The sequence below is a fragment of the Copidosoma floridanum genome, unplaced genomic scaffold (genome assembly GCF_036245765.1).
Source record: "Copidosoma floridanum isolate Cflo_tuat_1 unplaced genomic scaffold, Cflo_Japanese_pri ptg000030l, whole genome shotgun sequence".
In the NCBI taxonomy this organism is placed as follows: domain Eukaryota; kingdom Metazoa; phylum Arthropoda; class Insecta; order Hymenoptera; family Encyrtidae; genus Copidosoma; species Copidosoma floridanum.
In genome coordinates this window covers 1562190-1665564 of record NW_028321907.1, presented here as the reverse complement: position 1 = coordinate 1665564, position 103375 = coordinate 1562190, and the positions used below count along the sequence as shown (strand labels likewise).

General features: G+C 39.9%; 5 protein-coding genes, 1 non-coding gene and 1 pseudogene across 6 annotated transcripts; 6 read left to right on the top strand and 1 right to left on the bottom strand.

The window, feature by feature from the left end:
* Window positions 1-17725: 17725 nt before the first annotated feature.
* On the top strand, window positions 17726-17811 carry TRNAK-UUU (transfer RNA lysine (anticodon UUU)). The gene is given in 2 exon segments: window positions 17726-17762; window positions 17776-17811. It is a non-coding gene; the product is annotated as a tRNA-Lys (tRNA).
* Window positions 17812-25541: 7730 nt separating this feature from the next.
* LOC106641262 (alpha-N-acetylgalactosaminidase) lies at window positions 25542-30893 on the top strand. Its single transcript, XM_014355623.3, has 7 exons — window positions 25542-26379; window positions 28997-29171; window positions 29389-29563; window positions 29642-29736; window positions 29828-30187; window positions 30288-30452; window positions 30533-30893. Exons 1-7 carry the CDS (start codon window positions 26201-26203, stop codon window positions 30707-30709), a joined length of 1326 nt encoding a protein of 441 aa, XP_014211109.1. The 5' UTR covers window positions 25542-26200; the 3' UTR covers window positions 30710-30893.
* A 404-nt stretch (window positions 30894-31297) lies between these two features.
* Top3beta (DNA topoisomerase 3-beta) lies at window positions 31298-35744 on the top strand. The gene is made up of 13 exons (XM_014355611.2): window positions 31298-31485; window positions 31739-31881; window positions 31947-32138; window positions 32220-32387; window positions 32465-32593; window positions 32677-32795; window positions 32868-33068; window positions 33139-33343; window positions 33409-33591; window positions 33657-33866; window positions 33935-34377; window positions 34459-34723; window positions 34832-35744. The coding sequence occupies exons 1-13, from the start codon at window positions 31395-31397 to the stop codon at window positions 35036-35038; spliced, it is 2556 nt and encodes an 851-aa protein (XP_014211097.1). The 5' UTR covers window positions 31298-31394; the 3' UTR covers window positions 35039-35744.
* A 1444-nt stretch (window positions 35745-37188) lies between these two features.
* On the top strand, window positions 37189-46420 carry LOC149373410 (uncharacterized). Its single transcript, XM_089596278.1, has 4 exons — window positions 37189-37257; window positions 45522-45899; window positions 45989-46339; window positions 46403-46420. Exons 1-4 carry the CDS (start codon window positions 37228-37230, stop codon window positions 46418-46420), a joined length of 777 nt encoding a protein of 258 aa, XP_089452404.1. The 5' UTR covers window positions 37189-37227.
* A 480-nt stretch (window positions 46421-46900) lies between these two features.
* LOC149373409 (uncharacterized) lies at window positions 46901-57048 on the top strand. The gene is made up of 11 exons (XM_089596273.1): window positions 46901-48429; window positions 48512-49378; window positions 49540-49712; window positions 49813-50003; window positions 50078-50288; window positions 50378-53309; window positions 55141-55192; window positions 55253-55317; window positions 55393-56676; window positions 56762-56813; window positions 56879-57048. Exons 1-11 carry the CDS (start codon window positions 47040-47042, stop codon window positions 57024-57026), a joined length of 7365 nt encoding a protein of 2454 aa, XP_089452399.1. The 5' UTR covers window positions 46901-47039; the 3' UTR covers window positions 57027-57048.
* Window positions 57049-58035: 987 nt separating this feature from the next.
* Window positions 58036-62067, bottom strand: LOC111643096 (uncharacterized; annotated as a pseudogene).
* Window positions 62068-75431: 13364 nt separating this feature from the next.
* rk (G-protein coupled receptor rickets) lies at window positions 75432-101296 on the top strand. Its single transcript, XM_023389937.2, has 14 exons — window positions 75432-75622; window positions 95808-95879; window positions 96435-96506; window positions 96965-97033; window positions 97119-97262; window positions 97482-97622; window positions 97708-97773; window positions 97894-98037; window positions 98111-98182; window positions 98272-98588; window positions 99085-99270; window positions 99356-99550; window positions 99620-100458; window positions 100538-101296. Exons 1-14 carry the CDS (start codon window positions 75432-75434, stop codon window positions 101294-101296), a joined length of 3267 nt encoding a protein of 1088 aa, XP_023245705.2.
* Window positions 101297-103375: the final 2079 nt, after the last annotated feature.

The following is a 103375-nucleotide window of genomic DNA, read 5'->3' as shown; positions in this document are numbered from 1 at the left end:
AGTGTATATACACGTACGATTCGTACTTTCCTCAAATTCGTCTAATTAGCGGAGCTCCCCTCCTCCCACTCGTGCTGCCCCAATTTTTTCTCCCTCTCTCTCTTTTCTGTTGGTTACATGACGCAACCGTGTATACGCGAACCCACTGTACCCCGTGCGATGTAGGTGCATTATGAAACCTGATGGTTAAAATCTCAGCCACGGGCATTTCATTAGAATTAACGTGTATACACGCGAGCACATACACACGACCGGCTAAACAGTTACGGGTAGTATAGTACATCACGAAGGGATTTGACGATATGAGCCGGTAATATACTTGGCTTGTTATGTGTTACGCGACGTTCGTTCGCGCGGACCATGTAGTTAATGTTACTCGTCGTGCAATGTTATGTGCCATATTTGCCTCTGATACCAGATATCTCATTGTTAGGTATGACGTGTAGGCCTGACGATGAGCGGCTTCAAAGAGGGCTTTGCCGTGCCCTTATGCGGTATTTTGTCAAACCGTACGTGGCTTCAGAAGCACGCATGGTATTTGGAAAAGAAAAGTTTTCATTTTCAAGACTGTGGACATTTTTGTAGATCATTTGCTCGATAATATTATCTGTTTTCTCGCTTGTTGAGAAAATTGAAAAAAAAAAAAAAAAAAAAAAAAAAAATTATTAGTCAAAAAATCAAGGTGGAACGATAACGAGGAATCTCAATCATCCCAGAGTTTGGGGAAAAAAAAAATTTTTAATTAAAAACAGTATACGTCACACCTACTTGATTTTCCATACGTCTGTATTTCCCCGGACTTTTGTAAACTTGTGCAAGAGGAGATTTTTGGTTTTTTTTTTTTCCTCAAAACGTATGACTTTTTTCGGACTTTCCGACACTCTTTGGCGTATAATTTTTTGTTTAGTACGTCCACGATATGCATGTATGCAGAGACACGGAGTTTGTAAAGCACACCCACATCCCGTCTACATATACATCATAGATTGTAAATCATATCTAGTACCAACATATGAGCGAAGGCGTTCTAATTTCGGAGTAGTACAGCTGCAGTTCCGCGATGCGAGGATGATAATTACCGGGGCAAAGTTATAGGGCTCTGGTATAATACACGTAGGCATCTCAATACACTTTGTACGTAACGTTGATAACACCCCCGTTTCACTGCTGTTTTAAAGTAAATATTTTTTTTTTTTTTTTTTTTTTCGAACCAAGTTTACTTTTTGTTTTCTAATTTTTCGGTCACACGTATTTTTAGTGCCATGATGTCATTACAGGAATCGCGCGATTTCGCAACTTTACGTGTAAATACAGGTAGTACCTACATGCGAAGCAAAAGTCATGCCCCTCGACGTAAGTGCTGCCTCGGAAAGAGAGAGCTATTATCGCCATCAGTCAATGGAACTACTTTTTCCTTCTTTATTTTCTTCTTTTTTTTTTTTTTTTTTTTTTGATGCGATTATTTTTAGGTCCCTAGTTTTAGTGACGATATGATTGCACAGTCAAATTCAGATGTTAAAAGTCCAATCTATCTCGAACGCGAAGCCGAAACTATCAGAGTTCGGCGTAAACGTGGATTGAACAACCAAACCAGCGAAGGTTGAATAATAAGCTACTTCGTTTCTATTCATTATGGCTTTTTTTCTCTCTTTCTCTGGTCTAGCGTATACTAAAGTGGAAGAATATTCATTTTCCTGCATCAGCAGCAAGTGAAAGGGCAGAAGATCGTCTTTCCAAACGAAAACGATGGGCCTTTCCGGGCATTTATAATTACGTGTGTGCCTATACATGGCGCGAGGTTGATTTTTGACGAGCGCAGATTTTACTTTGATCGAGTACGCGATCTTTTCCGCGAAAACTATGGAACGAGTTCTCGTGGATGTGTTTGTTTGTTGGGAGATGAACATTTATCGCGTGAAAATCGGTATTCGTTAATTATACGCGGGGAAAAATAATTGCATCCTGTCGAGGAGACGCTACAAGAAATTTTTCATCTTACTTATTTTTTTTTTCATTTATGGAGATACGTGTACTAAAAAAGAGAGGGTTGTCGCTTTTTATATGCAATCTGTAAAAATTTTTTAAGTAAATATACATCATTTACATCGCGAAATAAATTATCTCCTGTTTCACCGGTTATAATTGCCTTTTAGGACACGTATAACCCGAATATGAATCAAAGATAGGACGGCCGATCGACATCGGTATATCGGTTGAAGAAAAAAGTGTCACCGCGCGACAAAAGAGAAAGGACAAAGTGTGACTCCGAGGCGCGTGTAAAAACTTCTTTTCTCTTTCTCGTCGACACTTTTACGACAAGTTTGTAGAACAGCCGTGCAGCCGATCGAGCACGGCATATTGGAGAAAAAAAAGTAGCGAATCCCCAGACGCTCTTTTTACAATCAAACGCCGTACCCGCGAGAGATCCACTTTTCTTCGGACTGTGTGTTATAGTGAATAAGGAAAAATTCGCTCCGTATACTTGTAAAAAGCGAAAAAAGTGTATTTTTCTCGGGTGAAAGTGAGAAAGAAACGACCATCACAACGAGAGGATATCACAGATAAGCCAAAAAGGAAGGAAAAAAAAAAGAATATTGCGCTCGAGAGTTTTAGAAATCAAGCTCGGTTTCTTTTGCAGAACACATATTATACACGTATACATCGAAAGGAGTAATCCGGCGAGCCAAAATACGATACGGAGTTTTCAAACCCGCGCGACCCACTTGAGTTTACATCGATTTTGACTCTCGGGTGTTGAAAAGAAGAAAAAAGGGTGGGCGCAAATTGTCACCCTCGGCCGAGAGTTGGCTTATTCGCCGGTAATTCGATAGCTCGAAAAACTTTCTCCCATCGCATCAGTGAAACAACAATACCATCCCGATGCGGGTACATTTCGAGTTAATAACTGCGCGCGGATGCATCGAGTTTTTCTCTGAAAAGAACCATCCGATCTTGGGGAAAAAGAGAAACAGCGACGACTGTGTAATTATCATTGTACGTGCACGGGGACTGGAAAGCTGTCGTCGGTGTATAATGGGACGCGGTTCTCGCGGGGATTTATTTTAATTTCGCGTGTGCCCGTGGCTGCTCGGATAATTGCGATATTTCCGCTTGTGCGCCGTGGCAGATAGGATTGAATTTTCACCGGATGGCTTGGCTCGTTTCGGCCACTAAAAGGGAATCGTCCGACAACGCGGGGGGGCGTGCGTATGTAAAAACTTATCGCGCGGATTGTATGCCGCAGGGAAATTTCGTTCTTGCTGTGGTGCGGTTGTTTTTATCGGAGAGGGCCAAATTGTAGGAAAAAATAAGCCATACGAAACTCTGCCGTTGCGCGTATTTGTTTGATTTGATTTTTTTTCTCAGAGGTTCCTCGAGCCTTTCCGTGGAAGCAAGATAACTTTGGTTTTTGATAAAAAAAAACAAAAACAAAAATAAGCTAATAGAATTTTCTTAATATATAAGTAACACATATTATTTATATAAAATTCCTGCTTGCATGTTATGTATACTCGGGCATTCAAACACGGCTCAATAATAATTTAAAATATTTGGTTAATAATAGTACTCTCACGTGAATATTTATGAACAATAATTTGTTTTATTCATTTTATAGTTGTCTTATGTCGTCCAGATAATGATGCACATGATGTAGATGTCAAGTTTTAAATGCTTATAAAGCAAAATGTTCAATCTGTACAAAAAAATAAATATGATATAAAATAGTTGGTAATCGGCCTAACAACTACGTCACGACCTTTCCGTTTCTACTAGTTTATATGTAGGAATGGAATAAACAATATTTATAAATAATCGTTTTTTCTTGAAGTATCGTTGTTCTTGAAATCGTCTAATAACTACATACGCGAGTCCAACCAGTTGTCATTGAAAAAAATAAAATAACAGCCAAGTAGGTAAATATGACGTATACAAAGACATAAGCGATAAACCTTGACAACATAGCGGAAACCATATCCTATAAACACAAGTGTCTCATCATACACTCGATGACTTCTCGTTAACATTTAAGCGCCAATTTTATTTTTTTCTTCTTCTTCCTCAATAATAATCATTTTGCTTTAATATCGCGCATCTGCGCCCGTTTTTTTTTTAAATTATTCATGCCAATTAATTCAAGGTTGCATGGTACACAGCTCGTTGTCATTCCATTTGGTTGAAAATTTTTAGCGGTGACTTTTTCAAAGAAAAAAAGCAAAAACTTATGATAAACCGTTCGTAGCGATGATGAGCCAATAATCTCCGAGAAATCGTGTTTTTTAACCGCAATAAATTCGACCATCACCCACTTTAGCCACGTAAGTACAGTGAAATGAATTGTAAAAATGATAAAGTTGCAAGGCTGACACTCGGAGTCGTGACCCAGAGGGTTGCAATTTGATAAAAGCCTCTCTCGTATATATATACGGAACACACATGCCAGAAGGTAGAAGAAAGGAAGAAAAAGTCACGAAGGAGCTAATTGGGCCATACATGAGTTTGTACATATTATATACACCGCGCTATCACAGAATTGCCCGAGTTTTCTCCCCTCTCTCTCTCTCTCTCTTAAAAGCAAAAGTGTCTCGCGTACCTCGACAGCGACAACAGCAAAGAAGAAAAGTAGAAGAAAAAAAAAGGAGGAACATAAGCAGTGTGCGTCCAATTAGCGGAAAAACAGCCCGAGAGACAGCACACGGAGGAGAAGACGATATTATTATTATTATCATTATCCGTGTGTACGTAGGAAGAGGAAGCAGCTTTTTGACCTCTCCTCCTCTAATCAAGATCTCAAGATTATACACCTTATACCGCTCCCATGGCCTGATTTGCGCTTCGCCAGCTCATTGCTTTGAACAGCGTTTACCATGCGTGCATGTGCATTTGATCTCTCCCTATCGATTTCATAGATCAATGCCGTGGGTATGTATATAACTCGCCGATAAATATGAAAGTATCGCGCGAAAATTGCGTTGTACCGGGTATGATAATAAGCACACACGCTAATTTTGATTCATGCAAATTAAAAAGCGCGGTGTGGGTGCGCTGATTTAGGAGCCTCGGGGTGTTCTTCGCCATCGTGTACTTTTGCGGTCTTGGTAAATTACGTAACTTTCCGAGGGGAGGTTTGGATGGGGCTGCATTTCCGCGAAACTTTTAAGGGGTGATTCTGTATTTAGGAAGAGTTTCGCTGGTTACGCGTGACTCCGTAATGGGCCCTTCCAAATTTGCGGTTCTGGCTACAACGATGCACTTACGTAGAATACATCGCATATGCCCAAGGATTGCGGAAATGTTACATGGATAGGACTTTGTTTCAACTTTTTCATTTGCGTATTATATGTGTGTATGTAAATAAAAAAGGCTTTAGTAGACGAGTACAGCATCCATACATGTAGTCTGACGCACTGCAATTTTGTTTGGTCTCTAATCGACCCAAAAAATATGAATAAAAACGACGCGAGTCGAGTCGGACGACCTTGCGTTGAGGCAAGCAAAAAAAAAGTTCAACCATAAATTGACTCTATTTACAAGTGATCCGCCCACTGTATCGTTTCAATGTCACGCGCGTGTATCTTCTTTCATCCCAGAAATGTACCCATTCCCCAGAAAAAAAAAAAAAAAAAAAAAAAAAGTGGCACAGAGATCAGATGGACCGAATCTTGCTTGCGTAATAGCGTACACGCGTCAGCTAAATTGGACGTATCTCGATACCCCTTTACGAATTACAATGGTCGCAGTTGGAGGCGAGGGTAGATGACGTTTACGACCCGTCCGAAAATATGTGGAGCAGCAAAAAAAAAAAAAAAAAAAAAAAAATACCGTATTTATGGACAAGCGATATACGCGTACGTACACGTATAATGTATATGTACGAGCTTGTTTTTGGCGCAACGCAATTTCGTGGATTCACCCTTTTTGTTTTTTCTCTTTCATCATTCGTTTATCTTTTTGAAACTTGTACCAATAGTCGATGCGAAAACTATAAAAACGGTGCAAAAGAGTAATTATTTATGTATACCTACTTTTTACAATATAAGGTCACTGTACTATATACTTTAGATGATCTGAAAAGCTCAAGCCTCGACGAAATTTCAAGCTCCTAATGGCTCGTCTATATATAAATGAATCAGCTTCGAACATCACGATGTATATTATCCTTGCACGCGTTAAAGGTACATGTATAATAATAATAAAAGTGGGCGCGCGAGAAGCTGTGTACGTGTGTATATATATAGACGAGACGATGGTCGATAAAACGCCGGAAATATTGACGCGGACCGTGGAAAATTTTGACGCCCGATGGTGTACTCGTATTCGGTGAATGGCAATTTAATGAGCATCGATCGATAGTAACTCGACAAAAAAAACGTTATCTGATGTGTTTTCCTGTGACATCCACTGTGCTGTGCTACACCGAGGAAAGGGGTAATTACAGTTTGACATGTATGTCTTTTATCAACAATATCGTACCGATCGGACTGTTTTGGCTTGTTAAGCTTTCGGTACGAAAAATCAGATGTATACAAAAAGCATGAAAAAACCGGAGAGCTGACCAATTTCGTCTTACACTGTATCGAATTTAAAATAAAATATACAAGCACACATAGCACGTAGCCTTGTGTAACTTATCAAGAAGAGCGAGCGAAATTACTATGACGTGCCTACAGCACACTAGGCACCCACAACACGCTTCACTTTTTTTTTTTTTTTTCGTCCATCTGTATATCCAACTTCGCGGTAACGGTGCAGACAGCGTGTGCAGCCCGGGGGCGATTACCCCGAAAAAAGAAGGCCGCGTGGAATCAAAGGCAGAGATAATAGTAGGTGGTAATAACGATAAACCTAAAGGTATGTAACCTTTCTCAGCTGCGCTCGTTTCCATTTGCCCGACTTTTTTTATATACGGAGCAGAGGCAAAATTGTGGTTTTTCTTCTTTCGAGTATTGGTTTTTGCGTGTATACACGCTTTGCGAGGGTGAGCTGGAATTTTTACCTGGGATGTATTTTTTCTGTAAAAGTATGCGGTTGCGCCCAGCTACGTAAAAACTGCACCGGATTTTTTTTTTTTGAGTCCACAAGTTTTTTTTCACTTCAACCCGAGCAACTGAATGAAATCCCCCGTTTCCTCGCTAATTAAATTGAACGAGATTTCACTTCGCTCTTCCTTGTATTTTTTTTCTTCCTTTATTATTATTATATTTTATATTACAACAATCGCGCGGGAGCACATATTATTACTTTCCGGTGCAAATGACGCGGGGGACCCTTGGCGCGCGTCGTACGTTTTATCGGAAACACGGCGGAATAGCGATCAGATGTCCAATAATGCTCGTTCGCAAAGTAATGCAATTAGGAAGTGTGCCGAGGAGCACGTGCACCGAATTTTCAATTTGAACTCTCTCGTAGCGATGATCATGGTAATGTACGTTTCCTTCGCGTCATCCGCGCTCTTGGCAATCGATTTTCCGTTTTTAAATGTCGTCGGCGCACGGGTGCATCATCTCTACTGTGGGAACTTGAATTACTACATGTTGTTTTTTATATTTCATAAAAAGTATTTTCGAGTTCAATGTTCGACACATCGTGGATAAATGTATTATTTGTTATAAAAATAATAATAAAAAAAGGTTTATTTCAATTAATATTTACAAGAAAGTACCAAGGAAAAGTTGTTCAGCAAAAACAATACCTGCTAGAGAAAAATTTGTGATTGCCGATTTTGTCTTGTAAACACTCGGTGGCGAATAAAAGAATTTTTCAGCAAAAACAATGCACTTTGTTTCGGAAAAAAAAATGTTTATTTACTTGCTTACAATGTTCTATAAAATAATTGTACCCCAGAAAAATTGTACACCAATATCGACGAAAATGTTGTCAAGACCCGTAAACTAGGATATTAAACCTAAAAAAAGACCTAAGACACAAAAATTAACTGTGGCAAAACCAATATTTAAAGCGCATTTACACCATCACAAGTATATACAGCAGCACTTGCAAATCATGCACATTTTGGGACGAAATCATGAGATAGATCAAGCAATAGAGGACCCCCAGCACGGAGGATATACGAGCTCTCGGTGCACCAGCAGGAATCGATCGCCCCTCCTTTCCTAAGCCGTGTACTATGTATGTATATGACCCCCTCGCCCAATCCGTTACCAAGCAGCTATACATCATAGCCCATACCGCAGTTCGGATAATATATATATATCTTCCTACTTTCCGTATATTATATAGTATACAGCTTTTCGTGATTCCTACTCACATATATACCTTCAACCACCGACTTATATACAAGTATATGTATATGCACCAGCGAGGATTTATCATCGCTTACACTGCGGTTATTACTCATCCAGATATTATATGTGTGGTTGGATGTACCTTGCGCTGTGTGTAGTAGGTAAGTAGATGCTGATCTGCTTTTTTTTTTCCCATCCCACATCTTGTGTTATACCTGTATGTACCTATTATTTTTTACTACGAAGAAAAAAAAAGGAATTCCGTCATTCGTCAGAGATGTACCTATCACTTATTTTCCGGTTCCCGTGTACATTTTCGCGGTGAGAATGAATATTTTTTTTTTTGTTTTTTAAGCGTATTGGTGTATGTTATTAGTGTATTTGTGTATACCAAGGTACCGAGTTCAACGCTCGGACGCGCGGAAATCCCATTTGAATAATTAACCCATTAGTGTACGTATTTATAAGGACGCGGAGAAGATTCTTTTTTTTTTACTTTTATTTTTGGCGCCTGTTTTGTAACTCGACTCGTCTCGCGTGCGTACATATATATACACCCATACACGGGTATGGAAAAGCTAGCCGAAAAAAAAAAGGAATTGATAAATGGCCCGTGTCCAACTGCCTGTATTTATACGTAGGTCCGATAACTATTTTCTCATCCATCTTTGGATACTGTTGTTGTTTTTTTTTTTTTTTTTTCCCCAAAAATAGCCAAACCAGAAAGTAACTTACACGGAAAAAATGGCCAGCCAGAAGGTGAAATTAGTACGCGTAAAAGCGCGCCGATGAATCACCGCAAACGAGGGGAAAACAAGAAAGAAAATCGAATTAGAAAACAAAAGTAGGAGAAGCAACTGTACACGACGATAAGAGAATAATAAATCTGTACAACGCCCACGCATGTACGCACGTTGTACTGTACACAGACACACGGGCGTTGACAAGCGCACAAACAAACGTGAGCGGAAGCGCGGTCTGGTAAGCTATTCGGCTATGGATACATATGTAAAAAAAAAAAAAAAAAAAAAAAAAAAAAAAAAAAAAAAAAAAGACAATCGCAGTCAAATTTAGTCCGCCCCATCAAGGCCTACTCGTATCGCTTTGAAAATAGGCAGACGTTTCCGATGGTTTTTGCGTATGAAAATCAACACAGTTTACTAGAGCGCGAATAATGCAACTGTCAGTCTACAACGACGGTATCAATCACGCGTGATGTTTATTATCGAATCACGTAAGCCAACACTCGCGAGAGTAGATACAAGACTATATACATACATGCTAAAATGCACGGCTTTCAAACAAAAGTACGTATACCCATCATATACCTACGATGATCGAGATCCGTGTTATCACGCATTCACGTGCGATGCATCGATATTAAACCCTCGAGAGGTGTAATTTTCTCACCCACATGTACACCTATTAGATTTATACAGGTTTACGTGCGTTTGGGTTACCTCATTTAATCAAATTGCAGGTTCACGTAACACATAGCGACTGCACTTATTGTTCGATGCGTGTGCATGCTTTATGGTTCGTGTGTTTGTGTACATATGGATAAGTTTGTTGATGTATAATGAAAACGATAATACGTGTGTACTTTTTTCTTACCGTATACCTTTGCACGTATACGTAAGTTACGTAAAGCGCGTGTATCGGTAATTTCGATCTAATATATATATATATATATGAACGCGCGTATGTATGCATATGCACAAGTGTATTATTACGTATATTGTATATGCATACACGTGCTGTTGTTGGTGTTTCCATATAATAGCTAGTCCATACGAATCAATGAAGCATCAATCATCGCATACACAAGTACGCATGCATATATACAGACAATATTTCATGCATCATATATACGCACGAAATCGGCACGTATACTATCTTTATCTCACTGTCATTGTTATTATTTGAAAAAAAAAAAAAAAAGACACAAAATCTATAAACTCATTAGGTACTCTCTTGCGCGTGTGCACCCGCCACGTCTCAGCTTCCAAAGCTGCAAAATTATCCAAGACCCATAGTCGAGTCACGCGGCCGATACCCATCATCATCCTTTGCTCGAGCATATGTATACGTACGCGCGGTAACTCACCCCCTATTCGACTTTTTTTTTTTTTTTTTTTTTTTCTTCCTTCAATAGACTTTCGATCGCTCTGCATATACATATATACGTACATCAACCACCTACGAACATCAGTATTCCCGATGACGGGCCGATCGCATGCTAATTTCCCATCTCCGATGGGTTGTTCTTTTTTTCCCTCCATCTTTCATTTTTAGCGGACGATGAGATTTCTCCCGTACGTGGATAGACTGGCTGTTTATCAAATCCCTGCACGAACTACTTTTTTTTTTTTTTAGTCCACGGCCATACATTATACACGCGGTGGGGCTTGGCTCGTCCCGATCGACTTCATTCATCAGAGAAAGGGTGCGGAGGCGGAGATGATGATCATTTTCGGGCATTACGGGCGCATACACGCGTGCTGGAAAGACGAATGGATCTCTCGTTGATCGGACGATGCTACTGATGATGCCACTTGCGGCGGTACACACGAGACGATTGATCATCGTTGCGCCGCTCGTTCGGGAGGATTATTTTTAAAGATCAAGAGGAAGAACGTTTTTGTTGTTGTGCGTAAAGTTGACCAACGCTCGTCTGCAGGTATATTATGTATTTATCTTGGGGTGTATAGATCGATTGCGGGGTGCTTATTGTAAACGCCGACTGCCGATTTCACGGGGATCGGTAATAGCAGTGGTGGCCGTTTTTTTTCCACCCATCCATTCTTTTACCGATATCCGATCCAAAGCCCGAGAAGAAACAATTAAAAGGCTCATTTGGCGTTTCGGCGAATCGAGTGTACATCGTGGTATTAAGATCGGAAGCGATTAGCGATCGACGTATGTTGATTATGCGAGAATTCTATGCTCCTCGCGCATTCGATCCATAAACGTCTCTGTGAAAAAGGAAAAAAAAGAAAAAAAAAAAAAAAAAAAAAGAAAGTAGGGAGAATCGATTTGGTATAAATGTTAGTTGGCTGGAGACATTTGTTTCGGCTGTACGTCGCACTAATGTTTATAATTAAAATGCCGATGTGGAGTGAAAATACGCGACACCAAGACTCAGGCTCGTGCCGAGGAGTTCCAACCCTGCCGAGTTACTCGAACGGAGAAAGCTTTACTTGCCAAACATCCTCCGAACCTCAAGTTTTGCTTGTTCATAGAGACGAAAAAAAAAAAAAAAAAAAAAAAAAAATCATCCAATGGCTTTATCTCCTTAATTTGTTGCATTTGGTATAGGTATGGAAGCCTGTGCGGATATATAAGGGAGTGCAAAACGAACACACGTGAGAAAAAAATAATGTAAGATTCTCGAAAGTTATACACGCAAGTAAAACCTACAAGCACAAGTTAGGACGGGAGCATAATATATAGGTATACGTAGTGTGCGCAATACACCGGGTGTCCGCGTGTACTCCTTGCCGTCTATATATAGTCTGCTCCGTCAAGCTGTATCTACTACGGGGGCGGGTGGAGCGACGGAGGGGGAGGGTAGTTTACGCGTTCACGGAGGGGAACTGCTGACGTCCGAGGCGATCCGGGGCTATATAATATACCCTCCCACCTTCCTTTGCACACACACACACATATATTCCATCGGGGAGCCTCCTGCAGGGAACATTCGCGTGTACTCTGGATATGAAGCTATAGGGGTGGTCGTCTGTGCGCCGGCAACGTGCCCCACACACACACACACTAACGCGTGTATACGCCGTATATGTATATACACGCTAGGTACACAGAGATACGGATATTACGAATATCCCGCATCGCAACCATGAATGAACTCGCGCGTCGTATCGATTTATCCGCAACGCCCTACTTATATAGGAGGCGCTTCGGTAATATACATATATAGGTACAAACATATCATACTCGCGCATACATTTATGTATAATCGTACATACACACGAATCTGTATGTATATGTATACACGTATGTAGGGGTGGTTTATACATACAATTATGTAAAAAAATAGTGCTTTTTCCCCCTCTTTCATCCCTAACCCCTACGCAATGAGAAGCTTTGAATAGGACTAGTAGCAACTGCTGATTTCTCGTGGTATTTTTACTCATCAGTCCAACGATACAGGGGATTATATTATACATGTACCTATAATTTACTGTACTGTACCTAACTGCAGAGGGGGTGAAGAGAAAAAAAAAGTTTTTTGGTTTTGTATACATTATGAATTTGAACGACATTACAATGATATGCAATAATCAAGTAGTCAACGACACACTGACCGACGTACCTAATATTGCTTAGCACCGTATTTTTCTCCCTATATACCGTTGGTATGGGTATACGTATATATATATATTTACTGCTACTGCATTCCACCAGTCAACCCCTTCCATGCTACATACACGTACAGTCGATGCACCCTTCCCAGCAGTACTATACGTATATACGTACACCCCCCCCCCGGTGCTGCAGGTTTGACCCATGGCTTTTTCTCACCTCCCACTCGTCCCATGTGCCCACTGTGTACCTCATACCGATGACTCTCGCGGGAATAACCTGGCAGGGAGTTTTCGAGTGAACTCTGACCTATACGGTGATGATCATCAACCCCCTGTTTTAATTTTAAAACCATACTAACGTCTTGCTCATTTTATTGCTTTTTGTTTCTATACCCTATATTATAAATTATATGTTGCACGGAGAATGGAGAATATATATGGTAATGACACAGGGGGTGCAAACAAGCGGGAATACAAAGTTGATTGGAAAAGGAAAAGAAAAAAAAAGGAGGAAAAGCACGGGGGACAAGGATGATACGTTTTATTCCAACTTTTTCAAATCAACCGGTCTCTGCTTTTAGATTTTCATGAATACATTTTGTACAAATTGTAGAATAAGATATACGGGGAAAGAAACGTTTGATTATCTGCTGGCTATTTTTTTTTTTTACTACTTTCGAGAGAATAGCTGCTTCACGGAGGTGCTTACTGTGTTTGAGTACTAAAAAAAAAAAAAAAAAACATCATTACGTGTGTAATTGAGCTGTTATTACTGTACTAATATATAACATTGAATTATAGCCTACGTCGTACTATCACGTGTACGCATATCAAAGCCGTATATCGTTAAATTAAATGGTTTTAACCATTTCTCCGTGTGATCAACGGCCTTACGCGTATACGTTCTACTATTTTCATATAACTTATAAAAAAAAGCACATTTTTTGCAAAGAACCATAATTTTTTTTTTTTTTTTTTCCCCAAGTAATGCATTATGGTATTTTACACAAAAATTAAAAATGCATGTCTCAAAAACATTTTATAAAGTAGTAAAACCACCCACTTTCAAATCGCACAAGCCTCGTGTAGTAAAACCACAAAATACAGTCATGCGTGTATATATACACGTCTATTTTATTATGTATATTTATACGAGTGGGTGATGTTGTACATATAATACAGATGCATACGTCAACGACGTTCATCTCGACGTATATATATACCTACTCAACGGCGCTCATTCGCAACACAAAAGAGACCAAAGGAAATCGTACGTCCATAACCGGAAAAGCGCATGCAATACAGCGCTCCGTATACCCACTACTTTGACTTGTATGCATAATTACGTATGTATATACTCGAATACGTACAATTTTCCTTTTTTTTTTCCCCCCCACACAATATGTACAATACGAAGCGTAAAGAATAGAAAAAAAAAAAAAAAAAGAAAAACAAAGTTGACCAGAGAGGAAGGAAGGAATCAATCCTTGGTAAAGGAAGCTCGTGGGCAGCGTGGGTAGGTAAATCTTTAATACGTATAGCTGGGAGAGAAAGCGAACAGATCAATGGGACGGTTAAAGCGCTATGTTACTTTTCGTGAACTTTTTACGCACAGGAGTACAAGAAAAAAAAAAAAAAAAAAAAAACAGACGTGTCTCCGTTTACGTACACCAATGTTTACAATACAATTGCCCGTCGCCATTGCTCATTCACATTCCAGCCTTCTCTTAAAATACATCGTATGTATACACACACACACACACACACACACACACACACTTGGGTGTACGCATGGATACACGTAGTATGAGCTTCTCTCCCCTTTGATAGCGCCGACGTCACAGACTCGAAAAGTCAGCCACCAGATAATATCAACATCCATCACGCGAATAGTATATGTTACGATGTATATGAGAATATACGTGTGTGTACTCACTCGAAGCCGAAGCGCTCGAGGAGAGGCCGACACCGACGAGGATAACAGGGGCTGCTTGGAGTAAGAGCACGACGAGGTGGTCGAGGATGCCTCTTCGTGGCTGCGCGAGTGTCGCAACCCGCCGAGCCGATGTTCCCGCGACGAGCCCGAGGACGACGGCAAAGTGCTGATGATCCCCGTGGACGATCCACCTCCCGTACAAGCACGCCTACCCTCGGCCATCTCCTGGCTCTCTTCTGGTGACTGGTAGTGCCCCTCCACCCCCACCCTTTCTCAGCACTACTTTTATCGGCGGCCCGTCGACGAGGGTACCCACCACCGACTCACCCCTTGCTGCATCCGCCGCTTCGCTCGGGTACCAACTCTCGTTTGGTGTATCACTTGTCGGTGACCTATTGGAGGTACTTTTCTTCTTTTTTTTTTTTTTAACCTAGGTTTTTTTTGAACGCGACACCACCACGTCCCGGGGGGAGCGCGGGCCAGCCGACCCTCGGAGCGCGACGGGGACAAGTATCGCGGCCACACGGTCAAGCTACTGCTGCTAGCTTTCCTTTTTTTTTTTTGTTTTCCCTCCTCGGCGAGCGGGGCGACGACGGCACACACGGACGCGGAAAGCTCTCCCTTTGGGCGCTTGCGCGGAGCTGTACATATATATATATGTGTGGTCGCGCCCGCGCTCTCTCGAACCACCCCCCCTCATTGCGTGTGTGTATGTATGTACGTCCTATGGCACGCGGGTGCTCGATGACGACAAAGATACGGAGCCACTGACTCGTGCAGCGAGCTTTTGCGTGGGACGAGCTCCGCTTCTGTGTGTCGTATGCGCACGCTCGTATAGTAACAATACGTGCGTGTGTTGTGTATATGCTACTGTCGTACCGGTGATGTCGCGCGTGGGCTTTTCGAGTTTTCGTTTAGCCATTTTTTCAGGGAGGCTGCATACCTACATCGTACGAATCGGAAATATGGTTTTCCGAGCAATGGCCCATACACGGTCTCTTGATTTTATAGTGGGTCCTCCCCCGTCGGTGATTAAATTTGTACTTACGAACAATTATTTTTAGAAAGCCGCTCCAGCGGGTGTAATTCGCGCAAGTTTAATTTCATTCTCGAGTAGTCGCGGCAACAACTTTTGTACATCGTCATCGCGTAGGAGGAAAAACAACAAAATACACTTATGCACGTGGAATATACATATATACGTATGTATCGTTACAAATGGCATTGTTTACTTGAATCGAGAGTGTAATGGCACAGTTGGTGTTCGAAGCGAGATGAAATATACAACAAAACATATATATATATCTCTGGTGGCAAATAAAAAAGGATGGTACATCAGGCGGTGTATAAAATCGTTGAATAAAATGCCCATCTCGTTCGTCCACTATATGCATGATTTATGCCCTGTCCGATATTACAATACAAAACCCATCCACGTACATAAAAATACACTATCCCCAGCTTGTTTTGTTCGGCCTCGTCACTTCCTGCTCGCTCGATATTCGTCCCCGATCTATTCGGTCTGTTGTTTCCGTTAATCGTATACAAACTACGCGGGGGATTACCCGTGTGTGGCCTTCCAGTGGCTCAAGTACGCGCGTCTGCATTAAAAAAAAGAAAAAAAGAAAAAAAAAAAAAAAAAAAATTTCAAACGCGCTCGATGATCAACTTGCATGCTGTTATACCATCAAAGAGGCACTGTTTTGCGCCGATTTGGCACCTTCCTTGAATCATAATTCGCCAAAGTTCTTTTTTTTTTACGACCAGAGTCGAATTTGCATCGCCTAATGCCGCGACCTCGAGCCTCATCTTTTACAGCCTGAATACGCATCGATAAGCTTATACATATACATATGCAGAGATGAGAAGGAGCGAGATCAGTGCTCTTGCGAAAACAGCCGCGGTGGTTGTCTCAAGGATCGCGTTAGTTGTGCCACGTGCGCTTGGGCCCGGTAATCATATATATGCCAATTATAGATGTATATATGTATGTATGCTTTTTCTCCCTGGGGAGCAGGTTCCGTTTTATCGCATCTCCATGTGGAGCTCGGGTTTAGCCTGAGGGACGGAGATCATCACCTGTAGTTACTTTTGTGCACATGAGCCGCACCGATGGCTCAAAAAGATTTTATTCGGCGCCGTGATATATTATACACCGTGTATGTAACGGGACCTCAGGGGAGAAGGAGAAAAAACGGGCCTAATAGAATTACGCAATGAGTTATGCCGAGCGCCGTATGATAATTTGCATAAAAACGTACACCGCCACTTTTAAGTATGTATATATATTTAAGACCGTAAAGACAGACGCAGGTCGAGAAACTCGTGAGAGAATGTACATATTTTGGTGTGCTCGCCTCGCACAGGTGTGTAATCTCCTCTTGGTACTGTATTGACGAAAAGTCATGCTTTCAAAACGTACATAATGGACATTATATTGTTCTTGCACGTATACACACGGAAAAAGGGAGAACCACGTGAGCGGCTATTATTGCCAAAGTCAAACTTTCGTAATTGAACGAAGAAAATGGGGAAGCTTGGAAAATTGAATTATAGGTCGCTTCCTTCCTGCAGGCCTCGATCTACGCATCCATTAGAGCTCTGATGAGTGTGTATGCATGTACGGCCCTGCAATGACGAGGCTGTTTTTTTTTTTTTTTTTTTTTTTTTTTTTTTTTGCAAGAGAGCGCGTCTTCAATAATTTAATGTTTCATTTTCATTTGCAGTTTCTTTGTGCACGCAGTTTCCTAACTCCCCGCGATTTCACATATACACACCCATTATGTACTTATATACTCGGACGAGGTTTATTGGTGGGCGCTTACTTATATACACCGCGCGTGCAGTTGTTTGTGTTACGGAGCTCATCTTGAATGGGATATGGGAATGTTTGGTCGAGAGGAGTGATTCACGGTGAGTTCCAACGGTAAACGGCTATACTTACTGCGTCTGCGTTGTGGGACCGCTATACCTGTATAGTATGGTAGATATATATAGGCTCGTGCATTTTCAAGCCATACAACACGTACTGTTAGCTGTTTTGTTGTTTGCGGTTGTAAAAAATTATGGTGAAAAAATTTGAAAAATCACTGGGGTTTGCGAAAAAAAATTAAAGAAGCGAAACCAGTGGAAAAAAGAGAGAATTTAGCCGTATTTTGGCGAAATTTCTTTAAATTCGTGAGATGCCCAGTATCATGCGCATTAGAGCCCGGTTGGGTCAGGCTCGGATAGCTCAGTCGGTAGAGCATCAGACTTTTAAGTTTCTAAAGACATCTGAGGGTCCAGGGTTCAAGTCCCTGTTCGAGCGAAAATTTTGCAATTTTTTTCTCTGTCTCTTTCGACACCGTGACAATATCTACCAATCGATGTATCATTGCTTAATATTTCTTTCTTTTTTTTTTTTTTTTTTTTTTTTTTTCTTTAGCTTGAGGTTCTTGATATTATGACCTATATGTAAAAAACATAAACGAAAACAAATCCAAAAAATGTGTAAACTGTACAGCGATTATCAAACCACTTGTTCAACTCCAGAAATTACTTGTATCATATTTTTAATGTCTTAGCCGTTCTCCCAGGAATGCAAGCCCAGCGAGAAAAGACCGGGTATTGATCTCGCGAGTCCGTGTGTCACCACCAAACTCCCGAGTTCCACTAACCGCAGCCCAAACCACTGTGCTATACAGTGAGTGACCGCTAGTTACAAAAATTTATTTCAACTAAAAAATAACATTAATGGTTAACCTATTGCAAATTGTAAACAATTGACGTAATTGGTAACCCTAAAGGGCATCAGCATCTTGAGCATCAACTAAGAAAAATAAAAAATTCAATTGATTCCTTAAATATATATATATATATATATATATATATGAATAATGCAACAATTTGTTGCTACATCCATCTATAAAGAAAGAAAAATAAATGAACTGAGAAAAATTAGGCGTGTAGCACGCCAAGCAATTCGTTGGGAGTCATTTCGGAAAAACCGAACGTTGCAATGCCTATGGATCGACAAGGGTGTACATCAAATGCAAAAACAATCGAAAATGGGAAATTTTAAATTTCCTGAACCTAGAAGAAAGCTAAGTCAACTTGATAAGCTGGGTCAATTTTAAAAAGAAAAATCACCTCTAGTGAATTTTTTATTTTTTTTTTATTTTTTCCTCAAAGTTTGATGATGTTTTCATGAAGTATCTTAACAGATTGAAGAAAAAAATTTGACAATGATTACAAACCACACAATGGGCGAGCAATTATTTTTGTCGTTGATTCATAATAATAGCGATTCTGGATTTGCTTGTATATTTATGGAAGCCTCTGGTGGCTAGTGACCTCTCCGAGCTGGCTCCGATGAGAAAGTGTATTTAACGTACAATATTTGCGGAATAACGTCTGCGCAGTGTATACAGGAGAGAGAGAGAGATTGGCCGATTCGCCGATTTTTCCTTGATTTCCTTGCTACTGCTATATTGTTGTTGTATAATTGAACGCGCACATAATCATCACCGATATGCCAGTCGCATTTGCCACCTTTTACAACGAGTCGTATACCAAGAAAAAAACAACTTCTTGAATCCCTACCTAAATAAATGTAAATAAACATATATTATATTCTCACCAAATACTTTGTGTATACAAGAGCAGATATGCCGTGTATATTGTACTGTAAAATATATTATCTCAATTGAAATAATTGCGATTGTTAGTAAGAGATCGAGAAACATTCCGCAAAATTATTTCTCGTTTACCCAACGTCTTATAAAAAAAAAAAAAAAAAAAAAATTAAAACTATTAGCAATGAAACGTTGACTCGTTCGGGTGCACCACAGCATACACATACATACACTCAATAGAGAGAGGGAGAGGACAATTTCATCGCCACTGAAGCGTATATTATAACTGGCGCTCATTACCGGCATCAGCCGCAGGTGATATTATGTATATAGTATGGTATCGGTGTACAGCAGGCTCCATTCTATAAATTGCGGTGTAAAGCCTCTACGGCCGGCTCGCTCCGTATGACTGTAGCCATCACTTTCGCCGTTTCGAGCGTATATACCTGTACGGCCGATTTTTCCCTGGCCAACCGAGCGCCAAGCGTTGTAATAGATGGAATTGATGCGTTGGTATACATACACAAGCCGACGCAGCGAATTAGACGTACTTGTGGCAGGTATACATTCTTTGATCTCTAGTCGGACGTTGACGTGTGGTTTTTTTTTTTTTTTTTATTAATGTTGAGAGCAAGGGTCGTCGGAATTTACAAAGGATTACACGAGCAAGGATATTGTGTCAAAGGTTTATTCATGTGTTAATTTGCTCAACTGCCGAATCGTATAACTCATAATACCTGCATTGTTTATTACATCGTTGTTCAAAGTTCGAGTACAAACATCAACCGATGCAACAATAAAATCGTTTGGATAAAGCCTGTTTTTTGAGCGTTTTGTAGAGATAAAGTCGGAGCGATGCGTGTTTCGATAAGGCAAATAGAATCGTACTAATCGAGCGAATCAACAGATTTTTTTTTTTTTTTTTCATAGCCAACTTGATTAATTAGATTGTTGGGGAATTGAACTTTTTTTTCCCCCTTTTATTTTCAAGCACAGATGTATACGTTATACATAAATTAGGTGTTTATAGAGTATACAAAGACGCAAAAAAAAAAAAAAAAAAAATCGGGAGATAATGAAAACCTTGACTCTGAAGCTGTGCGAAATTATTGGAGAGGGGAAAAAGAAAACTCTATAAAATTACGAATCAACCACGTATACATATACAATACACCACATCACTCAGCCGCGCAACGCAAGCGATCCCGAGCTCGAGATAATTGCCGGCTCGTGTGTACACATAAATATACTCCTATACGTAAATACACACACGCGTCTGTTTGTCATTATTATTATTATTATTATTATTATTATTATTTGGTTACGCGCGCGTCTATGCACCGCAAGTATGTACATCATAATCAAGCGAATCTGGCTGTCGCGGGAGATTTTTCAAAAATCATCGCTATCTCTCTCGCGCGTACCTATACACACCTAAATACCGATCGCGCTCACGCATCACAGTATCTACCCTCGGATCGTCGATATTATACATATGTATGTATTAACTTTGGTGTCAACGTACGATTGTCCGGCGTAAAAAACTGTAAAATAGATAAGTACATGCAAAGGGTACACGCGCGCTCCCGGAATCCCGGAGTAGCGAGAGATACCGGCCCCTGCAACGAGCCGGGCGATATATAAATTAAGCGCCACCGATTTGCGCCAAAGTCGTGCCATGTCCACGCAATAAGTACACGCACATCCTCGAGGATACATATATACCCAAGGTACAACTAGAGCCTGCGAAACGTGAGTATTATCTGCATATATGTATAGGGATACAATCACACAGGTAGGCAAAGGGGTTTTTTTTTCCTTTTTTTTTTTTTCTTTTTTTCACACGAGCCCGCCAAAGTACCGTTACGTCGGAGATTGATCCGCCAAAGGGATGGGAGAGGTTCTCTTGTTCGCTCTCGCCCGCGAATACAAACGAGAGCGTGGAAACTGACGGCGGGTCTCACCTTTTGTTTTTGTTTTTTTTCCACCCTTTCGCCACTCGAGCCGTGAGCGTATTTTTTTTTTGTTTTGTTTAAGGAGCGAACCATTCGGTGAACCAAAAATGATATTCGTGTCGCAACCATATATATAATACGGATACACACAGCGCTTTCTCGCACTAGCCCATTGTCTTTGTGGTGTGCAGCACACGCGCGTCCCCCGTTCCACTTTATATACGTTCGTCCGTTTGTTCCTCGTTTTTTTTTTTTTTTTTTTTTCGCATTCACCGTATGTATTGCAATGTTGCGTAAAAATATATATGTATATATATATATGTCCTCCCTTGATTTGCCGGACCGCCAAGGTTATACGCGTGTACCAAAGTTGCACAATTCCATACGCTTGAAAAAAAAAACAACCCTCCAGAAGGAGGCGTACTTAGCAATTAATAGCCCCTCCGGACCTTTTGTACACGTCGCGTTAAAAAGTCAAGTGCAGGACTTGCGTGCATATGCACGGAAGCGATTGCTTCTTCTTTTTTCGAGAGGGGATGAAAGAGGAAAAAAAAAAAAAGTGTCAAAGAGGCTGTGGGTCGAGCTTGGCACAGCCGCGCGCGCAAGTGTGTAAACATTGATGAAAGGGAGAAAGAGATAGAGCCGCCGTCATGAATATGCACAAGTATAAGGGACGTATATTTATATTGTATAATCCACACCGATAAGTACGTGAGCTCCGAAAATTTGGTATTCCACGTGTCTCGCTATATATATTGAAGGAGGGAGGCGCGGTGTACGGCAAACCGATGAGAAACGCGCAACCTTTTGCAACCATCTACACGGAGCGTACTTATACATGCGCGCAGGTGCAGTCTATGTGTATATGAGGTATACATATATATTGTAAATATACGTGCTGAGATTTCCTTTTCCCTATACTTGTATACCTACTTGCTCCTCCACCGGTATATATACACACGTCAACCTTTTTCTTTTGCTCTCGCCTTCGCGGGTTACCTCCCCCCCCCCTTACCCTATATATATGTGCATACGTATGTACAAGCTCCATCTGCAACAAGACAGCATTTGCAAACATATTAGAGTACGGGTATATAAGTATGTGTGTGTTACAGGGGAGAGAAAAGAATCTCCTCTCGTTGCTACTACCTACTAACTCTCTCGGCGAGCAATACTTGCATACACGTATACCTACATTACACATTAGCAGTGCCCAAGAGAGAGAGAGAGAGATACCTGTAAGTCGAACTTTTTGCTTCACTGGCATTTTCACTTTCTAAGCCTGCCGTTACACACGTATAGGTGTATATACTTACTTTACCTTCTAGCCGGCACAAAAATGTATATGTATATAACTTGGTGCAGCAGCTACTTACTGCACAACATGTACTCGTAGGAGCGCCTCGCTCTTGTTCTTCTTCTTCTAGTCGACAACTGGAATATTGTAATAAAGTATAATCACAATAGTATCTGGTAGACTGCAGCGTTGTTATATTATATACTTGGTTGTGCATTATCGATTCATCGGGGGGTCATTGGGCCAATTCGTGCTGTGTGGGATAGAGCACGGCTCTCTTGATCGAGTACATGTATATTTTTTTTTTTTTTTTTTTTTTTTTTGCATCTCACGTATTTAAAGACGAGCGTCTGTTTCATCAATTGTTTCAACGATAAGGAGGAACTTTGGCTTCGAGTATTGTGCGCAGTTTCACTCTCGTTGATGCGCGTGTTGTACGACAGCTTCAAAGAAAATAATCGGTATATGGTGTTTTAAAAACACATAAATCGGGCAAACTTTATGGTTTCATCTCGAAATCGTCCGACGGATCGAAACAATTTTTTTCTCAAAGCCGGGCTCCTTTCGGCAATTAAAAAAAGCGAATAAATCGATGGCACAAAAGAGATATGGACGAGCCAAATACAAAGACATGCATAATATCCGTCGGAGACCAAAAAGTCAACGAATAGCCATTTAAAAGGCAGCAGTAGCAACACTCATCTCTCCCCAGCGCGGAGATCGGTAATTACTCGAAATCCTCATCCGCGCGAAAAATTAGCTCTCATGAGCGCACGCGAAAGAAAAAAAAAAAAAAAAAAATCAGGTCACAGCTCGCGCGAGGAGAGCAAAAGTATAATTCACGGGTAGGTATATAATATGTTGTACAGTGCACGAGAGCGCCGATTCGTGCCGAGCCGCACGTGCAACGCGCACACGACGATCGGCGCCGATCTCTCGAGCATATACACCTCTCTCTGATGGATGTATAATATATATATAAGGCAAGAGTGCAGCCTGGCACGGTAAAATCTCTTGGCTCTCGGTTTCTTTTTCTCCCCAGAAAAGAGATAATGCACAAGGAGCAGCTGCACCGACGGACAGACAGAGCGTGTCGGGAGCACGATATGCCACCAGCGATGGTACACACAATTGCTTTCTGAGATTTTGTATATTTATTACAATCACGGCTTTTCTCTGGGGTATCCTATTTCATCGCGAGTAACGCGATTTTTGGTCCTGTACCCGGAGAAATCGGTAATCGGACGATTAGCACAGCTGCTGGCTGGCCTTTTTTTTCCGCTTTCAATTAATTAGTTCTGCCTACTAGCTGATGCTCGGAGGGGGAGTTTGTACTAAAATCGTTCAAAAAGTGAAAGCGATCTCCGAAGAAAAAGTTACGGGCGCGTGTAAAGTTGTTTTTATTTTAATTATTGATTTTCCGGTCCGAAAGATCGGTATGACCCGTACATATACACCTCTCGGCGAATAAACGCACAAACGGTACTTGCTTCGCGTTTTTTTCGAAAACCCACCATAGAGCAACGAATAAACACCAATGATATATAATATATTATATACACGCAACACCCAGTCGCTCCGTTTATAATCGCGTCCCCACGATCTGTCCCTGTTTCTTTTCCCGCTCCCTCGTTGGATATACCCACATATAATATCGCTTTGCAATACCATGGGACTTTTTTTTTTTTTTTTCTTTCCCTCCACCTCCTCCTTCGTTCGAGCGCAACAACTTTGTTCCCCTCCACCTTATCAGCGCGCGTAGGCAGATTTACGCTCGACGCGACCTAAATCGGCAAAAATACCATCAGGTGTTATTACAATTTTTTTGCTCCCCCCCCCTCTCACGTACTCGAGTATAAATACACTCTCATGCCCGTACCATAATGGAGATGCCTTGTTTTTTTTTCTCTCTCTCTCTCGTTATGTAATGCATACAATTATGAGTCCGTCATCGTCGCGGCTCTCCGTATTGTTGTACCAAGCATTATTTTTTTGTACTCGTTACAATCGCCGACAGCCTCGCTCGGACATACCATCGGATGAATAACATTTTCTCAACAATCGATACGAGATCAAAGCCCGTCTCGTGCATGTAATAAATTTAAAAATCGGTTTCTCGCATCTCGCGTGGGACCACAGTATATCGGGCTCCGAAATCTCCAGCGGCTTCCGCGCTCTTTTGCGGGAATCTCCGCGATAAAACAGAAAAATTAATCGAAAGGTGCGTGAGCGATGCAAAAATCCGAAGGCGCGTGTGATACACCGACGTTGCGCGATGTATCTGCTCGAGTAAGCGTGATACCGATCCCCCGTGTGAAAATAGGTTTTCTCGTGTGTACATGTAGTCGGGGAGGGCCGTATATATACACACACACGAGCCTTGCACACACAGCACGTGTAATATATATTTAAGAGCAAAGAACGAGAGGTGCCTATGCATGTATGCCTATCCGTCCATCCATCCATCGGTGAGAGGAGTGTTATAAAACTACGCGCGGGGGTGAGCCTGAGAAACGTATTGACAAAGAAGGCGCTGAGAGAGACTCGGAGGAGAGTATTAACACATCGGACGGGCCCAGGGAGGAGGGACCCCACACACACACACCGAGTCTTGTTATACGTCCCATAGAATTTACACACCACAACGGCCACATATATTTATTGTTGTACATATTATATCCCCCGTGTATTTGTACACGTAGCATCGTAATTATCTCGTACGACGACGTGCAAAAATCGCGTAAGAAATGTATATACCTACGGTGCAAATAACGCCATGGTGGGTGTGAATAGGTACCTACTCCGAAGCGGGAGCGGGGGGGGGGAGTCGAAAGGAAGCCGTTGCTATAATGCACGTATATGTATGGGTGATGTACACACTGGCGCGCGTCTACGTTCGTGTGCGTAAAAAATGAAATGGGGCATTGGGTGAAAGTAAAGTTGGCCGGCGTGTCGGGGGACTGCCGAGAGCGGCACCGCGGAATCTGCAGAGTCAGTTTCTCAGGAGCAGCCAGCCGAGCCGGTGCTGCTGTTTCTGCAACAACCCAACTCGCTTATATACTCCGCGTTGTAATTTACTCGCTGGACTTGCAAATTAATAATCATTTATGTAAAAAAAAAAAAAAAAAAAAAAAAAAAAAAAAAACGTGCAAGTTGAAAGTGATCGGGGCGCTATCTCGTACGCCCGCGCGCCAGAGAGAGAGAGAGTATCCGAGATGGGGGGAGGAGTCGATTGATCGGCGAGTGTGCAAATTCGTCAGTTTGAATGACGCGGAGCGTAAATTGTCGTCCTCATGCCGACTGCAGTTGAACAGCCAGCCTAGGCTGGCCCCCATCCCTATCATACACCACGAGAGAGACGCTCTTCCGCTGCAGCATCAGCCAACGCCGTGCATACACGTACACAAACATACACACACATAAAGAAAACAAGAAAAAAGTGTGCGCGTGCTGTGTACGACTCGTTCTCTCCGACGATCATGCCGGCGGTGGAGCTGCGGATGCAACATCAGCCGGAGATAAAACGGCGGTGGCGATAACAATGAGTGCCCCTGTATTATCTTCCCTCGGATAAGCGTATAAAGAGTGCGCGGCGTGAAAACGCGTGGACGCCCCACCGACGCATCCACTAGCCGCGGAGCAGCGGCTCCGAGCAGTCGACGTGTGATTATTGTATATTTCTCGCACTCCCGATCGTAAACAAACAAACTCCGTTGTCGCCTCGCTCTGAGCTACGGAGTTGTGCCTGTTTTTTTTTTTAATTTATTTGAAAAATTTTACGATACTCGTGTCCTTCGATAATAGTAATCAGCATCGGAATAACCTGTGGCCATGGGGAGGACGAGTGATACTACGCTGTTGTTGTTGTTGGTGACGGTTCTCGGTGTCCTGGTAGGTGTGAGCGAGGCACTCGAGAATGGATTGGCCAGGACACCACCGATGGGCTGGCTCGCATGGGAGCGATTCAGGTGCAACACGGACTGCAAAAACGACCCGGACAACTGCATCAGGTAAGCTATACATACATACATATATACGCGTGTATACGTGCATGGGAGAGAGAGAGAGAGCGATCTAACGAGAGCGAAAGTCGTGTGACGTGTTTTGTTTTTCTCTCCACATCGAGTGCTTTTATGCAAGTATACTTACGTAGGTACAACTTAATGCGCTAAATCAGCACATACAGGAAGTTACGTTTGATTCGCAGATCCGGTAGTGATCCACTGAATACATGAAAAAAAAAAAAAAAAAAAAAAAAAAAAAAAAATTATTATTAGTGCATAGGAATAACAGAACTCTCTGCTTTCGTACGATTGTCTTACCACTAATGATTTTTAAAGTGGTTGCCATTCACTTTTTAAGTCTGCAGTTGGGCACACCTATACATTAAAATTACAAATAGTATCCGTTCATCGACTTTCACATTTGTTTTTTTAATTTCATTTTTTGACCGGAGCACGAAAATATATCGCGGCCACAGTTATTAGCAATTTTTAGTGATCTCGAAGCTATATTATATCCGCCCAGACACATTTTTTTTTTCGCGCTCTCTAAACATATATAATATGCGCCCTGACGATCCAATCTCTTGGGTAAACCTCACAGGAAGCAAAACACAAACACATACATCGCGAAAGCACACATTACTCATGTCAAAGTTTACGGCATTAAGAAAGTTTAGCAAAATTATACGCCCGGAACGCAATCCACTTTCCATCGTATTGTCGTTAAGTGGAGGCTTTCTGATGGGGAAAAGAACAGTTCCATAATTGTGGCTATATGATTTCTCTCCTGTCCACTTCCTGCAGCTAATACACCGTGTAATTATACTTCTCGTGAACGCGTGTACAAGCTGCTTATGTAAAAAAAAAAAAAATAAATAAATAAATAAAAATAATAATACACAACGTTTCGCTGACAATATGCGTCAGCCTCATCAGGGTACAAAATTAAAATTAAAAACACACAATGAGTGATCTGGAAGGCTCAAACACAAAATACAATAAATTTTAATGTAAATTGTTACCGCAGGTACGCGAGAATTCGTAAGTTTGGTTGACTTACTAGTCACCTGTCGTGCTATCGACTGACAATAAATTACAACAACAAGCCAGCGTTTATATAGGCGGAGCCGCAAATTTTAATACACTTTACTTGTATTTATTTATTTTCTCACATTTCGCCCCCAACGGATCACTGATCACTTTGAATTTCCAAATTCACCGGAGGGCACTGATATATCCAAACAAACCAATAATAATAATAATAACGATCTACGTCAAAGTCGTGCTTTTCGAGGCATTGTTATACATCGGAAAAGCCGCGTTTTCACGCGGTTTTTTTAAATGTCCCGTCGGTTTTATCGATTCACTTTGTACCATTACCACATAGCCTGAGAACCCAATAGGTCTAGAGTGATGGGGCAACTAGAAAAAGATAAATTTATTTTTAAAAGCCATGACCCGGGAGAACAATGAATCGGTACTCCACTGTTGACAGACAAAAGAAATAACGTGACTTGTAACTCAACTGTGGCCAGACACCGTGTCTGCTCACTGTAAATTACTCTTTTACCCGCGTGATTAGCTATGTATATTACATTCATTTATTCAAATACATTCATTCGTCCTCCCTGACAACAATAAACTATTTTCTTCTACGTGGTTTTGTTTATTTTTTTTCTGCTTTTTTTTTTTTTTTTTTTTTACAATTTTACTTGTTTTGCTAAAAGTGATGAATGCTTTTTACTAAACAATCTTTTTTTTTTTTAGTATTTACGGCGTATTTGAGCAATAATTGATTACTTGGAAAAGTTATTTACAGATCGGATGAATAAATCACACGATTTTAATTTCCTCCGAGTTTATAACAAAGAAAGTGCGCGGATCCCTATCTGTGCGTAATTTCAATCATATTGTGCCGATAAGGACGTAATTATTCAATTGTAGAATGCGATGGATTATGTAAGGTATATGAAACGCGTATGAAAATTTATTGCCTCGATAAGAATTACTTTTTATTCACTCGAACGCAAAATATGGAGGAAAAAAAAAAATTTGCAGCTCGTAAAAAAAAAAAAATATTAAACGCGAATTTCAATGTTGAATAATCATTATTATACATGATCACTCTCCGTCTCTCTGTGTGAATAGATAAAACGTTATTGATGGCTGTTTGGGTACGCAAAACCCGTTTGACCGGATTTTTGTATAAAATGAAGAGAAAAAAAAAACCAAAGCCTCAAATTACCATATATATATGTATATCCTTATTGTTCGAAAAACCCGGGCCCGAGTAGAGCAATGGACAGCCACCGTAAACCGTACGACTTTTCTCTTACAATATAATATCAAGGACACGCGTCCTTGACGTGCGTGAAGAAAGTAAATACCGTCTACAGAAATTTTGTCTCCCGATTGTTACATAAATGCAGATTTACGGTGACGGTTATGCCAATTCTTACATTTTTCTAGCACACGTATACATACAATATTCTCCTGCCCTCTTTTGCTGAAAGTGCCATTTTTTTCCCTCAAATGTTTCGACCTGATGCGCGCTTGCACAATAGTAAAAAAAAAAAAAAAAAAAAAAAAAGACAATGTATCAGCATTGAAACATTTCTTTCAGCGATCGGCTATTCAGAACAATGGCAGACATCGTGGTATCCGAGGGGTACGCATCGGTGGGGTACGAGTACATAAACATAGACGACTGTTGGCTGGAAAGGGAGCGCGCACCCGATGGGCAACTCGTGCCCGACAAGGAACGCTTTCCCTACGGAATGAAGAGCCTGTCCGATTACGTAAGTTTGCAAAAAAAAACAATAATAATATCTCTTACCTGTACTCGCTCACCTTATCTTTCCGTCGCACAATGACCCATTCAGACAAGGGTATTTAATTTGGTATGGTAATTTAGATGATTGATTTCATTGAAACTGTGTACATCCCCGTCGAGTATACGATAATTTTATGTTGTGCCGAGACAAAGGTTGATCGTTTGACTCCCTTTGTTTGTAGATCCACTCGAAGGGATTGAAGTTCGGCATCTACGAGGATTTCGGTAATTTCACGTGCGCCGGGTATCCTGGAGTCATAGGGTACCTCGCGAACGATGCGGACCTGTTTGCCTCGTGGGATGTGGATTACGTGAAACTCGATGGCTGTTACGCTCTTCCCCGTGATATGGATCAAGGTATAAACCATATACATTGCGATGGAGGAAAATTTTCCTATTGTCTATAACAATGCAATTTCTTTTTTTTTTTCCCAGGTTACCCTGAATTTGGTTTTCACTTGAATCGGACCGGAAGACCGATGATTTACTCGTGCAGTTGGCCGGTTTATCAAATATACGCAGGCATGCAGGTGACGCATACGATTTGTCAACTTTTTTTTTTTTTTTTTTTTTTTTTTTTTTTGTAAACGTTTTGATCCTAAAGGAAAATATTGCTTCCAGCCAAATTACAGTTCGATTATCGAGCATTGCAACTTGTGGAGGAATTTCGATGACATTCAGGATTCTTGGAGCAGCATCGAAACAATTATAGATTATTACGGTAATAACCAAGACGCGATAGTGCCAAACGCGGGACCGGGCCACTGGAACGATCCCGACATGTTGATCGTCGGTAATTTCGGCTTGAGTTACGAGCAAAGCAAAACGCAAATGGCCCTTTGGGCCATACTCGCGGCTCCTTTGCTCATGTCCGTCGATCTTCGAACCATCAGACCAGAGTACAAAGCTATCTTACAGAATAAGAAAATTATCGAAGTGGACCAGGATCCCCTTGGTATTCAAGGTCGGCGAATCTACAAAGTGAGTCTAGTGTACTTTGAAAAATCGTATAACTGTGTGTGCATGACTTTTCAAGTATGTTAAATTGACTTTTTTTTTTTTTTTTTTTTTTTTTCCACAGCACAAGGGTATTGAAATCTGGGCAAGGCCTATAACTCCAGTTTACCAAAACTACTACTCATACGCCATCGCGTTCCTTAACAGAAGAACCGATGGTACACCCTCTGATGTGTCGGTTACTCTTAAAGAGCTTGGTCTACAGTACCCCCATGGATACAGAGTAGAGGTAAACACTTTCAATCGTTGTTGTGGATGTACCTTTTTTTTTTTATTTGTCACTTATATACGATTTAATTTGTCTCGTAGGACCTGTACGAAGACGTCGATTACGGAGTTCTCACGCAATACACGAAGATCAAAGTCAAAGTGAATCCATCCGGTGTCGTTATTCTGCGATGTGATCTACAGTTCGATCACCCCAATCAGTATACGCAATACACGCCCCTTCAACAAGTGTTCAAAGTCAGGCACAACTCGTTTTAAGAAATTACCATTGTAAATTAATTATTAAACAAATTTAATTATTATTATTATTATTATTATTATTATTATTATTACAATTATTATTTTTTTTTGTAATAAATTGTTTATAAAATATGCGTGACCATACTGTGTTAAGGCTGTAAAAATAAACTATTTGACATAAAACGAATTCTGTAGACTGATATTGTATTTCATAGTTAAATTAATTTGACTTACATCATCGGGTTCCCCTAAATTTTTGAAAGAAAAATTTCTGCATTAATTTTATATACTTTCTGATGATAATGTAAAAATTTCGTGTGCATTAAATTAGTCGTAATAATGGCTACAAAAATATTCATTACATACATAACAAATACTCATACATTTTTAAACATCAGGGTACTTGTGGTTTGATTTGAAAATTCTTTATAGGTATACGAGATTAGGTTTAGAAAAGTTTTACCATTTGTACCATTTTTGAAAAAAGTTTTCTACTTACTCCAGTTTATCGACCTCAAAGTCAAGTGACATAAAAACATATATACGTAAAACTCATACATACAGATATAGCCGCACATATATATAAGTGCAAAGTCGAGAGCCAAATGCCAATCGAGTGAACAACTATGTGACGTTAATAGAAAGTTTTACCTTAGTTTTTCTATTGAACCGTATTGTTTAGTGTTGAAAAAATTTCGTCAAAATGAAGACAGCATTTATGGTAGCCGAAAAACCATCTCTGGCCGCGTCTCTCGCCAATATTTTAAGCAATGGAAGATGCACCACTCGAAAAGGTAGGTTATGTTTTTCGGAGCCGTCTGCTACATTTACATTTGTTATGTACTTTTAAGTACTTAACAACAAAAACATAACAACACTCGCAAGTATCTCCCTCAGTTATTTTAACTTATCAAACAATTGAGTTAAAAAACTGGCTATTTAAAACTTGCACATGTGTATTAACTTTTTATGTGGGTTACTTTGTTTGATTGAATAAATATTGAGGATGATTATTTGATAAAGTATAGTTATTTACTTTTTTGCAAGGTTCAAATGGCTCGTGCTCTGTCCATGAGTGGATGGGTCAGTTCAGAGGTGAAAATGTTAATTTTAAAATGACCTCCGTTTGCGGGCACGTTATGAGCTTGGATTTCATTGGAAAATACAACAATTGGGACAAAGTTGATCCAGTAAGTTTTTAAAACAGTATCTGTTGTTTTGGTTTGACAGATGATAATGCTACCTTTGCTTGCAGGCAGAGCTCTTTACTTGTCCTACGGAAAAAAAAGAAGCAGTTCCAAAACTCAAAATACCCAATTTCCTTTTGAAAGAAGGTGGAAATTGTGATTATTTAATATTATGGTTGGATTGCGATAAGGAGGGTGAAAATATTTGTTTCGAGGTGATTCAAGCTGTTCAGCAGGGCAACAGGAGATTGAACCCAGATGTAAGGCATTTATATTGTAGTAAATTCAACATTAAATTTATCACACATGTGTCTGTATTCTATATTGAAAAATTTTTTCAGGACATCTGGAGAGCTAAGTTTTCTGCAATCACTGATAAAGACATTAAAGCTGCAATGGCTAATCTTGCCAAGCCGAATGAAAATGAGGCCAAAAGTGTTGATGCTAGGCAAGAGCTTGATCTGCGCATCGGATGTGCATTTACAAGATTCCAAACCAAGTTTTTTCAAGTAAGAGAATTTTTTTCAACTTGAGAAACCTGTTTATGATACAAGTTTTGATCAATACTCATATATGAAATCATTAGGGAAAATACGGCGATTTAGATGCTTCATTAATTTCCTATGGACCATGTCAAACTCCTACATTAGGATTTTGTGTTCAGAGGCATGACGAAATTCAAACGTTTAAACCAGACCCGTATTGGGTACTTCAGGTACTAACAACTAAAACTTGAAAACTTTTAATACTCGTATTTGTGTCAAACCGAAACCAACTACTTCGATAATTTTATTTCAGGTTACAGTCAAGTCCTCAGATGGATTGGACATAGTTTTAAGTTGGTCTAGAGTTAGATCCTTTGATAAAGAAGTAGCTAATATATTTCTCAGTATAGTAAAAGAATTCGATCAGGCAACGTAAGTTTATCATAACATGTCATGGATTATTCCTGAAAATGAATTTACTAAATTCGACATCTTTTTTTATAGGGTTTTAAGCATTCAAAGTACCGAAAAATCAAAGTCAAGACCCATAGCTTTGAATACTGTCGAGCTAATGCGAGTTGCTAGCTCTGGATTGGGTATGGGGCCACATCACGCTATGCAAATTGCGGAACGTCTTTACACTCAGGGATACATAAGTTATCCTCGAACTGAAACTACGTCCTACCCAGAAAACTTCGATTTACTGTATACTGCACATTTTTATAATCAAATTTTCTCGGTTAGGAAGATCGTAATAATTTCAAACTCATTCTAGATCGACCTTGAGGCAGCAGCAAAACAGCTCAGACTGGGGAGACGAAGTTAGAAAAGTTTTGAGTAATGGTATTAATAAACCGAAAAAAGGTCACGATGCTGGAGACCATCCTCCCATAACACCCATGAAATCAGCTAGCAGAAACGAATTGGATGGAGATTCTTGGAGGCTCTATGACTACATAACGAGGCACTTTATTGCGACTGTAAGTTTTTTACATACAAAATTGTTTTGTTTTAAGTTTGGTTCTAAATAAAATCCAATTTTTAGGTGTCACGAGACTGCAAGTACCTTAGCACCACCATTAGCATTGAAATTGGATCAGAAATATTTACAGTCACAGGACATTCATTAATTGACCCTGGATACACTAGTTTGTTAACTTGGCAAGCTTTGAGCAACAACGAATCGATTCCTAGATTCCAAATCGGCGAAAAAGTTAAAATCGTCGAAGTGAGTTTTGCCAATCTATTTTCTCGTCATACAGAATTCAAAATTTACATCCAAAATAATTTCAGGCGAAACTAAATGAGTGTTTCACCCAACCCCCGGACTACCTAACCGAATCAGAATTAATTACGCTTATGGAGAAACACGGTATTGGAACCGATGCGTCTATACCCGTTCACATAAACAACATCTGCATAAGAAATTACGTAAATGTAGCATCGGGCAGAAAACTCGTGCCTACGTCGCTCGGCATCGTTTTAGTTCACGGATACCAAAAAGTAAGCTTTAAAATCCTCAGTACTATTTTTCAAATCGAATAACTACTTTCCTATGTGCCTCCATTCAGATCGACCCAGAATTAGTTTTGCCAACAATGCGTTCTGCGGTGGAGGAACAATTGAATCTCATAGCAGTCGGTCGCGTCGATTTCCATCCAGTGTTGCAGCACACGGTCGAAATCTTCAAGCAAAAATTCCACTACTTTGTCCAAAGCATCGACGCAATGGACCAACTATTCGAGGTCTCCTTTTCCCCGCTCTCCGCGTCCGGAAAGTCACACTCAAGGTGCGGCAAATGTCGGCGCTACATGAAATACATACAGACCAAGCCATCCCGATTGCACTGCGCCCACTGCAACGAAACGTACAATCTGCCGCAGAACGGCAACATTCGCATTTATAAGGAACTCAAGTGCCCTTTGGACGATTTTGAACTGCTCTCCTGGTCTACGGGAACGCGTGGCAAAAGCTACACCTTCTGCCCATACTGCTTCAACAATCCACCGTTCAGGTAACATCCAAGCTAAATTTTTTTTTAAACTATTTACTTAAAAAAAAAAAAACGTTTTGATATTTACCTAATGAATTTCAGAGATATGAAAAAGGGTTCGACCGGCTGCAACGCTTGCACGCATCCTACCTGCCCGCACGGACTGAACTCGAATGGCCTGTCAAGTTGTTTGGAGTGCGACAGTGGCATCCTAGTGTTGGACCCTTCGGCCGCTCCGAAATGGAAACTCGTGTGTAACAAGTGCGACGTGATTATCCATCTGTTTGAAGGCGCGCATAAAGTCATGGTGTTGGCGGACGACGTTTGCGATTGCGGAGCTCAACTAGTCACTGTCGAGTACAAGCAGGTGAGTTTTTTTTTAACGTATAAAGAATTTTTAATTTTTAGAGAGCATTGTACGATTTTTAAAACCGTGAAACTACAATGACACCATGTATTCCCATTTGTTTCACAGGATAAGAGCAAACTGCCAAACGAAGAGACAGAGATGACAGGCTGCGTCTTTTGCACGCCGGCATTCACGAGTTTGGTGGAGAAGCATCGAGCTGTGGCTTCGAAACCAGTGGCCACTCGCGGCCGTGGACACGCCAAGAGCCGCAGCCGCGGCAAGCCGCGTCCCCCCAAGGATAAAATGGCGCAGCTGGCTGCCTACTTCGTCTAACGTCGTTTTCTTCTTATACTTGACAACTTTTCACAGACTGATCGTCATTTTTTTTTTTTATAGCTGCTTTTTGTAACTACGCATTTTTCTTTGTTTTTTCAACACAAGTGAATTGAGTGAAAAGCATGATGATCTTTGGTAAATAGTCAACATCGTTTTTTCCATCTGCGTTTGGAGCTCAGCGCTTTGCTTGTTCGCAAAAGTTGACCAACAATAGTAGGATAACTTTTTTTTATTTCTAGATGCTGGTACACGCCATTCAATAGATTTGCTTTCCAAAAGTTTTCGATTAAATCTTATTTTTGTATTAATTTTTTTTAATCGATATAGTAGGTGAATCGATGCTCGATAGAATTACCGAATTGCCAAACCCTTTTTATTTAGAATTGTATGATAAACACAACTCGTAATTGCACGAGATTAAAAATTTAATTTTTTCAATTTAATCAACTAATAACTGTAGCATAGAATAGAATACTCGCCGAGATTTAATTATCGCTCGCAATCGTGCATGTGTATGTACTTACAGAGTGAACAACAATGCATCTCAATCGAACGGAGAAAATATGCAAACCGCGAATCAAAATCAAAGTTGCGTCTCTTGCCGTGACGATTGGCATGGCTGTTGTAGATTTCGATGTTAACTCGTGCAGCTAACCTTTAAAGTAACGTATTTATATCATATACGCATACGTACGTGAATAAAGCAAGAATTTAGTAAGTGAAATCGATAATGAATTGAATTCAGTGGTAAAGTATAAAGTGTCCCAGCTTTCACTCCTTTTAATCAGAAAAAAAAGCACATCCTGTAACACTTGATGTGAGGGTGGCCGATTTTAGCCACGAAAAAGCTACGAGCAACATCATCATGTACCAAAGTAAAAAAAAATGGAGCAATCTTCCATGCGCATGTATAAGTCGTTTGTATGTGCATACATGTACACGTCCAAGATCTCACAAAAAAAGCAAAAACAAGAAAAAAACGGGAACAGGTGAGTAAAGATGTCTCATATGTGGTGCGCTATACCGTATCGTGTCGTTCATATGACCATCTCATTTTTCTTTGAAAGATGAATGTAAATTCGGCTAGCTTCTGCGGCCCCTTGCTCGCAGTTGTCTTTTTTTTTTTTTTTTTTCTTCCCCCACGCCGATTTGACAGAGTAACAGAGAGCGCCAGTAAATTAAAGGTATATATAGTTGACTTTCCGATCTGACGGTAATGTAGAGCGCAACTTACCGAAAATTACTTGCTCTGGTAACGATTGCGGAAAACACCTCATCACACGCATGATGCACGTAGTATATTATACCACGTGTGATTGTCTTCCCCTGTGTGATAATGATTTGACAACAAATAGATAGACGGACAGCTCAACATACCGCTATCTCTTTTGCACTTGGTATAACGCTCGCCGCTCTCGCCGCCCTCGCTGGTGAAGTATTTAAAAACAATAAAACATATTTAATAAAGTAATGCATTGGAAATACCTAACTGGAAAAATGTTGAAGAAAAGCTATGATTGAATGCATTTTATTTTTTTTTACTAAAAAAATATTATTCAGTAGTGTGCGCAAATATCACGTTGTATACTAAAATACTAAAGGAATTGGATACGTATACTTTTCGTCTTTACCGCCACTAATATGGTAGTCGAGCGTTGTGTAACAAATCCAGCTATTTGTTGTCACATCATTATCAACACATTATCAGGATAAGCTTTAATGATGTGACAGCAAATAGATGGACGACAAGTGTACAAATAGATGAACGACAACTTGTACACTTGTCGTCCATCTATTTGTTGTCAAGTCATTATCACACATTGTCAGAGTAAGCACAAGCACACATAATATAATAGTATATCGCGTGAAGTTGTGAAGAAAGTTATAGCATTCAGTTTTCATCAGCTTAAGTATAACGTTCGTTAGCAGTGTGATTCTACGTGGCAGTAAATCGTAATTGTTGAGTCGTGATCAAAGTTTAGAACTGTTTTTTTATTAACTAGTAAATTTGCCTTTTTTTTTATTAACACGTAAAATTTTTCAATAACATTTGCAAAACACGTTTGTGTAACTGTATTTCCGTCGCTTATTTCAAATTAGCCCTATTTGTACTAACGTTTGTACCCTCGAAACTTGTTTAAAAATATTGACATTGACAAGTTATAAGGTTTTTTTGTGGTATAGAAATGAATCAACTTATAGAAACCAGCTGCGAGGTAAGTCGACTTCCATTCAAATGTTCGAGCATATTCCGGAAAAAACCGGCCGCATGATTTTTAATTTGAGAAGTAAAAGAAAGAAGCATTTTCTATCAGTTTTGAGGTAAAGAAATATTTACATATTGCAAAATAGATTAATTTTCGAACGCAACTTTATGTAGCAGTAGCTACTAGCTAATACCATGATGTAAAAATACGCGATGCGGCGTTCCGACGTCTCATTTTCGTGCCGTTCTGCGCCTTCCATTGCGACGCCATATTTGAGGGAGACGTGGCAATATACTACAGCGGCGAAGAGCCTGTACAATGAAACGAAGCCGCTTAAGTTGAAACTAAAACTTATCCCATGCATCTCACCTCGAATTGAGATATATATATTTATATATTTGTACATATATACGTAAACTGATCATCGTTTACCTGTTTGTTCAGTTTTTTATGTGCAAATATTGCCGAATTGGGTGTTTGGTCACTATAATAACTGGAATGAAAGTATTGAAGCAAAAAATATACATTGTTTCACGAGTTTCTTGATGCTAATATATGTTTTATATTTTAAAAACTTTTGAAATCCGCAGACAGACATGGCGGCGCGGTGGAAGCCATGATGTAAGAAATATAATGTGTGGCGTTGCACATCCATTTTGATTCGCACCGCCATGTCTGTCTGCGAATTTCAATAGCTTTTAAAATATAAAGCGTATTAACATCAAGAAACTCCTGAAACAATATATATTTTTTATTTCAATATTTTCAATCCAGTTGTTTCAGTGACCAAACACCCAATTTGGCAATATTTGCACAGAAAAAACTAAATAAACAGGTAAACGATGATCAGTTTACGTATATATACACAAATATATAAATATATATATCTCAATTCGAGGTGAGATGCGTGCATGGGATAAGTTTTAGTTTCAACTTTAGTGGCTTCGTTTCATTGTACAGGCTCTTCGCCGCTGTAGTAGTCACATCTCCCTCCAATATGGCGTCGTGTTGAAAGGCGCAGAACGGCACGAAAATGAGACTTTGGAACGCCACACCTTATATTCTTACATCATCGTGGAAGCATTGATCAATCAAAATGGATGCGCAACGCCGCGCGGGCCGCACCTTGTATTTTTACATCGTGGCTAATACCATGTGTTTTTATATATATATACATGTGCTTACACTGACATCGAATAGAAAGATGTTAAAGGAAATGGATGGTTGTGTTCGCAATTTTGGATCCATAATGGGTCCATTTGGTATAAAGTACTGGATGATGACATCACATGAATACGTGAAACGCATATACCCGTTACATCTATATATGTGTTTATAGTAACATCGAATAGAAAGATGTTAAAGGAAATGGATGATTGTGTTCTCAGTTTTGGATACATATTGGTTCCATTTGGTATAAAGCACCGCTGCACTGGACAGTGGTGGGTTTCCGACGCAACTCGGAGGTTAATTCTGACTCAGACTTGTTAAGATTGATTTAAAGTTAGATGAGAAAAGTTTATAATCAGATGTTAAACGAACGACGAATAGTTGTCTTTTATTTCGAAGTCATGATTAATCTCACTTAAGTCAGGCCTCATATTTATTTTAAAAAAAAAATGCATGATACTTCTTCTTTCGTCAATTAATTGCATTGATAAAAGTTGATTATACAAATATCACCACATATCGCTTTAATATCTCCGATTAGTTCACAATAGTTTTACTCGTTTAACCATACCGTTCTATGGATAACTTATTGCACTTACAATAAATAATTTATCCTACTAATTTTTTTAGGAACGAAAGGATTGACAGACAGTCGACAAGGAAAGAACTTAAATTTTTTCCGGACTGTCCTTAAACACTTGTATACACTAAATTATTTTCCAGTTAAAATTTACTTGTTTGTTTGTTTTATTTATATCTGAACAATAATTATATCAATAGAACTATCTTGTAGACACATACTCACCTATGAATATATCTGTACTTGGTTTGGTTCTCAACTTCGAATTCAAAATCTTGTGATAGGATTCAAGTTTATTATTGGTTCTATCTACCATATTAAATATGCTAAATACTTCCGGAGTAACTTTAACCATCCATTCATTTCGAAAGTAAACATCCCAAAATCTTTTCCATTTGGCTAATTTCTTCTGATCATTTTTAAAACTTTTTTTTAAAAGTTTTCTTATTATTTTAAATGCTTTTTCAGCTTTATCAGCTGGAAAAAGTGGTATTAACAAAATTTTCTTCATAATTTCATAGCCAATATTATTGTTCTCCTTATTATTTTGTCTCAAATATATCCTATATTTTTTTGAGTTAGCTTTTCGTATTACAGCCTAAAATAAAAATATGCTAAATTTCAATAGTTTAACTTGCATATATGTAAAATTCATGAAAAATAGTGATCAGGAATTAAAAAATTTTAAAATTATATAAGACGTAATCGATTTTTTTTTACAATATTTATTACACTGGACATGATTGGTAGGTTAAAACTTATTTATAATAATATATTACTTGGCAGTTTAAACATTAAAGAGTTAAAAACTTATTAATAATTAAAAATTAATTACGACTATTAAAAAGATTTAGGAATTTAATGTATCTATGCAATTTAACACTTGAAACTGTAAAAATGATAAGTTATGAGTTTTGTCAATTTTTTATTTGCTTACAACTTCTACTACCGATCTAGTTATGAATGGTTAAAAACAGCATCAACAAGTTTCGAATGGCTTAGAGCTTTTTTCCAACCAATTATAACATTTGTTAATGCGTGAGTGCAAGAGAAATGGTATACATTCAAAACATAAATAATGTATATAAATTATTTAATTATGATTGATGATTAAATTTTTTTTTTTTTTTTTTTATGTGTGAGGATATCGTTGTTACACGGATGCTATTAGGCATTGTGTGATTATTTTTTAATTTCTTTTTTAACTTGGCATTTTTCAATGTTTTTTGATATTATAAATCTAATTATTTTTCACAAGGCTCATGATGTCGTTAGTCAGAATGCGTGATTTTTCCAAATATCGAACGATATATATACTACATTTTTGCGCTTTATAAATGTATGGTCATATTTTTTAACCTACTAAGTTTCTTTCTCTATGTTAGCAAGCCTGTAATAGGGCACTTTCCAAAGATATTTGCCGAGAAAGACGTAAAAATTGGCTTCATGGTTATAAATGACAGACGGTATCAGAATACCAACGCTGATGTACGTAAATGGGTCATTCTTTTAAAAACCGAGCACTTTTTGAGCAACACATCTCAGAATTGGCTGAATTTTTTTTTCCAGACTCTACTTTTAGCAAAAAACATAAAAGTTCGAGGTTTTTTTTTTTACGTATTTTAGATAATATAAGCGGTCGAAAATTCGATGAAAGCGAGTTTTTAACTTGAAGACTAATTTTCAAAAATTCATAATTCCGGTTCTATTGGAGCTGAAGATTTAATTTTTTTTTTATTATAAATTACTATGTTAACTTAATATTCAACATTATGAAAAAAAGAGTATTAATAATATTTATTTATAATGTGAAACTAGACAACTTTAAACCCATTCGGTAATTTTTTCAACAGATTCTTATGTTGAATAATTGAACAATAATGCATTTTCGGTAGTAAAGAGAGAAGAGCCATTTTTGGGTGAGGTAACAGAAATTTTAAAATAAAATATGATTGGAAGATTGCTCTGCCCTGTGAGAGCAATAAATCTTTTCTAACAGAATTTTTTTTTCAACGTAAATCTTTCAATACAAATATATACATACGATTTGCGAACGCGTCCATAGATAATTATATAGATTTAAGGTGGCTCATCATGCTTGTCCTATCCATTTGTGTGACATTATAGACTATCACACTTGAAAATATTGAGTAGCAGGCTCAATATATATACCTACATAGATACGAATCCGCTTGTTTACGTACTGAGGTTAGCCCCGAGTTTCGAACTTTCTTAGAAAAAAGATTAATCAAACAACCTGCTCCTAGTTTTTTTGTAACATATGGCTCGACTTTTAGCCAAAAAAAGCTAAAAATTTGGGTGAAATAATAAAAATGCCTTATAAGACTAACTCTAGAATTTAAAATTTGAATGCATTTTTTTGACTTTGGTCGGCAACATGCTTTGAAATTCAAATAGTAGATCCGTTGAGTAATACTTTACCATGAATTTTAATTTAGGTGCAATAGCTGCTCAACTTTCATAAAGGTAATAATTCACCTCAAGAATTAACATAATAAAATATGGTGATAAAAAATAGCTTCTTTACCAAATTATATTTCTTGCTCATAATGGTTACTCATAATTTGGTGCACTCCATTAATATTTGGACTCGTCTTAAATGTAGCGTCTACAAATATACTATTTTCTTCATTAAACTTATTCAAAAAATCCTTGTCATAGAGAATAACGTGGTATCCATGAGATGAAGAGTTTAACAACTCTGCAGAGAGGGAAGTTTTATAGCCTTTTTTATCAATAAACTTTAAGAGCAATGGATTTTCCTGCATCTGCTTGCCGAATTCTTTAATTGAATCGTAGCGCTTGCAAATAGATGTATGTTTCACTTTATGTTGGGCTCGCTGCATAGTTATATGAACATTTTCATAAGCAAAGTATTTGTCTAATCCATCGAGCCTATGAAGTATTAGATTTATAAATAATTAAACAAATAAATCAATATGTGTCTGTGTGTCTGTCTATGCAAATGTATATGGGTCATTAAACAAAAATTGATAAATACGAATTGATAGATGCGATACTTTCACGCCCTAGTTGAGATTTTTTAACTTAAACATTAAGAATTTTAAATTATTTTTTTCAAGTTGTTTGTCATAACTACGGATAAACATGTGTGTACACTAATGTACATGGGACTTTTTGCGTAAAATATCATATGCTATATAGTTTTAATGTTCAATAAACTAAACATTATTTAAATTAAATACTTTAGATAATGACAGTTTTTTTCAAACATCATATGATATGATACAGTATTGCAAATACCATGATATCTCATTTGCTGCTCTTATTTTAATACCATGATTTACAAAATAAATGCATACCTCCATTTTCTTTATAATTCTCATACCAAACGATCTAGCTAAGGAACTAAAAAGAAAAAATTAAAAAAGCTTTCATTTTGTTTTGTAAACATCTAAAAAGTTCAGCATTAAAATTTATGACTTCTCGAGTATAGTTAGCTTGATACATTTATCGACTGATAACGGTATTTTGTACTTGGAAATATTGGCGGTAATTCTGTCTGTGAAAATTTTTTCCATGACCCAATACTTATTCTATAAAGTATATATACTCACCCCGATAGCATTGTGATAGCACGACCGCGACTGTGGAGCACGGCCTGGAGCACACGTGAAAGAACCGTGATGTCCACCTGTCGTAATTTCTGAGCGCACACTGCAAGCATGGTGTGGAAAGTGCATGTCATGCTATCAGACTGCATGCATTGTGTGTATACCAGGGCTGTTGCATACGCTCATGCAAGGTGGTATGCATGCAGTGCCCATTACCCCTAACCTCTTCTATATACTTTTATCATTATTTTAATTTATAATAATAAGAATGTTATTACAAACAATTTATTTATTTTTATTTTAATGATTTTAAATTTATTTTAAGTGCCCCTCGATAATGGATACTTGGATAAGGTTTGTGTTTGGAGATAAAAAGTCGACGTTATTCTCTATGGGTAGTAAGACGTCATTGGCAGTGATACCGCAGAAGTTTGCCATTTGTAGAGGAGTTTTTGTGAGCTAAAGTCGAGCTGTGATGCTGTGTATTAGGAGTGAGGTTTTAGGTGGGAAATGTTGTGGACGTGAATTTTGATTGTCCATTTGGGCAAATAAGGGCGTCTTTATGTTGTTGTTTTAATTGGGTTAGCTTTCGAGAAGTTGTAAAAGGAGGCCTGGTGGGTGAGCTGCTTTTCTTTGGGCGTGTTAATATCTTTTTAGGAGTATTCGAAGCGTTGGAGCACTTTTGCTGTGAAGTTCATCAGTTGCTTTGATAAGATCTTGCATATTGTCTCCCCCTCCTCTAGTCCAGGGAAATCGGAGAATCTTGGTCTCTTGTTTCTGCTATTTAGGTCATTGTAATCATGTCAGGCTTCTTCGACTGTAACAGATTTTTTAATTACGTATGTTAATAGTATGCCTTGCTTGTAATTCTGTTAGTGTTTTTTCTTCTCTTAGTTTTTTCGGTAGGATCGTGATAGTTTTACCTTCTAAAAGTTACACTGGTGCAAAACCGGTAACTGTATGTTCTGTTTAATTGCATTTCTTTACGCATTCATGTGCTATGGTTGTCCATGGCCGCTTTCCTTGTTTTTCATTTATCTTACACCTTATTTTATTTTTTTTTACCCAGTTTACCTCGATAGTTCTTAGGCCAAGTCGCCGGGGCCACCCGCTCACCACCTATGTGTAGGGATGTATTGCCGCACCCATTTTCCAACCCTTTTACTGATGTTACACCTAATCCATGGGCACAGTGTGAGTATCTTCGGTGAGACACCTTGCCAGTTAATCTGACACTCTTTGCACCAACGTTGCATCGGGTCTACTCGCCACTGTGTAGCCTTTCCCCGGGGAGGACTCCATATTTCAGGACGTTCACTCCTCACCAGTGAAGCCGGCGAACTCTGCCGAAGCATCGGATCCAGGTTATTTAGCATCCCCGGAGAAGTCTCATGTTTCAGGAACCACTCCTCGTCGGTTAGGCCGGCGATCCCTGCCTGGTGCATCGGATCCGCTAATCCCCAGCAAGCCAGGGAAAACTCTAGAGGGAATCTAACGTGGAGAAACATTTGCAGTCTCTTGTTTTTATTATTAGATCTTGAATCAATGGGAATGCTTGCGATTGAGGTATAACTATTTTATTTAGTTCTCGAAAGTCCATACATAATCTAGATTTTTTTCCATCGTCTGTTTAAATGCTAAAGTTACTGAGGCAGCAAAAGGATTAAGATTCTCCTATTAACTAGTATTTTAATAATATTGAGATTTGTTTTTTTATTTCCTTTTTATCTTCAATCGTGCACCTATATAAGGACTTTTACTGCAATATTTATCTACAGTAATAACTCTATGCGAGCTTCGTGTTCTTTAACTGAGCCAACATCATATTTATCTTTTGCAAAAATTGATTTATATTTATCTTGTGAATTCATAAATTTTAGTTTTTTGATGGAAGTTTAGAGCATGTAGTAAGATTTCAAACTTATTTGTGTCTATGTTTTTATTAAAATTTATTTTTTTAGTATAAATACATTCAGAATTTTTTTCTTTTTCCTTCTTTCATAATATTTGTAAATTTTCATTTTGGATTAATTTAAATTTTTTCATCATATTTAATCCGATTAAGAAATCAAACTTGATTTCCTCACTTTCTACTACGAACATATCAAATTGACTTTTCTATATAATAAATTTTTACTCTTATATTTATCATTCCATTCGCTTTCGTTGCACCATTAATCGCCATCAAACTAGCTTTTTCTGTTTTAAGTTTATCATTTTCGTTTTTTAATTTTATCAATTTATAATTTATTAAGGATACATTTGATCCTGAATCATAAATCCCGATTACTTCTACTGAATTGTTTATAAGTAATTTGATGTTAATCAATGGTGGAACTACAAGTTTTTTTGAGCTGCGCATCATTTAATTCGACTTCTAACTGAGAGTTGTTTATTAAATTAATTTTATTCTTTTCCTCTTTATCATCGTCAGCTGAAATTTCTTTTGATTTAAACCAACAATTTGATTCGAGAGTGAAATCGAGTGCCTTTATTTAATTTTTCGCATATTTTATATGTACTGTAAAATTTCTTTTTTTCTGAAGTTTTCTTTCTAACTGAATATTAATTTTTATGGATTTCTCTGTAAAGGTCCTCGACTTCTTTTAAACTTTCTCTATTGTTTTGTTGTTACCATACGCATCAAACCAAAACCCCATAAGCAATTCCAAGTGGAATTCCAAATGTATTATAAGTGTGTTTATAGGTGGAGTTACAAATACACAACGTTGCATCCGAAAATTGATTAACTAATTTATTTATTTTGCAATTATGTAAATATTTCCTCACTTCAAGCCTTATAGGGAATGCTGATACAACACAACTTCTCTCTTTTACTTGAAACCTTTATAAAGTTAAAAATCGTACGGCCAGATAGTAAACCTGAGCCCGAGTAGGTCCTTAATATCATTCAACCTTTCTCGTAGATTCGCAAAACTATAAGCCTTAAGCTACCTTTATGGGAGTCGTCGGATTTTCAAGTTCCGGATGAGACTGTACAAAACAACTCCTGGAATGAGCCACGCTCCGAACAAAGATCAGGTGGCTTTTTAAACAGCGACTGCAGCTATGCCTGGATAAGCTGCGACAAAAGTTTATTTGTAGTGAATGTCACGTCTGGTGAGTACGTAACATCATGGACCTTCACATATAAGATAACCACTGTGTCAGCCTTTCCTGCTCGTCCAGGATGTTTGCCCTTACTTCTTGTCGGGCTTGATAGCAATGCTATTAGAATTCAAGATTCCGTTGGGCAATTGTGTGTTTTTGATTGTTGCATTTCCAAAATTTTATGTACTATTCTAGTGAGTATTATTTGTTTTTAGTGCCATGTACTAGTTTTATCTCATAGTAGATGGTTTTAGCTTTAATGAGATACTAATTATTTTTAAAGGTACCAGCTGGTGTTGAACAGGCGTGTGTGATGTACGGTGGGGCCGACTGGGAAAATTTTAATGAAGAAAATCGAGACTTAGTTTTACCAGAAAATAGTGGATTAATCTTTGTATCACTCAGAAACTTCCAGCACTTGATAGTTGATCTTAATAGAGATTCATGGTCTAAGTCATCTTACAGTGATAAGCCTATTGTAGCCCGTTTAGAATTTGTTAATTCTTCACCTGCAGTACAACCTCCAAAAAGTAATGAAGTAGAACCTTCAGAAAGTAATGAGCTAGAACCTTCAACAAGTAATGAAGTAGAATTATTCTTTTCAGCATACAATTTGATAAGTAAAGGTAAATTTGTAACTATTTTTCTCGCACATAACTGTATTGGTGATTGACAAAATGAAATGTTGTGATTTTAGAAACTGAACATTATATGAAGTTCAATAGAAAAGAATTTGAGGCTACTGCACTGTTCAACGAAAAACTATGCACTGTCTTGCAGTGCTCTTCCAAAATTGGCTGTTTGATCAGTGGTTGCTTAGGTCGTATTATGATCTGGGAGTTTAATGGATTTCTCACATGGGTGAGTCCAATTTTGGATAAGTACGCATTTATCACTCATGCAGTACTTCTTGAACCCACCGACGACCCCAAGCCCTTTTGTTTTTTATGGGCCGCTTATCAGGTAAACATCTTTTTTTTCTCCTTCAATTATGTAACTCGATATTCACAAATCAATTTTAAAATACATGTTTTTAGGGTAGTACACCAGATTCAGTAACAGTGCTACGCATGTATATGTTAAATTTTAAAAACAAGATACACGATGAATTTGGTGAAAACCCCACTTTGTATTTTAATTTGAAGCCAGACCCTAGTCTTAGATTCGAGATCGAATTAGAAAAAAATGAAAAAGTCCACAGTCTCGTTATAATTGAACGAGTCAATCGCGACGCGTCGGATTTACGGTCCCGCCGAGGCGAGGAGTCTCTATTACTCATCGGGACTCGAAAGAGATCCCTACTTTTTGATTTGAATCGATGGTATGAAGAACAAATGCCATCTACAGTTGCTGGATGCCGAAACCCCAACAACATTTTGGCTTGTTACAACACACGACAAGAGAAACATTCACGAGACGAAATATTATGTTGTTCTTACAAGCCTAAGACGTTGCAAGAGTTTGCAAAAAAATTTCCACACTCCCCAGAGGAAATTTTTTGCCCTAGTTCTTTGAGGTTGGAGTGGATCGATTTATCGGAGAAAAATTTAGTGTTCTGGCTCACCCGAGGGGTGCAGTCAGAGCTACTACGAGAGATCACCACAGCTGGACCCATTGTACTAATCATGCCTAATGAAATCTACCGCAGGTGTCTCCTTGCAGGCCTTATACCTTTTGATTATGTCATCCCAGATTATAGTGTAAAAGTAGAACAAAAAGTAGCTCGAGAAATGCTGCTGTCGTTATGCCTAGATCAACGGTGTGCCAATTTCTTACTGCGCTGTGCCATAGAGTGGTCAGATGGTAGTGCAGAGTATCTATACTTAAAGTTTCTGAGGTGGAGTATCCAACGTGGATCTGAAATCAAGTTGATGGCCGATAGTTTGTGCAAGCCGTTGTTTGATCAGTCGGGTGTCAATATGGACGAGTCTGAGTTGAAAACGTTACATAACTGTGTTCAGCAACTCGAATGTTTGAAGACCGTTATATCAAAATTACCCAATACTGAAATCGATTTAACTAAACATAAAAGGGCCCTTAAAAAAATATCAGCCTATTTTCAAGTTGTGTTGTGGTTTTATGATGTCGGTCTGTTGCCGGAAATGCAAAACATCGACGAAAGCGATGACGTGCAAATTTCAGCGCTTACGAAAATTCAGTATCCAAGAAATAAGCTTGTAGAGTCTTACAAGAAAAAAAGACGAGACGCTTGTACGAAGGACAATAAGGAAAATGATGTTTTATTCATTGATCAATTGATTGCCAGAAATTGTTCACCACTCAAAGTGCAATGGAAAGAAGAGTCAGACAGTGAGTGTCCTAATCAAGATGGTCTTTATCCTCCTCCATCGCTGCAATCTTTGCTTAGGAGTTTTTTAACTGACTGCTATTGCGAAGAAAAAAGTGACGAAGAGGAGGATAAAGATGGTCAATTACCTGAAACGTACACTAAACACTGCATCATCTTCTACTTGCTCATGGACCTGTGCATGATTCTCAAAGACTCAAATTCAGCAGTCGATCAACTTATGAAGTATCCCGCAGCTTTTAAGTTGAGTCCTAGTATTATTGAACTCATCCTAGCTTTTTGGCTTCTGGATCACGAGGATTACGATGGCTTTTTCAACATCATGACAAGCCAAATTGTTTCCAGCAATGACATCGAAGACTGGCAGCATGAACTCGCTATAAATTCACTTTTAAAAAACAATCAACACAAATTAGGTACGTTTTCAAAATTTAAAAATATGTAACATACATTCGCAAACTGTCAATTAATTTTTTTTCATCATTTCTTTTTTAACAGCTCTAAATTATCTGCTCATTATTAAACCACCAGTGATATCGTCCGATCATCGGCGCATAATGATCGATCTGGCGGTGGAACAGGGTCATCTACTGTTAGCATTCCATGCACGACCGCCATCGGATTGCGGACCGTTACTCACGAGTTTCTTCCGCTCATGTGAAAAACATGGAAAGCTCAGAAAAATTTTGCAACTTCCCTTAAACCCGGAAGAAGAGAAAGCCTTTGACAATTATCTCAAAGAAAATTATAATGACAAAACTAGATTGATCCACTACTTGCTGACGAACCGCCACGTAGAAGCCAGCCACATTTTTTCTGTAAAAAAAAACTTTAACCCACATCAATCAATTGATAAGGAAATAAACTTTAACTCAACCGCTTGGAATTTACTAAATTTGGTTCACAAAAATGTACCCGAAATCTCAAAACGTTTTGCAAACAGCTGGAGAAAAAATACCTCGAAATTGGCCAAGGGACGACGATTTTCACCATATCCCATTATAAGTAACAACAATGAGTCACGTAGATTTCACCATAAACCAATGTCTCAATCTTGGGACATTGATGGTGATGTTTACAACTTGGCAGTAGAAAAGACACTTGAGACGTGTCGCAAGCCCGATCGAGATGGGCTTGGACCATTAAATTATACGCCTTTTCTAACTGCGCCATGCGCAACAATAAATGCTCAACCAAAATTTGTTACTCAAATAAATAACAAGAGTGATACACATTATGTTGTATACCCAAAACGGAAGATCTTCACGAGAAAGACGGCTTTAAAAATGGTAATTGAGCCTGATGATGAAATAGTCAAAAAGCGGCGAAAACTTAACAACCAATCCAGGGACTCAACATTGAATGGTTGTATACTTTATCTACACACACACATACACACACACACACACACACACACACACACACACACATATATATATATATATATATATATATATATATATATATATATTTGTGAACCTCGTTTTATTATAATTTTAATGTATTCGTTCAATTGCTTGTTTTAGATTTGGATCAATCGGGATCATCTGACTGTAGGCTTAGCATGACTAAAATATGTAGCACACCATTTGTGCAACGGAAAGAGAATGAAAAAATAAACAACTTGGATACTCAAACGCCGCAATCAATCCTCAGAATTCAGTGCAAGTCTCGTGCGCCTAGTTACGATTTTACTGAGGTGAGCTAAATGTATAAGGTCAAAAAATATGTAAAAGGATTTATAAGGCCGCATATGTATATACAATGATTCAATAAATTAACTTATAAATTAATTAAAGGATAATGTGAACGATGAAGCAGATACCCCAAAAAAACATTTGGTAGCTAGTGGTTTTAAGTCATTACGACGAATCCATTTTAACATGGACAGATTGAGCGAAAGTGATGATTCGAACTCATTTGCTAATGATGAAAATCGTAACAAAGAGGAAACTATGGGTGATATTCAAAGTATTAGTGAAGAATCCCAGTAAGTTATTAACAACTATATAAACATCTATATAAAATAAACTCATTTTTACGGAGTATATAAAAAATTTTCAGGCTAGAAGAAACTTGCTGTATTCCAAAGTTGACTAAAAAGTCATTTAGAGACAAAACAATTTTAACGGACTCGAGTATGGTCGACTTCGCTGAATCTCGGCCGGGACCAAGTTTACAAATGAGTAATAGTAATCACTCTCATGAATGTAGTGAAGAATCGTCCAACAAAAGTGATTTGTGTAGCGAATCAACCACAAACGTGTCTGAACAGGTACCTTAACATACTTGCAATCTCAATCCAGACAATAACTTTCAATTACTAATTTTTTTTTTTTTTTTTTTTTTTTTTTTTTTTTGTAGGAAACTTCTAAAGTGGATATAAAAATGTCGCCCGCTTTACTAACTCGTAAATCCAAATCTTTTTATATATCTTCGATTCTTTCTTCTGATACGAGCATGGAAACTTCACAATTAAAAGTACTATCTACGTTGCACAATGTTGAACATGATAAAAGTGAAAGTGAAAAATCAGTAGAACACTCTGAAGAAGATACACAAGTTAACACGAAGTTTACTGAAAATGAGTTTGATGAAGAATGTTTTTTAGATATGGATCAAGAAGAAGAAGAAAAATATCAAGAAGATTATAATGTAGAGGGTGGTCTACAGGAGGACTATGAAAAACTGAGTTCTTCAAATACATTCTTCAATACGGATGCACACAAAGACAATCAGCAGCTAGAAAATTTGGAAAAAGAGCTGGATGACAGCGAAGAGAATTTCGATGAAGAATCGTTTTACAGTTTTTCAAGTTCCTTCACTGAGAAAGATGAAAATAAAGACAATCGCGCTCAGCTGAGAGATAGCCTGGTGATAATCCACAGCGAAGAACAACAAACAGATCATTCTTTTAATGAAAAGTGCTTAACTGAAAATTTGAGTCCAGTTAAAGTAAACGACAGTATTGGTTTTAGTCACACAAAACCAACTTTTATTAATAGCCAGGGTATCGCTGGCTTTCAAGAATATGAAATAACCGACGATGAGTCGAAAGATGGGCAAGAAAGTGTGTCCCAGTTTATTGTAGAAATGATGCCAAAAACTGGAGTAGCACAGAAAGATGATCTTGTCCTGAGTTTTTTGAATTCTCATACTTTTGGTGAAGGAACGATACAAGCCGAAAACTTACAATCGAGATCAAGCATAGAAGAATCCGGACAGCACCAAAGCATTAAAGAAGAATATGCAAACCCATTAAGAAATTACTTATATAAATTCGTATCGGAGGAACTAGAGATGTTACCCGAATCTAATGTAAGTAGAACACATCAGGCCATTTTGGAACCACCGAAAAAAGCGTCTCCTCGACCTCCAATTAGGAGCATCTCAACAAGCTTTGATTCTAAGGCTTGGGAGGAAAAGTCCGAAAATATTACAGACCGAAAAAAACAAAGTACATCATTGCCAGAGGAAATGGAAAAAATATTGGAACATGCAAAAAAAACATCCGTTCCAGTTAAAATGAACGACAGTATTGGTTATAGTCACCCAAAACCAACTTTTATTAATAGCCAGGGTATCGCTGGCTTTCAAGAATACGAAATAACCGACGATGAGTCGAAAGATGGGCAAGAAAGTGAGTCCCAGTTTATTGTAGAAATGATGCCAGAAACTGGAGTAGCACGAAAAGATGATCTTGTCCTGAGTTTTTTTAATTCTAATACTTCTGGCGAAGGAACGATACAAGCCGAAAACGTACGATCGAGATCAAGGATAGAAGAATCCAGTCAGCACCAAAGCATTGAAGAAGAATTTGCAAACCTATTAGGAAATTACTTATATAAATTCGTATCGGAGGAACTAGAGATGTTACCCGAATCTAATGTAAGTAGAACACATCAGGCCATTTTGGAACCACCGAAAAAAGCGTCTCCTCGACCTCCAATTAGGAGCATCTCAACAAGCTTTGATTCTAAGGCTTGGGAGGAAAAGTCCGAAAATATTACAGACCGAAAAAAACAAAGTACATTATTGCCAGAGGAAATGGAAAAAATATCGGAACATGTAAAAAAAACATCCGATGTTCCAAACATATTCATCGAAAAAGTCTCATCATCGTCTGATGTCGAAGAACCTGAGGAAGATAGCAACATGTTGGCTTTACCAAACAACTCACTTATAGAGCCGACGGATGATTGTAAGGAAGAGTATTTTAGCAAATCCACTCTTACAAAACGAACTCGAGGACGACCCAAAAAAGTAATTAAATTATCAGAGTCATCAAAATCAACTACAACAATACGCACGAGGAGAGCTGGATCTTCTACCAAGGATGTAGCCCCTACAGTGAAACCCACTAGGAAAACTAGAGCTGCATCTGTTGCTAAAGAAAATGTTGATTTGAAAACTGACGAAATGGCTGAAGAACAACAAGTATCTACAGTGCGGTCGTCGAGAGCATCTAAATTTAAAAAAAATACTTCGATAGTTGCTGACAAACGCTCAAAGGCTGGATGGATATCCAAGGATGACGAACAAATCACATCTACTGAATCGGTACCTGCCAACGATGATCTGCCAATGTCTCACACTCGAAGTAAAATAGCTGAGTCCGTAGACAATGATAAAAAAGGATTGTCAAAAATAAGATCAACCAGAGCCAGGACCGTATCGAAAAATGAACAAGAATCAACCACCACGAGAAAAAAAAGAGCAGGTGCCGTAGTCCAGGAAAATGATCAGGCTACACCCACAGCGAAAGAAGATAATAAACGATGTTTGAGGAAGACGCGAGCCTCATCACTGGCAAAGGAAACCAGTAACAATATCACCAATTTGAGTAACCCACCAGCCAGGGCAGAAATTATACGAGCAATCCAGACTACGAGACCTTCCAGTTCAGAGCCCACAATTCGCAGGCGTAAGTGCTCTGTCCAGTCAGAACCGGGAGACATCGAAAAAATTTTAATTGACACAAGAACTGTAAAGTCAAAGAGTAAAGCGGAAAAAAGGAATACGACTGGTCGAGGTCGCAGAGCGACTAGCGTCGATTCAATCGTGAGTGTGCCTGAAGGTAGGCGTGTAATACGCAGTTTACTCACTAAAACGATCATAAAGGAAGTCATCCCCGAAGAGCCAATATCCATGAAACAAACAAGAAAGAGAAAATATGATTCTTCTGTTACTGGTAATGAAGCTAAGAAAGTACGTGATAAACTCGAGCATACTGATAGTAAAGACTATAGATTTTCGTTACCCAAAACAGTTGAAGATGTTCCGGTTATCTCTGAAGGTTTGTGATCAAAAAAGACATATTTACCGTCACATTTAAGGTAGTTGTTTCCCAATGTATAGGTTAATCGTATGTATAAATATACAATAATAAGGTTATGTTCAACTATCATCCCGTATTTGTTTTCGTTATGTTAACCCACAAATGACGCATCTAGCGCATTTTTGGTAGATCTAAAACATGACAGGTATCAGTTTAAATGTAGCTCGGTAAAATAATACACATGACTCATTTAATTGGTTTTATTGATATGGGAGGCTTGTTCGTTACCCCCTATGAACTTGATATCGCCATAACTCAGAGGAAAAATGATAAACGATTGGATTGTACATGTAGTGTAAGGCTGAGCAAGTGTAAGTATATGTAATAGGTGAACTTGTATATTTAACAAAGTACATTTAGAGGTTATTAAAATGAAAGCAAACAATAAGAAAAATTTCCTATGACATCTTTACCAACATAGTCACGAGAAGTTATCGATTGATAATGCAATTTCCACTGACATAGCACCAAAATGGGGGAAAAAAGCTAAACATAATGTGAAAAATGTATACGAGCATTTCGGTATTCGGTACACTGCAATAAAAATATTGCTTCTTCGGTGTAAATTTACTGATTGTTTATTTTCTGCATGTCGTCTGCTTGGCACGATTGTGATTACGATTTCCCTGGCACCACTTAATTCTAAACTTCAAAATAGTGTCAGGTTTTAGTTCTACTGAAATATGCTAAATGCGGTACTTATGGGTTAACATGACGAATTTAAAATATCAGAGAGAAATGTGAATACCTCTCCGTACGTAGGTACATAAACATATGCATCTACCTATTTGTAACTTGTGCTCATGTGACAATGTGGTGTTGCTCCTTACGTGATACTCTTGGTTATACTGTAAAAACTATCAATATTATAAATACTGCGACGGACATTGAAAATAAAAAGACCTACTCTGGACTTGATATATTAACAATAAGAATAGTAAATTTACTACAGTAATTATAATGCCTGCCATGATGGAGTATTTTACTTTTGCAAGATACTTAATACTCAAACAACAAATAGTGTGAACACGACTGTTATTTCTATTAACGAATTTTTAGACGAATATAAAGAAATAATTTATGCATGTTTATTTTCTGTATTGAAGTTGTAAATAATCGTTTCGTAAATATAAAATCCTACATAAACTTTATAGTCAACATGGTAATGTTACTACGAGATTTATAAAACTGAACAATACAAGTAGTAAATTTATTATGATGAACTTAGTAAAGTTACTATGACGGGCGTTGGGAATAAAAAGACCTACGTACAACGTAGTACAATTGCAATGGTTGGTATCTACTACTCTTTAGTTGGTATTTTGACTATTTCGACTGTAATTTTATGAACAATGTGGTACATATACACAAGACTTTTTTTACAGTGTATCTTCCAAAATCAAACGAAGAGCACTATTTTGATTACTATTACTTTAAAACTATGTGGTAAAAAATTCTCAAAAAAATGTATGTGTTTCTTTACTGCCTAAGATAGTTTTCAGTAGTTTTTCAATTATTTATAAATAGGCGGTAAGTTACAATTTTTTAAATAATGTGACTATGTAGTGTTTGTACCATTGCTCTAATATTAAAAGAGTGATTTTTTGACGAGGATATTGTAATAACGACGTGGTTAATCGGTCTCAAATTTTTTATACATATTTCTCGACGCTTAGATTAGTTTTGCTGAAAATTTCGTACCTTTTTAAATACTTTTGATTTAGGAAACAACTAGCTTAAGTAACTGAAAATCGAATTTTGAGAGAATGAACGCAAATTTTATTTTCAGATGTTTGTCAAACGACCACTTTCAAATTTGCACATCCAACTGGATTACAGAAGTAAGTTCCTTCAAGTAAAAAAAAAAATTTCAATGTATTAAATTTGTATGAATTTTTCAGATTTCTTACGCCAATTCGCTTCGATGGGGATGAGATAATGAGTGTCTTGGAACTAGATCATACTGGTAATGTAGAAAACCCCGTGGGAACAACTTCACGGCAACCTCAAACCTATTTTATAATGCCTTCAATATTTACAGACCGAATAAACCAAAGTACGTCATTGCCAGAGGAAATGGAAAAAATATCGGAACATGTAAAAAAAACATCCGATGTGCCAAACATATTCATCGAAAAAGTCTCATCATCGTCTGATGTTGAAGAACCTGAGGAAGATAGCAACATGTTGACTTTACCAAACAACCCACTTATGGAGCCGACAGATGATTGTGAGGAAGAGTATTTTAGCAAATCCACTCTTACAAAACGAACTCGAGGACGACCCAAAAAAGTAATTAAATTATCAGAGTCATCAAAATCAACTACAACAATACGCACGAGGAGAGCTGGATCTTCTACCAAAGATGTAGCCCCTACAGTGAAACCCACTAGGAAAACTAGAGCTGCATCTGTTGCTAAAGAAAATGTTGATTTGAAAACTGACGAAATGGCTGAAGAACAACAAGTATCTACAGTGCGGTCGTCGAGAGCATCTAAATTTAAAAAAAATACTTCGATAGTTGCTGACAAACGCTCAAAGGCCGGATGGATATCCAAGGATGACGAACAAATCACATCTACTGAATTGGTACCTGCCAACGATGATCTGCCAATGTCTCACACTCGAAGTAGAATAGCTGAGTCCGTAGACAATGATAAAAAAGGATTGTCAAAAATAAGACCAACCAGAGCCAGGACCGTATTGAAAAATGAACAAGAATCAACCACCACTAGAAAAAAAAGAGCAGGTGCCGTAGTCCAGGAAAATAATCAGGCTACACCCACAGCGAAAGAAGATAATAAACGATGTTTGAGGAAGACGCGAGCCTCATCACTGGCAAAGGAAACCAGTATCAATATCACCAATTTGAGTAACCCACCAGCCAGGGCAGAAATTATACGAGCAATCCAGACTACGAGACCTTCCAGTTCAGAGCCCACAATTCGCAGGCGTAAGTGCTCTGTCCAGTCAGAACCGGGAGACATCGAAAAAATTTTAATTGACACAAGATCTGTAAAGTCAAAGAGTAAAGCGGAAAAAAGGAATACGACAGGTCGAGGTCGCAGAGCGACTAGCGTCGATTCAATCGTGAGTGTGCCTGAAGATAGGCGTGTAATACGCAGTTTACTCACTAAAACGATCATCAAGGAAGTCATCCCCGAAGAGCCAATATCCATGAAACAAACAAGAAAGAGAAAATATGCTTCTTCTGTTACTGGTAATAAAGCTAAGAAAGTACGTGATCAACTCGAGCATACTGAAAGTAAAGACTATGGATTTTCGTTACCCGAAACAGTTGAAGATGTTCCGGTTATCTCTGAAGGTTTGTGATCAAAAAAGATATATTTACCGCAACATTTAAAGTGAATAAGAATCGAATTTTGAGAAAATGAAACTTTTATTTTCAGATGTTTGTCAAACGACCACTTTCAAATTTGCACATCCGACTGGATTACAGAAGTAAATTCCTTGAAGTAAAAAAAAAAAAGAATGTTCGATGTGTAAAATTCATATGGATTTTACAGATTTCTAACGCCCATTCGCATCGATGGGGTTGAAACAACGAGTATCTTGGAGGTAGTTGATACTGGCAATGTAAAAAAACCTTGGGCCAAAATTCAACCGCGAAGCTGTTTTATAATGCCTAAAAAAGCGAAAAACAAAGAACAATGATGTGTCAATTAAATGTTTTTCATTTAATCTGTTGATATTTTGTTGTTTTTCGTTTTTTTTTTTATTTTTTTCCAAACGAAAAAGCAGATTGTAATATACTTTTGTAAATAATTGATTAATACATCATCATAGTTTTATAAAGGTTTGAGTCTAGTAATTTTTAAGCAAGTCCTAAATTTCCTTTCATACATACCTCATAGATCATATCAAGCAAACAAAACATGTTAAGATCATGGAATTTAATACATATCAATCAATTGTCGTCACATGTTAAATAAATTTTTTTGACACTCAACATTCAAAGCCACTGATAATACCAGTACTTTACTTTTTTCAGGCCACAAAATACGATATTTAGTATTATTGGAATTAAGCATCCCTTGAACGCTACTTTTCAAATTCGGTATAAGAAAATAAAAATAACGTCAGCATTTCAGATCTTATCAATTAGTTCATGTAGAAATTTACCATACAATTTTATCAAAAAAGGCATATGCTACAGATTCTTTTGTCTCTTTCGTTGTTTTTTTTAACATGAAGTCTATGAAATCCGAAATAGTCATCCCATGTAATATAAATAGACAGTCACAAGAAAATAAAACAATAGCTATTGTATTAAAATTTCTCGTACTTATCGTTTTATTTTTCATCTACAATTTATGTGATAAATTAGGCAAATTCGTTATACATATCAGTTGGCGTGCAAAATAAATAACGTTTAATCGTCGATTCGACATTTCGACTAGAATGGCACAAATGTAAAACGCTCAATACATACGTGTGTATATGTATATATCAAACAATGAGAATAGTTATAAAAGCGGTTGTATACAAAAAAAAGGTCAATTACCTCCATAAGCTGAGAGAAATAACTTAAAAATACTGCAACAGGTGGAAAACAGGGAGGGATCGAACACGTTATTTATGTACAACATAAGTAGATAGTGGGAACTACCCTAATATCCAAATTAAAAAAAAAAAAAAAAAAAAAAAAAAAACAGTTGCTCGGAATAAAAATAAGAATCAGTAGCGCGCGTAGCGACCGTAGTAGTTGGCTGCACGGCCACCCTCGATGGGATTGCAGGAGAAGAGTGCGTCCCCTCGGTAACTCTCGGCGCACCTGAAAAATAAGTGATAATTTTTTGTTTTATCGATTCATCGATACCCACGTATCGAATAATTTACATAAATTTTATCACTCTTAATGTATTTTTTTTATACCTCCTTGATACTTGGCGTGTATTTCTTTTAGTATGATTAATAATACTTACTGGCACACTGCAATGTGTCTTCTAGGTGTACAATTGGCATTTAAACCGCACTCACGGCCCGTGCACGGGTTCTGACAGGCAAAGTTGATGCACGCCTGATTGTCCGGGCACTCGTTGTTGGACAAGCACTCGCCCCTCTTACAACTGATAACATAATATGTCATACATCACTTAAATCAGATCAAATTGCATACAATGCAATATATATACACGCGTGTACCTGATTAGCGCGTTTCCAACATAGCCGTGGAGACATCTGCACACCGGGCGCTTCTTACCCGTGTTGTCATGGCCCGGTCGGCACTCGGCGTTGGCACCGCACGGATTCCCGCTGCACAGGTCCTCTGCAAGTCAATGAACATTGTAGCCCCAAAGAGTTATTGTTGTTATCAGGGGCATTTTGCATAATGTACGCGCTAATATTAATTTAATACACGTATGTATGTATATATTATACCATCGGTGAAGGGCCGACAGAAAACGAAGGGGTCGCCAGTTTTGTCCTTGGGACAACTGCAGACGGGCGTTACGTCGCGGAGCTCGCAATTGGCGTTGGTGCCGCAGGTGCCCTCGCAAGGATCGACGCATTTCTGATAGAGGCAGGCAGGCTTGCCGGCAGGACAGTCGGAGTGCTGGGTGCACTCGGGCTGGCAGGATATGAGCGGGTTACCCAGCCAATTCTGCAAGAATGAGAAAAAAAAATTCAATGGTTTTGTATTTTACGTATGTAATGTATATGTGGTTTAAAAGATGTGTATGATGATGATGACCTTGGGACAGGCGCAGTTGGCTCGGTGGTTGATGACGTTGCACTCGGCGCTCTCGGCGCATACGGAGGCGCACGGGCTCTCGCAGCGAAAGTCCTTCGAGCAGTGCTGGTGCTGGGGACAGTCAAAGTCGGACTCGCACTCGTGACGGCAGCCCTCGAGAGGACGCCCTCGGTATCCCGACAAACAAGAGCACACCGCCACGCCGTTCTTGACTTCGCACTTGGTGTTGGCCCCACAAGGATTTGGGCTCTTGCACGGCGCCTCTGTTTGGGATGTCATCATGAAATTTACTTTTACGCCAGGGAGTAAATGTATGTAGTTGTTCATAACATTGAGAAAAAAAGAAAAAAAAAAAAGAAAAAATGTACTTGCCAGGGTCGTAGACGCAATTGTGCAGAGGATTGCCCGTGTGACCTGGAGGACAGTTGCACACCGGTATGCGGTTGACCGTCTGGCAGAGCGCGTTTGTGCCGCAGGCGTAGGTACACGGATCGATGCATCGGTTCCCGCTGCAGGTGCGGCTTCCAATGCAATCCTCGTTTACTGCAATTTTGGGGACAAAACAGATATATTATTTCTTTTATTTGCAGAATTTTTCATCCCCATTGATTCCCGTTAAAAATTTTAAAATTATATTTTAGTATTGGTAATTTAAAAAACATATACGCGCTCGGTTAATGATTGTTGATCAAAGTGACCATGCACACCTTTTATTTAATTGCACTATTTTTCTTTTTAACTCGCATTTATTTTATTTTCAGAAAAGAAACGAGTTAATCGGTATAGTAGTTGTTCGAATCGTAATAGAAGAAGATAAAAAAAATAAAATAAATTGTGAGAACTAGTCAATAACGCGATCCAGAAATGTGTGATGAAAAGATTACGAAATAAGGCTCGATGAGGAACCAAAAAAGGGGCTACGTGACCTTGCGCGTTCGCCGCGCGTAATAATATAATCGTTTGCCATGCAATTATGGTATATACAAGTGAGCTTGATACTCCACTTGTATGTACTATATTTCCGTAAATATATATACACGCGCACACCTTTTTATGGTGACGTAAGTGCTCGATGATAGATTAGGCATTGCCAATTAAGTATGTTGCAGGTATACGAAACGTAAAAACTGACATTGTGGCTGATGATGATGATGATGATTATAATAATAATAAATACTTACTGATGCATTCGACACGCTCGCACCTCGTAAGAGGATCGCCATCGTACAGATTCAAGCACGAACAAACCGGCCGGCCCTCGCTCATCGTACACCTGGCGTTCTGGCCGCATGTGTGGCTATCACAACTGGTTGCTGTGTGTTTGTTGAAAAACGTGTATGTTCATTTTTTTTTCTTTGCAATTTTTGTTCCCAACCCACGACATATTTCGCTTCAATTACAGAAAAAAATTTCACTTTCGTAAAAATGGTAAGAAATGGTAAAAAACGTCTTTCCCCACCTTATGATTAATAAAAAATGGCTCGAAACCATAAAAAAATTTAAAGATCCAAATTGGGGTGGAGCACCACTTCTGCGTAATTATCGCATTTTCTAATTTTAAAATAGCAACAATTTTTTAAATTTATTTTAAGAGAAAAATATTTTTTCCTTAAAACCGGCCAAGAGATTTCAAACCATTTCTATGATCCTCGAAAAAAAATTCCCCTTTTTCCGGGATTAGCGCAACGAAATACTTAGTGTGTCCCAAGTCTTGGAAAATTGTTTCTCATCGATTCAAGGTTGATAAATAAATCGGAGGTATAACAAAGGTGCACTTCATAAATAAATTTAAGTCATCGAGTAAAAACCTGTATTAAATGTATACCTCCACGTGCAAAAAATGAACCTTGTATGGGTATACACAAGTATAGTTTGAAACCAGTTGACCTTCGCCATAGAATGATGATACGTCAGAGGCCCATATATTTATACAAATAATATTACTTCGTCCTTGAAATATCTCAAAAACGAATCGGCTTGCGGGTTTTTTTTAAATTTTCGATCTTTAAATATAATCTTCGCTCTTCTACGCGTGTAGGGATACACTTTACTCGTAAGATTGTTTTTATTTTATTAGTTAATGCTATAGTATACATCAAAGAAAATTTTTTAACGACTGTTCCAATGAACAGATGTAAAAAATAAAATAAAATAAAATTCACAGTTGCCGGAAAAACACAAGGTATAATGATAAAATCGATTTAAAGCTTCTCCCACTAGTGTTTCTGAATTGCTACGTGTAAGAAAAACCTCCAGTCTTCGTTCGCATACGCGGCGAATAATCGTTTCCTGTAACTTTGAGACTTACTCTGCCAAGTACGCGATTGAATAAGGGGTATCATAAAAATTCTTCGCTCCACTTGCTTATATATACAGTGCACACCTATTATTGCGTAATAATTAAAATGATGGACAATTACCTCGAGCACCCGATTGGTTGGGTCTTTTGCGCATCAACAGAACATCAAAAATAATAACCGCGAAAAATAAGTAATTATTTAACCGATCTATATCAATTATCGTTTGAGCGAAGATTTCAATCGCACGAGTTTCAATAGCTGAATTTTCGTGAAAAAAAATTAATTTCCTTATTTACTCAATAGTTGAATGTATAGTGTTGGGGAAAATAAAAACAACAACAAGGGCACTTACCTCCACTGAGTACCTTCGAGCCGTAAAATACGTTGCTTGCCCATGGACAGCATCGCCACCGCCGAAGTGGCACACAGCGCGACCAGCAGAACTGTAGTCTGCATTGGCTTCATTTTGCTAGTTGTAGACCTTTTCAAAAAGCGGAGAAAAGAAAGTTGTATCGTTTATCGGTTTAAAATATCGGTTTAAAATATCGGTTTTGAAAATTGAGAGATCAATAATTTATATTTTGAAGGCTCGCAATGGAAAAAGCGAATTATCGTTTTCCGCGAGGCAAACAAGATTGATCAAGTATGTACCCAGGAAAAAAAAGGCTTGGAAGCTCACTTGAAGCCGACGACTGATTTGAATGAAAAATCGGCAAGGTAAGTGTATACACAGATGTAACGATCGAAGAGCGGAGAGTACGTATAAAAGAGTATACGCGACGGTTAAACGATCCGCGCTTGGCTGGACCGCGAGGCGAACTGACTCTGAAATCGTCAAAAGCAAGTCACTATATAATCCCATGGCTATAACGTTTAAGTTAAAAGCTATGTGTGTATATATATATATATGCACATGTGAGTACACCGATGGAATCCATGGCCAGTAAGCGCCCCGGGTTTTGCGGGGATTGGCGCTTGTGTTATTTTATTTATTTAATTAATAAACAAAGTGGCCAGTAAGCGTCCCGGGTTGTGTGGTGATTAGCGCTTGTGTTATTTTATTTATCATTTTAATTATCAAAGCGGCCAGTAAGCGCCCCGGGTTGTGTGGGGATTGGCGCTTGTGTTATTTTATTTATTATATTAAAAAACAAAGCGGCCAGTAAGTGCTCCGGGTTGTGTGGGGATTGGCGCTTGTGTTATTTTATTTATTCAATTAATAAACAAAGCGGCTAGTAAGCGCCCTGGGTTGTGCGGGAATTGGCGCTTGCGTTATTGTTTAATGTATTTTATTAATTAATAAAGCTTGTGATACTGCTTTTAGGCGCGTTGGGTTATTGGGTTAAATAGCTTAGGATTAATTTATCAAGTTATGGTGTATGAAATGTTGTCGAGTTATCTGGGGTTTTGCGTCTTGCTCCATATAGCCAATTTGAATTTCCCGCAAGTTTGCCAGTCACATTTGAGAGCACTGAGTAACAGCAGCACTATATGCCCGAGGACTTGAAAACGATGCAACCTGTTATATGTATGCGAAGTTATTTTCTTTTCATGTATATATTTATATTCATCCCCATCTCATCTTTTCTTCGTTTTTAATGAATTAAACCGCAATGCTGCCTATCTATCAGGAAAAAAGGGGACCACTTGGCTCTGACAATGGCGTGTATATTTCAAGTTAAAAACCAAAGGTTTTTTTTTTTTTTTTTTTTTTCTCTCCTCCGGCGACAAATGACTCCAGCCACTTTTTTTCTTGTTAAAGCAGGTATAGCCCATTGCAGGTAACGCTTGACTTCACATTGTATTGCAAAATAAAAATACGCAGCATAAGTTTGACGGAAGCGAGAAAAATCAATATTAATCTTAAGAAAGATATTTCCCGTTTCACACGTGTGCTTTATGTACGAATGATAAGTGCTGATGTGGACATTTTCACGAGGAAATAAACACAATTGAAAGTCGCGAGAAAAAATTATTTTTTAAACACGACCGTGTATTTTTTGGCAACTGATCGTCGCATACGTTATCAACGAAGAAAAAAATAACTCCAATCCTTGAAGTAGGTACTTAAGTACTACGGTAACGCATGGCCATTGCGAATTTTTTTTCTCTTGATATAATTCGTGAAAGTCGCAATTAGCTGAAAAATGTTCAGCTGCGTTGCGCGTCGTAAAACGTACTTGCCTATTCTTTCTTATTACTTTTAAATCATCATTAAGAGAAATTAGAACAGCACGAAAAAATACCATCTCTCGGAAGACGTTTATAACGAGGTTGTAAACAATTTTTTTTATCTTTCATTTTAATTGTTCAACTCCAAAAAAATATACTCGCGACCGATCCAAAAGCCAACTAGTTTATTAGTATTATTTCTTTTGAGAATTTTTTAACAACCACAAACACATTTATCATCGGCAAGTCGTACTTTTTTCTTTAAACTTCCATTGAAATTATCGTTAATCAATGTGTAAAAAACAAAACCCATATGGACCATTGGATGAAAAAGTACGAGATTTTTTGTAAACACTTTCTCTCCCCCCCCTATCCTCTAATGTACTTTTCATTCCCAGCGATATTTTTCGACCCTTTTGTTCAACTTCATATTAACGTGCAAAGTTATTTAACGACTTTCCCAATGGTACTGCCGGGTGGATATAAAAAAAAAAGTTGGAGCGTTACCGCGCAGTGCGTATATATCTATAAAATAATTATACTTGTGCATGTGCGCAGCGTCAGCAGGAGCTCGTTCTATTTGGCACCTTTTTCCCTGTCATTCGTCAAATGCACGCATTATGGGACAATGATAATGTCCAGCGCCGACGTCCTGCAAAGTTTTATCTTTTTCGTTGAAAAAAAAAGTATGACAAATCGCGTGAAACAAAAACAAAAACAATAATATAACTTTTTGCGTGAATCGTTATGTAGCACGTGTGTGTTGGTTGGTGCTTTGGAAAGAAGAGACATTTACCATAAAATTGTATATGTATATACGTATTGCTATTCACCCAAAAATCTTTTCAACAAAACACTGAAGAATATCTCTCGTGTATACCCCTTGTCCGTGAAAGGGGAAATCCTATATAACAAAAAAAATTCACGCCCCTTCGGAATAGATACTTTTTATGTTTCCAAAAATGCAAAAAAAAGTGGGTAATGTATAGGATAGGAACTTTTTCTTCTAGTTTTCTCGTTTATTTTGTGTGATGGACAGCGAAACAATTATCGTTTTTTTTAATACTTCAGAAAAAACGTTTTTTAGATTTTTTAATGACGAAACATCCACAAAGTGTTATCCATAATTTTTTTAACTTCACAATATTCTTCACGAAGTACTTATAAAAAGCTCACAAAAAAAATACTAAGAAGATTTTCACCTGATAAAAAGTGTTGTACTATTTGTTTTACTTTTTTCGAGAGACTCTTTTCCTACATTTTTTCTTTCTCGTAGAAACTTTCATGCACGTATACCCACTCGGTACACGTTACATATACTCAGCCCAATTCAACAGTAGAAAGGTATATACGCGTAGGATATCGGCAAGTACGTACAGATCGACGAACTTTGAAAATTTCCGACAATAAGCTCATACACCGCGAGCGTCGACCGAATAAACGAATATCACCTTCTTTCCCTCCCTCGTAAACCCCCGCATGAGTATACTGCAAAGGACCTGTACAATCTTCTTATCCCGCTCCGCGATCATTTTTCTCTCCCCTACCTCTGTACTGCATTGTATTCTCATCCTATCCGTTTACATTTTAGGTGCAGAGAGAAAAAAAAATCAAGACTGGCTCCCTCGATGATGTGGGATTATATTATTGTATGTACATCGGGTGACGATTGTTTTAAAAATCGAGGTGATACCAAACATTTTAGTTACACTCCATGTAGAAGTTGCAAAAAAAAAGTCGCGCTTTTTGACTATAATAATTCCCAAGTTCTTTCTGATGCTAATAACGGGGGGTGGAGATGGCGCACGAAACTCTCCGAATTCGCAAGCTCCCGGTCTTCCCTCAAACTTTTCTCTCGCGTCCGTTTCTCCCGTACTTAGTCTTGCCTCGGAGAACCGTATCTCTCGACACGGTATACTCGCGGAAAGTTCGTCTTCCCGCTTCGTTTGTTCTTTTCTTAAGATTTTATCAACTTGGCCACCTCCTTTCCCACAAAGTGTACGTATTATGAGCCACGAGTTGGTTTCCGCGGTCATTGTGGTGTACATACCCAAGCACTTCCGGTCGAGCGTGTTTTTGGTACCGACAAGTTTATTTTCAAGCGACACCTTGTTGTTTTTTTTGTTTTTCTTCCCGTTGATAATTTAAAGCCAACACGATTAACACACTTTTAATGGGTTGCAATTAAATGTAAAACTGTGGGTACACGCATTTTCGTAGGTTTGATAATTATTAACACGCTCTCGAGATTACCCGTATAGGAGGTAATAAGATAGGATTGCGAGCCTCTTAATGCGGTCATGAAATTCTGTACTGACCCTCTGGTTTTCCGATTAATCGAGAATAAGTGCGTGTTCGTCTTAAATTCATTTTGATACACTATAGTGCAGTTTCGTACCCAACGTCCTCGTAATCGCCGTATTATCATTATTGCGATGACACCCTGAGAAGTGCTAGAGTTGCGATGTGGGAAAAACCATTGGCAAAAAGGTCTTTACCTCGAAAGAGACTCCAATCCAACGAAATTGCACATACAAATTGTCCTGTGCTGCAGAACCACCAAAATGCCTACGATAAAAAGTACTGCTTTTTTTTTTTTTTTTTTTTTTTTACATAAATTTCTTCTAGAACTTTCAATTCTAACATCATGTACCTATTACATCCACTTTTGCGTATCATCGGCACTTTGGAAAAAAAAAAGAAGTAAGCTCAGCCTTCTGTTTCGTGTGTTGCAACATATAACATCTTTGCGGGCATAATATGTCTTCTTCGAAAAAAGAGAGATCGCGTGGGCGCGTCCATGATTGATCCTCACCGTTGCGTTCTTTAACGCCTCGACTGTGTAAATAAAAAAACCAAGAGGTCGTATCCCGAGTATTTAACACTTACGCCCTCGACGTATTAAAGTCAGGAAGTGAGTTTTTCTTTTTTGCGAAACACGTGGCCGATATCGATATTATGGATAATACCGATCTATAGCTCCTGATGCGAAAATCATTGAATTACCCGAAGAGCCGCTCTTTTTGCACTTACCGCGCAGGCAAAAAAGTACCCACTACCTTCCCTACTCGACACCTTAATCTACAAAGTTCGCAAAGAGTCGATTTGGCGAAAATTCGCGTGCACGTACACGTGCTGAAAGGTTAAAGGTTATATATACCTATAGATGCTTGAAAGTTCAGCCACGGCGTCACTTTTAACGATGGCGACGTCATTAATAGGTACAACTTGAGGGAGGCAAGCATTTTAAACTCGCTTTGCACTTCTTATTGCTTTTTGTTTTTTTGATTCTTAAAATTCTTGACTTTGTAGTATATAATAAAACAAAGATCAAATGCAGGTGTACGATTGAGCTGCGCAGGCCCAAGTCTCTATTTCTGGGTCCAGACAGCGAATAGCGAATGTATGCAACTTTGAGAACTTTAGCGCCTCAATCGGAGCGAAGCCATCACGCCCACAGGGGAAAAAAGGTACGAGAGTATAACAATAATTAAAACTCTCGATGCCGCGGCACGGTGACTATTTTCAGCCGCTCATTTGGCTCCGTTGCAAACACAAATGAAATAAAATGCAAATTACTAAATTTTAGTAATCTTCAATTATGGCTTATTTCACGATATATTAAACCAAAAATTTTAAACCTAAGGGATGCCCACAGCTTTGTAGTCGTTCGTGATGACTAAGTATACTGTCATGTGAGTTATTACGTCTGTAAAATTAATTATCAATCGACAGCCAAGGCCCACTATCGAGAAAAAAATAAAATAAAATTTTTTTATTTCAAGTGATCTCAAATAACGCCTTATTTCGCTTTATCTCTATTATTTGCGGAGATACAGGCGTTTAAAGTTTAGCGATTTTTTAAAAACCGAAAATTTTTAATCTAAGGGTTTTCCACGGCCTTGGAGTCGTTCGTTATGACTGAGTATACTGTCTGGTAAGTAATTACATTTGTAGAAATAATCATCAATCGACAGCCAAGGCCCACTATCGAGAAAAAAAAAATAAAAAAATTTTTTTATTTCAAGTGATCTCAAATAACGCCTTATTTCGCTCTATCTCTATTATTTGAAGAGATACAGGCGTTTAAAGATTAGCGATTTTTTAAAAACCGAAAATTTTAAATCTAAGGGTTTACCACGGCCTTGGAGTCGTTTGTGATGACTGAGTATACTGCCGGGTAAATAATTACGTTTGTATAAATAATCATCAATCGACAGCAAAGGCCTACTATTAAGAATAATTAAAAAAAAAAATTTTTAATCCAAGGAATTCCCGCGGCCTTGGAGTCGTTCGTAATGACTGAGTATACTGTCTGGTAAGTAATTACGTCTGTAAAATTAATTAGCAATCGACAGCCAAGGCCCACTATCGAGAAGAAGAAAAAAAAAATTTTTATTTCAAGTGATATCAAATAACGCCTTATTTCGCTCTATCTCTATTATTTACTGAGATATAGGCGTTTAAAGATTAGCGATTTTTTAAAAACCAAAAATTGTAAATCTAAGGGCTTCTTACGGCCTTAGAGTAGCTCGTAATGTCTAAGTACACTGTCTAGATGTAATTACGTTTGTAGCAATAATTATCAATCCAAAGCCAAGGCCCACTTTCAAAAAAAAAATAAAAAAATTTTTTTATTTCAAGTGATCTCAAATAACGCCTTATTTCGCTCTATCTCTATTATTTGCAGAGATACAGGCGTTAAAAGATTAGCGATTTTTTAAAAACCGAAAATTTTAAATCTAAGGATTTTCCACGGCCTTGGAGTCGTTCATGATGACTGAGTATACTGTCTGGTAAGTAATTACGTTTGTAGAAATAATTATCAATCGACAGCCAAGATCCACTATCGAGAAGAAGAAAAAAAAAAATTTTTATTTCAAGTGATATCAAATAACGCCTTATTTTGCTCTATCTCTATTATTTACAGAGATACAGGCGTTTAAAGATTAGCGATTTTTTAAAAACCAAAAATTTTTAATCTAAGGGCTTCTTACGGCCTTGGAGTAGCTCGTAATGTCTAAGTACACTGTCTAGATGTAATTACGTTTGTAGCAATAATTATCAATCCAAAGCCAAGGCCCACTATCGAAAAAAAAAAAAAAAAAATTTTTTTATTTCAAGTGATCTCAAATAACGCCTTATTTCGCTCTATCTCTATTATTTACGGAGATACATACGTTTAAAGATTAGCGATTTTTTAAAAACCGAAAATTTTAAATCTAAGGATTTTCCACGGCCTTGGAGTCGTTCATGATGACTGAGTATACTGTCTGGTAAGTAATTACGTTTGTAGAAATAATTATCAATCGACAGCCAAGATCCACTATCGAGAAGAAGAAAAAAAAAAATTTTTATTTCAAGTGATATCAAATAACGCCTTATTTTGCTCTATCTCTATTATTTACAGAGATACAGGCGTTTAAAGATTAGCGATTTTTTAAAAACCAAAAATTTTTAATCTAAGGGCTTCTTACGGCCTTGGAGTAGCTCGTAATGTCTAAGTACACTGTCTAGATGTAATTACGTTTGTAGCAATAATTATCAATCCAAAGCCAAGGCCCACTATCGAAAAAAAAAAAAAAAAAATTTTTTTATTTCAAGTGATCTCAAATAACGCCTTATTTCGCTCTATCTCTATTATTTACGGAGATACATACGTTTAAAGATTAGCGATTTTTTAAAAACCAAAAGTTTTGAATCTAAGGGTTTACCACGGCCTTGGAGTCGTTTGTGATGACTGAGTATACTGTCGGGTAAGTAATTACGTTTGTAGAAATAATCATCAATCGACAGCCAAGGCCCACTATCGAGAAAAAAAAAATAAAAAAATTTTTTTATTTCAAGTGATCTCAAATAACGCCTTATTTCGCTCTATCTCTATTATTTGAAGAGATACAGGCGTTTAAAGATTAGCGATTTTTTAAAAACCAAAAATTTTAAATCTAAGGGTTTACCACGGCCTTGGAGTCGTTTGTGATGACTGAGTATACTGCCGGGTAAATAATTACGTTTGTATGAATAATCATCAATCGACAGCAAAGGCCTACTATTAAGAATAATTTTAAAAAAAAATTTTTAATCCAAGGAATTCCCGCGGCCTTGGAGTCGTTCGTAATGACTGAGTATACTGTCTGGTAAGTAATTACGTCTGTAAAATTAATTAGCAATCGACAGCCAAGGCCCACTATCGAGAAGAAGAAAAAAAAAATTTTTATTTCAAGTGATATCAAATAACGCCTTATTTCGCTCTATCTCTATTATTTACTGAGATATAGGCGTTTAAAGATTAGCGATTTTTTAAAAACCAAAAATTGCAAATCTAAGGGCTTCTTACGGCCTTATAGTAGCTCGTAATGTCTAAGTACACTGTCTAGAGGTAATTACGTTTGTAAAAATAATTATCAATCGACAGCAAAGGCCTACTATTGAGAAAAATAAAAAAAAAATTTTTTTATTTTAAGTGATCTCGAATAACGCCTTATTTCGCTCTATCTCTATTATTTGCAGAGATACAGGCGTTTAAAGATAAGCGATTTTTTACAAACCGGAAATTTTAAATCTAAGGGTTTTCCACGGCCTTGGAGTCGTTCGTTATGACTGAGTATACTGTCTGGTAAGTAATTACGTTTGTAGAAATAATCATCAATCGACAGCCAAGGCCCACTATCGAGAAAAAAAAATAAAAAAATTTTTTTATTTCAAGTGATCTCAAATAACGCCTTATTTCGCTCTATCTCTATTATTTGCAGAGATACAGGCGTTTAAAGATAAGCGATTTTTTACAAACCGGAAATTTTAAATCTAAGGGTTTTCCACGGCCTTGGAGTCGTTCGTTATGACCGAGTATACTGTCTGGTAAGTAATTACGTTTGTAGAAATAATCATCAATCGACAGCCAAGGCCCACTATCGAGAAAAAAAAAATAAAAAAATTTTTTTAATTTAAGTGATTTCAAATAACGCCTTATTTCGCGATATCTCTATTATTAACGGAGATACAGGCGTTTAAAGATTAGCGATTTTTTAAAAACCGAAAATTTTAAATCTAAGGGTTTACTACGGCCTTGGAGTCGTTTGTGATGACTGAGTATACTGCCGGGTAAATAATTACGTTTGTATAAATAATCATCAATCGACAGCAAAGGCCTACTATTAAGAATAATTTAAAAAAAAAATTTTTAATCCAAGGAATTCCCGCGGCCTTGGAGTCGTTCGTAATGACTGAGTATACTGTCTGGTAAGTAATTACGTCTGTAAAATTAATTAGCAATCGACAGCCAAGGCCCATTATCGAGAAGAAGAAAAAAAAAATTTTTATTTCAAGTGATATCAAATAACGCCTTATTTCGCGCTATCTCTATTATTTACTGAGATATAGGCGTTTAAAGATTAGCGATTTTTTTAAAACCAAAAATTGTAAATCTAAGGGCTTCTTACGGCCTTGGAGTAGCTCGTAATGTCTAAGTACACTGTCTAGATGTAATAACGTTTGTAGCAATAATTATCAATCCAAAGCCAAGGCCCGTTATCGAAAAAAAAAATAAAAAAATTTTTTTATTTCAAGTGATCTCAAATAACGCCTTATTTCGCTCTATCTCTATTATTTGCAGAGATACAGGCATTTAAAGTTTAGCGATTTTTTAAAAACCGGAAATTTTAAATCTAAGGGTTTTCCACGGCCTTGGAGTCGTTCATGGTGACAGAGTATACTGTCTGGTAAGTAATTACGTTTGTAGAAATAATCATCAATCGAAAGCCAAGGCCCACTATCGAGAAGAAAAAAAAAATAAATTTTTATTTCAAGTGATCTCAAATAATGCCTTATTTCGCGCTATCTCTATTATTTACTGAGATATAGGCGTTTAAAGATTAGCGATTTTTTAAAAACCAAAAATTGTAAATCTAAGGGCTTCTTACGGCCTTATAGTAGCTCGTAATGTCTAAGTACACTGTCTAGAGGTAATTACGTTTGTAGAAATAATTATTAATCGACAGCAAAGGCCTACTATTGAGAAAAATAAAAAAAAAATTTTTTTATTTTAAGTGATCTCGAATAACGCCTTATTTCGCGCTATCTCTATTATTTACGGAGATACAGGCGTTTAAAGATTAGCGATTTTTTACAAACCGGAAATTTTAAATCTAAGGGTTTACCACGGCCTTGGAGTCGTTTGTGATGACTGAGTATACTGTCTGGTAAGTAATTACGTTTGTAGAAATAATCATCAATCGAAAGCCAAGGCCCACTATCGAGAAGAAAAAAAAAATAAATTTTTATTTCAAGTGATCTCAAATAATGCCTTATTTCGCGCTATCTCTATTATTTACTGAGATATAGGCGTTTAAAGATTAGCGATTTTTTAAAAACCAAAAATTGTAAATCTAAGGGCTTCTTACGGCCTTATAGTAGCTCGTAATGTCTAAGTACACTGTCTAGATGTAATAACGTTTGTAGCAATAATTATCAATCCAAAGCCAAGGCCCACTATCGAAAAAAAAAATAAAAAAATTTTTTTATTTCAAGTGATCTCAAATAACGCCTTATTTCGCTCTATCTCTATTATTTGCAGAGATACAGGCGTTTAAAGTTTAGCGATTTTTTAAAAACCGGAAATTTTAAACCTAAGGGTTTTCCACGGCCTTGGAGTCGTTCATGGTGACAGAGTATACTGTCTGGTAAGTAATTACGTTTGTAGAAATAATCATCAATCGAAAGCCAAGGCCCACTATCGAGAAGAAAAAAAAAATAAATTTTTATTTCAAGTGATCTTAAATAATGCCTTATTTCTCTCTATCTCTATTATTTACGGAGATACAAGCGTTTAAAGATTAGCGATTTTTTGAAATCCGAAAATTATAAATCTTAGGGCTTCTTACGGCCTTGGAGTCGTTCGTAATGACTGAGTATACTGTCTGGTAAGTAATTACGTCTGTAAAATTAATTATCAATCGACAGCCAAGGCCCACTATCGAAAAAAAAAAAAAAAAAAAATTTTATTTCAAGTGATCTCAAATAATGCCTTATTTTGCTCTATCTCTATTATTTGCGGAGATACAGGCGATTCAAGATTAGCTCTTTTTTTTAAACCGAGAATTCTAAATCTGAGGGATTTCTATGGCTTTGTAGTCATCTGTAACGATAATGAGAGCTGTTTGGTTGGTATTTCCATCGGTAAAAATACATTTTCTTTTGGCAATAAAGGCTTCTCGTCCGAAAATAAAATTATTTCAAACAATTTAAATTCGATTTGTATTTCACGATTTTGTCGTTTCTTACGTAGTCACAGATGTTTAAATTTTCGTCGTTTAGTAGGCGGGCAATTTGGAATTCACAGCGAAGTCTTTTTTAGGTACGTCTTCGTCACATTCGTAATGCTATCTCTCTTTTATTAGTTTAGAGTATCAAGAATTATTTTTATATAATGCGTAAGCATCAGTCGTCCAATCTTTCCGACAAACAATTTGTTCCATTCTCATTTTAATCCTATATTACCGCCCGCACGGCAATATTTTTATTATTTACCGAGATTCTAAGCTGAAAAAAGTCTCTTTCTCTTCATTGCACTTCTTGCTCTCTTATATAGGCATCAAGTACGAATAATTTTTTCAGGTTGAACTCGCTTGTCACGGGGAAAGTGCTCACGCTCGAGAGGGGGGCAACATTGTTGCACACACATACACGTGCGCATTTCAATCACGCTCAAAACGAGCAAGTCGTTCCGTAAGTTTGGATTAATCAAACAGCGGCGTGTAAGATGGTTTTTTCCAAACGCGAGTGGAAGAGAGGCATTAATCGCTCACACCCTCACCTAGTGCACGGGGCGCATCTACAGCCCGCTCGGAAAATGCCCTGCGGGAAAACACTTTGGTTCGCGGCGTCAGGGGAGCCAGCAGCCGTGGTATACGAGAGGACATAAAAAGCATTAGCGGGGGGTGGAGGACGGGTCCGAGGCGAGACGGTGCAGGTTTACGCGTAACGGGGGCGGATCCGTATTATACGACTCCACGGGCTATTTAGGGGCCATCGCGGATTTTTACTCTACACCGCGGCAGGTAAGCTCTCGAGGATGTGGTTCGAGGAGTCGAATATACCCTCAGGGGAATGAGAAACACAAAGAAATCGGCAGTTGAATCGACAGAGTGTTGATTGGCTTGGAAAGCGATCGGATGAGTCGGACACTTTGCCCGTGGGTAGCTTGGAAGTATTTGTATATAGAAACGGTGGTCCGTAAACTTCTGAGATAGTTGGGAGCGCGATGAGTGGGTTTTGCTCGTTTGTTGGCGCGACTACACATAAATTAATCCATTTGAAATTAATTGCCTTTCTACCCGCTAAAGCACACCGTGCGTAGTAAGTCTGGATTGTGCAAAGTCTCCGTATCACGCGGGCATATAAAAAAACCTTGAGCCCGAAAAAAATGCGACCGGCGTGTCCCGCGTGAGAAAACGCTGGAGCTCTCGGCTGTAAGTACAGCGCTCCCCCTTTTATCACGAGGTGCCGAGGATAAGAGTGCAAGTTCCATTTCGCGAATACCGAATCGAGTGGATCGACTAGTGGAAGAGTTGTATTCTCGCTAAGGACCAGATTTTTCGATTGGGTTATCGGAGTGTTATTTGCTATCTCCACACCACACGAATGTTCATTTTTCCGTTTAGAGCGGAAAAAAGGGTCCAAACAAAAAAAAACGAGATACTTACCTACTGTAGTACTTTATAGGAGAGCACGAAAAAACCCCGTGCAAGTAGCGAACCACCGGAGCAACAGAGCGCCTGTGTGTGTGTGTGTTTGCCGAGCAGCAGAGAAAGAGAGAGAGAGAGACTCTGGTTACACGGGTGGCGGGTGGTATAGCGTGGCAGCGACAGTCAGTCGGCGAACGCACCACGGAGCGCGCGCATCGGTTTCTCTTTGCAACGTTGTACCTAATATAAATATGTTACACATACTTACGGTCTTTGGTGCCGGTTTAGATCGGTTTGGATAATATATATATATATACAACTGGCAAACATATAGTTGTTATTTCGATCGAGTGCGGTGCGCTTGTTCGTTCATACCGTACGCGCCAAACCTTGACGCGCACTAAAGTGCAAAGGCAATGATAAAGGGTTATTGGAACAGTAGTTGAAGCACGTGTACGTATTCCTCGCGAGGGAGATTTTTATAAGCATCGGGCGGGGTAGTGAAAAATAAATGTTCTCTTTTTTTTTTTTTTTTCACTCGCGCAACCCAGCTGCACTTTCTGCAGGTATGATATTCCCGAGCTCGGAAAACAATAGCAATAACGGGGAGGGAGTAACGATCACGGCGATCGGATCGTTTGCCGGGAAGATAGGGCTTACGTATCTCTAGAGAGGGGGAGGGATGGGGAAATAGCCCTCCCTGGAACGGCAATTCCGTACGTCTTTTCATTTTGGCTTTTCGCTCCTCCTCCTCCTCCTCCGGTGCAGATGTCTTTTCTCGGGTCGCCTCGAGAGCATTGCGAACCGACTGTAACGCTCCTGGTTATTTCTTTTTCTTTTTGCTCTTATTTCTCCTTCCCTCCTGCACTTTTACGGCAAATAATACACGGACTTTTGTTTTCTCTGTTCAAGGGGCTGTTACGTAAGTGATCCGTGCTGTCACGTTATCGGTAAGCCAACCACCGGCGCGACACCCGATTCTTTCCAACTGCGTAAGTGCATTATAAAAAACAAAAAGGAGTACCCCACTGTAAATTCCACAGCCATTGTGTTCGCGAAGAAGAAGAAGAGTCAAGGGAGTCATCGTTGGCCATGGTAGAGGTGAAGAGCCGCCGCCGGTGAGAGAGATCTCGGGGCATATATACGCGTACAATAGTGCCGAGGATGGACATTGGCGGGCGGCCCCACTCGCCCGAAGCAGCTCCGGAGGATGGTGCCCGCGCCACAGCTCGGCCTCGTCCTGTTGTTCTCGGCAGCGATCGCGGCCATGAGTACCCAACCGACCGGGCTGTCGCACGTCTGCGACCTCCTCGGGGTGCACACGGCCCGGCAATTGGACTGCAGGGGACGCGGTATCGCCGATCTCGAGCTGATCAACCGGACCCCCAACGTAACCACCATGTGAGTCTGTGCTGTGACACCGTTTGAGCACTGATAACGAGTTGAAAAAGTCACGCGTGTGTGTGTGTACGTCTTGGCAGCGTATTTCATTCGGAAGGACTGTGCTCACCCTCCTCTATCTTACTCGCGCACTCCCCGAGGCTTTTGACGCTCGCTCGCGCCTGATGTATGGAGGTACTTTTGCTTGTATCGCCACTCGGAATAATTGATGTATATACTTGACTCTTGGAGAATCGTTGGCCTGTACCTACATGGCTCTTAGGGTCTACCTTTTCTCTTTTGGGTTTGTTGATCGGAATAGACGCGTATTAATTAAAATGCCACCAAAAGCACGCAATCGTCGAGTCCCGGGGTATTTTCAAAAACGATCGGATGGCCATACATACCGTCAGCTTGAAAAAAAACAGCCCCGCAACCGCATCGCTAACTCGGCTCACGTCTCGCGCGCTCGTATACTTACGGATTAGAGCTGGACATTCTCGGCGGTAAAAATATACGCGCGTGCACAGTACCTCGATATGCTTATCCCTTCGAAAAGGGCGTTCTTTGAAAGAAAAAAATTGGCCCTATAAAATACCCAGAGTGCGTACAGTACACGCGCGCTCCCTCCTCCCTTCGAATCAGCTACTCTTTCTTAGCGACAGGTTTATGCGCCCCCACCCCTCTCCCGCAAGCGTCGGCGGAAACTTTGTGTGCAGAGTGCCAAAGTTTCGAAGCTCCGCTTTTCAACGAATATGAGCTCGAGTGGCGGTAAGACGATTGAATATTGTCTTGACCGTAAATTGGACGATCCACCCCTGCGAGACGCGTGCAAAAATTGGTTTTTTGTTTTTTTTTTTACACCAAAAAAACAACGAGCTAGAGAGAGACTCGGATGCGCACGGCGTGTATAAGGTGTACGTATTATACGAGCCTACGCAGCGCAAAAGGAGCAGTGGCGCACCTTGAGTCAGCCTCGATCGCCAGAGTAGGCACCGATCGGGACAATCGGAAATTATCGACCTACATAGTCTATATAAGCGCGATAACGGCCTTCGACAGACGCTCTCGCGCCTATACGTATACGCGTAGCTTGTCTTTTGCGCTCCGTGGACTCCGATGGCTCTTTTTTACACACGTACACGAAACCATCGTCCGTCGAGCTTGGTCGATTCAGTTCCCGTGTACCGCCGATGTCGTCGAATTTTTCACAGTAATCGCTCCCGGGGAGCCTTGATGAACGGCCGGGTCATTTTTCACGACCTCCCTCCCCCCCCTTACGCGCGCTAAAGCCGGTTAATCCACCGATAAGCCCCATTCAATTTTCCGCGATAAAAAAAAAAAAAAAAAAAAAAAAAAGAGTTTCCGTATCGATCCCTCCGCACCTTCGCAAGGGACAAATGACCGAGAGTAGCGCCTACTTTTTAGATGTAGCCTTGCGCACCAACAAAGTGACGGACTGGCTCTCGGAGACGAGTCTCTCATTTGCGCTCTTGCCCCTAATACCTGTACACACTCTCATCGTGAATTTGATTTACAATCGCTTCAGCCTCGCACTGAAACTACAATTATCTTTTAAGATCTTGTATATTGTTTTTCCAAACATACGGCTGCTTTTCGTGTATAATTACGTATGTGCACGGATGTGATAAATCATAAACTTTCAACTAGCGCAATGTATATACGACCAGCTCCGACCACGACGGAACAAGTCGCGTGAAAAATAGCCACGCGTACAGTGTACGAGGTGAATTATAATTTTGGTTAAGCGGGAGTCTCTCGAAATCGCTGGGGTCGCCGAGCTCTAGTTTCGTTTTTATACATATAGGGATTTTCACGCCGTTATTATCGCACTTTTGCAATGAAAAAGCAAAAAGAAAAAAAAGGTAAAATTTAATTTAGTTTTCCACTGCTACATGGGAAAATTAATTAAGCAGCTGCTCACACTTGCCGCCCGTAAAACGTAATCGCCACTCTCTCTCTCTCTACCGATACATTCCCCTGTTAAGTGATTAAAAAAATTTAAAGAAAAAGTAATGATTACCCCTCTTTTAGAAAATTTAATCAAGCTCCACGGGGGCACTTTATCCTTTTTTTTGTCTCTTTCTAAAGCCACTTTAAGTAAACCCATTGCTGCTCACACAATACGTGTAAAGGCAGTCCCATGTAAATTACTCTCTCTTTAGCTGCAGAAAAATGCACTTTTGTTTTGTTATTCCTACGTGCAAGTAATCTCTGAAAGGGCTAATTGAACCGGGTGCCCAAAGAGAGAGAGAGCCCGACCGATTCGGAGAGCCGGCGTTTAAGATAATTGCACTCTCTCTCTCGCTTGTTTTTTTGGCGGGCGCACTTGACACGGCAGCAGGTGAATGACGAAATCGCTCATATGTGTGAGCATTATGTCCCGTGCAATTTTACTCTCCCCCAACTCTTTTTTCTCTCGCTCCGAGTGTATAATATACAGCGGCGTTTATTAATACTGCATACATTTTACGCGATAACTCACGGGGAACCAGTATCGCGTGTAGGTATATGAGGATGTATATTTGATGGGACGAAAATTAATCACGAGGCCACGAATATGAAAAAATATATGAGTTATGTCTCGTGGAGTTTGGCGGTTCGGTATTGGAGATAGATAGAGAGAGAGAGTTGGCTCGAGCCGCAACAGATTACGTGAAAAGGAAGCGAGGCTGGAAGATACGGAGATCCGATGATATAACATTTTTCAAGCGATCCTTTTATCGGACCAGAAATATGGGATGTGCGACAGAAACGACGATAACCCTACGGCGATGCGGTAGCTTCGAATGTAATGTATCATTTTAATTTAACCCCTTGATTTCCCGTACATCTCGGACAAAATGGTAGTCCATCGAAAAAGTTTCACCCATAGGTAATCCACGTACACCTACTTCGAAACAGAGTACCAGTAGATATGCGGACTTTTTCCAGAGTCCCTTCGTCTTGGTCCGATCGTACTCGGTACTTTTCTACTGAAACTGTAGACGCAGTACAGACACGAGTTCGTGATTTTCGCTACTTACATCGGCCACGTATGAAATGAAGAGGTGGGAATAGTGAATGTATTTCATGCTATATTGCGCACTGTTGAATGGACCAAACTTATTAGAGAAAAAAAAAAAAAAAGACGCGGGTGGCTTGCTCCGAGTTGAACAATACGTTGATTTATCCGCAAAAATTAGCCCCATCCTCCATTGATACGTGAAACGAGGATAGAAGGAAAAAAAACGATGATATTTCGCGTCGCGTGTTCCGTATTTGCGGGGCGTACGGGGGAGGCAATAAAAACCCCCCTCTCCGACCGTCGGATGCGTGCGCGTGGAAAAATGCCCGAAACTTTTTACACGATCCCCCCCGCCCCCTGTCTCGGTGTGTATACGAGAAAAGTCGACCTCGGCATTTCCATTTATATATACTATACATGTACTTAGTATGGAAACCACAATTTTCCGGTTGCGAACGAAAATTCGACTGGTAGGGGGGGTGGGGAGGCTATTTTTACCAAAGTGCAACCGTGTATGCGACCGATACGCGATTTCGCAACGAATTTACGTGTAAATATCCTCGTGAATGGGGAGTATTCATTGAAAACTCCGCCAAGAAGGGAAAATCCGTAGATCCCAAAAATACACGCGTCCACCCCCGTGGGAGGGGGGAGGGGCCCGATTAATTAATCGCGAAAACCACGACTCGTGATTTACAAACGAGAAACGCGAGGGTTTCCAGCACCCGGAATTCCTCGGCTGCTACTGTATGCACGTGCATTGTATGTATGTATACCTATGCGGTGCAGAACTGCCTTGCGAAACTCGGGAGTCGGGCCCGTGTCACCGGAATACGCGCTGTTATTAATAAACATCGAGAGCGCGAAGCTCTGTTTCATGTATATGTATATAATATTGTGTATGTATGAGAGGAGTCATGGGGGCTTCTTACGTGTATTGTCTACACATGTATATGTAAAAGTCCACGGGTGTAACCCTTAGCGAACCGATCGTAAGCGCAGTTTTTATTTGACTTGGTCTCGTTATTCTTATTTTGGGTTTCTTCGTTTCCGGCACCTTCGGCGCGCCTCCAGGGATTTTATTTATACCCTACTTTGCACACGTGTATACAAACATATTATGCGCGCGTAACGAATGGTATACTTTTCGCGCACACGTCGATCGTTATTTCCGCTTAATAAGTGGAATACTCTTATTTATTTATCATCGCGCGTGGTGAGGGAGGAAAAATATAGGCGACACAATCCAAGATTCATCGGATACAATACATATGGGTATAATATACCTGTACATATGGCTGATGGTTTAATTTTTCGATTATTTTAATTTATCTCTTCGGATTCATCGATGGATCGACCTACATTGCGTATCTATAACTAATCGCAACAATAATTATTGTGCATCGGTGCTCGTTTCATCTTATAACGTGTGATTTTAAATGGAACACTATTTCGTATGGTCCAAAATTGGAGAAGAAAAATGAAAAAAAATGTTCTTTGCCCCGCTCTTTCACTCGCTTCTTCAAGTTTGTGATTTTTATGGCCAAATCGGACATAAATTTGGGTATACTCGTGACCGATTCTTTCTCAGCTCGTATCATATACGATTTGGAAATGTATCTTTAAAACGCAATGCACAGGAGCACAAAAAAGCGATATCCAAACGAATCAATGGCTCAATCGCGCGTGTAAATAACTAGTTAGCTTTTTTTTCTCGTGGCTTTTCACGATTCAGGGCTCAAGACAGAATTTTGGTAAGCTCCTCCCTCGATCCCTCCGCTACAGAGAACCCTCGTTTTCTCTCTCCCTACGCATACGAGAGACTGTATTTTCCAACGTACACTTTGATTCAATGATTTTTCATTTCCCTCGGAGCTTATAAAATTATCCACACACCGTTTGCAGAAAGCACTTATCATAAAAAAAATCGTTAGAGATGGGGCACAGAGAAAGGAAACACACCGAGAAGTGCGTGAAAAAACGTCCGCTGATGCACAACTGCTGGACCATATATATACATGTATATGTTTCAATTAAATGATTTATAGAGGATGTCGCAATTAGTGGTGATGCGTTGGATAGCGGTGATCTTGTTTATCGTACATGCACATGCAGTCTTTCGTGCGATCGTGACGCATAAATTGTTTGTCACCATGAGATCCTTATAACGGGCTACGCGTGGATTTACATTGTCGCACTTTTGTTCCGCCCAAAAGCTGAGAATTGTCGAATATTCCACAGCGTCACCATTAATCGGTTAAACGAGCCTCCACCGATGGCAATAAACAATTGGAAGCAATATCCCCACAGCACTGCTTCACCAAGGATTGATTTAAAAGTTGCCCGACAAATCTGACTCGCGATCAAAGACAGGGAGAAAGATGGCCATCAATCCTTTCGTTTTATCGATACTTGAAAATTGATTCGGTGAAATAGGGTATACGGACATCTTTTCCATTTTGTTGCTCCTTTTATTTACGAGCCCTGCATCCCCTTTGTATACATACATGTATCGCCCAACTCACAACAGATTTTCCTCCCCTTTCCACTTACAAGTAGGTACCGTGAATATACATGTATACATATGCGTGTGTGCAAGCGTATATATATATATATGGATTATATAGCCGAGAGATAAAAGAAAAAAAGGGCCAGTGCGTGCGCTCGACGAGACAATGAGTCGTAAAAAAACCTCGCAGATATAGACGCGCGTACAAACTTTTACGACGGCCATGAAGGAGCCACTGCATCTCGTCTACGTCGTTTCAGTGTTGCCGGACGGCGACTATATTACGACGACCCAAGCAGGGCAGCTTAAAGAGCAGGTCAGTCGCGTCGGAGGCGAGACGATGTTAATCCCTCCCGGGATCATCTCTCGCGGTGAGTCGTCATTGCCGCGTCTAATACTTGGCGGACCAACACGAGACGGAGTATATATATATATATATATATATATATATATATATATATTGTACGGAGCTTTCTTATCACCGGCTCGCCCCTCCTCTCCGTGGTACTCTCGCGTATAGTCGGGATCTCTCGTAAAAAGTCACTCATTTATATACGCCGCGGTACGGCTGTACAGCGGGAGTCCCAAGTGTTTCGGGGGGGGTAGTAAAGTCCGGGATTTTCGGGGGACGCGAGTTTGAGGAGAGTTTTTGAGCGCGAGAGGCGGTCGCGTCTTTGAAAAAACAGCTAGACGCGTGTAGACGAGTCTAGGTCCTGTACACGTCAAATTGGATGTGAATTGACATTTAATTGACATGCACGGGGGACAAGAAGTTATTATTATTTTCCATCGTGCATAGGGAGGGTTGTATAATCAGCTGATGCTACACTGTGCTCTATGGGAATATATAAATTTCAATGGCATTCTGCAAGAAATACTGTATGCACTGCACACAACAGGAGGGGTAAAATTTTTCAGTATACATTGTATAGATGCGCGGTAAACTATTCCATGATGCCTGATGCGTCGAGGTGGGGCCATTTAATTCGAGATGAAATTACGAGGAGAGAGAGAGAGAGAAGGAGCTTTTAAAAAGCTCCAAGTGCCGGTTGATGGGTTAGTAGGCAATATCACGTGGAAATGATTGTTTTTACAAGAAGAACCGGGGGAGGGGGAGATGCCGAAACTTGCGGGTTAACTCGCAAGTGTATGATACGAGTTGTAGGTGGCGAGTAGTACATTGTACACTCACACGCATATGTCATTGCTTAAAAGTGGGTTGAGCAAATAAATTTTAAAAATAACAGGGCCCCCCTCGCTCTTTTCCCCCCGTGTCTTTGTTATTCATTCGCGGGGCTCTCGATGTCTCGAGTGTATACAATCCGCGAGTGGACGTGAATGGTTATCGCGTTTAATGCCATACCTATACCTATGTAGTATTGTGTGGTGATTTTTTTTTTTTTTTTTTTTTTTTTTACACATATGCAAGGTTCACCATTTCTTGACAAATGGCGGAAAAAATTCACCCCCCAACCCGTAATCTGTGCCCAAACTAGGTAGGAAAAAAAAAAAATAATAATAATAAATAAAAAAAAAATCAGGTAATATGAGCCGATTGTCCGAGTCAGCGAATTTGTTCCCTCGATCGAGTCTAATCCCCTGTACGGCATGCAGACGCTGTTTTTGTCGTCGTTCGGCTCGTTCCGTCCCCCCGAAGAACAGCTCAACTTGATCGGTTTTTATCGGATCGTAGAAATCGACGAGGAAGTTTGGAGATTCGATGCAACTTTTGATTGGTGCCGTCGATTCTCTTGTTGCTTTTTAATCATTAATTTACATGCGCAATAAATTTTTCCCCAATCAAACAATTTCTCGATAAAAAATACCCCGTGGGGGGAAAAGATGGAGTTGTCAAAATTTTCGGCGAAACAAGTGTACCTCACCAAGATACAACATTGTGAAAATTGCATTTCCTCGACTCTGCGAGCTTGTCGACGAAATTCATCTTCCAACTGTTTACGCTCCGTGTGATCTCGATCCTTCCGTTTCCTTCTTTTTTTTTTTCCTTTGTACGAATGACCGTATACTGCATATATACATACAAAGACGGAATTTCTTTCAAGCAATGAGAAAACTATACGTATGATGTACGTATCAAAAGCAACCAATATTTGTGGGTCCACATCTACTCGGAGAGAAAGGGATTTCAAAAATCTCCTGCCGTACATAAAAAACAGTGCCTGCACGAGGCCCCCTCATAATTCCTATGTACGTGCATTACAATAAATCGCATCTCTGTTTTTTCTCATTGCATACATTAACACATCATCACGCCCATCTCGCAGAGATCACTTGTTCGTGACAATCATCTTGAACCAGGTGGTTATTTGTCATGAATAAAAAAAAAAAAATAAACATAAAAAATCATAATTCCCATGTACGTGCATTACAATAAATCGCATCTCTGTTTTTTCTCATTGCATACATTAACACATCATCACGCCCATCTCGCAGAGATCACTTGTTCGCGACAAGCATCTTGAACCAGGTGGTTATTTGTCATGAATAAAAAAAAAAATAAACATAAAAAAGTCGCATAATTTTAGAGAAGCACAACTGAGAAGATGTGAGAAATATAAATCGTGTTGGTGGTGGGCGAGTTTTCAGAGATCGTACGGATACACACCTACTTGAGCCGTATAACGTGCTCCCTCGCGAGTCGTGACTTTTCGCTTTATTCTGTACTATACGATAAGTGTGCTATGAAAATTGAAAGCTTGGCTGGGCTGAAATTCAATTATTCCGTTCTCGATGGCTTTGTCACGTTTTTCTTTTTTTTGTTAAACAATCAAAGTAAACCAATAAAAGAAAGAGATTGTAGATGTTAAATTTTTTGGTTGATACCTAAAAAAAGGCAATGGAATGTGTGGAGCAACCAAATGCCAATACTATATTGCGATAAATCAAAGCTCGTTGTACGCGTCGCATGGAGTTACAGTTTAAAACGAGGGATAATTAAATCGAGCAACAAAAAAAAAAAAAAAAAACTAATTGGATCTCGAGAAACGTAACAAGATATTTATCTTTCGGAGAAAATAATGCCCAGCTGTACCAGCCAACATTCACCGCGTCGTCTTGCAGATCCCTTGTAACGATACCTGTACACACATGTGCCAAGGACGCGAAAAGATCGGTTGAGTACGATAGAACCGATCGACTTAGCTTGAAAAAAAAAAAAAAAAAAAAAAACCGACGGACGAGTCGTATCGGACGTGACTTCAACGTACACGAGTGCCTTTTTCCTTTCCACCGCACCTCCTCGAGACCTTTTCAAGGGAGGCGTGACACTTTGGTCCTCTCGACCAGCGTCTGTTTGAGGCACCGCTGATTTATTTCCCCGGATTTATCAAATCTAAGCTGGAAGGGGCGAAAAAAAAATCAGCTACCCGCGTTCGGGCCGAGTATGCTTTATTCCAGCTGGAAGGGGAGATTTATAACGAGGGAATTGTTATTTCACCGCAAAATACCTTTTTTTTTTTTTTTTTTTTTTTTTTCGCTCGTTACTGTTTGGGAAATCGGAGACACGCGAGAGGCTCCAGTTGTAAATCAATTGTTGGTCGGGGACTCGTTACTCTTGAAAGTTTATTTTGCCTTTCGAGCAGGTAAACACGAGCGCGTGGTAAATCTCAATTAACGCGCGGCCTTTCGTCGTTTTGACAAATTACAACGAATAAATCACCCCCGAAAAAAAGGCCATTTATTATTTTTTTGTACATTATGTTTAAAAAAAAAAAAAAAAGTAGAAAATTTGCTGGCACGATTGAATTTCACGGCTGGAAAATTCCTCGCGACGCAACCATCGATCTTTCGAGGATTTTCACTCCTTGCGACAGTCGATTTTTCAAAGCCCCACCGAGAGAAAGGAACCATCAGCCAGTTGGTATGTGTGTCAGTAGGTACACGCCCATGGTATATATTATATATACGTAAAAGTGCGATTTGCACGGAAATTCAGACTCGCGTACGTGTAATATAGGTGTACTCGGCAGAGCGAGAAAGAAAAGAGGCTCGGAAGTGTAAAGCGGCTCCCTACCTCGATCCATGATACACCACGTACAAACGGATGATAAAAATTGCACCCCCAAAGCCTCAGAAAATGTCAACGAGAGCCCATCAGCCACAAATCCAACCTCCAAGTCCCCATAGTCTCTTTGAGCTCATTACCATTTAACGACTCCGATAAACACACATAAGTAGTGCACCGCGCGCCAGCTCGGACAAACACTACGCAGGTATAGCGAGGGCGGTCCGAAAGATGCGCAAATACAAGCAACCACTAACTCTTTTACTTGGGTCCATTGGAACTTTTTTGCACATGGGGCTGCACTGTTTGCGAGTCGTATCGTATGGTCCCTCGTTCACTCGAGAAAGTGGTGTTGGTGTATTCCCGGCACGTCCCTTCCTCCCTTCTCTCTTTATGATCCAGCCATTTTAAGGTTTGCGAGATTGGGGATCAAAGGATCGACTCCAAGCTGATTTTTACCGCAACAGCTGTACATTTTACTTCGCAGCAATTATACAATGTTAAACGAGCTTTAGCTAAATAGTTGGATCCAAGAAGCGCTCGAGCAAAGACTATAAAGCTCTGCAGTGCCAAGTTACAAGTATATATATACGAGTGCCATTTGTACCAAAGCTCCGGTGTGCTAAGTACATAATCATTGAATTTTGGATACTAACTTCCATCACCGGATGGGACCTACAAGATCTACTTTGTCCCTATCCTGCGTTAAAACGGGTAAAGGCACCCAAAAGATTCGAGTGAAACGTTAATTTTCCGAGCTATTTCTACCCATTTTTTTGTAAGTTGAAAAAAAAAAAAAAAAAGAAAAGATTTAGTACCCATTTGATGATCCATCGCACCAAAAATTAAAATCTTTAAATTTGTCGAAAAAAAACAAGAGGATCTGAAAAACACATCTTAATCCTTTTTCACGCTCGCGACGCGGACGAGTCGGTTGTTACCGCAAAACAAGCACAGATCGTCCCATTCGAAGGGGCTGTGTATACGTACACCGCCGTCTGATTCCTTCGCTCGCTGGCGCGCCGCTGTAAATACCCAATCACCCTATCTCTTGCTTACACACACAGAGACGCCGTATACCTAAAACACCGGACCGAAGAGTGCCATTTTCACGCGACTCGTAAAGTTAGATCACTGGCTTATCCCTCCCTTTCCCCGTATACATCTCTACTGTGCCTGATATACCTTCACCTCCACCATGCCCCCTTATCCTCATCCCCCGAAAGATATGGAAGGAGCAATGGACAAAGGCCGTACCTTCCCAATGATAAAACTAATCGCGATATTTGCCGTTATCGTTCTTCTACGCGTAAATTAATATTCTTATGATTTTCAAGCGCGAGGAGTAATATACGAGTAATGGCAGATTGTCTCGATTACTAGTTGGACGCATCAAAAAGCTCATTGATTCCCGCGCAGGTGGTCGAAAATGCGCGATGGAGCTTTTAATTTGCTTCTCGCGCGCCCATGCGCACTTGTACGGGCAAATGGGACATAAAGTTGTTTGCGCCCCGTGTACACACGTGTAGGACCCGCCGTGCGCCAGGGGGAGGAGGGAACCACGGGCAATTAAATTCCGGTGAGCACTCGCCGAGGCATTTATCGTGGCTGTAAATTTTGTTCCACCGCGACGTGTGCGCTCGATGCGCGGCGACATGAAAGTTATTGGTTTTATCGCCAGCGCGCATGAACGGCAAAGGGGAGGATTTTGATTGATATGGTGACGTTGATCATTTTTTACGGGGCGCCTCGAATGAAGTGAAACTTCACTTTCGCGTTTTACAAGCGGCTGGAGGGGATTTCACTTCGAACATTGATTCGTATATAATATGGTACACCAAGGACCTAAGGCTTGTCGTGAATGTTATATAGATGTAACTCGCGTGATCGTTCAATCGGACGAGAGTACTGCTTCGTATAACAACGTAAACACGCGCACGTTCCCTCCAAGTATACATATTTACCTATCAGCCGAAAAGAAGACTCAATCACCGGATTGCTCTTACATGGCATCCTCCCTCATCAACTTTTCTCCACCACCCGGATAATGCGTCATGTAGAGGTCCTCCCACGGATATCATGGCCATTATATATCAACAATCAATTTCTCCTCTCGTCTCCCCCTCGGCGCTACCTCGTAAATTCATATGATTAAGGGCAGTTTGTACAATTTCCACTCCTCCCAGTGAGTTGTGACCAATTTTTTCCTTTGTTTTTTATTATTCGTACAAAGTGAGGATTTAAATCACTTGCCTCCGATGCTCTTGGCGGGATTAATTTCCGCGGAGCTTGGGTTTTACGACACCGAACGCGCGAGTGACTTACTTTCGCGAAAGGGTGGACTCTTGTTTCATTGTCAGTGGTATACTTGACGATTACCAGCTTGATATGGGACTTTCTTTGATGGTGGTTGTTGACGGCAATTTAATTCAGAGTTTCGTAGAACAACTTCTTCAAGGATTAAAATAAAAAAATAAAAATTGTTTTTAATACCTTACGTGCACAATAAGTAATAAGTGGTTGCGAAAACTCAAGTGGGCTTGACAAATTGTATATGCATGCGGTACTAATATGGTCGTTTATAGTCAGTCCGCGTAATGGAACACGTACGTATATCCATAAGACGTGGACGCCGATTTCTCGGTACACGCTTAAAAAACTGGATCATCCCGAAAAAAACGACCCATTGTTTTTACATGGCAAATCGCACACCGGTTTAGTTTACACGGTGTGGCTCAATCGGTGCTATCATGCCGAATGGAAAAATAAATTAAAAATAGAGAAATAATGCAAGTGAAATACAATTCGGAGCCAATGAAAAAAAAAAAAAAAAAAAAAAAAGAAAAAAGTAGTTAACATTCTCTAGCTTTTTGTGGCGCATAAATAAACAAGTTTTGTTAAACAAACGCCCAACTCGATGGGTCACTCCCGATGGGGTTGATATTATGTACAGAAAGGACATTGACACCCAAAGACGGATGGCTCTGTTTTTATGGTCCCCCGGCGAGATAGGGGGACCTCTCACCCTCCCCCTTTTTTTTCTCTCATTTTCTTCCTGTTGTCGTATAACACTGCTCACTATCCGCGTGTGTGAGAGATCTACGGGTTACATGGAGCGACTTCCTCCTATGTACATACAAGCTTGGGTCGAACAAACCACGCGGGGGATCGAACCGTTAAGTAATGGCGAGCGGTAATGAGAGGGTGAATGGCACGTATTATACAGCTGTACACATATTATAGTTTTCATACTTGTTAAAAACTTGCGTGAATTTGATGCCAAGAGTCGTGAAGAAATCGTAACGACCTCCTATACTTCTGCCGAGATATTTTATACATTGAGAAAAAAATGTACTGTTTTCTCATTTATTATTTGCTTCAAAATTTGCGATGACTCTTTTTCATCCTAACTTGGAGCGTATACATGTATACTTATACAAACAGTCGAAAGCAGGAAGTGAAGAGGAACAAAGTTAGTATGCCCTTTGCCTACTTACTTGTTTCATATACGTTCACAATCTAAAAAAACTGGGGTCAAAGGAGATACAGGTAAACAAGGCACCGTTGCCCTGTCCCTACGCCCAGGGTGGCGATGATCAAAAAGGCCCTTCAGTTTTACAACGATGATCATTGTACCTCGGCTATACCTTTTTACCCATCATTGCTTGCACCACTTTGCCGTCTCTTCGATGCTTCTTTTTCAGCTGCGTCCCATTGTCTTCGTTTCTCTCTCTCTCTCGGAGTATACAGTTGAGAATGACCAAGACGAGTTGTTGCCATGTGTGTGCCGGTGACAAAGGGGTCGGGGCTGTAACTTGTGGATACACCGCACAGCGTTTGTATTGTGGGGAAGGAGAGCTATACTCGAAAATTGCCATTGTTTTTGTCCGTCCGCCTTGGCTACCACCGCGCGATGATGTTGTACACTTTTTTTTCCTGATACCCCCTTGTTTTTTTAAGTCTAATTTTGTACGTGTACGTAGTCCGCGTGTGGAACGTTAATAGTTACCATACTTTCGTGTTGAAAGAAATTTGGGATTAAAAAAACTTTGTAAGTAGGTACTCGAGACGTGATCGCTTTACGTAATGGGTATACGTCTGACCATAACCTGGCCTGTTTCTACTGACCCGGTTTACTTGGACCGGTCCTTTTATCTTCTTTGGCTGTTAAATATTTAAATACATCCAAATAATAACTTGACTTTTTTCCCTGTTTTTTAAATAAACACATACCTAAATGAAAAAGTCGTAGCGTGTCCGTCCTTCGGGGACTGAGGTTATTGTTTCTCCTCGATCCAGAACAGAAATCAATTAACGCACGTTTTAAACACTCGACAGTCCCGGCACAACGTTTTTAACGCCTCCACCGATAAGTCGATCGGCGACTTTGTACTGTGTACTGTTGTGCTCTCGCTGTTTGCCGCGCGCCGTAAACACCGGGAATTAATGCGAGCGCACGAATGAGCACGACACACTACAATCATGGTACCCGGTGCATGGGGTCGGGTTGCTCCGCAGGGCGTGATGTTGTGACTTTAAGACACGAATTCACGCCAAGTCACGTATCACTTGGATGCTGAGTATATATTATTACTATTATTGTTATTTTTACCAGTCTTATGAAACGAAGAAAAAAAAGTTGACGAGTGCAAGTATTAATTATAGGCGTACTTATATATAGCCGAGAAAAAAAAGGAAAAATTTGATTCATCGACAACTGTGGCAAACGTACCTTTTTCTCATGTTTCGTGACAATTTTTGTGAAATATTTCACACGTCGGTTTAACAATCTAAATTTTGAAGGGAAAAAACGAGCGAATCAACTCGTGACGAAACAACCGTAAAAAAAAAAAAAAAAAAACCCTCCCATTGTTGTAATTACTTGTGATGTATAAAAAATAGGGCACCCCGAACCCATAACTCGACGCTCATCCGAGCGGAAGCTTCGTTTATTTTTACAACATACACGTTGACGTAATCGCACTGCAGCCGAGTTTCTCGCACTGGCGTAACGTCCCAGCTGCACTGAGGGGGGGTGGTTATAAGCATTACCCAGGCGGCCCCCGTAAAAACTCAATGTTCCATTGTTACACTAAAGTTTAACCCGAGCACGACACAAGACGCTCGCCGTTGCACTCCAATACGTATGTATATACCTACTACTTTGCCCGAATGCGAAAAGGGTCGTCGCGATCGGAATCGATATCGCGTATACAAAGAGAGGGTTGTGCGCGCTACGGAACAAAATTAGCCGTACTCTCTCTCTCTCTCTCTGGTGTGCGTGCGCTGTACATGTAGCGCGAGAAACTTAATTTGCATCTAGAAATGGAAGGGGGTGCACAACACTTGCGCCAAGGAGAGAGAGAGAGTGTTTTGATAATATGGTAGACGGGCACGTGCCAGACCCTCTTATCGGTATACTCTGGAATGTGCTCCCTCGCAGTTGTACGTATACTTGGGGTATGTTTTTTCCTTTCTTCATTTGGTTCGAAGGATAATAAAAGTTATCGGAATACGCGAAAGGGGACAAGGATTTTCATAACAAAACTCGCCCGCGCGCGCACAGGTACATATCGTATGTTAAATGCACACGAGGGGGCACTTTGCGAGATTAAGACACGCTAATCCTGCAGGGGCGCACGTGTGTGTGTAAGGGAGAACAGCTAAGTTAGCTTGAAATATCGTTTACTCGACGCACGGGGTTATAACCGCCCAACCCCGTGGGGTTTATGATAATTAAACTTGGATTACAAGCGTCTAATTTTGCCACGAGCGGGCAAAGTTCGCGAGAAAAATCATCCATTTCGCAGCTGCAGTACACCCCCCGCTTCGAGAGAGGGAGACAAGGAAATAGCGTAGCTGGCAAAGATTTTCATGCAAATCAAATGAAATTAACGCTAATTCGTCCCGTTTGTATTCATTCTTTGTCCCCTTTGGCTCTTATTTGGATGTAATATCATATACGACTTACTTCGCGCGATTAAGGCGAAGCTGCGGGAGGTTTAAGTTTCATCCCCTCGGAGTGCAACTTTATTGGTTGGAACAATCGAGAAAGACGAGTTCTCGACTTTGCCGCTGGAATTTATATTTTTCTTTATTCAAGTAAATAATATGTTTAAAGTCTCGCAGTTTTAGCATCGAACCGCTCAGCGTATCGTTATAGATCTCGTGACACACTGTGCATATGGGTGTTGTGGAGCTATACAACATATAGGGGGGAGAGATAAAGGTGCCAACACCACACTTGTACACGGCAATCTACGGGATGGCTCGATCGAGGGGAGGAGAGGGAATTAATGATGAAGCGCAGCGAGCGGTGCCCGTGTATATACATACGCGCAATATTTAACACGGGCACAAAACCTTGTCTATGTTTATGTACAACGCATCGTCGATCCCTTCCTTCCGGTTGCCTGCGACGTATAAACAAGCGGTCCAACGTCGTCGCTCTCGACCCCTGCGGAGCTTAATGGCACGTGTTTAGTTCCGGAGCCTGTGCGTGTACGGTGTTTGCGAATAATACATATATGCATACACACCCACACGAGATGAAGATCGGGCGCGATTCTAGGCCAACGTGAATCACAATAGCTGTGCTTCCGTGTCCTTTTTATATACAATACACGTGTACAACGTGGTCGCTGCAAAAGGATCGATCGTTTTTGGAAAATCGGCAAGGAGATCGGTAAATGTGTTTTTTTTTTTTTTGTTTTTTTTATACATCTATTATATGTATCCATAGGGAAAAAGTTTTGCAGTGCCATTATCGTTTTGAATAATACCGCGGTGAGCATGTAGTCGTATCGATTTTTGTCATCATCAAACAGCGAGAAAAATACCTTTTCGTTTAAAAAAACACTCGGGCGAGTGCAGATTATTGAAATCCAACTAGAGTCCGCGTATATGAAATCGAGTGTCCCCTGGTGGCGCATACGAATCTGTGACGTGCGAGTAGAAGAGCCACACCATCGCAGTCCTGCACGCCAATCCAAAATCCTGATTGTTTAACCAGTCCATACATATAATATCATCCACGATGCGAGCACACTCTCTCCATCTTGGCTTAGCTCAAACCCCGAGTTGACCGGTTCGAGGAGAGAGCCCCGTTTGTTATGCAGGTACGCGCGCGTCCACAAATGCCGATCATTGATTCATTTGATTCACTTTTGAGGGCCGCGTTTGTGTATACATGTACTGTGTGTGCAATCGATCAAAAGTGTACCGTCGTTGAGGTGTCACCGGTTTAAAAGGACTAAAGCAATTACTGCAGTGATACACATAATACGTACACGAGTGCAGTCACGATTATGCTGTTAAAATAAGGTCCGAGTGTTTGTTTTGTTGGTCGTTCTCACTCGTCAATCAATCGTATATGCCTGCACGTGCGCTCTATTGAGCTAAATTTTAATCTCCTCCGTCACCGGCGACCAACAAAAGAAAAGAAAGGGGGTCGGGGAATCCGAAAATTCGTCTTTCGCAAGACAACTCCTTTCACCATTCCTCGGTGCAAATGCCAATTGTCGAATTCTCCAAGTGTCCCGCGCGCGCGTTGCAATAAAAAAAAAATACATATACCTACCTCATACGCAAGTTACGTATGGATTCGCGTGCTATAAACTCTATATAGAATCCCCTGGAAAGAGGAGTAGCTTACATATACCATGGTAAGATTACCCAACTCTGTCCAGATCCACTCGAGACTTTGGCGCTTGTGCGTACAATACACGCTTTGCGTAATAAAATCAATAATATTACGTGTACGATCGATTTTAGATACATATACGTATACAACCAGAGTGACTTGCCCTGATGATATCACGCCTGGGGTGCAAAAATATATACGTCGCCTCGGGCTCCTTCCTTTGTTCCCTTCGTACTGTATATTTGTGTTTCGTTTATCGTACCACGTCGAGTTTTTTTTTTTTTTTTTTCTCATTGTATACGGTTGTTGACAAAGTGAAAGCACAGGACGACGCGTACGCGACCCGAGGTAGGTATATTATTATGTAGGTTTATAATATGTACTTCAATTTGCAATATCATTCGAGTTATCGCTCAAATCGATCGATGGATTAGCTGCAGGTCCCATTCGTGTAATTGGTGCAGTAGGTAGTTTTATCAAGGATTCGTCACGTGCGCGTGATATGTCTTGTGTAACTGTGTACACACATATTGGTCAATCTCGCAAAGTGGATCGGACATTTTTTTTTTTTTTTTTTTTGGTCCACTTTGACGCGTAAGTATAGAGCCATTGTGTTGGTGCAGCGCGTCTGGCTGGCTGTCGAAAGTGATGAAAGTGGCTTTTCGAAAAAAACAGCCATTGAGTAATCAGTTGCTGCATCGTCGTATAGTCTGCGGACAACAGTGACGATCCCAAGAGAAAGAGAGAAAGTGCAAACTTTTTTCACCCTCCCGCGATGGGTATCGCTTTTTAATTACAGGCGCGATAAGGGAACGACTTTAGTTTTCCCCGGAAAACCGCGAAAGTTCGTTATTAAGCGTTGCCGAGGGTTTCATTTGTCCCAACTTTTAACACTTTGGACGCGGAAAGGGCGCCCAGATGATAAGGGGAGAAAATAACAAATGCCCGCGTCGGGGTTCACGTCGCACCCTGACAATTTCGTTCGGTTAAACAAGTATTTTGAGAGACGCAGTGTCGGAATATTTTACTTCGTTTTAAACGCGACTGTTGGTCACACCTTTTTTTTTTTTTTTTTTTCAAGGATTATTAAGTATAGGAATGAAATTCGGTAGTTGGCAGCTGCCGCGTCAAACAGATGACAGGTTGTCGAAATCGGTACGTGTTTCGTCGAACAGCCGTTATTGATGTATCAATTCAGTTCGTTTTTTCAGGGATGTAGGCACTTATGGCTATAAAAACCAATAGATGCGAATCTTTTGTCGCTCACGCGCGCGTATCGTCGGACTTTACGCGCGACCTCTGCCGATTTTATGAATATTTTGGAGATTGCGAAAACCACCAGCATTGCCGCAAACGGCTACATAATAGAACCAGGTGTTTCGAAAAAGTAGGCTGACAAAACAAAGCAACTGATTTTAAATCACGTAGCCTACGTTACGTACACGATTGCACAAAAAGGCACTCTCGCTTTTAAAACCGATGTATGTATCTCGTGAATTCCCAAGGAAGCAAAATCACGAGCGTTCGAGTACAGTTGGCTAGAGTGTAGATATATACGCTAAACACGCGCATATAATATATACCCACATAAATTCCGAGCGCGTTTGTTAAAACACGGGGCCTCCCTTCCACTTACCCGTTCCCTCCCCCGCGGCAGCTCGACCGATCTCTTCGCGTTGAGCTCTTTACGATAAAGCACAACACGATGTATACATATATATATACCACACCGAGCAAGAGAAAAAAAAAAAAAAAGTACACTCGACGGCCGATTGACCAAGGGAGCGTTGGTTCATTTTTTCCTGTCCCATCCCCTTTTTCTCCGCGTCGCTCCTTCCACGTAATGTACAAGGGATCCATATTTCGCCCAGCTGGGAAATCGAGGGGAAGCCAGAAGCGTTTACCCAGCTGTTTTTCTCGCTCCATCGATGATTGGGATTCGCGTGACATTTGTTTTTTTTTTTTTTTCTTCCTTCTCGCGTTTTCCATTTGTTACCGAGCTGAGGTTACCGTGTGGGTACAATCAAAGTCGGGACGTTTTGTAGGTATACGCCGCCTTACGTGCCCGGACTCGGTAATGGCTGGCTGACCTTTAAAGCGACCGATAGACAAGTGAAAAAAAAAAAAAATAAATAAAAGGAGCGATCGATTGCTCTGCCGTTGTTGTCCGTGTCAAGGTGGATTGTCTTCCTCATATACACGTGTCATGTACGTAAGTGCTTGCTTGTAGAGGTCGTGATCAAACCGCACATCGACTGCAACATTAACTTTGATCGAAACAACGCGTGCGTGATGTGTATTAAGTTGGTGGTGCATTTTCAATGATTCCGCGATGATCGAAATCTTTCTGTATGGTGAATTACTAAAAAAAAAAAAAAAAAAAAAAAATGTGTTGTAGATATGAAGCAACATACCAAACTGTTATTTTATTTTTATTATATTACAAGGGCTTTACATCCGGCTCCTATAAAGGGCACTACTGAGGGCACTTAGCACTTGGAAAAGGGGAGGGAAGGCCGCCTCCCATCACTGATACGGGGGGGTAGGGGGAAAATTAGGCAATTATGCTGCGAGGAGGTCGCGCCTAAACCCTCCTCGAGGAGCATTGCGTGGTGATAAATCACAGAGGTACTTGCCCGAAAAAGTTGCACTGGCCGGGAATCGAACCACGGTCTCCCGCGTGCCAATACACGACCTAGCCGAGCCACCGCAGAGAATGCGATTTTCCGCAGAGAAAACCCGACGAATTACAAAAATGGCACGAGCTTTGTTTTCGTTTACAACCCTACTCCTACGTCGAAATTGCACGGATGGAAATTTCCTTTCGGTACGAGGAGGTGCGCTCAACGGGGAGTAACGGTATAGCGTATTTTCTCCGATTTTACGACAAATAAGCGTACCCATCCCATTTTTAGAATTTAAATCGACTCATTTTGGTGTACGCTGTATTATATAGAGCAGAGAGAGAGCTTTTTTTTCATACTCTTGTTTTCTCCGTTCCAGAGACCTGACGAGCAACAACCTCACGGACATTCCAGCCCGTGCTTTTCGAAGCTACCCCGGCACGCAGATTCTGTAAGTGCATCGACATTTTTTTTTTTTTCCTTCCCACTCCCATTGGTATACACGTACCCAAATATTAGGTAATAATATGCGCGCACTCGGTCGAAGTAGAGGAGAGACGTGTGACTTTTCATTGGCAGCCGGCCTAATGGTTTTTCGAGGGCGCCCGACGATTTACGCGCCGAGATGAGTGCACTTCTATACAATAATAGCTAACCGCGTGGATTCATAAATTTTCCCCCTTCAAGATATATATATATGTGCATAGTAGTGCGAGGACGCCGCGGTCTATACAGCCACCTAAGCTGCGTAGGTGTGGTAATTTATTGTAATGCGCTCGCGTAAAGAACCATTTCTCGAGAGAAATAAATATAAGTTGTGGAGGTGTACGTATAAGTATATAAGAGATATGCCCGTTGACAGCGCAAATTGTACGCGCGAGTGATTTCATATTTATAAGTTGGAGGGGGGGGGGGCGTGGAGGAATTTACAACTTGTAAAAATATATAAGGATGAAAATACATTTTTCCCGTGCATTTTCTTTCTTTTTTTTTCCCCCTTTCTCAGGCTACTGCGACGCAATCGTCTGAGCCACGTGCACGAGAACGCCTTCGACGATCTTACCAAGCTCGCTGTTCTGTAAGTATATACATATATATATATATATGTATGTGTGTGTGTATGCATACACCTTGAATCGCTTATCAGCAGAGAGAGATTTTTTTTTTTTTTTTTAGATTTCGAGAGAAAAGAATCGTTTTCGCGCGCGTAGAAAAGCATGGGTAGAAAGCATATGTGTTGGATGTGACGTGCGTTTTTTTCTCTCTCTCTCTTATTTTGCCGGGAATATATACACACGTAGGGGGGGGGGGTGAAACTATATTCAAACGAGATAGAGAGCTGATGCCGCGGAAAATCGCGTCACATTGATTTTCGATGAGCGAACGAGGCGGCAAAAGGGGGACGGATTTATCGGTTTGACATTATTGGGCAACGGAAGGGCAAGTGGGCAGATAAATTTTTTGTGTTTTCTGGTTGTTAAACTCCTGTACTTACGTATTTGTTATTTGGTTGAGAAAAAATTGTAAAATTTACAGGGAACTCGACGATAACCACTTGACGGAGTTTCCAAAGGCCCTGTCGAGCTTGCGGGACCTCGAGGAGCTGTGAGTACACGCTTGATACACCATTCCAGTGATTTCAATGGACGCAAAGTGTGAAAGAGGAAAAAAAAAAACAAACATTTTTCAGGTCCATGTCGAACAATAGGATCGAAATTGTGCGCAACGATAGCCTGAGAGACGCGAGGAACTTGTTGTCCCTGGATTTGCGCGGGAATCCGATAAAAGAGATCCACGAGCTCGCCATCCAGCACCTGACGCAGCTGCGTAAATTGTGAGTCTTGGGCACAATATCGATTTATTGTAAATAATACTTTTCTCAAATGATCAAATTATCCCTTCTATCCATTTTATTTTTCGCACTTTTTCAAATGCATCTGTATATAACGTGCAAGTTAAAAAAAAAAAAAAGAAAAAAAAACCCCGCGATGAATGAATTCGAAAATAGTCTGACGAGACAAAAAATTTACCTCACTTTAACCGGCGAATCTAGAATCCTGTCGAACGTAAAAGAGCTGAGCAAGTTTCCTGCGCTGAACGGCTGCCGGTCCCTCGAGATACTCCGGATCGATCGGGCGCGCATCGACAGCGTCCCCGACGAGCTCTGCAAGCACTCGCCCAAACTCAAAAGTCTGCAAGTATCATATAGGATTGACTTTGCGAAGAGAAAAAAAAAAAAAAAAAAAAAAAACATACAATTACACGTTTCCTCGTTCCAGGGATCTCAAGTCGAACAAACTCACTGCCGTGCCGAATCTCAAAGACTGCCGGGATCTTCGGGTTTTGTACGTATGTGCGACCGTCTTCTCATTCGTTTAAATTCCTTTTTTTTTATATATATACATTCTTTAAAAAATTTTCCTCGTGCTCCTGTATTGAAAATTGTCCTTTCGTCTCTCGGTCAGAGATTTAGCCCTAAACATGATCAGCTCGCTGTCCGACCGGCCCTTCTCCAACTCGACGGCCCTCCACGACCTCCTCATGTCGAAGAATGAGATAAAAACTATTCCGGAAGACGCGTTCTTCGGCCTGTCTCGGCTGTTGATCCTGTGAGTATATATTTTTCGTGTTTCACACCACCGACACAACTTGTTTATAACGTATACCAATATGTCTTTCCAGAGACCTGGAGGATAATCTCATAGAGTTCATACACCCCGAGGCATTCGTCCACATAAAACAGCTCGAGGACTTGTGAGCGAAATGCCATTTTTGTACCTTTTTCTGTGTGCCAATTGTAGTTTGAAGGGGTTATCTTTTTTCTTTTTTTATCCCCCCCGCAGGAACCTCGGCAACAACGTGTTCCCCGAGTTGCCGGTTAAAGCACTCTCGGGTCTGTTGCACCTCAAGACGTTCAACAACCCGCTTTTGCGGGAGTTCCCCGGCCCGGAGTACTTTCCCCGTGTACGCACCCTCGCGTTGTCCTACGCCTACCACTGCTGTCCGTTTATCGAGCACGAGCTCGGCAAGAGCTACGACGAGGTCAACGATGACTACGCCGAGCGCCACAAGCTCCAGGAGTCCGTGCTCTTTCCCACCGACAACGAGTTCGACATGAGTCTGTGGAACTCTAACCTCACCGACATTTGGCCGCAGTTGCGTGAGTTGTTACATGCACACCCCCCGTTGTATAACATTGTAATGCGTATAGGGGAAAAAAATAATAATAATAATAACCTAGTATACGAGTGAATTATCAAATTTTAGGGAAAAAACCTAATTTTCGAGTGATTCGGGGAATGGGAGGTGGAAACAAAAAAGAAAATCATCAGACTTTGGCGTTTCCCTGAATTCAATACCGATGTGGGAGTCTAAACGATCTCTGATCCATTGATCCGGCTAAATGTCACGCGATCCGCAAACTATATGATGCATGCGCGTACATCAATTGTATATATACACGTATCGAAGCGGGACTGCACGATGAATGCGCATATTAACTCCGCTCGCGTGAACCGAGAGGCAACCCATAATTTATCCCCAAGTGAATGTGCACGCTCGCGTGTTTGGCTTATTGTACATACATATGTATGCGTAAGGGTCGAAGAGGGTAATTTTTTTAGCGAATAAACATTGAACATCCTACGTGGTTGCAGAAAACTTGAGCGACAAATTCGGGGACAAGATAAACGAGCTGTGGGACAAGTTTGGCACGGATTTCACGTACCCCGGCAACATGGGCGCCTACATCGACGAGTACTTCGAGGACCAAAACGGCCTGGCGACAACTACCGTCCCGCTCAAAGTTCCCCGCTCGCCCGTCAAGTGTCTACCGCAGCCTGGTACCTATACGATATACTGCCACTCTTGCACATACATATATACATATACTTGGTTTGGTAAAAAAAAAAAAAAAACGCTCTCCAGGTCCCTTTCTACCTTGCGAGGATCTGTTCGACTGGTGGACGCTGCGCTGCGGGGTCTGGATAGTCTTTCTCTTGGCCCTCCTGGGCAACGCCACCGTCGTCTTTGTCCTCGTGTTCTCGAGGAGCAAACTCGACGTGCCGAGGTTTCTGGTCTGCAACCTCGCGGCTGCCGACTTTTTCATGGGCATTTATCTAGGTAAGCAAATTAATAACATATATTATTAATATGGAGTACATCCTGATGATCCACAATAAACAATAACAGGTCTGCTCGCTGTGGTCGACGCCTCGACGCAGGGGGCGTTTCGCAAGTACGCGATACGTTGGCAGATGTCCTTGGGTTGCCAGGTAGCCGGTTTCCTCGGGGTCCTCAGCTCCGAGCTGAGCGTCTACACCCTGGCCGTGATAACCCTGGAGCGCAACTACGCGATAACCCACGCGATGCACCTGAACAAGCGGCTGTCCCTTCGCCACGCCGGCTGTATAATGACCCTCGGCTGGCTCTTTGGCCTCTGCATGGCCGGGCTGCCCCTCCTCGGGATCTCGGATTATCGCAAATTCGCCATATGCCTGCCCTTTGAAACTACGGGCGCTCCATCCCTCGTTTACGTCGTGTTTCTCATGCTCGTCAACGGCATGGCTTTCCTCATACTCATGGGCTGTTATTTAAAGATGTACTGCGCCATAAGGGGCTCCCAAGCCTGGAACTCCAACGACTCGCGGATAGCCAAGCGCATGGCGCTGCTCGTGTTTACGGATTTTCTCTGCTGGTCCCCCATCGCCTTTTTCTCCCTCACCGCGGCCTTTGGCCTCGAGCTCGTCACCCTCGAGCAAGCCAAGATCTTTGCCGTCTTCGTCCTGCCCCTCAACTCGTGCTGCAATCCCTTTCTCTACGCCATACTCACCAAACAATTCAAAAAGGACTGCGTCCTCATATGCAAGGCCATCGAGGAGTCGAGGGTCACGAGGGGCATCGGCAGGTGCAGGCACAGCTCGAACTTTAGCCAACGGCTGACCCCGGCCAACACCAACAGCCTCCTCGACAGATCGGGCTCGCGCGAGCTCCACCACCACCACCACCACCATCATCACCTGCACCATCAGGTATTTGTACAACATATATATATGGTGTATACGAGTTGTGTGTTTGTGTACACGTATTTGTTTTTGTTTTCCCGTATAGGTGAACATCTACCACCAGGCGAGTTGTCCGTGCCACAACAACAACAACGTCAACAGCAGCGGTGCCAGTAGGGTGGTCCTGGCTCGCAACCAGTCGACGGCCACGACTACGACGACGACGATGGCGACGACGAGCGGTGCAGTGCGCTGGTGGCAGACCAAGATCGCCTGGCCGTGCTCCAAGAGCCAGAGGCAGCACCGGGGCGCCGGTGGCGAGGTTTACGGCTACCCGACAGCCGAGATGGCCCAACAGCAGAAGCAGACCAAGCGTGCCTCGTCCATGTCGTCGAGCGAGAACTACTCGTCCTCGAGGTCCGACTCTTGGCGGCAGAACCACCACCCGTGCGGCGTGCCCCTGAGGCTCCTCGACCCAAAGAGGCGGGCCACGTCGTGGCTGATGGCGCGCAAACCGTCCCAGGACTCGAACCACAGCTCGTCGCGCAACGACTCCTCGGGCTCGGGCACCACGGCGAGCACGAGGTCCTGGGGTGTGTCGCGCTCGAGCGCCAGTCTCGAGGTCAGCAGTCTTAGGTCGACCCGGAGCAAGCCGAGGCTCACGAGGCAGCTGGCCATACAGGAGCCGGACGAGCCGGGGTCGCCCGGCCGGCTGGCCGTCAGACTGCTCGCCACAATACCCTCGGCCGCAGAGATGAGCGAGCAGTGCGACGAGGAGAGCGTTGCCCTCAACGACGAGCCCAGGAACGAGGAGGACGAGCTGCAACCGGGTGAGCTCAAGGCCAAGGATTACAAGGATTTGTAGACTTTTCATCTTTTTTTTTTTTTTTTTTTTCATCGTTACCAAAGAGCAAGAGAGATACGACGATTATTGTTACATTTGTTACGATGTATAGGAGTATCGACAAAGTACGATTGTCGATGCAACCAAAAGATTCCTATTTCAGAAGGCATTTTAACACATTATTCGCGGATTCGTTGATTAATATCAAATACAGAGATTTTTTTTTTTTTTTTTTTTTTTTTTTTTTTTTTTTTAACAAGTTCGATGTGCCAACGTGTTTCAAGCAGCATTCCAAGACTTTACGGTACACGTGCATGGGATAACTGTTATTTGTACATTTTTTGCGTACTGAAAACACACACTGCCCGATTAAGAAAAAAAAAAAAAAAAAAAAAACGGAATAATACATGTTATATTTTAAATTAAAACTGCTTTTTTTATACTACTCGATGGCATTTCAGTGTGTATATGTATGTTACGTAATAGTTGTGTGAATGATATTGTAAGGTATAATAATGTGCGTATGTGTGATGGAATTCGTGATGTATAGATTAGCCGAACGTGCACGTGTGTTATAATTACCACGATATTTATTCAATCGTTGTTTCCGATCGCGGAAGTAAAAAATAATGTAGTTCAAAGTGAGTTACGCAAAAAAAAGCAAGTACAATGGGCCGCGACCGAAATGTTGATACGTCGTTAAATTCGAAAGTGTAAAAAGAGCGATCGATCTTTAAACGCGAGACGTGAGTTGTATTAATGCAAATCGCGTATACTAGTTATATCGCGCGCATGAAAAAAAAAAAAAAAAAAAACATTTTTTTTCTTTTTTTTTCTTTTGAGATACGAAAAGCGAGTAGCTTTGGAGTTTGGAAATCAGCGCAATTGCTCTCTATAGTGACGGCGAGAGTCGAAAAAAAAGTAGGGCATCGACGAGAGATACGCTTGTGTGAGGCAAAGAAAATCTAATAGTTTAGTGTACACGCGTGCGAATGAGTCATTTCGCGTTACGAGGTAAGTTTTAAATTGTACATACATGCGCCGCGGGACATATGTACAAACGATGGGTACGTATCTTGAATAGTCTTTCTTGGATTTTTTTCCCATTTTACTATAGGATTTTAGTTTTAATTCATTACAAATTCGTGTTCATACGTTATTTAATAAGATGTAATGGCGATTCCGAAAAATAGTTTTTATTTTGTTTACAGTTTTTTTACATTACGTAATTTTAATGAAAAAAGAGTGGTCTTTGAAGGAAAAAAAAAAAAAACACTAGATGCAGCAGTAGTGCACGCTCGTAAAGAAGTAATACACATCGTAGCGGTCAAAGTAAGTGCAGCATGTATACAAATAAAAAAATAAAATGTGTATTATCATTCGCGCGAAAAAGTGACTGGGCAATAAGACGATCGTCAAAGAATGCGATAAAAATAAAAACAAGTGCTTAAAAATTTTAAATGAGAATTTTTTTAATGAAAAATATAAAGGAAATTTTAGCTCGATATAATATCGTTAACGTACCCATATGGGACGTAATAATGGATAATGTCATCGTCAAAATCTGCGATAAAAAAATTTAGACGCAAAATTCCAATTTGAAATGTTTATTGGTGTACATACTAGTTTGAAATTTCATTAACATGTACCTACAATAGATTCTTGGGGAAATTTGTGAATATAAGGATATGCTAGTACATTAAAATTTATGATGAAATGTTGAAAGAGTTTTTTTTTCCCTCGAAATGATTGACAAGCAAGTCATCTTTAAAGTTAAAAAAAAAAGCTATAATGTATTTAATACAACATAAATATTTTAAAAATATTAACGACGTACGAATGCTGGAAAACGGACATCACTATTAAACGTGACTCATCTTTCTTACCGATGTTCAAACAATAGATAATTTTGTATTTAATACAAGCGAGATTTTTTTATTTTTTTTATTTAACTCTAGTCTCTGTTTCAACGTACGAATGGCGGTGAATAAAAAATAATAATAAATAAAAATTGGACCTAGAGTCCTTTAGTAACTGTTTCCTGTGTCGCGCAAAATCAACTCTAATCAAGATAAGCTTTGTTTTCGTTACATGGAAAAA

Coding starts and splice junctions, on each gene's coding strand:
- rk (XM_023389937.2), top strand. CDS start 75,432: ATGGTGCCCGCGCCACAGCTCGGCCTCGTCCTGTTGTTCTCGGCAGCG. Junction 96,507..96,964: donor CTTACCAAGCTCGCTGTTCT/GTAAGTATATAC, acceptor TAAAATTTACAG/GGAACTCGACGATAACCACT. Junction 99,271..99,355: donor CAAGTGTCTACCGCAGCCTG/GTACCTATACGA, acceptor AACGCTCTCCAG/GTCCCTTTCTACCTTGCGAG.
- LOC106641262 (XM_014355623.3), top strand. CDS start 26,201: ATGGGGAGGACGAGTGATACTACGCTGTTGTTGTTGTTGGTGACGGTT. Junction 26,380..28,996: donor GACCCGGACAACTGCATCAG/GTAAGCTATACA, acceptor CATTTCTTTCAG/CGATCGGCTATTCAGAACAA. Junction 29,564..29,641: donor TCCCCGTGATATGGATCAAG/GTATAAACCATA, acceptor TTTTTTTCCCAG/GTTACCCTGAATTTGGTTTT.
- Top3beta (XM_014355611.2), top strand. CDS start 31,395: ATGAAGACAGCATTTATGGTAGCCGAAAAACCATCTCTGGCCGCGTCT. Junction 32,796..32,867: donor AAAGAATTCGATCAGGCAAC/GTAAGTTTATCA, acceptor CTTTTTTTATAG/GGTTTTAAGCATTCAAAGTA. Junction 33,867..33,934: donor TAGTTCACGGATACCAAAAA/GTAAGCTTTAAA, acceptor GCCTCCATTCAG/ATCGACCCAGAATTAGTTTT.
- LOC149373409 (XM_089596273.1), top strand. CDS start 47,040: ATGCCATCTACAGTTGCTGGATGCCGAAACCCCAACAACATTTTGGCT. Junction 48,430..48,511: donor AAACAATCAACACAAATTAG/GTACGTTTTCAA, acceptor CTTTTTTAACAG/CTCTAAATTATCTGCTCATT. Junction 50,004..50,077: donor AGTATTAGTGAAGAATCCCA/GTAAGTTATTAA, acceptor AAAAATTTTCAG/GCTAGAAGAAACTTGCTGTA.
- LOC149373410 (XM_089596278.1), top strand. CDS start 37,228: ATGAATCAACTTATAGAAACCAGCTGCGAG. Junction 37,258..45,521: donor TTATAGAAACCAGCTGCGAG/GTAAGTCGACTT, acceptor CCTTTCTCGTAG/ATTCGCAAAACTATAAGCCT. Junction 45,900..45,988: donor AAATTTTATGTACTATTCTA/GTGAGTATTATT, acceptor TTATTTTTAAAG/GTACCAGCTGGTGTTGAACA.